Source organism: Corvus kubaryi, unplaced genomic scaffold (assembly GCF_017639235.1).
Source record: "Corvus kubaryi isolate FWS band 111438036 unplaced genomic scaffold, C.kubaryi_AGA036_p1.0 133, whole genome shotgun sequence".
NCBI lineage: Eukaryota > Metazoa > Chordata > Aves > Passeriformes > Corvidae > Corvus > Corvus kubaryi.
The window spans coordinates 14,081,626-14,225,804 of NW_024580667.1; the positions used below are offsets into that span (position 1 = coordinate 14,081,626).

General features: G+C 41.3%; 4 protein-coding genes and 1 long non-coding RNA gene across 5 annotated transcripts; 4 read left to right on the forward strand and 1 right to left on the reverse strand.

The window, feature by feature from the left end:
* Positions 1–17,332: 17,332 nt before the first annotated feature.
* Positions 17,333–23,197, reverse strand: LOC121666809. Its single transcript, XR_006016805.1, has 2 exons — positions 22,938–23,197; positions 17,333–19,214 (listed from the first exon to the last, which is right to left on the reverse strand). It is a non-coding gene; the product is annotated as an uncharacterized LOC121666809 (long non-coding RNA).
* A 1,174-nt stretch (positions 23,198–24,371) lies between these two features.
* VEGFD (vascular endothelial growth factor D) lies at positions 24,372–54,001 on the forward strand. The gene is made up of 7 exons (XM_042037473.1): positions 24,372–25,094; positions 40,418–40,628; positions 44,610–44,800; positions 47,219–47,367; positions 49,146–49,243; positions 51,627–51,822; positions 53,335–54,001. The coding sequence occupies exons 1-7, from the start codon at positions 25,005–25,007 to the stop codon at positions 53,459–53,461; spliced, it is 1,062 nt and encodes a 353-aa protein (XP_041893407.1). The 5' UTR covers positions 24,372–25,004; the 3' UTR covers positions 53,462–54,001.
* An 11,422-nt stretch (positions 54,002–65,423) lies between these two features.
* Positions 65,424–73,584, forward strand: PIGA (phosphatidylinositol glycan anchor biosynthesis class A). The gene is made up of 6 exons (XM_042037486.1): positions 65,424–65,569; positions 65,793–66,451; positions 67,009–67,141; positions 68,194–68,326; positions 69,533–69,739; positions 71,362–73,584. The coding sequence occupies exons 1-6, from the start codon at positions 65,529–65,531 to the stop codon at positions 71,623–71,625; spliced, it is 1,437 nt and encodes a 478-aa protein (XP_041893420.1). The 5' UTR covers positions 65,424–65,528; the 3' UTR covers positions 71,626–73,584.
* A 4,697-nt stretch (positions 73,585–78,281) lies between these two features.
* ASB11 (ankyrin repeat and SOCS box containing 11) lies at positions 78,282–95,307 on the forward strand. Its single transcript, XM_042037498.1, has 7 exons — positions 78,282–78,486; positions 81,494–81,573; positions 84,512–84,619; positions 86,111–86,261; positions 86,457–86,591; positions 87,520–87,711; positions 90,563–95,307. The coding sequence occupies exons 1-7, from the start codon at positions 78,309–78,311 to the stop codon at positions 90,685–90,687; spliced, it is 969 nt and encodes a 322-aa protein (XP_041893432.1). The 5' UTR covers positions 78,282–78,308; the 3' UTR covers positions 90,688–95,307.
* An 11,786-nt stretch (positions 95,308–107,093) lies between these two features.
* Positions 107,094–122,819, forward strand: ASB9 (ankyrin repeat and SOCS box containing 9). The gene is made up of 8 exons (XM_042037511.1): positions 107,094–107,473; positions 112,084–112,163; positions 113,313–113,420; positions 114,337–114,487; positions 115,067–115,201; positions 116,572–116,763; positions 119,896–120,060; positions 121,241–122,819. Exons 1-7 carry the CDS (start codon positions 107,380–107,382, stop codon positions 120,018–120,020), a joined length of 885 nt encoding a protein of 294 aa, XP_041893445.1. The 5' UTR covers positions 107,094–107,379; the 3' UTR covers positions 120,021–120,060; positions 121,241–122,819.
* Positions 122,820–144,179: the final 21,360 nt, after the last annotated feature.

A 144,179-nucleotide genomic window follows, 5' to 3' on the forward strand; every position in this document is an offset into this window, starting at 1 on the left:
TACTGTCCTCAGTGGCAGTTCATTTCTTGATTGCAGAAGTTTTTTAAGCTGTCCAAAGTGTTTTCTGTGCTTCATAGAATCTCACAAATATGTTCCATGCCTGAAACAGTCTAAAAGATGAGGAATTTGCATTTGTATCTACATAGGAAAAATCTTGAACTGGTGTGAAATTATGTTTAGCTGAAAGGAGTTCTAGGTGCAAAAAGAGGTTTTGATCTTTCAGATGCAACTGACCTGATAGACACCAAGATAGATCTGGGCAGAAAGGATATCTGTTGCAAGAGCAGAAACCAGAAAGCAACAGGAGAATGATAGCAACAAAATGGTTACAAAGATCTGTCTTATGAAAAGTAAAAATTAACATGGCTAAAATTAAGAGTTGCCTTGTCCATCTTTGCCTTCACCCCACACTACTTTTTATATTTGCTATATATTTAGATACAACCTACTGCCCCGTTTAAAAATTAATGTTTGTTGAGTATGGTAGTCATTTAGTGAAATCTGCCTTTCTAAATCTCTCCATAAGAGCTAGCTTTGCCAGGCTGTCTACAGCAAGCTTGATAATAACTTGAGATTGTGCTGAGCCCACTGCCAATCACCACCAGATTGCCTTACTTGTTCTCTTACTTCCACATTTATCTGTGCTGATTTTTTTCTTACAAGTCATCCTGGAAATCTCTAGGACTTGAAGTCTTTTGGTTTGTATTTATACAGGTCATGGCAGCATGGCATGTGGGATGCCTGAGGGACCAAATGGTAAACTACTGCAAAGCTGCTCAAATAAAGTCAGACCTGAGACTTAAAGGATTTAGGGAGATAGCAGAGAGGAATTAAAATGAGAGGGTGGTTGTGGAATGGCACCTTTGGGTCATGATTCACTGATGGTGAAGGAAGGAGAAGAGAAGAAGGGGAAAGGCTAAATGGATGAGATGTACAACAGAAAAACAAAGGTAGGTGAAGCAAGGTGCTGGGTAAAAAAAAGTTAATGCTGCAATATAGGAATAAAAACAAAACACAGATAGTTATCAACCTCTAGTTTACTAACAAACAACAATTATTCTAGAAGGTGCATTGACTAGATCTGAGTGAGTCCCACAGAACAGCTGTTCACAGAGTGGGTATGTCCAATACATGGCATTTTAAGAAGGAAAAGCTGGACAAAATCTTGGCTGATCCTCATACAAAGCATAGCTTATAGTGTTCCTGGAATTATGAATAACTGATTCTTCCAACCCAAACCATTATATGAATCTACGATTGTAATACAGATTCTGTATGCAAACTATTTGGTTTCTTTGTTCTCTTAGGAAAGTATTACTAGAATTAAAAAAAAAATACAGGGAGGAAGACTAATTCATTTTTTATGGTGTCTTGAGACATGGTGTTTCATACCTTTGTTGCAAATTATACTTGGGCCAGGAAATTAAATACAATACTCTGAAGAAATTTAAAAAATGGAGCAAGCTTGAAGAAAAATATTAAATAAAAATACCTTTAAAATACAACTGTAAAATACTTACGGATACATTTGAAACCACATGTTGAAAAATTTATGACTGCTCTGGTATGCAGACCCCACTTTGTTTCAGCCTCTCCTTGATTTCATGTTTTATATTTTGCTTCACTTTGGCAATAAAATAGACATATTAAAAAAGGGTCATAAATCATTTCTAATTTGCAGGAGGGGAATTTGGTGTGGACATACATACTCCTGCCTCTCCTACTTGCACTAGAAAATCCAGTGCCTCCCTGCTGGAGCAGCTGTGATTTCAATAGGCTGCATAGCTTATGTGTGGCAATGTTTTTTTCTTATAATTAAGAACACATTTACAAATAAAACCCAGGAAAGGAAGGAAAGAATGTTAGGGGTGATAAAATTAAAGACTTCTGAATGGAAACTCTTTGAAGGGTGCACAATATAGGAAATTCTTCATTTCAGAAAGGGAATTTATAAATTTAGTTTAGTTCTGATTTTGCGTGTTTTCTGTTCTAAGACAGTATATTTGGTTACAGTGTGAGACTACTTGCTAAAGGCCAGTTCCTCAACTGGTTCAGTCCTTAATTAGGGAACTATCCAGTGGTGGTGACAGAGATTGTATTGGGAAAATTGCAGGAAGGAAAGGAACATCAAAGAGCTTCAATTTTTAATATAATTTAAGACTTTATTAGGAGGTAGGGAGCTCACCATCTGCCTGGACCCAGGGTAATCTGCGGCCTCTTCTGTTCCTCAGCAGACTCTCCAGTTTTGAATGGTGACCCAAGACCAAGACAGACTGGGGAATTTGTCAGAAATGGAAAGTCCATTATCATTTTCATCCCCCAAAACAAATGTTCTGGGAAGTCTATGAATCACAGGAGAAGGAAACAAACCCCTTTCCTTACAGAAAGGAGATCTGTAAGACTATAGCCTAGTTTTCTGGTGTTTTCACTTTTAAAATATGTAAGTCTGTCTTTCCTTGGTCTGCACATAAAATTAAGTCTTAGGGTGTGTAATAAAATGTGGGAAATGCAGACAAGTCAATCTCGCCTTGGTGCCTGGCAAGATCATAGGCAGATTTTCCTGGAAGCTGTGCTAAGATGCATGGAAAATGAGGTGATTGGTGACAGCCAACATGGCTTCACTAACAGCAAATCGTGCCTGACAAATTTGGTGGCCTTCTCTGGAAAGGTGGTTTGAGGGAAGAATGAATGATATGATCTACCTGAGACATCCTTGTCTCAAATCTGGAGACATGAATTTGATAGGTGGACCACTCAGTGGATAAGGAATCTGCTGGATTGTCACACCTCAATGGGCGTTGTGCTCAATGTCTTGATGACAAAGTGGAAAGCAGTGATGATTTGTGTGGGGTCAGTACTGGGACTGGCACTATTCAACATCTTTGCTGGCGACATGGACAGTGGGATTGACCATTATATTGATGCCATGATGATTTTTTGCCTTTTCTTTTATACACCCTTTTATACCTTTTATAACTACTGTATTCGTAATGGGGTTTTTTTGCCTACATTCTTGGACTTGTTTGTTCAGCCAGGAGACTAAACATCTTAGAGGTTTCGTAGTTCGGGATCAATACGCCCCAGACCCCAAGCTCCTCTCCAGAACACATTCTGTAAACTAAGATAGAGCCATCCAGGGGAAGGTTCCTTGGGGAGGGGGGCTCATTTGAGCCTCTCATTGGGGAATTTTTGATAGATATGCTAATTAGTAAGACCTATAATGTTATACCAGATCTTTTGTAGGGTGTGCATTGCGGTGTGCATTGAGGTGCATTCGACCTGGACATAGTGCACCTAAGGATCCTTAAAATAAATACAGATCCCTTTTTTCCCTTCTAACCATGTTTGACTCTTGATTTTAAGACCAGGAAAAGGCATCAATATGAACTGCACAGGCTACCCAGAGATGTGCTGGAATCTGCATCCTTGGAGATACTCTAAATCTGACTGGATGTAGCTTAGGCACTGCTGTAGCTGCCCCTGCTTTGGCAGTCTTCAAAGGTGCCTTTCAACCTCAAAGACTCTGTGATCTATTCTGTGCTGTAAAGCAGATGTTCAATCTCATTTCTCTTCCATTTCTTTCCTGTTTTCTTTGATGATTTCCACTGTGAAACTTCCATTTAAACACATGTAGACTATGCTCAGATGTAACATATCCGGTAAAAATAGGATGGTGTTTATCTTCCCAAATTTTAGAACTCCGTAGCAGAGCATGTACTACAGAGTTGGTTGCCATAGATGCTCCTTAAAGTATGTGAAAGATTTTTTTGATTATGTTCACAGGTGTATTTTTGTTGTTTAAGGGATGATGAATAGGCCTTTGAAATCTCTGTTTCTCTCCAGCAGCCAGAAAGGCAGCCAAAGGTGACTATCTCAGACAATTCAAGCTATTGGAGCTTCTTGCGTTGTTTCATTGAAATTTTTTTTCCCATTGTCTTTTTCCAAAGTTACAACTATGATTTCTCCTTGCCACTAGTATCCAAACTTCATGTACTGAATGAGCCAGGTGAGTGTCATACACCATTTTGTTATTTCAATGATGTACTAGCACTGTATTATTTTTCAGTAATATCTCATCTTTTAAGGCTTTGACAACCAGAATCTTTCTGAAATCTCTGGGTTTTGTGGGCACTTTTTTTTTTAAAGGAAAAAGTAGGCAGACATTCAGCATTTGTTTACATATTTTGAAATATAACAAACCCTACCTAAGAGCACTGGAATGCATTGCATACATTTATTGTATGACTGCAGCACTAGATTAAGTCTAAGTTTTACAGAGCATTGCCACTGTTAATTTTAAACTCAATTTACTTCATTTTTACCCAATGCATATAAATAAAGAATGCTGTGGGCTAGGTCTAAAAGAAATTATCTATTATAAATACTATGTTATTTTGGTTTTGTGATTTTACTAAAATTATCAATTCGGTATTCTGATGGAATATTTGATGAAAAAGGCAATTAAAAGCAACTGTGATATGATCAAGCACATAACTTAGCTCAGGAATTTGCCACTGTCTGGTTAGAGTGTCCTAACTATCCTGTCTAGGCAGAACACAGATGCTGAAAGATGATTTCTTGCACATTTCCTGTAACTGCTTTGCAGCCTGGCACCCACACAGCTCCAGTTGGTTTGCTTATTGACAACTGACTTTCCTGTCAAACAGACATATCAGCAGCTGAAATCAGTCATCAGAGACCAGGAAAGGTCATGTCTGTGACCAGGCAATATGCATTTGAATAGTCTCTGTGAGCACAGAGGAAGACTGCGCTCCTGCTTTACTGTTGTCCAGGCATTTCTGGTCAGTTCAATATCTGCGTTTCATTGTGGCTGTGTATGGACAGAATACTGTCCTGTGAAGCCTCCTGCAGTCTGTGAGGAGTTATGAGGAAAACTTATGGTGGGATAGCATGGGGATGAAACAACAATGCCTTGGGGCTCCCTGAAAAGCTTCTTGAGCTTTGAGTAGCTTCTAGCCTTTTCCTAAAAAACTTAAGAAGAAATTTAATTCTCTGTTAAGATACTTCAACTTGTCTCAGGGATTTGCTCTTGGTCTTGCTTTGCACATTAGATCAACAGGCCTCCAGAAAAGGACATGATCTCAGCAGCAACATTTCCAGGAATAATCCCTAAATTGTTAGCTTCGAAAAGAAGAAAGCTCTACACGAATTAGAAGGTGATCAAATGCAGCAGCATTCCACTGAGGAAAAGGTGACAGAGAAATTTCTGTCAGCATTTAAACCTAGGCAGTCTTCTGTTGACCTCCTAACCCTGTTCATTACAGCTGAGTGGACTAATAATGCCGTGGTCCCACCCAACAACTACATGGGCTTCTTTCATTCAGCTTCAGAGGAGAGGGCAGGAGTGCCTTGGGGGTGTTATACAATACTGCAGGAAGTTCCAAAGAATTCTCATTGCTTCCTTTTGGGGAGGGCTGATGTATATTTTGGAAAACATCAATGTCTAACTTCAATGTGCTTACACTGTCCTATTATTTGGCGGAGGGAGGGAAATAAAAGGCTTTTCTTATGTACATCTGGATTTGCCTCTTAACTAGAAATATTTCCAAACAAGGGTAAGCCAAGTAAACACGCACTGGAAAAAAAAAAATTACTGCATTGCTATTCCTAATGGATATTTTAATTGATTTATTTATTCAAGTTCTAGTCATATCACTTGCATGGATGAGATTTCACAATTGCTATTGATTTCTATACAGAAATTTTTTTGTTATAAAACTATGTGATGTAACACTTTGAACATTTTTGCCAGTGAGCATCAGTCCAAGGGTGGTGATTCCTCTAGTTTGCCAGTAATCTCTAGAGACAAACATAACATTTTCAGTGAAGTGTAATATTGGTTATCATTTTAATTTTTCTAAGTTTCCCTTAATTTGCTTCACTGTCTCAATGCTGATAGCAACAAGTCATTTCCTCATACATACTATTAATTTCTCTCTTGTTTAAAATTCCCTGTTTCCTTCTGAAGAGTTCATAGTTATATAAATACTTCAAGAATACAGAGAAAAATTATGTAGTGCAGGAGCTGTCAAGCAGAAAGAAGATCCAACTATTTTGTATGACCTCATTCCTTCATAGTGGACATTATATACTTCTATTTAGTGTACCTGAGGAAGTGAACTGAATATTAACCTCAGCCAGATTTCCCCATTTTTTTTCTATGTTTGCTACTTTGGCTTTGCCTTTTACAATTTTTTTTTCTCTTTTTCCAAATTATGTTTATACAGCTGCTATTACAGCTTCTATTACTACAGCCATAGTGTTAAAAATGCAGAAATCTTCCTTAAATCCTACTCCATTTACCTAGGATATTATAGCTGACTTCCAAAGAACAAAGGAAACTAATTTTGAATAGTGGCCCTAGACATCTCACAAACTACAAACTAGCTTCTAAATATATAAATGATGTTTTCCTTCCCTGCTGGCTTTATCCTTAGCCATATGCAAGTACCTGGGCTTCAAGCTGGACAAAGAAATCAAGCACACACCACTTTCTTACAGGTTATAAGGTTATTAGTTTTGTGGGAGGAGGAAAGTGGGAGAAGAAGAATATAATGAACTGGGTGTGATTCAAAATGAGATGAAGTATTTCACCTTTATAAGGTGAAAACATGTTAATTATGAAGTGTTCTACATTCTGAGTGTTTGGCAACATACTGAAAAAAGCAGCTACCTGTTCCCAAGTTCTGGTTTCAGGACAGAGCAGCACCGTGTTTGATGGGAGCTGGGCTCCTCTGTATGGGGGTGGAATATCTCTATTGATCTCAAACAGCACTCAAGTACAGCTCAAATTCCACTGACAGAAAATACACAGGAACTGAGAGATGTAATCCCAGGCTACTAAGTGTGACTTTGAGGTGCTGGACTGGAGCACAGTAGGATACAGTTTTTTAATCTAGAGGTGGCTTGTTTGAAAAGAACTTGTTTGCTTGGGAGGGTAACTATGGATTAACACTAGAGCTGATTTTGTAAGATCTTCATTGCTTTCTGGATAACAAAAGGTCAAAGCTCACCAGTGAGACTGAATTTCTTTGTCTTAGCTGATGATGGACTGGATGAGAGAAGAAACTTTGTCTACAAAGAAAAGCATGCACTTGATGGTTCAAAACAACCTCAAGCGAGAGTGTGGGCTTTTAGTGATGCCTTTAGTGAATGAAAACTGCTTAATTCATGATGATTAATCAGTTTAACAGTTCCACCTGGTGTGAATTAAAAAAAAAAAAAAAAAAAAAAAGAAGAAAAGAAGCAGAAGTGTAGTTGTCAGCTATATACACTTGTAAGTGGGGAGGCATTCCAAGTGCCTTCATACCTACCCACTGTATTAATGTGAGAACAGATGAAGGAGTAGGCATTTGGGAGAAAGATTTAAACACAGACAGCTCAAAGAGTACCATTTTTCATGTGGTATTTCAAGAGTGTTGTTTCATTGTTCCTTCATTTTTTGGCTTCTGTAGATTTCTTAATGGTCAGACTGCAACTGGAAGATTAACTACAGATGCTAATGGTAATCAGATGTTTTCATGTGTAAATCTACTACAGACAGACTTTGAAAGGGAACCAGAGTAGGATTGCAATGTCTATTTACTTCAGTCTGAAGTACTAAGAATATATGCAATGTATGGCAGACAATATCTTTACTTTTTTTTAGGTAGCAAGGGAAGACCTTACTACGTGAATGTACCTGTGGTGTCAGTCAGTTCACAGAAGCAGATTGCTCACAAACAGTTATTCAAGTGATAATGCAAACTTGCTGCAAGTGGGAGGGATGGAGGCTCCATCAGGAGCCCTGTGCTGAGGAGGGCAGCAGTAGGAGTCCACTCTTACCAACCCCGTGAGACAGGGTGTTGCAGATGCCCTAGAACCAGCAGGAAAAAATCACTCAGAATCTGCACCTCATCAACATCGGAGGATTCACATAGGAGTGAAAGGAAAATATAAATAAAAGTTGATACACATCCATTAGAGATGATTTTTCAGGGAACCAGTTGTTTTAATTGCCTGGATGATTCCTTTAAACTAGCTCATCTAAGAGTTAAACAGCTGGTCCGTGATTTTAGTCTCATAGAAAACAGATGTTTCAGCACAGTGCAAGAGCAGCAGAAGGCAGGCTGGGGGTTTGAAAGCAGTACATTCTGCTTGGCTTGGAGAGAACCCAAGGCCACATCCTGCAGCCTGCACCCATCTGATAAGCCTTCGTCTTGGGAGCAGTTCCCCACACAACATGTGCCAGTCTCAGCAGTCAGTGGTTGCCCTTAGGATTAGCAGAATCTCAGCATTGCATAATTCTTTCACATTTGTAACACATTTCTTCCTGCTAGCTGGATAAAAGGAAATTCCTTACTATCCATGGCAGTGGATTTGGTTTGCACCAGAAATCAATTTCATTTGCAGTACAAAATATAATTTTTAGCTGCTTTCAAATAAAAAGGTCAGATGAGGAATAAAATAATGTTAATCATTACAAGCATGTAACACATCCAAAGAACTCTTGTCTTTGTGGTCGTAGGTTACAAATTACTTACATATTAGAAGAGCAATAAAGATGGGAAGCTGGGCCTAGTGAATCACCCCAAATTACACATTAAATGCATCATACAGGTGGGTATGAATAGGCCTGTAGTTGAGTGGTCAGGACTGTATTCAATTGCTGTAATCAGCATGCTGGATCTTGGCACTGGATTGCTAGAAGGATGACTGGAGATGGTCATGGCATGTGAAGTAACACGAATCTAGTGAGCAAATATTTTAAATTAGCAAAGGGTTAGGGTAACAAGGTGATCCATGAATGGCCTCAAGCCATGAATGAGTTAGGAGATGGTGGCTCTGATTTAGCAGACCACTTTAATCATAAATACACTTACCTCTTCTTGCATGATGACAGCTCCATGCACATTTGTTAATTGAGCCAGTTTCTAATCCAGCCCTCTGAATGCATGAATGCAGTAAGTGGAGGTAGCTGAATAGTATTCTAGTTGCCATAAAACAAGTCCCTTTTGACCTGTTTTTGAGGTAGGTTTAATGTCATGGGGTTTTTGAATTTAATAACACATAGATATGCCTTGTCTTTTAAAAAAGAGTCATCCTGTGTTTCTTCTGTCTCTGCATATTACCATATCCACAAGAGATAATTTCTTTAAAAATGGTAAGAATTGGTATAGTGTCCTACCTTAAAAAACAGGGTAAGGTTTGATTTAGTTGACAATGTCTTATGAGACTCTCTTGTATATTCCAGCTAAAACTATAGTTATTTTAGCTGCACTGTCTTAAAAATAAGTGGCATCCCAATGTTCTTTATATTGCAGCTTCGCAGCAAGGTTACTGGTTTTTGTTACCTTTGGCCTAATTTTTCACCAGGTGCTTTATCATTACTTTTGGCAGGTTTCTTATTTTGATGGACATGATGTATTGAAGGAAAGCATTTTGCATTCCATTTGCCACAAGCACTCTTCAGTGAACAATGTAATGTAAAATTCAGTTCCAGGATTTGAGTGTTTTTAAAAATAACTTTTTTAAACATTTAAAAGCACTGAACATGATCCCATAAATTTTAGAAATTATGGTGGAATGATTTTCCTACCTCTTTGCAGCCAAAATATAATAGTTTGCAGTTAACTTATGATAACTCAGAATTGCAGATAAGAACACAAATAGAAGCCAAACCAGATAAGGCTGATATACTGTCATTGCTCAAGGTGAGAGAAAAGCAAAATTAAGCAATACCATGCAAAACAAATGGGTCGAGTCCTTTCAGTTTTCACAATCAACAGTTCATCTGATAGAGAAGCTGGAAGATATTTCTTTATCCTGAAGTACCTTTCTAAGAATAAAGCCTTTGGGAGGATGCAGCACTCTGCTGTAGGGTTGTATCATCCTTGGAGATCTGAGCTGCTGTAACACTCTCCAGTCACTCTGGAGAATGGTATCAGCCAGCTGTACTGAGCCAAGTCTGCAGTTTGGCTTCAGGTGCGGATTGTGTGCCATCCAAAGTCAGTTTGTAAGGTAAGCATGAAAGGAGTGCATTAGGCCTAGTGTCAACAGATGTTCACAAATGAGGGATTTAGAGTCTGTGGTGCTATTTAGGAATCAGGCCTGGATTTAGGAGTTAACTGCAGATGGAGATAAGTAGTTTCTAAAGGGTCATTGAGGTTTCCCTGTGTATTTCTAGCCTTACAGTATGTGAGCCGGGAAAAAAAAAAATTACAGAGGTATAGCCTTCATTTTTATTAATGAAGAACTCTAAGCATAAAAAATGGATGGAATGGGAAATAATAGGGGTGCGAAAGGTATGAGATGACATTTTTGAGAATTTCAGGTCTTAAGGACTACACCCCTCTCCCTGCTGTCAGAGGTGATCACCAAGAAAAATTATTCCTTGCACAGGGCAAGTGAAGGGAATGTAGAAAATGTGGTCAGTGTAATATAGTGGGATTCCCATCAGCTGATTTACTGCAGATATATTCCTGATACCAAATGTATTCCAAAATAGAACTGGATTATTTGTTGGCTTGTTAAGTAGTTAGTGAATGTGAATGCATTATTTACATATGAATGTTTCTCACTGTGGTACTAATTGAAAATTTGGCACACCAAAAATCCCTTTAGCGCAAAGTTATAATTTGATTGCAATATTAACTCACCTGCATTGGAGAGCAAAACATGGAAAAATGTGCGAAGGACACTCAACTTCAGAATTTGGTTAATATTTGAAAAGAAGCTACTTTTAAAGTGTTGTGATACTAGAAAAAATACTCCAGTTGTGGGTATTGGAATGTAACCGATGTGTATGTAATATTTGGAATAGCATCTCCAGTGAGACTACTCCACGTCTCAGATAGTAAACCATGTCTTCTACTGAATGTAATAATTTCTCACAGCAGTAGTGCAGCATTGTTCAGTACAGAACAAAAGCTGTTTCCTTGCTTTTAAGGCATGTCTTACTTTTAAGGCAGCCTGCATACATTGAAAAAAAATGTGGAAATTATAACAGAGGGAAGCTTTCAAAGGTGAAAACAGTGTTATGCCAAAACAAAGAGATTGAATAAAATAGGGAGTAAATTGATCCAAAGGGAAATCTTTTGCTAGAGGTGAATGCTACAGGGTAGCAACTAAGCCATAAAGTTATTACTTATTAGTTTGAAGTTATTAAGAAATGGACAGAATGTCTGAAAGTCTAAGGGACCTGCAGAAAATTTTGGAAGACCTCATTTCACCTTGAGGAAAGGACACAAATATTTCAATTTGCATGAAGCAACAACCCCAGATGGGATACTTTGTGAATTCTGCAAGTAGTAAGTTATTGGCTTGTGGCATAATAATTTAAAATGTTTCTAGGAAATTGACATTTTCCAGGCAGTACATGAGAGGGAGAAGAAAAATGCATCTGGAAAACACTGTGATTTTATTACATGGCTGAACGAAAACTGAAGGAGTTGCTTGTGACTGGGGAGACAGAATCCACCTGCACCTGAGCCAGTCACCCTGGACTAACTGCAGGGTCAGTGAAGGCAAACAGGCTCACTAGAATACCATCCTTATTTCAAAGCACATGCATGTAATTGGTCCGATAAACCCATGTTTGAAAAAATCCAAAATTAAAGGAAATTAATCCAGTCACAGGTACCAATAAGTCTCTTGCATAGTGAGTGATATGGCTTAGTGCAAGGAGTTTCAGAGGCTGAGTTAGGCTTCAGATTTTCAATGTACAGGACTGTTGGGCTCCCACAGCCAAAGCTGGAAAGACTGTGTTGATATTTACTCTGGTGTGCTTGTTCAGAACACATTTGTGCATGCCTTTGTGCATGCATTAGCACTGCCTTTGAAGGAGCTGCAACACTCTCCTATGGAAGTCAATCATTGTCCAAAATTACCTTGCTGATTGCAAGTGAGCTGTAAGGCAGCATTAGGAACACTCCCAGCCTGTTCCACTGCCTTTTTTGTGTCCATGAGGTTGGAAACAAGGAGGAAAGACACCATTCTAAATCTGTTCTTGCTGTCTGTCCCTCAGATGGCACCTAAGGCTTACAGACTTTAACCACAGACCCATCTCTGCATGAACAGCTCACTGACCAAGTCTGTGAAACCCCTCAGATCAGTTCAGTCTTGTCCTTTCTGTTTCCTAAAACTCTGTACATTAAACTCGATGTTTGTGTCTCATTGTACTCCAGTGTTGATACCCTTTATTCACACCATGCCTGGCAGTGTGTGTGGTTGGTAAATTTGTATTCAACTCTCCTTGAAGCTTCTGTTCAACTCTCCAAAAGCAGCACTCTGGCGCACACAAAGATGACAAGATTTGTGGGAAACGGCAAGATGACAAGATTTGCAAGTATGTGAGATGCTGCACTTAATAAAAACAACAAAAGTCTGTGGCTGAGCAGAACAACGTGTTGGTGTTTTGACAGCTTACTGCTTTCATTTCCTCTTCAGTGTCTGAGTACTGTTGACACCAACATGCTTTAAAAAAAATGCCCACAGTTTTGTGTTATGAGATTATTATTTACATGCTCAATGTCATCCATCAGATCTGTTTTCCCACCTGCTGGAACTGATTTAGGACCAGTGCTCTCCCCCCTTTTATCTCCATGGGGCTGCATGCCTGCACATTGTTGGGGAATGCAGGGGCCACCCATGGAGAGCAACCTGGAGGGAAAAGCTGTGCCCCTGACAGTACCCATCCAGCAGAGTGACCTAGATGTTGTATTGCAGCATCTGACTGCTTAGGTCTCCTGTGCTCTCTTTGTAGCAAATAGATGAATAGGCTGATCAGAGCACAGGGACACAGTTTTTCCATGTTCATGTCCGCAGTTCTAATTTCCTTGCTGAGAGATTTAGGGCAATCTGTAAGTCTGCTCAATACTTCCATCCAAAATAAGAAGCAATAATCAGAATTTCAATATGTGTGCTACAGTTTAATTGGTCTGGTCTGTGTGTCTCAAGATCGTGGGAATTATTGCTTAATCCTCAGTACTAGAAGAAGGGAAGCAGAGTCAATGGGGATTAAATGTGGTAGCCAATAAAAGTCATACCCTATGAAAATATTGCAATTAGAAATGAAAGATAGCCTTTCCAGATAGCTTTCCTTGAGCTTTTACAAATTTTTAGACAGCCTAATCTAACCACATACTTAGAACAGCTATTTTCAGTGAGACCCTGGTGAACTGTGATGTTAGTTAGCATTCTTGGCCCAGGTTAGCAATGGAAAATATTTCTTATCTGATTTGGCTGTATTTATAAGTGAAAGACATGTAAAATATATTATGTCTTTTGAAACTTTTTTGATTTACAAAAAATAACAGTGTTCATAATGTATCAAAAAAATTGCCTGCGAACATTTATGTAATTGTCTTTGATGCTACTCTGCAAATCTTTTGTAAGCAATTTATGTATAAATAGCAACATATTTTACATATGTAAACTAGCTTTATATAGCTAGCTTTCCCTGATTTTATAAACTGACTTCAATGTCTGGGACTATAGACAAAGCTCTGCCATTTAGCCATGAAGCCAGAAATTGACAGTCCAGTAACAGGCCATAGAAACTACATTTATGTGTAATCTGAAATGATCTTTCATATGACAACATTGCTGTTTCCAGCCATCCCTTTGAAAGGTGAGGAAAGGAAAAATTATCTCATATAAAGTCGGAAGTTCAATATTTTGGCAAACTGGTAGTTTTGCATGTGCAACTTAGAATTCTCAGAAAGGACAGGAGAAAATAAATTCTCCAAGGAGTATATATGCCTTTTATGAAGAGGGCACCGTTGATATATTCAAGTTGCAGATTACTACATTAAAAATCATATATGTGGCCTTGAAAAATGGTATTTAAAGCTTAAATGGAGACAGAGTGACAGTCTGCAACAACATGCAACAGCAAAAGATTTTGGGCAATCCTTTATATCCAGTGTTTGAGAAAAGGCTGGTTGCACATATCTATCTTAAAAGCAGAGAGAAAATAGCCTTCTTTCAGACAACACCTAGAAAGAGTGAATCTGAATGTATTCAAGAAAACAAATCTCTCTTGTAGGGATTTGAAACAGATTATAAGAGTAACATAAACATTTCTGAGCAAAAAAAAAAAAAAAATCAGAAGTGTTTAGAAAGAACATACAGCTTGGTTCCTGTAATTTAAATGTCTGTTTTATTCAAAGATCCTGATGATGCTAAACAAAAACTCGAACTTCACCATAATGTATTGATTGACAATGACTACTCATTTTGAGGACAATGTATTTCTGCCCTCATAGCTGCCATCTGAAGGACATTTCTGCATAAGGTTTAAGAAAAGAGTTGCTGACATTGTTGCCATAAGCCAGAACTGTGGGTTCATCACCTTCCTGACACCTCCTTTCAGCCTTTGAAGTATAATTTTACAAACCTACTCTCAGTATCTTAGATCAGAAAGCTCATAAATATTTCATAATGGTTGTGCTTTTCATTAATTGGTCAAATTTTTCTTAATTTTTATGATACATATCAATCCTTCAGCCTCTGCATTAATTGTGAAGTTTGAATTGTAAGGGGACCTTTTCCTTGACATCATCAGGATTAGTTTCACCTGGACTGATCATTCCTTTAAAATGTCTTTTGCAATTCTGAAAATATAACTAGCCCAGAACAAAGTCCCTTTCCCCAAAAACAGGACAAAAAGACAACAGTAGTAGGTCTGTAGTTACACTTAGCATGGTAACTATTCTCCAGATGAGTTTCTCTTGTGTATGGCCTACTTTTCCAGCCCTGGGCATCATCTGTGAGACTGTAACAGGGAAATAATGTCTCTCTGGGGAAGCAAGGGAGACAGCCCCAGTCAGTCGTTATGATTTTTCATGAATCTACATCAAGACGGGATCCTCTCACCCTCTGTCTCATCTGATCTTTTGCTGTGCTCTGCTCCCTTTTATGCTGAGTTTTCTTCACTGTAGGCAGAACAATGGTGGGTGGGGTGTTATGCATGTCAGAGAAATATTCTGACTGTGAGGTCCAGCTTGGCAGAAAGATTCCTAAACAATTAACTATTGAAATGTGTTTACTGTATTTGCTTTTGTCCCTCAATAGCAGAAGATAATTAAAATCAGGGAAGTATCATCAGTAACACTGCTTGTATCAAAGGCCAGTGTAGATTCAGATCTGCCCAGAACATTCCTAATAGCGCACATTTTATAAGCCTCAGGTAGTCCTCCCTTGGACTAGTTGTATGATGTTGGACAAAATAAGGACAGGCCCTCTCCCCGAGGACAAGACACTTGTGTCCAGAGTGCTTCAGGCCAGCCCATCAGGCTTCAGAGCAGCTTGTCTGAACCTGGGCTGTGGAGCATTTGGACAGGTATCTCCTCTAAGCTCCATGTGATATTCATGTGGCTTTCAGTAATAATTATCCCTTTTTTATGACTTTTTAAACATTATTATCCTTAATGACTTAATTATTAGATCATAATTATGCATGTACCATGCCTTGGGGCATGGCACGAAGACACTTGTGCATATTTGCAGAAGCAAAGCCTGCTTGTAAAGCTCTTTGTGAGGGGAATCAGGGAATCCCCTTGCTTCAGCCTTGGAAAGAGATCTCTGGAATGATCTATTGCCAGAACCATGCTTGGGTGTTGCCTTGGAGTGAGCTAACTAGAGTGGTCCAAAACCATGGAGCATGGAGCAAGGTAACCGTGAATTACAGCAGAGCAGCAGAGATCCCATGCTCAAAACTCTGTCACTGCCTCTTTCATATTTAATAATCTAGAGGTATTCTTAGTTCCCAGTCAATCCTGAAAATATAAATTGGTTAAAACCTGCTTATTGGATTAAAATCTCCTTTTAAGTGTGTTTTATGGAGCTGGAAAAGATTTTGCAACATCTTCAGCTCTTTAAAATCTTGTCTGCTTGAAGACTATTACTGAAGAGTTTCTGTCAAGGTGAAGGTATCAGAACAGCTAGAGTTGAAGATTTAGGTACAGAGTACATTTTGGGGCTTTTATTCAGTCTTTCAAAACTTGTTGAAAATTTGATATTAAGTTAACTATTGTTGTTTTCCAACCTGTTATAGCAGTGATCTATTCCCAGGGAGCTTTTAGGTAATTAAGGTTTAATTTCCTTTGGACTCATGTCTGCCTGTTTTCTTTGTTTTTTGTTTATTTATTTATTTATTTTCAATTTCTTTCTTTAAATAAGTAACTCTTCTTTCAGTACCTAAATAGTATTAACTTTTTTTATTGGAAATTTTTCTACGAAATTTCTCCACTGTCTTTAAAGAATAATGCAGCAGTTGATACGGACTTAAGAATATTTCATTATTTCACTTGATTCTTGTCTTTCCCCTTTTATTTTAAGCACCACAGGTTTGCTTTCTGTTCCCTGACTGTCCTCCTGAACTTAAAAGACGTTGTTATGAATACCCTGGCCGAAAGGCAGTGCTGGAGGCTTAAGTTCACGGTATATTTATCAAATACCAACAAGAGGGTAATTCCCAGATGGATAAGAAGGTCTCTCAGAGCTGTTGGGTCATTATAAAATACTCTGGCTAAGACCTTACAGTTTATGTGGCCAAGTGAACTCTTCTACTCTACACCACCATGACTGGTGGGTGATCCATCAAGCTTTCTGTGTTACCTGAACGGAAGTGCAGAATCCTACGCTTGCAAGCAGATGTGGGGGCAGCAGTCTGACCCACAGCAAACTAAGCTTGCATTGGGTGTGAGACCAGCAGGCTCCAAGATGAATGAGTCAGGGCACTCTATGAGCTGCTTCAGGACACCTCCTGTCCTTTGAGAAGCCCTGATGGCACCTGCTCTTCTGAACCCTGATGTCTGCAGTGGATGGGCATTAGAGATAAGTAGTTTGTTCCACACAGGTGACTGACCAGATGATGATGGAACTGAAACGTTCATTTGATCTTTTATGGAGACAGAGCTGGAGCAGCACTAACAATGTGGGGATGAAAACTCTGTAGAAGAGTCAGTTAGCCAGACCATCTTTTATTTTGTCTTCAGTGGGAAATACATAGGGTGAGTTTGACAAACTGTGTTTATGCTTACGCATTATTGATAGCAATAGGATGTGATAAAAATAGGAAATGGTGGGTTTCTTGTAAAAACACAGAACAGCTTTTAAGTGTCAAAAAATCATCTTATTAGAGCTAGAGATGAACTTTGAGATATACACACTTTGAAGCATACATTTACTTATCTAAACATTCATCAGAGATCTCATTTATTCTCCCCTGCTGATGTCAGGGAGCTGATTTGTCCTTTTATTGGCCTAGTGTCTGTGAGTGTCAAAGCAGCAAAACCGTATGTAAATAATACACATTTCATCCTCAAACTTTACCTTGCACCAGAAGGGTTTTATTTTCATATTACTGAGCTGTTGTTACTCCAGTGTCCTCAGATAAGGTATAAGTCCTGAAATTAACTTTCAGTGCTTTGCTGTAATTGTGTGCACACTCTTAGGGTGTTCCCTGCAAGGAGAATTATGCTAAACCCTGCACTGGTTCTCTGACCATCTGCTCTGTATGTATATATTGCTCCAAGGATGTCGCTTCAGGGTGCTACAGAAGTAAGTAGGAAAATCACCTGTAGAAAATAAAGGTATAAATCCCTCTATTATCAGCTTCTTGCTGTCCTACTTCCCACAACATGATTTTAGTTATCCTTGGACTTGTAACAAAATTTTCTGCCTCTGAACCTTTTAACTTCTACTTCTCTGCCTGATTTCTCTGATCACCTAGTAGCCTTTATTTGTGAAAATATCTGTACAAGGAGCAGAAGTCTCTGTTTAGGAGAAATTATGCTTGAAGGTAGTTGTTTCTAAGTCTTTTTACTGCTGAAAGTTCCTGCAAAAAGCTGCTTTGTGTTCAATGAAGACAGGAAGAGGCAGGGTGGGTGACTACAGGTATCTTTAAGCCGTCTTGTGTGGGGCTTGGCCTTGGAGTTCCTTGCTGGCCTTGAGGGGCAGGATGTTTTCACTACATACTCTGGCTGTACCCACTGGGTCAGGAGTCTGGGACAGTCTGGCACAGAAACTGTTCCCAGGGGGTTGTTTCTTCTTATTTCAAGGCCACAGCTCCCTGACAGGACATCAGAACGAGGAAGCAAGAAAAATCGGAGCCCTGGAACTTGTCCAGGCACTTGAACTTGAGGTATTCTGTATTGCATTTAACCAAGAACGTTTTTAAGCAGACTGGATATGATTAAAAAGTCCAGAAAAAGGCCAAAAGATAATTGTAAATACACTTGGCTATGAGATTATTTATATTGTTCTGTTCTGATAGACAAAGTTATGCCCACAGTTCCACCAGATGCTTATGGGAGCTTGTGGCAAATTCTAGCCTGGTGTCTGAAGTGCAAAGATGAAATTAATCTTACATTTTCCACTCCTGCCACAAAGGCTGCCTTACCTCAAAGAAGTGTTGTGATGAGATGGATGAAGGTCTTTGGGAGCACTTGAAGGTGATCATGTTATAAGGACTGCTTCAGAAAATGTTCTTCCACAAATTCAGCTTTAACTGACCAGGCCTGTAACATATATTTGCTTTTTGACCTCTGAGAACACAGCAGTCACTAGAATAAATGAGTATTTTCTCATGTAAAATATGTTTCTCCTTGGTGTCTTATAGCTGCTCTTCTGCCACCATCCACTCTACAGTCACTTGAATTATATTGTGGTGAGACTCTACTGGATGAGAAGAAAGTAAATGTTTGAAGTACAAGCTGTAATGTTGCTCTGCCACATGGAACTTGCTCAAGACATTACCAGAGACTGCAAGGTTAAGGATGTTGATATCACCTGCAGTCACATCTTTCTCTTGAGAAATTCTGGGCTTGATGTGCATAGTGCAACAAATGCCTATTCAGTTACACAAGTTGGTGCAAGCTGTGCATGCCTTAAGTCCCAGGGTAATTTAGCCACAGTGCCACGTGTGCTGGAGAAAATGAGAACCTATTATTATTTTCTTCCTTACAAGAACCCATGAGTTCATCTGCTTTGCTTGCAACACCTTTGGGATTCAGTAGTCTGGACACTCACTGTGCTTTGCAGTTATACTTCCGTTTCTTACTGTACAGTAGCTGAGGATGGAGTCTCAGACTGGATGTAGCCATTGAATTCTGGATGTTGAATCCATCCTCTTGGTAACTGCTTCCTTCCTTGGCTTTGTGAACTGTTTCAGACATCTGGCTTGAACAGGTAGTGATCCTCAGACGTACCTAAACACCAGCAGTGATACACAGTCAGTCTGGAGGCAAGGGCCTGGCTACAGTCAGTGGTAGATGTGAAGGATATAATCTGATCAGAGTTCCTCCTCTCCCTCCTCTCTCTTCTGTTTCTCCTATCCCCCACCTCTCCACCTTTTCCTTTCCCTTTCCCTTTCTTCTCCTTAACTGTAAGACCTGTTTTATCTTTATGTTCAGCTGCTACCACTCCTCTGTAGAAAGAAATGAGAATTTATAAAAGTAACAAGCAAAATAAAAACTTGTGAATGCTATTACACACCTCTGTAATTAAAGTTTCATTATTGTTTCAGTTGTGCCCTCATTAACAGGTATGTAAACACAGATGGATGTGAAGACAAGCAGATACAGAGCTCCCATTACTGTAGATAAATATGAATAACAGGAACCCAGAGAGAGCTCTTGCTCTCTGGATCAGGCTGTGTAGGTTAGACTTCTTAGAAGTTGGAATTACACAAACAGACACAAAGAAAGCACTGAAACAAAAGAAGCACAAATTTCTTCATACTTGAGCTAAAGCTGTCGCTCAGCATAGCGGCCATCTCCCAGAAGGTTTTTCCATTTTTTCATGAATTAGACATTATAAATGTGAACAAGGCAGCTGTGCTCTTCATGAGGTTGAGGCAGAGCCTATTCAAAAACAGAGCAGCTACAAGGTGTTTACATCTCTCAAAAGTTCAACAAACAGTGTTTGTTTGTGATTTGTATCTGCCTTTTTGCTGACAGCACTCCTCCATTAACAAGGGCGTCCCTCCCTGGAGCAGGGGAGAACTGAGCCAGTGGATGCTGTGGAGAGCAAGGAGTATGCCTGCCCTTCAGCCAAGGGTGTGTCTGTAGCTTGTGTAGACATTCCCACGTGAACTTTCAGCCAGCTAGATGAAGGTATGGATAGCAGCTTAGCCACTGCAGCCTGGAGCGCAGTAGAGGCACCCAGTGGGATTTCCCCGCTTCCCTGGCGGGTTTTGCATCCTGCTCTGAGCTCCAGGTTTGCTGCAGCAAGTAGACAATTAATGTTCTAATTTAAGGGCAACTAAAGCATAACCTGAGGAGATGAAGCAGTGTTGTAGCTGGTGAGAGGGATGGCTCTGGATCTGGCTCTGTGGTGCTGCCCACATGACTCCACTAGCCCAGCTTCGGCAGAGTCTTCTCGTGCTCTGAATTGGAGATTCTGTGGGTGGGATTTTACATATTTTTTTTCTAAATTCTATCAATCCAGTTTAGAATTAGTGTGATGTTTCAAGCATTCTGCTCTTTGACAGAAATTTCTGATGCCAGAAATAATAAGTAGCCATTTTAATAAACATTGCTTTATTTCAAAAAATGTTCTTAATTTAATAATTAATTGATAATTACTTTAATAATGTGTGCTGAGTGACCAGATTGCCATATAACTGCTATGTCATGAGTGCTTTATTAAATCTAGGTTAGATCCTTTTTAGCAATATTTTATAAACTGTCCCAATTTTTCTTTTTGTATGTAGTTTTCAAGTAAACAGAAATTCCTCTGTGTATGGATTACTTAGAGGGAACGTACAGATCTGCTTATAGAATCATCTTCAAAATACTTAATGACCTTCATTGGGAATTATGTTATCATCCTGAACATTGTGCCATACTGAAACTTCTAATGGTGTGGAGTTTTCCAGTCTGAAGTAGCTGGTGACACAATACTTTATTTGAAGTAAAGGCTAGGAACTGCCTTTATTTATCTCCAGTTTTAACTTTGCAAATGGAGACTGATCAATTTATTTGGAATTTATTTAGGGCATATCATCACAAACCTTCCTCGATCTGAGTAGTCCTATTGATTTATGGCTTACTCTTTTGTTAAAAGCCTGAAATATCTTTGGTGTTTTGTTACATTTTTCCAAATCAGAGATGTTTTTTGTTTGAGGTGTTCCCTTTTAGTTTTTTTTCTGGCAAATAGTGACACTAGTAAAGGCCTATCTGCAAGTCTCAGTTATTTTCAGATTACTGAAGGAATTTACTGTCTCACCTGAAAGGATTTCAGCTTGAAGAATGTGAGTTGTTCAGCATTGTCAGGAAATTCTTCTGTTCCTTGGGTGTGTATGCATGCAAGAAATGCATGAGTTAAATACAGTGCTGTTTTTTGAGTTCTAGTCATCTGCACTGGCCTTTTTTCCCTTTGTGTGCTGTGAAGTCCCAGTATAGAACTCTCAGTGCACCATGGCGAGGAGTTCTAGTAAATAAACTGCACTTGGTCTGCATATCCTGTCATAAACTTACCAGAAAGTATCAAGAAATTATGATGAATCCATTCCTTTACCAAGTTCTGTGTCATTTATATGTTCTCTTCCATCACTAAAACAGAGCATAGGAATCAGGGTTTCTGTGCAATGTATGTGAGACTACTATTTTGGAAGAAAGACTCATACTTCAAATATTATTGAAAAAATCATAATTCTTGCAGATATATAGATTTAAAATTTTAATCTGTATTGTTCATCCATTTGAGACATCAGTGTTGATCAATATTAGAAACAGATTTAACTAAACAAAATTTTAAGCTCTTCTTGCAAAGAGCTGACTCATTGCCATAATATTACCATATTAGCTGCTTACCCAAAGGTGGCATAAATGTTTGAAATTTCAGTTCATTATGCAGTATTTAGCGTTGCTGATGTTAGTGGAGCTGATTATTCAATTACAAAAGTAATTTAAATAGTCATATAAATTTTAGTTAAGCCTCTTTTTAGTGCTAGATTTTAAGAGAAATACAAACCCCAGGCCAGGACAGAACTGAGCAGGTGGTTCTACAATGGCTAACTGAGGTAAAAGAAGAAACTAGAGTGTGTGTATTGTTAACTTGTGTTCATAAATTAAATGAAAACAGAGATGTCTGGCCAGACAGCAAGTCTGTTCACTGCTGTTGCAGGGAGTCTACAATATAATCTCAACATACTTCTGAGATTCGAGCTCCAACACAAAAGGATCTAAATTGTTCTCAAGCAGTAGGCAGGAAAAATGATAAGAAAGCTGTGTAAGGAGCAGGGCTGAGCTGGTGCTGAAGGGAGAACTGATTCTTACCTGGGACTGAGGAGAGAGAGAAGAACTACAAGGAATGGGGTGGGCATAGTGATACATATGGTGAAAAACAGTTTCCCAGAAATTCATTATCTGAGTTGCTCTGCTGTCCTACCAGCTGGTTTCTCTTGCTTTGCCTTTGCTTTCACTAACAGCTTTGAGCCAGATTTAGAGTCCTCTGCAGTTAACAAAAGTATTTTTTCCCTTCTTTGCTGTTCTTTGTATCTGAGTCCTAAGGGAGGGACTAGGTACTTTTTGCTGCAGCATCTAACTCACTCTTTTATAAATGAGTTTGATCCAGTGCCTGAAGGTCAGTTCAGTCTTCCTGCCAAAAAGCCCCCTGAAGCCAGAGGTGGATGACCTTTTCTGATGAATGGTTTGCTTTGAGAAAGATACAGGCTTGGTCTTTCCAAATGTATTTGTAATTTAGAGCTGAATTTGGTAAGTAACAGTGATGAACTAAAACATAAAGAAAATACTACTGAGGTGTTTCCCTCCAACATTTCCAAAGCAAACAGCCTTACTTTTCTAATGCTAGATTGTTTAAAGTCCCTTAAGGGTGGTTTGTGGGCATTTGGCACCAGCCTTACCGGGGAACAGAGCAGCTCATCCCTGAACTGTGCTGGAGACAGGCTGTGTAAGGATCCCACTCACCAGGCTTTAAGGCATGAGGGCACATATTGCTTCTTGATTCTCCTGTGATTCCGGGTCTGTGCTCCAAATTATCCCATAAATGAGAGATGAGTATGGCCAGACACTCCCTCCAGTTAACTGCAGGTCAATAGAAAGTTATTTTCATGGAGTTCTGAGCCTACAGAGGTTATTTTTGGTTTGATCCCTTATGTGGAAGCTGTGCATCCAAGGTGAGGCATATCCATTTCTTTTAGCAGGCTTTCTGCTCCTGTGAGGAGATGGATATTCGTATCAGAAGCGAAACAGAGACATTAAATGAGGTCCAAGATGACCATACATAAGCATTAGATAACACAGTAATTTAAAATGATGAACGAAATAGTTAAAGAATTTTAATTGTAACCTACAGTACAGATACAGGTTGACCCTTGTAGCGTGGGGTCTGCAAAACTGTGAATATCTCTGGCAGCTGGGTGCAGAGGAGATATGAGGGGGAGCAGCAGGTACAGTGACAAAGCAGCATTTTCACTCCCATTTCAAAGAGGTGAAATTCCTGCTGTCCTTGTACTAACCAGTGGGGGGAGGAGGGGGGGAGGGGGGGGGGCGGTGGGGAGGAAGCACAAAAATGAGAAATAGATTGCTTTCACAACATAAGTGGGAAAAGACAAAGCTAAAAAATTACAGAGTTACATATATTTTTTTAAAACCTAATGACTGTTAACAGACAACAACTGGAAAGACTGGATTGAAATAATTTTTTTTCTAATGTCCATTTGTGGTGAATACTTAAGAGGAAATTATTCAACCTAATGGTAGGTAGAGAAGTGTGACTTGTATTTAAGAGAGCACTTGTTTGGACATCAGAGGTAGGAAACCAGGACTCTGAAGTATTATGTACATGACTGTTTTTTGTTAACAACTGTAGAGTCTGATTCTGCAAACACTAAGGTATGTGAAAGTGAAACTATTATCCTGAACACAGTATATATGAGTACAGCAATACAGATCTAACATGCAAAATTATTGGAGCCTTTGTCCCTGTTATAATTTTAAATGATTGATCTCTGTTTTTAAATCTCTGTTTTAAACCGCAGAAAAATACAGAGAAAATACATACTTATCTTGGAGCAGAAATTCTGGTTGTTTTTTGTTGCAATAAAAATAGATTTTGTCCTTTTATATCTGTAGCTTCATGAGCTTTCTTTTAAAAAATCAAAGTCTTGTTTGTTGTCAGAAATAGTTCTTAACTTTGCTTTTTAAAATTTATTCAGAAAACCCTATGACACATAAGATAGAACACATGAAAGAAAGTAATTCTTTCTCTTTTCCTTTCCCTCCCTCTTTTTTTTTTTTTTTCAGAGAAGTAACTTAAAATATGTGTGTGGTGTAAGAACGTGTGCTGAAGTCTCATGTTTCAGGTAATCTTCTTTAAAATAATGGGAGTCTAGATTGCATCAGTTAGTTTTAAAACTGCTATGCTATTGGTAGGAAGAAAATGGGATTTGAGCCAAAATTTGCCTGTGTTACTGCCAAAGTCTGTATCAGATTTAAGACACATGCTTCTGCAAGCTTCCATGAAGGTTGTGAAAAAAGTTTTAATACAGAGTTGGATTACAGCTCTCGGCTCAAAACACTGGCCATTACACTACCATCTTAAAAGCCTGCTGTAACACGGAGCACAGAATCGAGCAGATTTCTCACATTTTCTGGACCACAGACGGATATTGAATGTATCTTTGTGTCTTGATGGAAGATATTTTAACTTCATTAACTGGAATCCATACCTGATCACTTGTGAGTGTGTATGTGTATACATACAGATATAGATCTATTTAAAACCTTATCATGATTTTATTTCAAGTGTATCTAAGATCTGCTCTAAGAAATTACATTCTCTAGAGGAACTTACAGTTGTTTTGAGCAGCAAAGGGACAGATATTTACTCTTGGATGTTGGAATCCTTTGTGAGTTTATAAGAGAAATTCTGGAAGCTTTTCTGTGCTGGTGGAAGAGAAATGCCTTTTGAAACAGACACCTCCAGCTGTACGACAACGACTCCGTAGTAACCTGTGGATTTTAAACATCAGAATGTACAAACCGTGGGCAACTGTGAATATTTTCATAGTTTCTTTTCTACATCTGCTGCAAGGATCCGACTATGAGAATGGATCTGTGAAGGCAAGTGAACTTTATTTACTGTGATTCTTAATAATACAAGCCGCCAGACTTACCTATATTTAATGTGCAAGGTAGTGGGTTTCTTGCTGTTTTGGTAATGTGTTGTTATTTTTTACTTTGGTGATGGTTTAGTTGCAGAGATGTTTAGCAGCATAAAGGAAAATGAATCTACAAGGAATTTAAATTAATATTCTCTGTTTAATATTTTTTTAGTTTTTTTACTAGTTATTAAGTACTTGTTGTATACTTTGTTCTTGAGTTAAAATTTTAGTTTCAGTCATGCAAAATAAAAGAAAAACCTGAAAAAGAAGTGTGAATCAGAGTATTTAGAATATTTGTTAAATACATTTTTTTATTTCAGGTATTTATAATTGCAGGAATTAGTATGCTAGTATTGAAATTTTCCCTGTAAGAACATGTGTTCATCAGTTGTTCACTTGTTTGCCAGATATGAGAGAAACGTTTTTCTTTTGCTTCATTAGAAAAAGTTATATAGGAATTTAAAATAAACAGCAGCTAGTAATAATAAAGCACATTGCCTGGACATTAACTTTTCTTCTGAATATAATACATGAAACAAAATTTAAGCTGAAGCCTCACCGTGAGAGTAGGATCTTTCAGATCTGACTTTAAGTCAATGCGAGAATATCCAGGACAATCACTGCGAAAAATCAGAACAAAAACTGGAACAAGCTTCTACATGTGAAGTCTGTTCAAAAATGATTGATTCAGTGTGTGGTCCATGACAAATTATTTGTTTTTCACTAGCAGAGCAAAACAAGATAATATTTTTGTTTTCACTTCAGAAAACCTCCTGCTTGCAAGCAATGATCACACACTAGTCTGTGAGCCTGCTGCATGCTGACCTGTGCTTTAGAAAAGAATGCTAAGTTGTGTGCCTGATTGCAGATTGCTGCTGCCAGCCCAATAAGTCAGCAGTGGTGAGCAATGTGTGCCTCAGGATGGTTGATGCCTGCTGACTGTTCACAAGCTTTTAATTTACAACCTCAGCAATCAATTTTCTGAAGGCATTAGGACCAGAGTAATCAGCCGTGTTTAATGCATTAACTTTGTGCACTCCATGACAAATCACCAGTTTCGTACTTGTAGGAATCACTGCATTTAAACCAGAACGTGCTTTCTAATACAGAATAGTAACCATTTTAGAATTGGCAGGGATGATAATTCTGTCCTTGTGTGGGACACAAGTTTATTCAGCACAATAGTAAAACCACTGGAAGGTCCTTTAATTAAAAACTTTGAATCCATATCCACTTTGCCAAGAGTAAATGCAAGAGCTCTTCTTGCTAGCTTACACTGGCTTACAGTTTATTCACTGTGATAGGACTGTCCATCCAACATAGGTACAATTGTGATTCTTTTCACTGAAATTTGGCTACCACTGTCAAGCAGCCAGCTTAGCCACAGGCTACTGTTGTTGAAACAATTCACTGACAGTTTCCAATCCTATCCTAAAGGAATCTAATAGATCACACTCAAAAAGGTATCGCACTCAAATGCTGTATTTCACTTGCATTGGCTGCTGATTGCCAAAAGGAAAAGACTGGCTTTCTGCTTGTTCTGGCTCTTTTGGTATAGACAGAGGTTTTTGGCTAAACTGTTTGTTTTTCTTTTAATGTTTTACATAGGATGTTAGCTTTCTGGGTTGTTTTCTCCTGTATGAGAGAACTGTGTGTGTACATATGTGGAAATACACCACAAAAAGTCCTTCATGTTACAGTGTTGGATGGTACACAGGGTTATGACTATTTTTACCATTTGCACCTCACACTGAGTTTGCAGTATGCAGAAATGATGTAGTGCATTCACCTACGCTACCTTATTTTTGTAAAGTTCTTTAAGATCAACAGCAGTATTGCCTGGATAAAACCCATAAGGTCAGGATTCACGTAATACACAGCTAATGAGACCTAGGAAGGGTTAGGCACCAGCAACCTGCTCTATCCCCCATGGTATGAATCCAAGTTAGGTGAGCTCTGCCCAAGACACCTGAAATTTTAAACCTGTTTATGGTTTAAACCATCAGGTGGTATCAGTGTGGTATTATGTGATAGAGTTTCAGGGCACTAAGGATTTAAACATTCTCTTATTCCCCTTCAAATACCCTGATTAAAGGTATGAATGTTAAAAAGCTTATGTACAAGCTGCCATGATCCAGCAAGTATCTCCATGGCAGCTGGCTTTTCCTAACCCTTCAAAAACTTCATCCTCTTCTAGGAACAGGAATCCCATGTACATGTATTCCTTGCCTGTCAGAGCTCCTCCTTCCTTTCTTCATTCCTGACCTGTTCTATTCCTAGCATTTGACCTGTATTTCCTCACTTCCAGGACTCAGGGACTCAGTTTTCTCACTGGTCTCTTTGTGCTATCCAAGTGCCACCCTCTTTCCCACTTGCTTCCTTCTGGATAGGGATCTCCTTCTTCTCTCTCAGACCCTCAGGAGTTCTGTCCAAGCACCTCAGAGACAGCCCTAATGGACACTTTTGTTTTCCAGTCATATCTGACCATGGTTCCCCCTTCCCTTCTCCATCCATAGCTTCTTGCTTTGTCCCTGTGGTTTTAACTTACCCAGCTTTCCTTTTCCTGACCCATTTCTAGTTCTGATCTCCAAAGATGATGTCAGCCTCTTTGGCCAGGTCTTGCCCTCTTCCATCAGTATTCATCTCCTTCCTCTCCTACAGGCAAATCCAGCAGGTTCTTATCCCTGGATGCCACAGCCCTGTGGCCTGAGGAGGAAGAAAGACAGATCCTATGCTCTTGGCCCCATAGGCTGGACCTGGACCCATGGGTGGCCTGCACCCATGTCCTGCTCTACTCCTGAATGGACTGGAATCAGCACAGAACCTGACTGCTGCAAAGCCCTGGGAGATCTCTGCTGCTGCTCTTGGAGGCTTTTACATCTGGGTGGTTTTTTTTCAAAGATAGCAGTAGACACATCTGGACCAAAAAGGTTCCTCAGGTGTCAAAAATTCACATCTGTGATTCACTGTAGGGAAACAGAAAAATTGTTTGCATGGATAAAAGAGGAGCTTCATCCTCCACTGCAGTCAAACCATTGTGACAGAGAAAGCAAAAAAAATTATTAAAATAATTTTGAGGCAGACATCTAGTATGGAAAACTTCAGCCTGAACATCGAGTGTCTGGTGGTCTGAGGCACAAGGAGCACAGGCTTATGGTGGGAAGCAGTGGGCAGCTGCAGACAGGGGCAGCACAGCCACACAGGTGTGCCACAGGGCTCGGCTCCAGACCTGAACTGATGTCAAGGCTGGCCCTTGTGCACCAGTGGCTTGGTTCAGGATGCCAACCTGAAGTCCTCATGGAAGAGTTAGATTTCCACACACATTTTCTGAAGACTGAGAATTATTTTTTAAAGTTTTTTTCATCAGGAAATGCTTTAAACATTCCTTATTGAAGTTTTTGTCCCGACAGTCTCTTATGTTTTGGAACCTCTCAGCTAGAGAACCGCAAATTTCTTTCTGTCTCTCCCCCTCAAATTTTTCCTCTCCTAGAGCAGCAACAGACATAAACTACTTTTTCCAGAATTTTAAAATTAGATGTGAAGAGCTATGTCCTATATTCATCAGAGCCGAGGCAAATTTTTTGCCAAGAAAAGCCAACGATCCATCAGAGCTGCTTCTGCCTTCCAACACTAAAACCGCCTCTCTAATGAGGCTGCAAGTCTTGATCTCTGAGAATTTAAGTCTCATTGCTCCCTGCTCTATTCTGCAGCTTCACATTATTAATAAAGTGTTGGGGACAGGCAAGAGAAAGGGACAACTGCTCGGTCCCAAGTTAAACAGAGTCACAACCTTTTCCTTTTGCAGAGGTGTTCTCCACGTGTTGAACCCTCCTTTGGTTTTGTTAAAGAGAAACCTGCAGTAGATAGGCCTGAGGAGTGTCCCTGAACTATAAAGCTGCCTTCTGATCAAAAGAATGAGGGGTTAGATGGGCTTAGCTGGGAGGTAAACATGGCTGCTTTCTGTTACATGCACTCATTTCCACAGCTAAATCTTTTTTACTTCTGCACTAAACACAGTTAAAGCCTCAAGTGGTCGCTCTTGCTCAAAAAGATCTTCTTAATCTCCTGTCACTGTGAACTCAACAGAGGGGGAAGCCATTTTCCAAACACAGCTGGTACATAGCCCTTGTCCACTGGTGAGAGTGAAGCAGCACTTCCCCATCATCTTGAGGCCCTGGACCACCTAAGTGGAGAATGCCTTGCCCTTGGGAAGGCATGGAAATATTGGAGAGCCATCAGACCACGGGCAGAAGAAATCAGGGAGTTCTTTACATCTCCTTTCTGAGAGCCAGCTGCAGTCTGTCTGTCTGTACAACTGAAACAGAGCTCTGATAGGAAACCTGAGCAGCAGAGCTGGGTGTAAGCTTTTGTCTCTGTAGAGGTTTTCTGACACTGGTTTTCAGATAGATCTACACAGCTCCCTAAAACCTGCTTGCAAATGTTGCTCAGTTTCTAGAAAAGTTAGATTCTAACAAATCATCCATGTCATGGGATTTCTTCCTCAAAGGCAACCCCTGAAATTCCAGCAAAATGCTCAACTGCTAGAAAAAGCAACTTGAATTGTCATTGGAAATAATTTCTCTGTTTAAATGAGGTTTTTGATCCTCAAATCCAGCTTCCTTTCAAAGTTAGGAAACTCTTCTAAACAAATATTATGAAATCGCAGTTTTCAGAAATATTTCATTCTCCCACTTTTGTCTGCTGCTTTTGATTCTTTGTGATTACCATCTCTGATAGGCATGATGAGCCAAAAATGTGCGAAAATATACTTACAGCACTCCTGCAGAAATGACTGTTTGTGTTTTTCCTTCAGAAGTGAGAAGCTATCAAGGAAGTTGTGAGGAAAGCCAATTTGTTTTGACTTATCTGCTACTGTCTTGACAAGGTACACTGAAGGAAAACAGAACAATCTTGTATTGTTGTCATGCTGCACAGCACCCGTCCTTGGCTCTTATCAATTTGGAAAGGCAACTACTAACACACTGCCACTTTATCAAGAACAGTTCTCACTCACGAGAAATAGCAAAAAAATCCCTCCCAGCTGCTGATCCAATCCAGTCCATCTCAGCTAGGATTGTAATGTCTGAGGATAGAGCAGAGCTTGGAAAAGTACACCAGGCTGCGTAGATTAATCAGATGCAGCATTCAAGAAATCCAATAATCAGCAGTTTGAAATTAAGACAGCACTAATTAAACTTTACCATCAGTTGTAGCTCACATCTGAAGGTCTGTGAAAGCAAGGGGAGGCAAGAAGGCAGGTTCAGAGGGCAGTGGGCCATCTGTTTGTTAATTAGTGGTCTTAAGGCAACCAAAACAAGCCATCAGCTCAGGCTTAGCAAATGTTGCTTGTGTCTGTTTTCTGCAGCCTACTAGTGCTTTCTCCCCACAGGCATTTGTGGTTTTTCTAACCACTGGTGTGGTGGTATCAGTGCAGACTCCCACAGGAGGCAAACAAAGCAAAAGTCTGCCTGAAAACAGGAAAACAAACTGGCTGGTGAGACCCCTGCCATGGTGCCTGCAGATTTTGTTCTGATCAACACTGTCCCTATTCCATACAAGGTTTACTTGTGTCTTATCTCCTGTGGATGCCATATTGGCATTTGGGAAAATAAATAAGGTACAGTTGTTGTAGGTGATAACTCATTTATGCTTATTCCCATGAAAAAACTTGTACAATACTTTTTATAGTTATCAAACAGTGGGATCTGTGTTTCTTTTAGGCCTTCTTCTCAGGGCAAGTAAGTCCAGTTAAAAAACTGGCCTTTGCCCTTGGGCTTGGCTTTGCGATGTAGTCCCAAAAATGACTGTATTGCTGAGGGGATGCAGTGAAGTAAATACGACACAGTAACTTTCCTACAGAAACCCTTACTCCTGAGAAATTTCTTCTTCCTCTCACTATGTGCCATTCCCTAATCTATATCTCCACCTGCTTCCTACCTCCCCAGCATGCTTTTTCAAATCTTCATACATCTTGCTGGGATTTGAGGAGTGGAAACAAAATGCTGAGTGCCCCCACTACAGCTGCACAGACCCCCTTTGCCCATGGGAAGACCAAGCAGAATTTTTTTTAACATCCCCGCGAAGGAGATGGGCTTCTGCATCAATGAACAGCAGAACAATTGCACAGGCTATTTTAGTCTCCTTGCATTAAGAAAAGTCCAGCTTCCTTCCTTTGTGAAGGACAGCTGTGTATCTTTTGTATTTTCCCCCTGGTGATTTAACGTGTGCCGCCACTCAGCTGGTGGTAGGACGCCATCTAGGGTCGTCCTGCTTCCACAGAGCCGTCCTGAGCACAAACAACGTGCAGTTGGACTCGTGGGATTTGGCAATCCAATGTGGGCACCACATGAATGGGTCTGGAAAGGGGTGACTGCCTTCCTCACTCCCGGGATGTCAGAATGGGTTTGTCTGAGCCATGCTTTCATGCTGTGTTGGGTTGGAGAATTCACGGTCACTGGCCGCAGTGTGGTCACTGTTCGAGTGCAGCTGGGGAGGGAATTCTATTTGAGTCATGTTGAATTGCGAAAAAGTTGCATCATGTTACTGTATCATATGTCACTTTGCACATAGAGAATGTGCCATAAAGACAGGCAAAACCTTTCACTTTAATTAGCAGTGTGAGTCAGAAACCATGTTAGGATACTTTTCTGAATTGCTAGGGAAATATTACTCAAGAAAAACTACAATTCCAGGAAAATGTGTGCATGTGACTGGGGTAACATAAGTTCATTCATTGTTGGCAATGGCTTTGCTTTGTGAAGTGACATTTTGAAACCCAGCTGTCCAATTGGCTAGTCACACATCCAAAACATTTATTAAAGTGTCTTGGGGCAAACCCAAAACCTGGTGAAAGCGCTAACTGAAGGACCCTTCATCACATTGAAAAAATATTTTCAAATATTAAAAGAATACATAGTCATCTGATTTCATCCAGGTCTCTGTTACTGAGCCATTCCAAACTCACTCTCCAAACCCTGGTGACTTCCAAGGAATGGACAAATATCAAGAGACAGTGACCACAGCCTGGACATGCTCTTTGTAAACACATTTAATATGCTATTTTTGATGTGTGCACCCTGTCATAGTGTCAGGCCAGCACCCAACCTTGTGTACAGTGAAGTGATACTGTTCTAGCTGTGCTCTGTATTGAGCAGCACATCTGCCTCAACACATCGCAGCAATGCAAGACCATATGAACAAGCATACAAGCAGAGGTTCAGAAAATGTACTGCAAGACTCCCAAGGCTGTCAGTAGAATTTAGGACATATCAGTGAGTCACCACACTGGACATTTATGACAAATCACCTGTGTTTTTTTACTTACCAAGTGAATATACTTTGCGTGGTCACCGTGGGAGGGACCTAAAGGTAAACTTTCAATGTAGATGACTCGGCTTGAACAGGAAAAAAATCTGTATCTTAGCAGACCAACTTTTTTCTTTCATCTACCACTCGAGCTTTTCCATTACTGCCAGCAAACTGATGCACAGTGGATGCCGTTACCTTCAAGATCACAACTGGGGGATGTTTCCCATGAGAGCCAAAAGACCTGGCTGTGGGAAGAAGCATCTGTTTGGTGAGAGTTGTAGCTGATACTCAAAATATTTGCTGGCTGGAAAAAAAGTGCTCCATTTTGGTATAAAGACCTAATTGGCTAAAAGTATATTATTATGAGAGGTATTTTGATAAAATTTTATCAGTCTCTGCTTTGGACATGAAAAATTATATGAAACATTCTGAGATTCATGCTTCTACAAAACCATGTCCAATTCTGATGTTTTCAGTTATTTGCTTTGAATATTTTGGTTTATTGAAGAGAGAATACAGCAATCAAAATGTCTCATCTCCAAGGATTTTTATAATGTAAGCATGCTACCAAAGTGCAAGAAGTCTGATTTGTTTGCTGTAGCATCACAAAAGATCTATTCTAGTTCAAAAGGCCACTCAAAATATAAAACAGCTGTTCTCTTGAAGCCACAGAGTAGTTAATACGATTTACTCGTGGAAACATACCATCTTCAGCTAAAGTTTTATCACCACCTTGACCACCAAGTTTAGAAAATGGGTAATTACGTCTCCTTCTTCAGTGGAAGTTAAACTGGAGCCCAAGAGACAGACTCTCAAGAGGGCGTGTCTGGAGGAAGCTTTTTACCACACTGAACATGTGGAGGAGCTCTCTAGAACTTCCTCCTCCTCTGGCTTTGTGTCTCAGTCAGAAAATGTACTGACAAGGTTTTAGCAAAAGAGGCCCTCAAACATCACAAGTGTATCAGTGAGAAATGTGACAGCCTCAGATCAATGTCCCCCTGTCAGCCCCCTGCCACCTCATACAGCACCTGGCCAGACTATGAGTTTGACCAATTTATGTTCCTCCCAAACCCACAAGTAACATATCTGCCAGTCCTTCTTTCTGTGCTCTGGCAACTCTTCACTGCTCTTCTTGCAGGGCAGGGCTCTGTACAGTTTCTCTTCCAGCAGCCATGGCTCACAGGACTTCAGGATGAAGTGCTGTGATCCCACAGTCACCCTTTCCTGAGAGGATGCACGGCCAAGGCCAACACTCTCTAACTCTCAAGGCAGACTGCAGAGAGGTTTTGCATGGATTGTGGGTGAGGGAAGCAAAATTTTCCTGTGCCTGTTCTTCAGTCCTTGAGCTTTTTCAGGGGAGAAATTTCGTCCCCTTGCATATTTTTTGCTATATACTTGGACAATAGAGCTGTATGCTTTCAATACAGCTCTCAGTGGAGAAATCACCCTTTTTAAAAAGCAACAGCTGGAAATCTTCCTCACAGAGCCTAAACTTGTCCCCACTATAAACAGAATGCTCCTTCAGGTTATTAATGCTGTACCTGTGATGATCAAATGAATGTTCAGTCTGGACAAGGCACTGCACTGAGAGAGATGAAACATTTTTAGAAGACATTTGAGTATTAGTTTACAACATTTGAAGGCAGAGTGAAGTACTGGATGTTCCTGAAATTTCATCCATGCTTCTGAGATGACAAAGACTGTAACAGCCACTTAAAAATCCCATGACAAGCCCATCATGTTTCAGAGAACAATTTTAGTAGGAGGTCAAAATATCTAATTGTTTTGTCTCTCTGTGGTCATATTCACTATAATTAAAAATAGCTTATTTGTGCACTAATAATGTACAATCATGCTTCCAGAGGGAATACAGTCAGGGATGCAACTTCATACATCAGAATTTCATAGCTGACAGAGAATCAAAATCATTATTTTACTGGAGCTGTTGAAAAGTAAATGCTCTTTCTCTCCTCAGAAATGAAATACAATGTGATGATAAAATTACTGCATGCTAATATGTGTCAGAGTTAGATGCCTCATGGTAGATATTTATGGAGTGATGCAGTTGTTTGTTAATACTGCTGTAAGTCACTCCTCCAAGCCTCATGTTTTCGAGCTGCAGAAGATTCACTCTTTTATTACCCGTTATGCAACACCCCAAGGATACAAGATGCTGTATTATAGACAATATTTGTTATGATGAAATTTGGCAATGGTTGAGCCCCTGCTACCTCAAAGTCATGGCCTGTCACTCTGAGCGATATCTTCTGTGCTTCCTTGGTACTTCCTTTGGATGAATGGCTTCCCCTCTTTTCTCTTGCCTTTTGCTTTGGTTACAGACACCACGTTAGGTATCATCTCTTTATTTTGTGTTTGCACCTGACTCCAAACTCATAGGAGACACAATAATGCTAAAAATACTACTACTAATGATGAAAACCCCCAAAATAGTTCTTCTCACTGCAAAAACTCCACACAAGCTTGTTATTCTTACCAGGAAAATGTAGTTCTTTGTGTTGCCTTCACAATTTTTCATGCCTTCATTTGCCTGCCAAGAGAGAACAAAACTTTTCCACGGGAACTCCCTTGCAGTTCCCTGGCCACATCAGCTCACAGTCTGTGTGCTGTGAGCCCACAGCATGGCTGGGCAGCTACACCGTGGCTTTGAGGCAGGGAATGGAGTGCTTTCCCTTGCCAGTGCTGGCCTTCAGCCAGTCCCAGCTCCTTCTAACCCTGGTAGAGTTGCACTTCCTGGATGGTTATATTTGTGTACCTAGTAAATTGCTTGTACTTTGGATTAGGAGAGGTTATTTAATCTCATTTGACTACTCTCAGGTGAGTGGGATTCAGGTCTCCTCCCTACAGCTAAGATGGTGATCTACCAATTCATCCTTCAGCATCAGAGGAGAGGAACAGGCAGTTTGGGTGCACAGTTAATTCAACAGGCTTTAGAATGAGATGAATGTTCACCCAGTGCAGCTATTTTTCTTCATTATCTATAAGAGGAGTCTCAGATAAATAGTTCATATCCATTTGGGTGAATAGAATCATAAAATTAGATTATTTTTTATTTTTGATAATTGTGGGGTGGCAGGGAACTGTAGGCACTCTACCTCCACAAGATGAGCCTGCAACTATAATCAGCTTATAGACTGTGGTAAAAACACCTTGGGGAATGCATCATGGAAGAAAAGGAGGTTGTTTTCAGGTGTAGCATACATAGAAGCAAAATTCCTTGGTATTTTCATGTGGTGATGACTCATCTACCTAGTATTTAAACTGGCTTGAATATAGTTCTGAGATTAGCCTTCAGGCAGCACTGGAATAGGGGGAATTCACCTTCTGGTTGCATCAAGTCTTTGTCTTCTACATGGCTTCTCTTGAACTGAATGCAGCTGCTACAGCTGCGTAAAGCACACAATGCTGGCATAAAGGTTCAAAATGTCCTCACATGCTGCCAGTACTCTTTGTGCTCAGGTGCCCTCACTTTGAGACAAAACTTCCACCCCACAGATTGGTTAATTTTCAAAGTTTTAGTCTGACCTTATCTTAAGCCTGTTTGGCCAAGTTTGTGACACAATGGCATTAAGAGAATCATCGTTGTGCTATGCAGCTACAATCTGCTTTTGCTGGCAAGATAAATCTGTTACCTTCTTTCTATTGCTTAGCTGCTGAGAGGATGGATCATAAAACAGTGCAAGGTTATCGAGAGGTTCCTTAATCATTTGTCCTGGCCCCAGACACAGTGGTAATGTTGAAAATTTCCATTGGTATTTATGCAGCACTTGCCACGATAGTATCTGTGACCCTAACTCAGAAAAACATTCCTTATCAGAAGAGTTCTTACACATTTAGCTTTAAGCAGAGGTTTACGTTCTACTGTGGAGAAAGACTGTGAGGCTGGGGCTTAAGGAAAGTAGTCATATATGTAAAGCTTTCAGGGTGTATTTCCTGGATTGTGAGCGTGCTTGAGTACAGGGTGAAATGCAGGCAGATTGAGCAAAATATGGATTTCAATCAGTTTTTATTTTTACCTTTTCATGCACACAAAATATTATTCATCAGCATCAATGCAGATCAGTTATGCATCTGTTTTCTTAAATACGACCTCACATGTATTTATGCTATAGGTCCTCAAATAAATTTAGGACCTTAGCAGGCCTTTTTTTCTACTGTTGTACTCCACATCTTTCCTCTGTTGTTCAAAATGTGTCCAGGAGGTCTAGAAACACAGCATTAATGCAAAGACCACCTGTGTCAGGCTGAAAAGAGCAGCACATGCAGAAAAAAAAGGAGTTCTGCAAAGGTGGATTCATCTGTCTTTCTTAGACATCATTTTGATGTATTTTTCCTAAGCAGGAAATCTAGGAGCTACTCAAGGACGGAGAAAAGGTGCAAACCGCAGAGCTGCAGCCCTGATAGGATATGGTCAATACTAATAGTCAAGAAAGAGCCCAGTTTGAACAGTGCAAGCTGTCTGTGGGATTGTGCATCTGTATGACATGATGCATAAGCTAAACATTGGACTAGCATAAATCAGTGGGGAAATGAACTCAGTGTCTGATCTTAGTCTGTGTCCAAGGCGGGAAAGGCCACTGAATGTATCACTGCTTTTTCTCTTGTTCCTTTCCAACGCTGACTACTTTTAGGGTTTTCCTGGAATCTAAGATTGCTAGGAAGAAGATAGATAGTCCATTATGGTTTCTTTTGGAAGGACAAGAGTTGTAATTATCCAAAAATCACAATGCTAACTTGCCTTATCATTTCCTGATGATTGTTCATAGCCAAAATAGAGGAAAACAGATATTCCTCTTTGAATTGAAGAATAATTTTGGAACATATGAGAGATCAGTGTTTTGAAAAACATGCAATTTCATTTAATTATGAGTCTGGTTTTTATCTTGGGGAATGGGATCCATTTTTAGATAAGATACTTACAAAAATGACATTAAGAGCAGCAGCAAGCTGAGGAGGTAAGAGTAAACTACTTAAACCTACTACTTTGATATTTGTTACCATCACCATCTTGCCTAGTGTTAGCAATGCTCAGTGGCAAAGACCGTACTTCATCTCAGTGCTCTTGTTATGGGAAAGGGCATCAGGAAATTCCGTACTGGACAGGGAACCTTGTGAAGAAGTTAAAAATTCAGCTTCAAAATCTGTTCCCTCCAGGAAGAACTCAAATATAAGAAGAAGGAATACAATTATACTTTTGTTATCATGGTAGGCAACAAGCAATCCGATCAAACTGCAGAACTTGGGCAGGTGTTAGGAAACATTATGAGAGAAGGGGAAACAGGTTCACTTCAGGGTTGAATAGCTCAGGCAAAGTTGAGCAGACCTGGATCTGACAGAGAAGTGGTAACTCTGTGTGAGTTTTGGATGATCATGGTTAGGTTAATTAGGATACATTTCTCATGCAATACTGCAATGAGCACTGCTCCTTGCATTGCCTTTGACCATACCCTCCAATTTCCAAAATATGAAAAGCAGTAAGAGAAGAAACCACCTGAATACACAGGCTGGCTTTGCCAGTACCACTATTATGCATCAATATCAGAGGTGGTTGTTTTTAATTGCCAGAATTAAAATCCTATTGCAGATGCATTTTTTTGGTGAAGACCTCTACTCATGACCCTTCTACACAATAGTACTTGTGAAGGCATAAAGTTTGTTAATTTCATTGTATTCTTTCCACATTATGGAATTTGTATAGCTTTAAAAATTAAAAAGTCCTTAAAATAGTACAAATTCTTGCTTTAGATAAAATCAATGATCTTTGCTTAACATGAGGAGGCATTGCTACTTTTTCTGTACTCTTTTATCTTAGGTTTAAATCTTATTTTGCTCATATAATAATCAGGGCTTGGTTTAGTGGTGAACACAGTGGTGGTGCTGGGTTGGTGGTTGGACTTGATGATCTTAGAGGTCTTTTCCAACCTTAACAATTCTATGATTCTATGACTAATAAAATCTCTTGATATATAAGTAAAAGAAATTGACAAGCTGAGTCGTCCCAGACTGCTGACTCTTACAAGAAGTTCTGGGATATATTTCTAAGTTCCAGAGTGCTGTCATCTCATTTTACAGGTTGTCTGTAAATTCAGTCCAGTTCAGAAGTCTTGGATGCTGATTCAGCTAGAACGTTTTTTTTACCGCAGAGAAAAGGGAAAAAAGTTAATGCTTAATAGAGTTCAGTTTTGCTATCTTTGGTCCCATTACCATGCCAGTGCTGGTCCTACACTTGCATGTTTTGCAAGAACAAGGAGAGAGTTAGTGAATTAGTTAGCAGCATAGGCTGCGGTTCTTGGAACAAATAAGTCTTGACGCATTGACCTCAAGCTGAATTTCAGCTTTCCTGGATCAGCAAAATTCTGGGTATCTTGTTTGCAAATCTGTCTTGAAATTCAGTTACTGGTGCTAAGTATTCACATTCCTTCTGAGCTATTTGTCTGTAAGTATTGAGATGGGGTTTCCAGTTTTTACCACATATGAAATGCGTGAGAAATCGTTCACCTATGAAGCAGCCATCTCTGTAATGAAACATGGCAACTTGCTAGAGCACAATATAATGTTCTGTATGGGCATAAAAGGAGAGCAAACAACTTTTTCTGAGTTAGCTACTTAGGGAATTTTAGGTCTGTGCAAGGTATATACCCAAAAACTAACTTGGCCCATGTGTACAGGCTAACATCTGTATTGTTGCAAAATAAATGCCACAGATGTTTTTATAACAAGTAACAGATGCACTCAGTGCTTGGATTTCAGATCTCATCTAAAAATCTTCCTGTTATAGGTGGGCCTTTCCTTCACTCCCTCCCCAGTCCTATACAGAGCACTCTCTCTAATGGTTCAGACTGCTGTCTGCTACACACCTCATCGACAGCCTCTTTTACTTTGCTTTAAAGAGCTGGAATTTTATTTATGGCAGCTGGCACTGCAGCCCTTTATTTGCAAGTCAAAAAATACAATTCACTGTATGACCAGAGAGTACAGCTGAGAGAGCACCAGCCCAGTGCAACACAGAAATTTACAAAGATAACTTCTTACTTGTGTTGGAGACAATGTTTTCAGCAGATCTGGTGAGTCAGTGGAAATAAATACTCAATGTCTTGATAAAGGCACAAACACAGATGTCAGAAAGCAGCAGCCAAAGAAAGCAGTATTATTATGGGATTCTGTGCAATATTAAGTGTTACACAGCTATTTTAAAAGTGAATATTAACTTCAAACTGATGGTGTAGGGAGTTTTCTCCAATGGGAGCAGAGTGGTCATGAACATCACACAGGTGGAAAATGCAGTGACTGTGCCAATGTTGCTGCACAGCTGCAGCCCTGAGGCTGGACATGAGGCCATGGCTGACTTGGGCATGACCCAAGTGTAGTCAGAATGGGAGATGGCAGATGCATCTTGTGCTTTGCAACATGTTGAATGTTGCATTTGCCTGCCATGTGGATGGGCCCTCGTTCTTAGTGCTGCTTCCAGCTGTATCACCTGACCCTGCAGTGGTGTCTCATGTCTGGAACCAGAGTTTTGGCACCCAAGGTGGCTTGTTGTAGAGGCACATGGGCTGGGCTCACTGCCTGAATTGATTCAGATTGCCTGTAGGGTGGCCTGGGATTCGCTCTGGCTTGACTGGCCAGCTCAGGCACACCAGTGCTGTGATTGGTGTCTACCAGGTTCCCTGGAGATCAGGGACACAGTAAAGTCTGCATTTGTCAAATAGTTCTGACAGCTGTGATGAAGAGGGTGAAGAAGTGGGTATCTCCTCTTCCCAATTTATCTGGGCACAAATCCTGCAGATCAGTCTGGTGCTGGGCACTGTCAAAGAACGGGACATCTCTGTGTGCTGTTTTCCCAGGTATCCTCAGATGTCCTCAGTAACATGCTGCCTTTTGGTACAAGTGCTCCACGTGCTGCACTGGGGACAAGCTGTGAAGTACTGGCTTTCTGACTTCCCTCTTTCCTTCCAGAGGACATCTCTGTCAGCACTGGAGCGGTCAGAGCAGCAGATTAGGAGAGCATCCAGCCTGGAAGAGCTGCTTCACATCACTCACTCTGAGGACTGGAAGCTGTGGAAATGCAGGCTAAAACTCAAGAGCCTGGCCAACTTAGACTCCCGCTCTGCTTCACATCGCTCTACCAGATTTGCTGCTGCTTTCTATGATATTGACACACTGAAAGGTAGGTGCAGGTTTGTGGCCAAGTCTGACCTCTTAGCTTCAAGACCTCTCCCTGATTTGTGTGCAGGAAACTCTTAAGTAAGTAGGGGGGTTCCTAGAATTCACCCATACTGGAAACAACAGGGCATTACTGGAAAGTGACTTTGTATGAAAAAATGTCAGATGACAGCCTGAGTATACCTCCCTGTTTTTTGGCCAAATCAGGCTTATTGTTCTCTGCAGACTCTCCAAAGGGAAGATGTACTATGCAGGGATTTGTCAGTCCACAAAAGGAAGATAAGTCAATGTACAAAAAACAGGTCAGAATGACTGGCTGAGGGGGTGGACAGCAGCATTGTGCTACATCTCAGAACTTGCTTGCAGGCAGAAATGAATGAACTTTACTGCAGGCATAGAAATCCCTTTTTTGTTAGGTGTGCTCTGATATAAGGCACTGCCCCAGCAGCAGTGTCTGTGTGGGAACTGAGAGAAAGAAGGTGGTGTCCTAACCTCGATCTGTTTGAGGAAGTTTCTCCAGAGAAAAGTAGATCTTGAAGCAACCAACCAGCAACTGAAAGTGGAGAATCACAACCTACTCCCTCATCTGGAGCAAGAATGAATACTTTTCCTTGTAGCTGTGATGCCAAGGCATTACATATTCATGGCTGTAAAACAAAGAATCAGTTACTATATTTTGGTCTAGCAAATGGACATCCTACAGCAAATCTAAACTGCAGCCTAATGAAGGACAGGCTGAGATAATCTTTTTGTTGTCTTTACCCTGATGTGATATTATCATATGACTTTCCTTTTGGGAAATCAGATATTGCTGATTTTGTTCCAATACTACTTTTACAACAATCCCAGCCACATTCACACACCATTACTCAGCTAAATTATGTCTGAGCAAAGGCCTTAAATTGCTTCTCTGAGCCACAACACAGAAATGTGTATACAAGTGCCTATCTGAAGAGGGTTTTCATATCACAGGCATGGCTTTACAGTTTTCACAGAAATTCTGTACAGAAAAAAAGTTAAAACAAATACACACATGAAAAACAATTAAGATGGATTTTAATAGTGATAAGTATTTTGCTTACATACCTTTATAATTCTACTCAGTGACATTAAAAATCCATAGAGTTATTAGAAGGAGTACCCAGAGTCAAGTGCTGTAATCCTCAACTCCTATTGCTTATTTAGTGAACACCAACATTTCTGCAAAATTAAAATATCCCTTTGTCCAAACAGCATGACGACAGGGGACCTTATTAAATGTTACTGAGACAGGGCATATTGAAATTCAAAGGCAGAATAATGTAGCTTAATATTTATAATGTAAATAATGTTCAGGTAATAAGGTCACTATGCCACTTAGTGTGCTGTGGCTAATTTGAGATGGTCACAGGGCTGGAGCACCTCTCCTATGAAGTCAGGCTAAGAGAGTTGGGGCTGTTCAGCCTGGAGAAGAGACAGCTCCATGGAAATCCAATTGCAGCCTTCCAGTACCTAAGAGTGAGCTACAAGAGAGCTGGAGAGGGACTTTTCCCAAGGGCACGCAGTGATGGGAATGGCTTTAAGCTGAAAGAGAGTAAATTTAGATTAGGTATTAGGAAGACACTGGAAGAGGCTGCCCAGAGAAGCTGTGGATGACCCATCCCTGGAAGTGTTCAAGGCCAGGCTGGATGGAACACTACACATCCTGGTCTAGAGGAAGGTGTTCCTGCCCTCGGCAGTGGGGTTGGAAATAGATGATCTTTAAGGTCCCTTCCAAACAAAACTGTTCTGTGGTTGTATTTTACTATGGTCATATAGATAGAGTTTTCTGTTTGGAACAGCTATTAGGTTGCTTCTTATTTTCCCTTCGAAAGTCTGACTCTAGACACAGAATTGTCAGCTTCCTCATTAAAGTCAAGTTGCTGAAATTCAAGTTAAAAGAAGCCCATTGGGCCATCTTCTCCATTCTTCCATTCAAAGTGGAATTATCCCAGGACAGAAACTACTTTTGTTTTAATATATTAATATGTTCAAGGTACTCAAACTCCTTTTAAAAAAAACAAGCCCATAAACATGTATTTCTTTCCCACACCCTTTCCAGTCATTAAGCAGTGACCTTTTTGCCAAGGGCATCTGTTTTGTTTTAATAAAATGTTTTAATGAGAAGGCTGGGTCAAGACTCATCATTGTTTTACTTGAGTATCTTCCACAGCACTCCGAACTCCATCTGGGAAAATTCAGGACTTTGTTCCTCCTTTCTAAAGCTTTAACAATGAATTCACTGAAAGTTTGTGTCACTTCATCTAACCACAGTCTCCCCTGAGCTGCTCAGTCACTAAGGACTGCAGCACTTTCAAGCTGGAGACTGTATCACAGCCAAATTTCTCAGCAACTGCCCTGTGCTTGGTCACAGAAAAGATCAGGGTGACCATGGGGCTTCTGAAAAAGATGTGACACCCACTTCCTTGGAGGCCCGTTCCTGTAACAGCCTTTCTGCTAAAGAAGTGGTCAATGAAGTGAGGATGTGTGTAGCTGGAAAGGTCATTGATGCTTATGTTCATTGAAGTGACATCTGAAGTGATTACATGCACATACCTTAATGAGTTTGGCAAATACTTTATTTTCTATTTTAATGTTAGGATTAGATTGCTATTTTGATAGACTAACATTACTCTAGAAAATTCTATTAATTTTAATGATTATTATTCTCTTAATTTATGCCTCTTCTTCACAATTCAGACATCAAACTCTTATTTCCTATACTCCTTGCATGACTGAAAAATGGAGCAAATCAACCCTGTGGAAGCACTATGCAGGAATAAACAAAATAATTTAAATATACAAAGTCAGTTAAGAAAAAGTTAAAAATAACAAAAGGAAAGTCAGGAATGAGAAAAATCAATGTTCATCTGAAGGCAAGGTATAGCATGTAGGTTAAAAGTATTCCAGAATTTTTCCTTTTTCAGAACTTCACTGTAAATGTAGGTACTGCTTTTACAATAGTAGGGAGATGGACTGCAATGGGAGAGCATTTTTTTAATAGTATAAGAGTTGCTTTTCATATTTCAGAAGCCTGACATAGGGGATAGAGAGGAAAAATTTTTTTCATTGTTTTACGAAGAACTTAGAGCATAAGCATTGATGACTCATGAGGAATTCCATAACTTGAATCAAGTAAGCAAAAGGCAAAAAAAAGAGGGCCACCTCTTGACAAAACTCAAGACAGTATTATGTAAATGTCCCTATTTTCTCTGTCTGGTTCAGGCAGTTAATATGTTATTCCTTCTCATGGTCAGAATCTGACAATCAGTCAAGCCTGGTCTACTAGTCTACAACAATTCAGTATTTGAAAGATGCCCTAGTGTTTTGAATAGACGACTCACACTTGAATTCATATTCCTGTTATTCAGCCTTGAACGCCCTGATGCTACTGAGGTGTGAGACTGTTTGTCTTGGGTTCTATTGGGCAATTTGGAAATGGTGCTCTCTGGCTGACATCCACCAGGAGTACTAATACCCTCTGACCAGAATCTGTTAATCATTAACGTGCTTTTGCTCTCAGGCCCAGGCTGTACTGAGTCCACGGTGGGGCACACTCAGAGAGAGGATAAAATGACAACAAGGAAGGCTACCCTGGAGCAAAGGGGAACAGGGCGTGGGGCAGCTTTGTCAAATAGACACTGTGTAGCTGGGGACTCTCAGCTAAGGGAAATCAATGCAGCTCTATGAAATCTGCTGGAATTAACAGATTTTGGTCATTTGCATTGAAAGCTAAAGGCAGAAAAATGCAACCACCTCTCTGCCAGTGCAGCTGGTGTAAGTTACTGGGATAACTTTGCACTCAGACTCTCTCTGGTCCTTAGATTGATCCAAATAAGCACAAATTGATCCAAGTAAGTGCAAATGGCCTGCCAGAACTTCATTTTTATTTATATAATGCTTCTGCTTCCCCAATCAAGAGGTTTAACTTTGCCATGATTGTTCATAAAAGTGGTGTTTTCTCCAGTCATAGATGAAGAATGGCAAAAGACACAGTGTGTGCCAAGGGAAACCTGTGTGGAAGTTGCCAAAGAGCTGGGTACAACAACCAACAAATTTTTCAAGCCTCCTTGTGTGAACGTGTTCAGATGTGGAGGCTGCTGCAACGAGGAGAGTCTCAGCTGCATGAATACAAGTACAACTTACGTGTCGAAAACGGTAAATGAGGCTATTCATCTGTTTTCTTTTTACCCTGGCTCACCAAAAAGGGAGGGGAAGGAGGATGTTTGGTTTCTGAGATCCTGTTATGAAAGATCTGTCTGCACTATCATAACAAACAGAAGAATTAATTTTTTATCCATGCGGAGTGAATGCAGGAGTGTGCAATAGCATTTTACATCCATGTTGCATTACTAAAATATTGTTTATATATGTGTAGAGATGGAAAATCAGGTCCTGAAAAAGGGACTGCAGGCTCATGTGATGATCAGAAGTTTAATCTTTCTGTAATATATTGTTACTTGGACCGGGGACCCCTTGAGAGCATTATCCCCTAGGAATCCTCTGTATCCAAGGTTTAACCCCACGAAATTTTGTTGTGTTGGGCCACTGCCTTTCAACATTATTGTCCTTGGCAAGAAGGCTGGCTAATAATTTTGGATCTGCAATTTTTCAAGCCAGAAAAGGAGATATATTCATCAGGAGAGACCAGATGCTCCTAATTAGCATGCCTCAGGATCTGAATGTCCCAAACCACACGTCTCTCAGGGAAAGAAAGGCTTAAACCAGTAGTCAATTACTAAATAAGTGCAACAGGGCATACCCAAGTTTTAATGACCAGTGCCAAAAACTGAGCATAGAGTAGCCAGACAGCCTCTTTCTTGTAGAGTCCCACTAGAGGCTATGTACAGAGATATCCTGCTCCAGTGGGTGACTGAGCAGAGCTCCAAGTTTAGCACTTTCAATCCGCTCTGTGGAAGAAACCATCCATTGTTCATCAGTAGTCTGGTCTAGTGGGTGGCACCCCTGCCCATGGGAGGGGGTAAGGAGTTGGAACTGATCTTTAAGGTCCCTTCCAACCAAGCCTTTCTATGATTCTATGATTCATACCCACAGATGAAGCACAGGAGACTGGTCCTCTTTGATGAACCTTCACCTTGTGCATTCCTAGGTCACTTGGCATAATAAATGAAATTCTACTCATGAGAAAGGCTTTTCTTTAAATCAGAACAAAGATCAAGTGCAGTTGTTTCAAAAAGAAAATTGAAGCCCTCATGGGGAGCAGGTCCAATTCACTTCTGTATTTATTTTGTGTTTGTTGGAATGTAATTCCACTGTGTCTGATTGTACTGGAATATAGCTGGAGTAAAATAAAGCAGGGCCTGTCCTTCTTGCGTCAATGCTCCTTAATTGCTTTCATTCCACACCAGAAGGAGAAAGCTGTTATGAGCTGTTGGCCACACACAAAAGATATCTAATCAGCTCAGGGAGCTAGGTCAGGCTAAAAAGTATTTATTTATTTATGTGTTTTCCGAGCAGCCGTTCACAAGTTTGTGGAAAAACTGCAATTTTGCAGAGTGTAACATTCCTTTAGCATCCTTCAAAATAAGCATTCCCTCAAAAGTCCCCAGCTAAGTTCCACTTATAGATACACCACCATCAGTCCAGATTTATTCATCTAATGGAGTTATTCCCTTATTCCCATATTAGTGAGAGGATTTTTTTTCCCCTTGATATAAAATATCCACTGCAGGATATTAATGCCACCTAAAGTCAGACACTGCAACACCTAGGTTTTCATGTCTAAGCAGTCTGCTTAGGAATACTCAGTCCCTGCAGGTGGATGCAGCTTTAAGCCAAGACATGCTGGCACACCAAGACATGCCCAGTGCTTTGGTTTCCATGGGAAGGAAGATGGTTTGAGGGGCAGAGGGAGTGTGGATCACTTCTACATCTCCTACACATAGCTGCCCAAGGAATCAGAGCCTCCACAGGCCTTCTCAAAGATCACTCTTAACAATTTGGATGCACTGAAGGCAAGGTGCTTTGTTCCTTAAGCTCCTGCTATATACATCAGAGAGAGGTTTCCAGGATGATTCCCTGCCTAAGCCCAGCTAAAGCAGAATGAACTTTCCTCTGTTTACTTCTGTTTCTTCCCTCTCTGAGGAGGCTGTGGGGGTTAAGTTAGATCCCTAAAGATGCATACTGTGATTATACCCAGGGACAGTTAAGTAGCTGTCTCTGTAAGTGGTAGAGATTCAACTGATGATATAACCAAGAACAAAGTTCTCAACACCTACCTCTTTCCCAATTGTCCCTAGCATCCAAGAGTTTTTTTTGTTTGCTTGCAATAATTCTATAAATAAATTGTCTCACCCAAGACATAATAGTCTTGGGTGTTAAATAGCTGTAATACAGTGCTAGGATACCCATTTTGTCAAGTTCCTACTTTGGTGAGCATTGTTTACTCTTCAAAACCCTCAGTACACTTCTGCTCATTTATATTTATGGTAACTATCTCTAGAAAAGAGCAAGGGTGGGAAAAATGGTGGGAAAGAATACAAGATTTTTATTTAAACCTCCAAATATTAACTGTATAATAGAAACTGAAAAATGAATGTTATTTGTGCCACCTAGCTGTTTGAGATCTCAGTTCCCTTGACAAGTGTTCCCGAGCCTGTGCCCATCAAAATTGCCAATCACACAGCCTGTAAGTGTACATCAAATACCCAGCGCCACCAGTACACCATCATACGAAGATCTGTCCAGTACCCCGAAGAAGATGGGTAAGTTCCCTCATTTGCAAACTTCTGCACATGTTGAAATTATTTTGCTCTGATTTGCACGTTATAATGGTCCATTCCATTTCTGTTATCCCAACAGTTTTTCTGAATAACCTGATTATCACTCAGGGTTAGAAAGTTCACCTAAACCATGTGAATTTTAAATGAATGGACATCAGAATCCAATAAACTGCAGGCCAGTTCATCAGCATCAGGAGTCACTAAGACATTTAGGTTCTTGAGCAGGGACCCCGAGTGCTCATATTGGCACTGTGTTACACTGGAGCTTTTTGGGTCTGTGTGCATAGACGTTTTCAGCCTGACACAGCAACTCTGCTAGTGCATTATTCAGCCAGGGCACACTGAGTTCTGTGCTCAAGCTAAAGCCCTCTGCCATACCTTATGGCACGTCAGGTCAGAATCAATATGAATCGTGGCTTTTCACTTTTGACCCAGTCTTGGTTTGCATCTGTTGGGCTCATGAACTGGAGAAAAGCGACCTCACATCTCACTCCAAAATATGGCATAAAATACTATTACTCTATGAAAGGAGGCTTTGGTGAATCGATGCCATGTTTCTCCCACAGGGTCCCTCATGCACCGCTTAGGCGGCGCTCTGCCAGCACCCACGCGTGCACACAATCCCACCTTCCCAGGTGGTTGTGAACAGCCGCTCACACACCCACAGTCTGTGCACAAACCGGAGACAGAGAGGCGAGAGGGGCTCTCTGCATGCAATTCCGAGGTGTTTAATGAAACCAACACACCCAAAGGAAGCAGGGACAAAGAACCAAGAACGAAAGGCACGCGCGGTTTCATCCCAAAGAGTCCCAGGGGCGGGCAGAGCATCAGAAGCCAATAGTCTGAGGGCTAGGGGGCAGAGGCAAGGGTGAGTGACATAACAGGGGGCAATGGGAGAAGGGATGGAGAGAGTCACTGACCAGTGGAATCTTGGTAAAGGGAGAACTTTCCAGCACAGAGGTTTACTGAAAGACCACTTTCAAAGCAACGTGGGGGTGTAAAGTGGACTTTGCCACTGCAACAGTACTCCCAGTGAGAAAAGGCTACATAAACAAACACTCTAGAAACTCAAACAGCTTGGGTGACTCACTGGAAGGCAGCTCAAAAGTCTCTGTCAAGCCCTGCATTCAGCTTGTCCCCATCACTGCCCTTCAGCAGACATCTGGGTGGGGAGAGGTATCATTTCAGCAAAGCCACTCCAGCCCTCCCTCAGCCTGCTGGCCACTCCAAATCCTCTTTCTTGACAAATACAGAAGAACCTCAGTCTTTTTTCAGTTTGTGAGTTCCCCTCCCAGAGCAAAGGGCCTGGAAGTCAGTCTGTCCTTCTGACACTGAAATAGCCCCCTGTGCATCCATGAGCATGGGCAAATTTAAACTGTAGCTGGACCTTTTGGAAGCAAGGCAAAATTGAATAAAGTTACATGGGATGAATACTGCAGGACAAAGACCACCCTGCTTGGGGTAAAACTATTTTACGGAAAAGTGAAGCTGCAAAACTGTATCTGCTTCCTACGGCTGTTATCTGATATAGGTGCTGAACTCGCTTCTTGTAGTTGCTGGGATCTAGAGAGCTCCTCCCTATCAGCAGAACCGCCTGGACCCAATTCTTTCTGTTTGCAGCAGTAATGCACACAGGTGCCAGGCCTTCACGTGGTACAGGTGGCAGACCCAGCACACCAGCAGGCTCATTTTGCCAAATGACTACTCTGATGCCCCTAATTATTTTTTTAAATTCCTATCTCAACTTCTTTTTCTTCTAGATGCCCCTTTACCAACAAGTTTTGCCATAATGGATGGATCTGGGATAGTGACAAATGTGAATGTGTTATAGACACACAGCACTCCAACAGACGAGAAGGTAAAGATGAAATGACAAAGAGACACTTTTGCATACTATCTCCAAGCTCTTTGTGTCTCATTCTGGTCTTCTCATTTTTTTTTTTTTTTCATTGAGGGAGTTACAGTTTCTATTCCATATCCCTAGATAGACTTGGATTGTGGTGTGGAAACTCACCTGAAAATAAACACATATATGTGCTTCTCCCCATCTCATTTTTTTTTGCTTGGAAGTTTTATTGTCTCTATATTAGCAACCTGAGTAGGACATAGGAAAGTATTTATAAGATTTTGTGAAGTAGGCAGCCTGTACAAATTCTTATTTCACGTGTGCATTTCACATTTTATGATGAGCATTAGGGAAACTTCTTAACTGTAGAAAAAAAAAAAGCCCTAGAATACATTGCATGGGGAAAGTACTCATTTTATTTTTTTTTTAGTTCTTAAGGAAAGAATTAATAAGGAATAAGATAGGCAAGACCAGTCCTGCATGTTAGCTGTAGTCAGTGAAAAAAATTATATAACCTTTCAAAGTATTTGAGTACTTTTAATGATAATCTTAAATTATTTAGGAATCTTTCAAACTGATACACCCTACATACTCAGGAGTATGTATGTATACTTCTTCAGGCCTGTGGAAGGAAATGGAAGAGGGTAAAATTTGTAGAAAAGTAGTTACTGGCCTTCTTCCTCTGCTTCTCCTGTAAAATTTTAATTTGTCAAAGAAATTTGCAGGAAATATTCTGAGTGGCAACTGTGTAAGTCTAAAAAAACTTACTAGCAATAAATATTAAGAGAAATTAAATTTTCTCCAAGTCATGTGTAAGGTTTTTAAGAATTGTTTTTCTCAGGAAATTGTATTGGTCAAAAATAACATGATCATAGCACTAGAGGACACAGACAGAGAAGGAAACCTTGCCTTTGTGCTTTAAGCTACATTCAGCAAGAAAAAGAATAATCCATCCAAGGCAACAATAAATCAATCATGCAAGCAAATCCTAGACTAGCAAACTAAAATAAAGCTAAATAACCTCATAAACTGGTCTACTGATTACAATCTCCTAATGTTAATAAGCAAGAAATAATTTGCATAGTGGTTTCTGTTGGATCTTTTCTCACTCTGGATAAGATCCTCTGACCATCAGGTTAGACTTTTCACTCAAGAAAGGATTAGTAATTTGTATTTCAGGGTGAGTCTGAAGGACTGAGAATAGCCCGAGACCTCATAACTCAGAGTCTTCTGTAAAGTCAGTTTAGAGCATTGAAATCTGTGGCTTGTTGAATTATGGCCTTTGTTGACATAGACTCAATACTTCCTCAGAAAAAATATCATTCTCTGAAGTACATTGTGTTTGGCAAGTGGCTGGGACAAAATAACTTAAAATCTGTCTTTGAGGTTGAAACAAAGTGAGATTGAAACACTCTACACCACTTCACACATGCCAGGCTTCATCACCCCAAGGAAAGGGTTTGTCTTCCAAGAATTTTGGGCAGACTCCCTCTTCCCTTTCAATAGGCCTTAGGTTTTATTCTGTTGAAATACTGGTTTTTCAGCAGTATTTTCAGTAAATAATAATTAAAATTTCTTTCAAGTAATGTGCAAGCCTTTTCTGGCCACTGAGATCAGGGATCAGATAGCAGAGGTGCAGGTTACATTTCACATTCCATAGGTTATATCCAAAAGCTAATTGTAAAGCTACAGGAAATTACCTTCCCAATGACACCTTATATGCCATGACCTTTCACTGGGGATGTGCTGCTTGCATTTTAATAAAGTTTTCACAAAATGTATTCCCTTTTGAGAGGATTAGCTTCATGTTGTACTCCAGATGTGCATTTTCAGGGAAGATATTAGATAGTGAGTTCCCTTGGCTGTTCTGACTTTTCTTCTGAAACAAAGTACTTTCTTTCATCTTTGACAAATATGAATGTGCTCCTTGTTGAAGTGCTAGGCCAGCTTGCCCCCTAGTAGACATAGCATTACTCCTTAAAAGTTTCTGCAGTGACTGTGTAGTGAAGTACACATGTGGTGGGTGTGGTAGTTTGCATGGATGTCCCTTTTTGTCATGGGTGTAGACTAAATCCTTTTTGAGATTATCTTTTTAAAACTTGCTGTCCAGTAAAGATTTGTGCATTTCAAAATGTAACACTAGCCTCTTGCAGTATACATCCCCCAAAATTTTTTGTGCTGGGTCAACCCACAAGAAACAGCAGTATTAGAATAGAGTGAAATAATTGGCTCAATCCTCTCGGTCCTTTTCTGCACGGGAAGTTACAACAGAAATTGTGAAGTCTAGAAACTATCAGAAAGTACATGTGTGAGTCCTAATGAACAGAGAACAGAAAGAGTCTCTTCAATTTAGTTATGTAAACTTTACAGCTAAAATATGTATGTGCTATTGCAGAACTCCCTCCTCTTGCTGAGCTGGCTATGTGTGGACAACATATGGAATTTGATGAAGAAAATTGTGAATGCATCTGTAGACATAAGTGTCCCACAGATTTCTTTCAAAGTAAAGAGAACTGCAGCTGCTATTTGTGTAGGGAGAGCCAGGAGAGCTGTGCTCTAAAACACAAGATATTTCATGCTGAAACCTGCAGGTAAGTGATCCTTGCCATTCACTGTCTACACTGCAAGACCTGAATTAGCTTGCCTAGATGTCAGAGGCGCAACTGCTGAATTGGCTAGGAGGTCCACTTGAGATGAATACCTTGCTGAAGTTAGGGAGATAATAATAATAATGGATATTATATTTATAATACTTACCTTATAAAAGGAATTTAAGGTTTATTTGTATTTTAAAGAAATCTGGACAAGGCCGCTATTCAGCTGTCAATACTTGCTACTTTTTTTTTTTTTTTTTGTAATCTTTAGGGAATGATGATTAAAACTGTACTACAACTGACATTAGTTTTTGCAGTGAGATATCGAGTCTTGTACTTGTAGGTAAGCAGAACCCATCCCATGACAGCTGTTCTCTGTGACAGCTGAAGGCAATCTCATGGATGATTAGGGACAAAGGCTCCCTAAATTTGCACACAGAGCACAAAGCACATTCCTTATCCAGTTTGTCCTCAGAGCTAGTAATTTTCTAAACCTAATGCAATTTTGTACACATATAAATCCACTCAACTAGCTCTGACTCTACTGAGAAGCAGAAAAATTGTTCTGGGGCTACTATACTCCATGAATTTCCCTAATCTTTTTGTATTATTAGTGTTGAGGTTTCTGTGTCAAATCAAAGATAGAAAATGCCCTCTAAAGCACCTGTTTTCATGCATTAGTTAATTTTTTTAATTTTTCAGAAAGCCTTGGTCCCATGTAGAGACCCAGGAGCATGCAGTAGCTTAGTCTCAAAGTTTATATAAGGATAGTCAGCATCCAGTTTCCCTGGGTACCTTGGCAGAGCTGCAGTTCACTGAGTGGTCACCCACAGGATCCACTCTCAGTGGCTTCATAGGTTCATTCACAGGGAAGATGCTGTGGAAGAAGTAACCTTCACATCTTCAGGTTCAGCTTTGAAAACAAGGACAAACACAAAATAGTTGGCAAGTATAAAAATAGCTAAAACAACCAGTAGAGCTAAAAATGAGCATGAAAGAATTGGTTATTTATGTGTTTCAGACAGGTGGGAGGGGAGGAATGTAATCATTTGTTTACATGAATTTGGCTTCTAAAAATTACTGTAATCTGGACACAGGACCTTAGTGGCAGACTTCCATCTGTAGTATTTCTGGAGGAGAAAAGTTGAATCATGAAGTGAGATAAGCTACTTTGCAGAGTTTGAGGGCAGCACTATCCAGTGCTGACCCTTGGGACTCCACTGCTCTCAAGAAATGAAAGCATCACTTAAGTCATGACTCTGGACAAATGGACCACTGCAAGACATGTTGCTGTAGACAAAAATAGTCAGGCATTTTCAGGGAGTCAGGCAATAGTCAGGGAGACAGCAAATTCTTGTCTCCCTGTGTTGTAGGATGTCAACACTTTCCCAAACTGTGTGTAGGGAGTATTGCAGTGTTCAATGATGAAAAAGTTGAAGAATACGACAGTGAAGAATTATCATATTAAAATGCTTTTCTCTTTTGCCTTCTTTATCCTTTATCAAACAGTTGTGAAGACAGATGTCCATCCCAACCCAGAACATGCCCAACTGCCAAACCAGTGTGTTCCAGGCATTGTCGTTGTCCAAAGGAGAAGAGAGGTTCTCATGGGTCCCAAAGCAGAGAAACTCCTTGACTGAGCTTCCCCTATTCTTTGACAATCCACTGCTTCGCAAAGTAGCTGTCACTGACTTTCAAACAATAGTAAACATGAACATCTTCCACATTAATAGCAGAAGAATTAATCCAGTCTGCATTTATTTATTAGAGTAATCACTAACTGCAAGTGAATCCTCTGGGACATTGGTATTTGTTCTCTAAGAGGTAACAACAGCTGATGAATTTCTGACTGCATGGAAGAAAGATTGGAAAGTACCAGTTCCATGTTACATTATGGAAGATGAAGCTCTGTATCGGAAATAAAGTCCCAGTCTCCAGCCAATCGCTCAGAAATTGAGACTTGATAATCTTAGCCTCTGAATCCTTAGCTAATGCAGCTCCTGGGTAAAACTTTCTTCAGAAATTCAGTGTACAGGATTCGGCTTCTAATAGGTTCAGCACTGAGTTATTTGATCTACTGTCCGGCTTTGATCATCATTTTGTGTTTATTGTACAACTACTGTCAGATGTGCCATATTTAAGTGTATATAGGAAAATAAATACATCAGTTATTCGAGTGGATTTGATTTTTTTCTGTTATTTTAAAACTCTGCCCCACAAAAAGAAAATAAGCAAAACCCTAAAGCCATTTCAAGTACAGTTTTCTTACATTTGTTCCACAGGGACTGGCTTCTGCCCAAACCCAGGTCAAAACAAGGTCACTTGACCCAATAGTTTCAGTAAAAAAGAAGCATTTTTTCCCACATCTGCCTGACAGCATGTGTGATTTATTTATTTGTTCCTGGTGTAGTGCATTAATCTTCCTAGGGGGATAACAGCACACTAGTGCTAACTCTTCAGCACATTTTGGAAAAGCACTGTTCACTAAGAAGGTGGTTTTCCTTTTAGCCTACCACGCAATGAAAATATCTCCTTTGCACTGAAATTCCTCTCCCCAGTGTGAGGCCTGAGTAACAGTGCTTTAACCAGATCAGGAATAAGGGCAGTATTATTTTCTGAGCCACTGAAGTCTGGTGTGAGCTAGTCCAGAGAAAATATTATGAACAATAATCCTGAACTGGAAGTGATATTCTTGACATCTGTATGATTTTTTCCCAGTTGCTGAATTCTCCAATTCTACACTGCACTGTGAACAAAGGGAATAGAGTATATGAAATAAATGGTATAGAGATGGAACGTTTGACACAACACAGGGAACAGGAAATGGATTTCTGATGTGCAACTAAGATTTTTTTTTTTATTATTCATACAGAAAAAATAGATTGATTTAAAATAAAATTGGAGCCAAATCCGGTAAGATTGATTGAATGGCTGAACGAAGCACCAAACAATTTAACATGCCTTTAGTCTCAGTAAGGCATTTAGGATTTGATCCTGAGTGCTGTGAGTGCCTCCTAAGCTACCTGGGACCTAGGTCTGGGCAAACAAACCTGCAGGCTGTTTGTGCTACCTGTTCTGTGAACCGGCCTGGGATCCTCTGACTGAGCAGCATAGTCTGACATGTGAGCACACTGGGTGGAGCCCCTGCAGCAGGGTTTCCTCCTGGGCTGCACAGGGCTTGCCTGATGTGGGTGTTCCTCCAGAGTCAAGGACACGTGCCACCAGCATAAACTCTGCATGGACAGCAAGGGGAAGGTGATCCAAGTGTAACACCAGGTGAAGCAGCCTGGCAGCACAAGCACACCCTTATATGTCTCCTGCTCCTCCAAGAGGCTCTAAATTCAAACATATGTGTGTGGTGGGGTGGTCACTGAGCTGCACAGGGGTCCATAAAAGGAATGAACTGCCCCATCACTTCTGTCTCATCTGGGGGCACCCTGACCCAATGGCTGTATTGCCAATAAGCTACACCAGCAGCACACTCCTCAGAAAGCCAGGGAGCTACACAGGAAAACCTGACATTTAACTGGTAGCACCAGAGGTATATGGAATAAAAATACACCTTTATGCAAAACCACACAAAAGTATCTGTAAAGCTAAATTCTGTGGGAAAAAATCAAGTGTTTACATTTCCTAGCATAACCTGGAGTTTAGCAACTGGAATGCTGTATTAATTACATTTGTGTTGATCTGTCAGTGTTGATCTGTAGAGGCTTCCTTGGTTTTCTGTCCTGACCAGTGAATATATTAACTTCATTTTTCAAAAGTGAACTGCTATTACCTGAGAGACAATTAAGTCTGCTTCAACCCCAGAAGGTTCATAGATAAAGCAGTCACTGAGGGGCTGAAAACCATGTTCCAAATCTTCTCTCAGAGAGACAGAGAGGGATTTGAACATGAACCACCTAACCTCCAGGAGATTACAATGGCCATTAGGATACCTAGGGTGGAAAGGCACCATCACTGACCACCACTGTGAACCCTGCTCTGAGGTTTTCCACACTTCCCCATTCCACTGAAAAACGGACCTGTGCCTGGACGTGCAATGCAGGACTGAAGATCCCAGTGGGATGGAGTGAGATGAGATCGTGCTATAATCCATAGGCTTCTTTCAGTCTAAGCCTCTGGGTGAATTTAACCTTTAACCTCAAAATTTTGCTCTTAAATCTTGTGGATCACTTTGTTAGCCACTTAGGCAAATATTTTTTTGGTATCGTTGTGGTTTAACCCCACCTGGTAACTAAGTACCACACAACTCATGCACCCTACCACCACCCTAGTGGGGAGATTTGGAAAGAAAAGGTAAACCTCATGGGTTGAGGTAAGAACAGTTTGATAATTGAAACAAAATACAATATAACAGCTACCACAACAACTGTAATAATAATGCTACTACTAGTAGTAGTTGTAATGGAAAAGAAAGAGAGACAGAGGAATAAAACCCAAGAATCATAAATGATGTACAGCACAATTGCTCACCACTCACTGACCGACGCCCAGTCCATCCCAGTGGTGATCAGCACTCCCCTTCCCTAACTCCCCCAGTTTATATACTGGGCATGACATTCTATGGAATGGGATATCCCTTTGACCCATTGACTCAGCCATCCTGGCTATGCTTCTTCACAGCTTCTTGTGCCTCTGCTCTCTGTCAAAGCATGGGAAATCGAAAAGTCCTTGATTTAGAGTAAGCACTACTACTTAGCAATAGTCAAAACAGCAGTATTATTCTCATACTAATAACAAAGCACTGTACCAGCTACTAAGAAGAAAGTTAACTCTATCCCAGCTGAAACCAGGACAGAGACAAACATGCTCAAGCAACAGAGAATGTGTGATCATCAAAAACAAACCTGGAGGTCAATGTAAAATTCAGTGTTATTTTCACTGAATTTAACCCCCTACAGGTTCTTCTACCTGTGAGGGATTTCTACTTTGCAGGAGCAATGTGCCCAAAATCTTGTGGACTAAGAGCAGTTCTTAGGCTTACTGTGAAGATGGAAAAAGAAACTGCTTGTGGTGGCATTCACGAACAAGAGCGGCCTAAGAAGCCAACACACATGTTTTTATCTAGTTTATAACTTCAATTCTCCTTAGAGGTTCTCAGCCCTAATTTCCAGAAGACTTATGAACGTACTTCTTCATGCTTCAAGGATTGTCAGCTCTGGTGCAACCTACAGGCATCTTACAGTGTATTTCCTCTACAATAAATTCCTACCCCAGCAGAGCATCTGCTCCTAGGGGCTTGTGCCAATCTCTGTATCACAGGATGCTGCTCTTTTCCACCCTACTCTCCTAGTCATTAGAAAATTACCAAAGCAAGAGCATATATGCGTATTTGTAACAGTCACTGAACTACTACGTGGAAAAGCTCAAGAATTTAAGCACAGAGCTGTGAATGACAGTGCTGTGTGATGGTCTTCACTGCCACAGCCCCAAGAAGATTTGGTTGTCACTAACTCTGTGACATAGCCATATATCCTTTATATGGAAGACCAGACCTAAAAGGAGGGTCTAGCTGAAGATGCAAACACATGCAGATAATTAGATTTTGGTGGGGATTTATAAAAGATCAATGTTATTTTGTTGGCAAAATTCTGGATTTTTCATTTAAAAATATTCAACAAACTTTAAAATAGAAATGCTTTATGTTGTCTTTCATATTGATACATCAGATTTACTTTAAACTAGGATATTTAATATAAAAATTCAGAAGAATTAAATGAGATATATAAAATTCATAGCAGATCTGCTTTTTGACTGATGTCATTAGCTCTTAACCTATGACTAAAGGACCTTCTTAGAGAGAAGGTTATTGAGAGTGGAATGTTCTCTTTGAAGTTTGAAAGGCCTTTTATTACTGTGTTCAGCATGACTTGCTTTTTAGGCATATGGACATGATTTACCGATTTCATAGCCAGAATAATAATGCTAAAAATTCCTGTTGCGCTGTGTCTTAATTTTTATATAGTGAGGGTTGTCTTTAATGTGATATTTGTATTACATGCATAATAGGAATGAGAGTACTTTAATAATAATTGTTAATTCTAAATAAGCACACATGAAGTTTTTCAAACCATCAGTTTTTATGAGTACCTAGCTTCCACTTATATGTGCTTTTTTGGAGGAAGGGACAAGGAAGATTATGAATCACAATAATAGCTAATATGCACACTGCATTGAAAGAGTCAGGAAATATTTATCTACTTGCAAAAACCATGCTCGACTTCCAGAAGGACAGAGGTAAGTGTGATCTTACCAAATGCTGGTGACATGGAAGAAATTCAAGCACATCTTGAAAGTACTGCTCTCATTTACTTCAAAAGCCATCACAGGCCATATGCTGTGGCATTGCTTATAGCAAGAATTATTCATGGGAGGGTTGACAGAGCACATATAAATCCTGTCATACACATATACACTGCAAACATATAAATCTATATGTATCCTTTGGGCATCAACTCCAGCTGAGTCGTAAGGTCCCTTCCTGTATTCCAGTGAAAACAAATGTGAATCTGGTTGGGTTTATTTTTTGTTTTCTTGTACCACTGTAAGTCAGGATTTATGCTACTAAAATTATTTTGCTTTACAGTAGTGTAAAAAAAAGGAAAGGAAAATCTTGAGAACCCAAAACTGAATCTGAGGAAACTCCTTCAGCTGCCTGTTTCCTTTGTATTTTCTAAATAACTGGTAAATGCATTTCAACTTTAAAATATCAAAGAGGTTGTCATCTTCTAATTCTGGAGTTGTGGAGTGAATTGTTCTTTTTGGAACTACAAGGTGGATACCAGGCCAAGTAAATCTATGTTCTCATTTATTAAAGTCTACATTTAAAAAAACCAAACAAGCAGGGGTTACAAGTGATGTACTGCCATTCATTTCGTTTATCAAACTCCTACAACAGCAGTTACTTAAAAACCTCACTCACTAAAAACTTTTAACTCAGGGGTAAAAAATCTGTTTTAAATTAAGATAAAAGGAAAGTGCTCTGTTGGCCAATAAAACAAAATGAATACACAAAATGATGTGTCAGGGCTTGGTCTGCATTTTGACTTATATGCCATTAACACCCTTCTTTGTTTCCACTTTTATCATATTTTACAATACTATTTAATGTGAAACGTCCTTCCAGGCTGAGAGCACTGAGGTGAGGATCCATAATTTAGCGTGAACTGTTTCCTTTCTTAAACATCTAAAGGTACTTTTAATCAATGGAATTGATTAAATGGAATAATCAATGATTTAATTCGTCTGCATTAGTATGCTAATAATGCTATTTATTAGCATAAATATCTGCTATATATTTAAAACTACAACAGTAGTTATACAAAAAATGCCTAGTTATGGAGTGTGATTACAAGTTAAGTGACAAAAAAGATAATGTAACAAAGTAGGAAGCATTTCACTTCGTATTTTGCCCCACTTTTTTATGCTAAGTGGTATTTTTAATTGATGAAGACTATCCCTGATATATGGCTTAGGATCACAGGTCCAGCTCAAATGGTAATGCAAGATACCCAGACTAACCCATCAGTTTCTGCTAGGTGACCCACTGGCAAGGCATTTATCCAAAACTTTCCCTTGACCCCAGATCCCACTGTCTGTGCACACCCGTGTGCCTCCCTTGCTCTTTTTTCTTGAGAAAGTGTATCTTGATCCCTATTTATGGACTAGCTGTTCAGAATTGTGTTTAAACATTCAAATACAGTTGCATAGCAGTTATTTTGATTCAGTCCTCAGAATAAAATCACCAATACAAGTGATCAAACACAAGGAAAAACTTAACACATCCAAAAGAACTATGCAATGCTTCTTATCAATATTGTCTTTGCAATAAACATCAATATTTTTCTGTAGCTCAGTTATGAAGGTATATCATGAAAATCCCTTGAAAGTCATCTGGTCTCCCTGTTTCTCCATTTCCCTGTGCATCCCATTTTAGATCTACCCACAGATCATTCCTAGAAGTTTTCAGAACTAAGAATGCCTACACTTCTCCACCTGTCCTCTGGAGTACGATCACCTTTTACCTTGCCCTGTTCCACATCAATTAAGTTAACCTCAGAGCAGTATTTTCCAGCCTGCACAAAGCTTGAAATCTGTGGCTTCCATTTCACATCTCAAGAACAGTTTGCATGCCTCTCTGAGTCTTCTCAATTCTAACAATCAAATAAAAATTACTTCTTCCTCCATAGACCTTGTTTTTACCTCTAGATATTCAAGGCTACAGTGACAGTATCAATTTAAAGAAACCCTTGTCTCATTTAATGGGTTTTAAAGTATAACTAAAATTAATTATTCTTTCTTTACAGTTCAAATTTTGATGCAAACAATCAATGTATAGGAAACTTTACTGAAAAAAGCTTACTTTTTATTGGAAACTCAGTTTTCTTTAAATTCAAACTGTAGAATGCAGGCAGGTACTACTCTATATGGTATAATGACTACAAAGAACAGTACTAACAATGTCCTGGAGCATTTGTGTGGTAGGAGCATTAGTAGTAGGAAATAAAACATACCAGGTGCAGGTTCTTCAGCTTTGCACCGAGACATTTTGCATTGCCACCAGGACGAACACATTTTAAGTTTCCAATAGCACCATCTACTGTTGTCACTGCACCTTTTCTTCTCCTCCACCAATAAGTCCTCACACTTATTCAGCTTTCAGTTAAACCCATTTTGTTAGCATTTTAAAGCTGAAACCCACCTGACAGTTCTGCCACTCCAGCTTGTGCCGACTCATAGAATCATACAAGGTCAAACTCCACAACATAAATTTCCAGGAGTTTTTAAAAGAGTTTGTCAAGTACAGTCTTAAAGATACAAACAGAAGACCTCTAGGACAGGCCTTCTCTTCTAGCACAGCTGATACATGAGTGGTAAAGTACTTTGATGTGGTCTCAAAGCTGCAAAACAGAAACGTATCTGCAACTAAATAGACAGTAAGAGAAAACAGAACCAAGTTTAGTGTGGTCAGCATGCTGTGGCTTCATAACTGACACCAGATCTCTGTGTTACTGTAAATTATTTGATTTGTAAATCAGACACAGGCAAAATTCTATTTCTGTCAAATTAGTCAGATGGCTTGTTAGAGAGTTGATAGTGATTGTATGCTGGCTGCAGGACAGATGTCCCCCAGGTCTGCCAGTACAAAAGCAACCAGTTCTTCTGACAGACTTAAAATGTCAGGATAACCACAGACACCACTATGCACTGTGTGCCCAGGAATTTTTTCTGCCCCATTTGAGGAGTACTTAAGCTGGACCACTGCCTTGGCTGAGAAGGTAGAAGACAGGCACCATCCAGGCTTTGTTTGCCATGACTGCTCCTGCTAGGGACCAGAAAAGACCAGAGATCAAGTATTCAGGTACTGGAATGGATCCTGCATGGGAGTGGTGAATGATTCACTCACAGGTGGTGTAAAAGAGGATTATTCTCAGTAATGGCCAATTCACTGTGAGCAACTGCCCTGTCCTGTGTCCTGCTAAGAGATGTAACCTGTTCGTAAGCCCAGTGGACTGGAAGCTATTTCTGATATATACCCTTTGACTGCTCCCAAGCCCCCACGCTCTTCTTCACCTTCACTGACCTGATTTGGCAGGGAAGGGAATGCTCTGGGCTGTGGGATGGAAGAGCATTGTAGTATGCAGAGGATGACCAAGTGATTGAAACCTTGGGGCATGCATGAGAGGCACAGGTTACAAACACGTGAGAGCTAACACGCACAGCCTTCAGCCTTGCCAATCAACTTCTCCCTTCTGCTAGCAAATTCCTCTCCCACAGATGAATTCCAAACTGCTTGGAAGGGAGAAGTGTCTGTAAAATGGAAAACCAACTTGTTTTCTGGCATCTAAGAGAGAAATTTGGCTTCAAGAAAAGAAGCCCTTTCTCCAGTTTGTGTTTAATGGTAATTTCCTTCACAGACTGCACTGCGGTTTGTTAAGCCTTCAGCTTGAAACCTGTAGTTTAGAAGTACATTAACATGTAATTTCAGCCAGCTTCTGTGGGATTCCATGAATAGGAAAACCCAGGTGCTTGAATGAGAAAACCATGATTTTTCCTGGCTGCTTTATGGGAGGTATTGCAGCCAGGTAATGAGATTGCCTGTATGCAGTAGAAACCAGGCAAAACCAACCTTTCTAAGGTATTACAGAAATCTATTAGATCCTGTTGCTATTTCCTAGCATCAAAAACCAGCTGCTGAGGTAGACACTTGGACACTCACTCCCTCTATGCAAGAATCTTAGAAATGACAGGCTCTCCAGCCTTACCCTGTGAAAGTAAACTAAATGGAAGGACAATTTGTCCTCTTTCTTCAGAGGAATGATTCCAAATACTACTTTCCTCCTTGTTTTGGAGCCTATTTAATTCCAGCAGGATCAAAAAATGCAAACACTGCCATTTTTCAAACAGGGTGTGTGGCTGTCTCTGGCTCTCTCCTGCTTGGTTTCACTAATCAGTCTCAGTTTATGCAGCATCTATAGGCAATATTGTCCATTCAGCAGTACTATTTTTCACTGACGTTCTTCATTGGTGGCTTCCAACAGTTTCTGCTTTCCTGAATCATGAAAAGAAAATGTCCTTTACTGCAAGCCAGTTGTGCAGTCTCACACCACTGTTCCATGTCCCAAGATTTCTCTTCCAGGAGCACTAGGGCTCCCTTGTCACGGCATCAGGCTCTAGAACAGCACTGCTTCACAGCTCTGTTGTGAAGCACTCTGTGAACAACTGATGCTTGTTGCTGTCCATTACTATTGTTTTGTAATAATAAATGTGCATGCTTTAGGCTTATTAAATGTAAATAAATGAATTAATTTAATACACCAGCTTATAACACACAGCAAAGTCACTTCACCAAAGAGTGACAATCTTTGCTCCATACAGGCATGGAATAAAAGCACTGTCATCCACCAGGCTGGGGAATAGAGTGGCAAATTCAGCCTGAGAGGAGGCTGAGTGGGAGACGAAAGCGCAGAGTACTTAGCAGAAAGTTTTCCTATATTTTCAAGAGGTCTCCTTGAGGCACGATGGCATCTGCTACCTGAACAAAGACACAGGAGTCTCTTCAAGTGTCCTCCCTCTTCTCTCTCCATTAACTCAATTTATGAGATGCTTTAGAGAGCAGTCAAGGACCAGGCTTGGAAGTGGCAATTACTCTGCTGTCACAGGTTTTACATCTTTACTCTCTACTCTATTTATCCTACAGTCTCACTCTGACCTTGTATGTGCTTTAAGTGAGGGAGTGAATATATTGAGTGCAGGCAATTAGAAAGTAAGAAGATCTGATTCTTTCTTCAGCTGTTGGTTACTTCAATATCAGCTTCACCTCAGATCAGGGCAGGATAGACTCTGGATGCAACCAGGATCTGTGACAATTTTATGAACAAACAACAAAACACCACAGCCAGTGAAAAATGTGTGTTATCCCATCCATGTGAACCAGCTGTGGAGAGAAAATTTAGCAGCACCTTTTTCAACTTGGCAGTGGCAAAGATTCCTTTCCTTTCCATTGAGGTTTTTCCTAGGCTCCTCTGTAGACAAATTATTCAAGGTCCCTTGGACATGGCAACAGGAGAAGGCTGCTGATACAGGGGGATTGACTGGACCACTGACAGGTGTGACATTAAGCTCAACTAGACACATTTAATGAAGAACACAGATGTCACACCACCAAAGCCAACATGCTGGGCCAAAGGCATGAAGGCTTGGCTACCATCCCTGACCTCCTTCAGAAAGACATCCAGAGCCTATGACCAACTGCCGGGAAAGTAAAGAAATGGGCTGCTATGTCATACACCAGTTAGGATTTCTCTTTGAATTTTTTAAGCTTGCATACCAAGAATTACAACTTTAGACTCTAGAGAACACACATGAAGAACTAATCTAAAAAAATAATTTTCCAAATAGTTAAAATCATAGGCATTGTTTTCTTGACAGCTAAAATTGGAGTGACTTGACAGCTTGATTCTTCAGGACAGTGTGACAGCAAGGGAGGTCACCATCATCATTTACCAGAGCCCACATCATGGGGTGCTGCAGTGGGGAACCTCCAAGTGTGTTGCTCCTTCTCTTGGCACTACTTTGGTGGCTTTTTCCTAGATGCAATTAAAAGCCACAGCTTTACACTCAGATTACAGTTTCTTCTGAGAACTAGGATCCTTACAAACTCCTGCTTCTCAAACTCTTGTTTCACACCCTGCTGTTGCTGGTGAGACGTTTCCCCTCTTCTGGCCTCACACGCAGCTTCCCATCCTGAAATTCAGGTTCTTGCCATGCCAGAGAAGCACCTGATGATGAAATCAGATTTCCCAGTCCTGGTCCTGCCTTTCTGAACACATAAGAAAAAGTCAATCAATAAGCAATGCTTTTCTTACTCAACACAGTAGGGTCTTGCACATCTTTCAGTCCCCAGAATGAAGTGCCTGATTTTCTCCTTAGTCCTTCTTGGGATCAGTGCCTCCAAACCACATCTGTCCAAGCTTCAGTCTGACAGGAATCCAGCCAGCCCTCTAGCCTAGGTCAGCTTGTACTGTCACTCACAATAAAACACATTTGCATAGGCGTGATGACAGAATCAAATCTGACAAAATTCGTATCAGAAATCTTGGCAAGAAGAAGGACCTGCCAAACATAATTTTGGGAACATATAGGAAAGGCATGAACACCCTTTCTTGGCAGCCAGCAGCAGTCAGGATAGTGTTGGAGCTACAAAAAAGGCTGATGGTAATGCTCCTTGAGAAGACCAGGAATACATAGCCCAGTGATGCCAACCCAGCTCCTTTCCCAGTGTTCAAGCTCCTGGACCGTCTGTAAAAATCATGTTTTATTTATTTTCATTTAGAGACAGCAAGCTTTCAGCACTTGTAGCAGAAGAGTCTAGTGTTTCGGGAGCTCCAGCTGTCACTGAGCCAAACACACCAGAAGAGCTTCTCCACTGAGGGCAGAGCAAAGCCTTTGGAATTGTGAGGCAATCCCCTCCCCATACGGCATTCAGGGCACTTTTTTTGAATAGCTCCGGACTACGCTTTATTGACAACAACCGTCCGGGACGGGCTTCCCATCACAGCAAGGACATCGCTGCTGCATTAGCGCCGTCCCCTCGGTGCCTGGTGCCGGGATCGAGGCGGGATCCCGGGATGCGGAACTGGGGCTGGGCCGGGAGCGGGGCGGCATCCCGCTATGAGGGATGGGACTGGACCGGGAACGGCGCAGGATCATGGGATGAAGGATGGGGCGGGGCGAGATCCAGGGATGAGGGACGGGGCGGGGCCGGGATCCCGGGATGAGGGATGGGACGGAGCAGGATCACGGGATGAGGGATGGGGCGGGGCCGGGATCCCGGGATGAGGGATGGGACGGAGCAGGATCCCGGGATGAGGGATGGGGCGGGGCTGGGAGCAGGAGGGATCCCGGGATGAGGGATAGGGCGGGGCCGGGAGTGGGGCGGGATCCCGGGCTGAGGGATGGGGCGGGGCCGCGATCCCGGGATGAGGGATGGGGCCGGGATCCCGGGCCGACGCATCCCTCATCCCGGGATGGGGCGGGGCCGGGAGCGGGGCGGGGCTGGGGCGGGGCTCTCTCGCACCGCCCGTCCCGCGCGGCGATTGGCGCTCCTTTTCCCGCGTGACGCAGCGCCGGGCGGTGATTGGCTGCGTTGCCGCCCCGGGCGGGCGTGGCCGCGGCGGTGACCGGGAAATGGGGACATGGCGCCGGGCAGCGCGCAGGGAGCGCCGGCCGCCGGCAGGTACGTGCACGGTCCCCCCGCCCTCACCGCCACCCCCGGCCTCCCGGGGCCGCCGCCGCGGTGACCGGACTCTTCAAGGGGCCGCGGCGCCGCCCCTCCCTGCGTGCGGCCTGCGCGGGATGCCTGGCCGGGCCCTGCGGCGCCGCCGACACTGAGGGGGCCGGGGGTCGTCGTGGGCGGCCGCCGGCGAGTGATGGCGCCTTGTGGTTCCTTCCCCCGGCAGGAGCGGGCCCGGGATGGCGGGCGGAGGCCCGGCGGCGCACAGCGTGTGCATGGTGTCGGACTTCTTCTACCCCAACATGGGGGGCGTGGAGAGCCACGTGTACCAGCTGTCACAGTGCCTCATCGAGCGCGGCCACAAGGTCCTGGTGGTCACCCACGCCTACGGTCACCGCAAGGGCGTCCGCTACCTCACCAGCGGGCTGAAAGTCTACTACCTGCCCCTGAAGGTGATGTACAACCAGTCCACGGCCACGACGCTCTTCCACAGCCTGCCTTTGCTCAGGTACATCTTCGTGCGGGAGCGGGTGACCATCGTGCACGCCCATAGCTCCTTCTCCGCCATGGCCCACGACGCCCTGTTCCACGCCAAGACCATGGGGCTGCGGACGGTGTTCACTGACCACTCCCTCTTTGGGTTCGCGGATGTCAGCTCGGTGCTGACCAACAAGCTGCTGACCGTGTCCCTGTGCGACACCAACCACATCATCTGCGTCTCCTACACGAGTAAGGAGAACACGGTGTTGCGAGCAGCCTTGGACCCTCGGATAGTCTCTGTCATCCCCAACGCTGTCGATCCCACCGACTTCACTCCAGACCCGTCGAGGAGGGATGACAGTACAATAACAATTGTTGTTGTCAGCAGACTTGTTTACAGAAAAGGTAATGGGGGATCAAATGTAAGCTTGTTTTGGTTGTTTTGTTTCTTTAGAAAGGTCTTGGTCAGGTATCACTTAGGCTGTATCTGTGGTATGGATGGAATTTTCACTAGGAGTGGTGAGGTGGCTGTTCTGAGCTGTTGTGTATGTGCGCTCAAGAAGAAGAAATGTACATTTCTTTTCTCACATGTTGGGTTCAGAGGTGTGTTTCCTTTGTAATGCTGAAGATACTGAAAACTGCAGTTTGTAACATGGAAGGTTTGGCTTATGTTGGACATAAGATTTAGGGCCTAATCTATATATTCTGTTAGAAATGTTTTAATTGTTTTTTATTTAATCAAGTGATAGCAACTTAAGTGATTTTTTTTTTTTTTTTTACATATTTGTCTCCTGAGAGGTCACAAGTTGTCTTTTTTCATAATATTGTGTACAGGAGTTTAACTGTCTTCAGGAGACTTTTTTTCATTTCTTCTGCTCTTAAATAGAGTTGTAGCAGTGGGCTACATCATAAGTTCTGAAATGAAATACAATAATGCCTTACCCTAAATTTTCTACTCTTAGGTATTGATTTGCTTAGTGGTATAATTCCTGAGCTCTGTCAGAAATACCCAGAGTTACATTTCTTAGTTGGAGGAGAAGGACCAAAACGAATCATACTGGAAGAAGTCCGGGAAAGATACCAGCTACATGACAGGTTTGTTCTGTGGATGGCTATGACCCTTCAAGGTACTTCAGGGGTGGAAAACTGTCTGCCTCCCTCCTCCATAAACCCCAAAACCTGAGGCTGGAGGCCTAAAGGCAAAGCAGATAAACCGGACACTGAAGACTTTGAGTCTGTGATCCTGCAAGTTAATTCATACTTCTATGAATAGGCCCTGAATGAGCCTTCACTCAAATCAGACAAAATCTGACTTAGATATAAATCATACTCCTCTCTGCAACCTTGATGCTTGGGTCATGTATAGCATCAGGTGTTAGCAGCTTGTTGGTGCCATTGCATGTGACGATGACTGCTAGTAATTTATTATTTCATCATGAAACTCTTGAGAGTAGTGCTTATCTCATATGTGTCCTTGTGGTACTACAAACATGTTCCTGGTGCTACCATGTTATCAGGATGTTGCCATCATACATATGCATTTATATATTTCTCTGGGGTTTTCTTGATCAAGAACAGTTTCATGTTCTTAATTTTTCGTTTTCTTTTCTAGGTTTTTTGTTGCCTGTTTTGTACTTTAGTCAGTGATTGCCCCAATTTTATCATTTAAGTATCATTCTCATTTTACCCTTTATTGTTTTTCAGTATCTCTTCAAAAGGATAGGTCCTGATCACTGTATCTTAAAATCTTTTTCTCTTGTCAGACTCAGATTGATCAGACCTCACATTGAAAATTCGGCTAATGCATTTGATAAATCTTAATTATTAACTGAATGAAGCCATTTTTTCTTGCAGAACTAGAAGGCTCAGTAGCAATGTTCTGGAGACAATTGTCATTAAAACAGCAACTTCTCCCACCAACTTTATTTTCAGAAGTTTCTTTCAGTGTGACAATTAAAAAGCAGAATCTTCTATTTCTCCATTGTTAGAAAAATTCAGAGAAAACTAAACCAAGGGGCCTGTGTTTTTTCTCTCACTATATAAGTGTGAACCATTGGTACCTTTTTCAGAATGTTTGTAACACTATACAGCATTATTATGGTCCAAATATAATGTTTATCTCTGGTTTTTTTTCCTCTTGTATGCAGGGTGCGTCTTCTTGGAGGCTTGGAGCACCAGGATGTTAGAAATGTCCTGGTCCAGGGGCACATTTTTCTCAACACTTCCCTCACTGAGGCCTTTTGTATGGCTATTGTGGAAGCAGCAAGCTGTGGTTTACAGGTGAAAAAAAAAATCTCAGTATCTAGAGAGCATGTATCCATTTTAAGCAAATTTCACAAAGAAATTATATGTGCTTGAAACATTTGGTTTCCTCTGAGGCTCTGTCTTTACAGAGGTAAGCAAATATTATCCCCATTTACAGATCACCTGAAAGCTGAGACAGAAGGGTTAGCTGAAACTGCTTAAGCTCCAAGAAGAATTTTGTGCAGAATTGGGAATAACATGTAGATCTGCTCTCAGTTCTCTGAACTAGCCAGACTGTCTCTCCAAAATACTATTTTGTATGTACTCCTTTACAGAGTTTTGGGGTAGTTGATGTTCGTGAAGGTTTACTTTGACCGTACTTTGAAAGGAGCTGCAGAAAAATTGTCTTACTGTGTAGGGATTCAAGATAAGAGTTGGAGAGAGAGAAAACAGTAAAAGCCCTTTCTGACTAATTTACAGCCCAGACTGACAGCTCAAAAAGAAGTTGAATCAATAGCCATAAAGAACTTAAGAGTTTCACATTCAAATATAAAGAAAACTGATTAAAAAGACAGACTGATAAGTACCTCATATACAGTAAGTATAGAAAATGTGAGTGACTTCAGTACCCTTTGACAGCAGTTGCTACCTAGTTGTAGTTATTCCCTTATCACCTCTTTTCTTCTCTAGAGGTGAGGAAGTTCTGCAGTTTCTTATTCCCCAGTGTTTAGAGATGACTGCACAATGTGACTCTAAGTAATTTCTGATTTCCCTTTAAAAATTATAGTTCAGATTAAAATTACTGAACTGATAAATACATTTTTGCCAGTGTTCAGTAGCCTAGAAAACTGAAATTTTAAGTATGTGGTAAAATTATCCTCTCCAAATAGAGGTAACAGTTTTTTTATGATAACTGTGGAGGAAAAGTCCAAAATCTGGTTACACAGGTTTAGTTACTGTGGCAAACACCTTCAGGAAAGGTGTCTCATAACCAATCATTAGAGCAAGTCTTCTGTTTTGTCGTGGGACCAAAGAATCATTCTGGACAGTGTTGAAGGTAATCTGCTGTGCTCTGTCTTCTCTGGGGCTTACATCTTTAGTTCCACATACAGGTCAAGTTCCCAAACCATGATGTTTTCCTATTCTTTTAAAGTACTGAATCTAAACAATGTAATAGCATTCTCATCACACAATTTCATTTGTTATGTTGCATATGTGCTGTTTCTTTTGTTTGTTTCAAAGGTGGTGAGTACAAGAGTAGGTGGGATTCCGGAGGTACTTCCAGAAAATCTCATCATTTTGTGTGAGCCCTCTGTGAAATCTTTGTGTGATGGACTAGAAAAAGCTATTGCCCAGCTCAGATCAGGAACTCTTCCACCTCCAGAAACTGTTCATAATGAAGTAAAGACATTTTATACATGGAGGAATGTAGCAGAGAGAACTGAGAAAGTATGTATAATCACTTCTTTAAAATTCTCTGAAAGTACATTTCTGAGACAATTCTTGCTTTGAAGTACTACTGTGCACATTCACTGTATAACATTCCAGTGTTATTTTTCAGCATGTTTTCTGTCAAGCATACATGGTTTTAAAAGGTTCAGAAAATGCTTTTTGTTTTCCCCAAATAAATCTCTAGATACGTGCATTTTTTCTATTTTTATTTTCCAGTGTGCCATGACTGCAGGTAAATATGGTCTAGAACAGCCTAGATGTTTGATTAGATTTCTACTCATGTATTTATTCAAGTCTTCACACAAAGTAACTTTTCTGGTGTAACTGGGAAATGTGCTGCATAAGGTGTACGAAGAGGTAAAGACAGTTCATGACAAAGCTACGCCACCTGCTAACAAGTGGTTTAAAATTGTGAGAGGTAGTTTAATGCTGGAAGGCTGAGCACAGCTGAGTTTACATAAGCTGTGGTTGTAGTGAAAATTAATTTTCATAGTTTTTAAATAGTTTTTCAGAATTAGAACTGCACTTCAGTGTAAAAACTGCCTGTAGTGAAGAATGCTGGCTGCAGTGATGTTACAAACACCTGTAGAGATGTGTCACTTCTGCCTTCACCTCCGGGGTTTTAGGAAGGAGAGAATAGCCGAACCCCATGCCTCTTACTTAGATTGTAGTGCACTCAGCTATACATCTCTTGTAAGCCTCCTTGAGGTGCCATGTACAACCAGTTTATTTTATTATTTTCAAGTGCCATCAGTACCGTTCATTTTATGATTTTGTAACTGCAAGCAACATTTGAATTGCAAAGTTTTTGCAGATGTTAGCATAGATTTGAGTTTGCTTTTTATAGCCCTTTCTTAAAAAAAACAGCAGTACTCCATGAAGGAAAATGTTCATAGAATTGGTAGAAGTATGCATACATCTTATATTGTAGGACAGAAGGCAGTTGTTTGTTAGCATATTGTTAAGTTACGTTTAGGATGAAGTTTGTAACATTCTTAAGGAAAAAACTGTGTCCTTCAAGCCTTTTTGGAGTGGTTTGTAGTGGGTTTGTAGTTGGCTGTGGTTGACATATATAAGTCACTAGTAGCATGCATTTACTTTGTGCAGTAGTTGAGCTAGTGTTTCTTTAAACAAAAATCAGGAGCCTATTATGATTTGTTTCATTGTTCAAATACAGAGATTTGCAGTATTGCCAAACTCACCTATGAGTTCATCCAGCTTTGTGTTGAAAATTTAGTAATTGCATGTTCAGGCTCTTCCTATGACTGATGTGAATATGAGATTAGAACCCATTCAATTACTTAAAACCCCCAACTCTTTCTATATAATATTACATGAGAGACAAATTATGCAGCCTTCCTAGTTAATGAAATACTTCTGAAGTGTGTAAAAAAAGAGAATGTTTCATATTTCTCCTTAAATAAATGAATGAAATATCTAGAACAGGACTCATAAATCAGCACTTATAATCTGCAAAGATTTTTGGGGGTAATATTTGTCCCATCTGGTAGCTAAGAATAGTTAATTTATTTTGTGCAGTGACAGCAAAGTACTGCCTGATTTTCGAGGTAGAAGCAACGTGTTTTTATGATCTTACTTTTTGTCTTCTCTTTGTTTAGGTGTATGACAGAGTTGCAGATGAAGTGGTTTTACCAATGAATGAGCGACTTGACAGACTGATGACTCACTGTGGCCCAGTGACTGGGTGTATTTTTGCTTTTTTAGCTGTTCTGAACTTCATTCTCTTGGCATTTTTGAGGTGGATGACTCCAGATTCCATTATTGATGTTGCAATAGATGCTACAGGACCTAAGGGTGCATGGACTAAACAGTATTTTTTTGGGAAAAAAAGAAGAGTTAAAGAAGAACTCCCAAACTCCTAAATTACTCAAGTGGAGAGGGAAGAATGCATCAGTCACTAAAGGTTTTAATGCTTGCTGACAGAGACAATTACTCTTAAAATTCCTTAATTTCTTTCTGAAGTTCTTGGAAAGAAACTTAGTTCAATGTGCTACCTCAATTTAGGATGATGTTTTAAGTTCAGTTTTGGATTCATGCAAATTTATAGGCATCTCTTTTGCACTTAAATCTGGGAGGAGAACATGGGTTTTTGTATGTGTCAGAAGCCTTGGAAACAGGAATACAAGATTTTTCTTGAAAACTTGAACATTGCAGAAAGGGACTTATGGTGTTTGGGAAAGCAAAACACAAAAATGATTAGCTTACTGTAGTTCCTGCTAATCCCCGATATTTACTGTGATTTTTATTTTAAGACTTCTTTCAAAAGAATTAAAAACCCAACAGAATATACTTTTTTTCTCCTAAGATGAAAATGGCACTTGAAATAAGTCATTTAGTCCATTACCATGTCAATTTCAGAGACTTAGTTCTAGCAATTGTGTCCCAGCGACAGTGTTTTGCTTCCATAGCATTATTATTTTGAAGTTCTTCCCTAGTTAGAGTGGCTCATCCTGTTGCTAAATCAAAATTCCATAATAGTTTTCTGATGTTTTCAGAGGTGCTAAATTTGTCCTGTTCACTTAGGTGTGTGAAAGTGATGTAAAGCTTGTAGTGGTTTTTGTTTTTCATTACATAGGTGAAGAAGTAGTAGTATTTAGAGATAATTCAGCCTTCAGAAACATCTCAGGCCTGAAAACTTCCAGCAGACTGTGCCAAAGTGTGAAATAACACGTGTGTGTGAGAGAGCAAAATCTGTGAAGGGCTTAACAAGCACACTTGTGCTTACTTGCTCTCTCCCACCTCCCACCCACCCATGCCTTTTTCCCCGCTTCTCTTTCTCCTTCCCCTTACTTATGACCAAAGTGGCATTTCAGTCCATCTCTGGGAGGGACAGTGTTCAGGGTGAACGATTTCACCTCATCCACATCAGAGACACTGTCTGGCAGGTTCTGCAAGTGAGATCTTGGGAAGGTTTCCCTTAAGTGGAAATAACCAATGGCTGTGCTTTTCATGGAGAGACAGAGAGAAGGGGCATCTGTGAGGAGTCCTGAGCGATGTGTACATGGGGCAAGGGGCAGCAGAGCATTGTGCCAGTGTGTGTGAGAGGAGGCATTTCTTCCATTTGTGTCAACCACCTCTAATATTGCCCCTTGTCTGATGCACTGGGTTAATTTTTCAAGCATCACTAATGATGATAAGCTTACTATTTTATGACTGAAGTATTGTGTGCTGTCGGACGCTGTATTAGTATTAAAACTGTGCAATATGAAAATACGGTTTCCAAACCTTTGAAAGGTAGTATTTAACACACTACTTCTGCCAAATTCACCTTGTTTGGGTAGAGATGTAATTACACAAGCATTTTATAATTTCATTGAACATATTTTCATGAAAGACAGAAAGATAATGTAAATAATTGCCACATATAAAGTCTATTTTCTTTTACTAGAATTTTTAGCCTTTGATATGTAACATAGAGCATGTAATATTACAATGTGAGTTTTTCAAACTCTGCATTAAAAGTGGAGGTCATCTAAAACAGTGCCACAAGTGTTAAGGATAAGTGGGTGGAATTAAGCTAATACTTTACTTTTCTAAGTTATTATTTTTTTTTAATTCAAGCATTCAAATTTCTAACAACTTTTTGAAGATAATGATTGACACTCCAGGGAAATGTTATATATATACATGTATATATATGTGTATTTTTAATAGTATGTTGTTTGTTGTCTTTTATTTCTGTTAGGTTTCCTGCAACATCTGCAAACACAAATGAAAAGGATTTGTGTTTATCTATTCAAAATACTTTTTTCTTTTTTGGAACATTGTGTACTTATGAATAACTTAATAAAACCTTGTTATAGTCTTGTTTACAAGATCAATGTAAAGTTTATATAGAGGTTTATTTACCTTTCCACAAAGAATGGATACATTTCATTAATATGTGGGAACATACAATTAGAAAATACAGAAATACACAGCATAGTGCTGCTCTCCGTCACTGCTTATTGGAGTTCTTGTGAGAAAGGTGATTACTAAAAAACATTCTGTACAAGCTGCCATGCAAACTTAACCCATAGCTGGTTTCTCAAATAACACCACTTGTATTATGCAGAACTCTGTGGGAGTGATTTCCTCACTGGCCTTGTGCAGTGGAGTAAAGGGTGATGTCACAGAAACATTTACAGTTTTACAAAACATCAGTGGGTAACATGAAAAAGGTTAAATAAAATGATCAGAATACTAAAAACAAATTGCTGAGATAATGAGTGTGGTTAGAAGTTAATAAAAATAACTAGTTAAAAAATTAAAATGTTTCAGTTGTGCTTGTAGGTAACATTTGATCATTGTGAAATAGCAGGGAAATGTTAGCAAAGAGAGTGATGCTAATTAAGCACTGTCTTGCACAGAGCAGAGCCTCTGGTGTGAAGGAGGAGGAGGAAGACACGTATAGAAGGTCCCCCACAAAACTGCAATGAAATTCCATCCCCAGGCACAAGGAGAAATGTTGTTTCCAATGCATTATGTGCAGACACTGTGAATTAAGGTGTTGATAATTGAAAATTGTACGTTAAACCATACACTACACCAAGCATCAATTAAAGTATGGATGTATGATTAGTCTTTCAGACTGTGTTTTAGTGGGTAGGGATGGATATGTAAGAAGGTAAATACACTGTAATTTACTTTTTTTGTGGTCAAGTTTTTCTGCATCTCTTTATATTTTTCCCTTTTTGATATTTATTTCTCTTCACTAGTCCATTTTTTTTTATCTATGCTTAGGCTTTTAAAAATTAATTGTAAAAGTCTTTCTGGTGCTTTCTGCATCAGTAGAATACAGACTTTATATAAATAGATAAAAGAATAATCTCAAAATGGTTTAATATTTTGGGTGTTTTTAATTAAAAATATTTCAATATTTTTAGTGTTTAATTGCTATCATTAAACTACTCTCATGGTATATGCTGTGCATCATGATACTCGGTCGTGTGTTGACTTCCACAGTTTTCCCTAATGACTTGAGCACTGGCATAGATAAAAGGTGGATACTTTTTAAGGGAATAAAGCTAAGGGCAGGATGTGGTTATGCATCTGAGTGCATTATTTTACCAAAATTATACCTTTTCTTGTAAACCTAGGAGGTTTACAAGGTAGATTAGGTTGCTTCCAGATCCTGACATGCTTCAACACTGTCATAACTGGAGATGCTACTTGTGCAGGATTCATCAGACTTCAACTGTCCATGCTGGTTGTTCAAGCTGGTTGTTTTAGCAGGAGAGACTGGTGCATTCCCTGGGAACACTGGCTGCAGATGGGGAAAATAAAGTGCTTGCTGCAATTTGCTGTCTTCCTGCCCAGGCAGTAGCAGGAGTGCTGATAACCAGACCCTACCCGGTGTGATGGGTGGCAGATAGGTGAGATGAATTCCACATTGGCTTGAGAGCAACCTGTGAGTCACTCTCTACATTGCTTTTTGAAAGCAGGAGTGTTGTAAGTGTGCTGACCTAAGGATGCAAATGAGACAAGGCTTGTATGGGAAGTAGTGTCATTTATTAGATCACACTGTAGAAAAGAAGTAGCTGAGCTCTGTATGGACATCTTTGTTCTTACCTCTTCTGTTTGAGTGTTTCTGACTCTTTGATTGAATACATTTGATATTCTACTCCCAACTATATGCACTGGAAATATACTGCTATCATTCAGAGTGTGTGTAGTGTAAGAGTAGACCAATACCTCTGAATTTCTTTGAGATGAGAATCCCTCTAATTTTTATTTCCTTGCCAAATTCTTCAGGTCACATCTGGCATTTCTCCCTAAAAGTTGGATAAAGTTAAGGTGAACCTTATTGAAAATGAGTTGTTTGCTAAACTGGGTTGCCTTTTTTTTTCTGCTTATTCCTTGCATGTTTGTAAACTAAGCATATATAAACATTACCTTTCCAGTTCTTTGGAGGATCCAGCTGAACTACTTCTATTAATTCACCATCTCATGACAATTTTTTTGACGGATTAATATATTTTTTGGATGTTTTGATTTAACAATTTAGTAACTATCCTAGAGGTAAGGAAGAGTGGTTCATAGAGTAGTTTGGGCACCTTGCAGAAGTTCTCTATGAGATGTTTTTTTTTCTGCGGGGGGTTGACTTGTTCGCTCAAGTCTATCAATGGAGTTGCATAATCCACCTCATTCAGCTCACAGCAATGGTGCTCAAAAGAGGGAGGGAAGAACAATGAGAATCCTGTTTCTGCTCTGTCATTGCTCTTCTGTTGTGTTCTGTCTGTTCTCACGCCTACACTATGTTGCTCATCTCTCCACTTTCAAAAATACCGGAGATTTCCAAGTGATCACACCCAATCTTGCTGTGGTTTACCCGACTATCACCTTCACCAGCGTTCATACTTTCCACCATGCTGTTCAGCTGTTTTCCCACTGATGATTTTCTTTTACATCCAGTGCAGTAATTTTCCTAGTGCTCTTGTACACTAAGAGCAGATTAAGAGATTAATCAAGTTTTTCTCAAATGACTCACTCCATAATTTAACTGAAAATCTTTATTTGTTCTGTTCTGAAGCCAGGAGGGTGATTTTGCTGCTATACAAATAGAGTTTGTCCTTCTGGAAGAGTCACGTTCCTGTGACTGCTTCCAAGCAGTCAAACTTTGTCATGGTTTTTTAGAGCACTTGGAGAGCTCTTTGGTATTATTCCATTAGGGATAAGACAATTTCAGTGGAAACCTGATCTCCAGTCTCTTGTATTGTACTGAGTTTTGTGGACATGTACAATTCTACATACCATCTAGCAGGTTGATTATGAAAGAAATCAGTGAATCTCCTTTGCAACTAAAAGCCAGCTTTCTGTTTTTTTCTCTTAAAAGGTGCTCTCCCTTCTTGCTTATGTCCTGTTGAGAGCCAGTTTTGTAAACCCTACATGAGAAAGATTTTTCCATCATTTAGTCTGATTTTACTTTGTAATGGTCTTAATAATTTTTTATGTGTTCTTTTTCTCTGCGTCCTACATTTTATTCTTTACAGCTTTTACTATTCCTCTGGCTTTGGGGGAAATGTTTTCATTATCTCAGATTTTTCTGGGCTGACTGATCATCCCTTTTTTTGGTCCACCTTTGCTTGCTAATTTCTCCTCTTTGTTTCCCAGCTGAGTAGAATTAAATGTTTTTCTGTGATTCCTTAACTGAACTTCACTTGTAACGCAATCCGTATCTTCAGCTGCCTTGTCCTGTATTAAAGTGACTAAAAAGGGGAAATTTTCCTCTTTTGGATTCATGAGTACTATAGTTTCTACAGGTATAATATCACTGTGTAAGGAAAGGTAGATGTAAGACTTTTGTAAGGAGTTAAGTTATTGGTAAGAACGTAATAACTTGGTTTAATTCAGGATTTTAGAAAAATTGGTTCACTTGAGAAAATTGCTTGGGGTGTTTTATCTCAGCCTCTGCACATATTTTATGTAGCATTTTAGTGCTCCTGGGAGGGATGAGCACTGAAGACAGCAAGGTACTAAGCCAGCTGTATTTCTATAAACCAAAAGAAATTACATCTAAAATGCCCAGAGAAATAATTTGCTGTGTAATTTCCTTGTGCATACCCACCATCTCTTTGGAATCTCTAAGAGAGGAGTTATCCTGCTCTTTTCCTTGAGAAGATGTATGAATTGAAAGCTAAGAGAAGCTGGGCAAAGAGGGGAATTAAGTAAGAAATAAATCCTCCTTCTGTGGTGCATATAGGAAAATAGGCATAAATAAAAGTTTAAGATACAAAGAGAGGGGGTGTTCTACATAGATTCAATTAAATACATGCAGAAGAAGCCTTTGTCCTCTATGGAAGCCATGTGCCTTCAGAAAGTAAAAAGGGCAGTTAAAGAAAGGGTGCATCTTGTTCAATTTCAAATATTACACCTTTGAATCAGTGGAGGATAATGTAAAAATATTTCTATTTTTTCAAAAGAGAGAATGCTGTTTGCAAGAGATATCAATGGACACCATTCTTTATCTCTGAGTAATGGAAAAAAAGGTATGTTATCTTGTGTTTCTTATTGTGAAATTTCAGTGTATTTTTCTCCTCCTAGAATAACTTTAACTTCTTAGCCCTGGCTTTGGACATGTGGGTTTATTTCAAATTCTTTCATGATAATGCTTTTCTTTGACATGTTTGCCTTTGTTCTGTATCTGAGTACCAGAAAGGCCTGTTATCAAGATGGAAAAGACAGAAAAGAGTTCTTGTTGCAGCACTTCTGAACAATGTCTGCAACTTTGTCTATGCGGTCTTTGTGCTGCCTTGAAGAAAAAATCTAATGTGGATGTATAGGCTTTCAGGTGGTGTGGAGAGCATCTGTCTGAAAATTTGTTCTCATTTATGTAGGTTTGGAAAGGATTTTCTGATTTGTTTCCTGTATGCAGAGATGTTCAAAATACCTTATCCTTGATACTGTTATGTAGTATCAAATACCTCATGCCAAATAAAACCAGGATGTATTTTTGGTAACTGAGGAACAGCAGGTTCTGAAGGGTTTAAAATAGATGACATATGATACCAAGAATAGCCCAGTGCAACTTAGCCAACCTGAGAAAGTATTCAAAGAGCACACCAAAATGGAGGGCAGTTCTATACTCCATTCTTTCACTAACATTTATTTTGCCATTTTTGCTTTGTTTTGCTTCAAGCTTTTAATTAAGATTTCCTTGGCTTTGCTGACCCATTTCTATATTGTTAAAGGCAACAGAAAAGAAGCTGCCAGGATAGCAGAAGAGATCTATGGAATAGTCCCAGGTAAAGTAAAAATATGGACTCTCTGACATTTAAATGTTTATTTGCCACATTTTTGTAACTTGAGGATTTAAATCAGTGAGTTGCCACGAAATAAGGGATTTTTTGCTAAATGCATGGGTAAATGTTTTAACCTGAAAACATTTACCTGAAAACAGCCTCCCATTTCTGGGGTCTTTGCAGTGTCAGTGTGTGTTGGCATGATTTAGGTGTGCAAAATATGAGACTCCAACAGTTACCCAGCTAGAATGAGGACAACATTTGCTCAAGGCACTATGGTAAACAAAAACGTTGTTCTCAGATGCAAGGTATTCTTTATCAGTGGTTACAGATGGTTTTACTAAACACCCAGTTTTACTGCCAGAGAATATTTAGGGAAAAGTTTTAGCACATTGATTTTCTGAAAGGAGATGCTAGGAGGATATAACTAATGACTTTATGAATCCAAGCCAAGAATCCTTGTTTTGTTAAATGAGATGATAAAAATGAATGCAGCTAAAATTTTTCTGAAAAATACACAGCACAAGAATATATTGTATTTCATAGGTTGCTTCGTGGGTCATGGTTTTGTTTTTTTTCAAGTGATTTTAGTCCTTCACATGACTGCCATAATAATGAATAGGCATGTGTTTGCATGCCTGTTAATTCCACTAATTAAAATGACACAGTGTTTTAAATTTACTGCTAACAAGGGGTTATTTTCCTAGCTGAAGATTCTTATCAGCATTGTGACATCACACATTTTTATGTGACTCATTTGTTGGGCACTGCTTCATTATGGATTGTGCCATCATGAACAGGCACATGAACAGCAGCAGAGCACAGATGGTGTGAGATGGCCACCCAAAGCAGGGAGATTAAGATCTGGCCAAGAGAAATACCGCAGCCAAGCATTTTTGACAAAGCTTTTATGAAGCCTGTATATCTAAAGACATGTCTTTGTTATTAATTTATTTTTTATTCCCAAGAGTATAATTCCAATCATTTATTACTGACATTTTTTTCCAAGCACCTTTATGCAATCATAGTGTGACATGTGGTGAAGAGCAGCTTTTCCTTCATTTAGGTTCCTATTGAGGTACCTTGAAATTCAGCAGGCCATAACATATTTTTATCTGCAAGTTGCCATTTGCAGAAAGCCATTAAGGATAATCTTACAAAATGTAAGATCATGTGATATTGTTGCTGGGGCACTATATCATATTACAGTCAGAGTTCCACAACCTTTTCTCTTTGCAGTGAAGCAGCACAGCAGCAGCAAGGCTGCTTCATTTATCGGTAGGCATTTAAAAAGAGCACCTTCAGTCATGTCACTCCCAGCTGAGACAGGGAGATGTGCCCCATATGGGAACTATATTTGCCACACGTTTCAGGGAGGTAGGTTGTGTGGCTGGTGTGGGTGTGCAGAGGTGTGTGTTATCCTGAGGTTGTGGTTGCATACACATGCATTGGAAATGCCCTGGAAATGCATGTGAGAACACGCACTGCATGTGTGACACTCTGCTTAAAAGGTTAAATAAGGCCCTGTAGCTCTGTTGTCTGAGTAACTCCTGAATCTTCCTGCTGTATAAGGGCTCTGGACTTTGTCACTTGCAATGTGTTCTGACTTTCTGAACTGAGCTTGCCTATTTCAGTCACCAGCATGATGAGAGGTGTGGGGTATTTTGGATGTTTTTAGGAAGATGTTTCTTGGTTCCTGTTTCCATCATTTTGAGTGATGTGTCATTCAGAGCCTTGCCATATATTGTGCCAGCTGGCCTTTCCATGCCAGGTACCTGCCTTAGGAGCCAAGGAAGTGCTCCTTAAAGAAATGGAAACAAAAGTAATAACTATGGTTAGAACTGTAAATCCAATAGCTGAAGTGCATCCTGGTCCTTGGGTAACAAAAGGAGACTCCTTTGGCCACGGGTGAAACTTCTGCTGTGTCCTTGGCCTCAAGTCTCCATGGATGTGTCTGTGCTTCCCATTGATTTCTCCCTGCCTTGGGTAACATTTGAAATGGAGATAAAGCACCCTTTCCATTCCCTCTGGTGTGTGGCATAGCTGAAAAAATTAAACAGGACAAGGGTTTCAAACACAGTGCCCATGGGGTTGCTGTACAACAGAGCGTGAATGCAAACACTGGTATTGCTTCTGTCCTGTGGCACTGGAAATGCAGCTGGCCTTTGGAGAAATACTTACTATACACATTGTGTCACAGTATGGGTATAAATTTTAATATAGGACAAGTAAATTTGCTCTCTACTTGAGTGGCAGGGATTTAACCTGAGCTGAATGTCTATGCTTGTAAGCAGTAGCTAGGCTAAAGAATTATTTTTCTTGGCACATAAATAGATTAAGGTAAGAAAAAGGGAAAGCAAGCCTACATGAAGGAGTCTGAAGAGTTCAACATCTCAAAATTATTAAAGAAGAAAAGTAAAACCTTCAGGCAGGATTTGTTTTTCCATGTATTTTCTAAAATCTTTCGGTGAAGAGGATGATTAAACCTGTTACATGGTAGTCTGAGAGGGAGGATGTTATTTATGAAATTGTCAGTTCAGGAAATAAAACTGCCAAGGACATGCCAGAATTCATTTGATGGACAAGTCATCTCTGCTATGAGGCTCTTAACAAAGTGTCAGAGAAGCTGGGATGCAATTTGTGACAAGAGCTCCCTAGGAAAGGTGGAGGCTGATATGGTTTTGAGTAGGGGAATTTCAGGGTTCTGAAGTCTCCGTATGAGACCCATCAGCACTAAACTCATGATCTTTGATGAAACATTTTTTTAGCTGTTCTTTTAAAAGTTCTGCTGAGAAGCTTTTGCTTAGGTCCCTTAGCGAGCAGCCAGCTTTCTCAGGATTGCTGACTCCTCAGCTGCTCTGCTGAAATCAATTCATCATACAGTTTCACTGCTGAGCCCACACTGATTTCAGCCCCGATCTGCATTTACACGTGGCTGTGCTTCCCCTGTCCTCCCAGGCTCTGCTTTTGCCGCATACCTGAATTAGCTTCCATGCATTTGCTGTTTCAGGCAGCTGGGCAGACCGATCCCCTCTTCACGATGCTGCCTTCCAGGGACGCCTTCTCTCTCTGAAAACCTTGATTGCACAGGTAAAAGCCCACAAGTAAAGAAAAGGTTGGGAAGAGGGGTGGTTTCACATGAATTGCATTTATGGGCTGGTGAGCTGGTAATAGAGTGCAAGAGGGCATAAGAAATATTGCTGTATGAATAATATATCAGCACAAACACCTCTGGGCATGTATTAGTTTGCTTAGTGAAGAAGCTGGGGACAAGCCTGGGACAAAGACTCACAGCTTGTAGCTTGCTATATAATAGACAGTGATCCTTGTGCTCTTTCTCAATGATGAATCATGCAACTAGGCTTGAGAATAGGGACAATAAATACGTATATGTAGGCTATTGAAAAAGAAAACAAAAACAAACGGTAAAAAGCTGTAAAAGTGCATCTTGCTTTTTAGAAAGTCAGCCTGAAACCCTCTGCTCCAAAAGGAACTGAGAGTTGAGGCAACAAAAAGAGAGGAGAGAATACATGAGAAAGGACAAGAAACTGCTTATGAAAAGGTTTAGGTTATGGTTCCTTGTGCTCTGCCAACCATCTTCCTCACCACCTTTGCTTAAACTCAGTGTCCTCATGTGGCATGAATAGGCAACTGTCCCACTCTCCCTCTTGTCCCCATGGCAACTGCAGGGAAATTAATTCCCTGAGTGTAAAGCTTTTTGACTTGGCTATCAGACTTTTTAGAGTCAAGGTAAATAATTTTTACTAGAGGCCACAGCTCAAATGGACAACATCCTCAAGGAGTGGAGCTGCTAGTGTGAAAGTCTCCACTCCAGACATCTCTTGAGGCACAGTTGCAGCTAAAAAAAGATGCTGTTTACAGACAGTATTCGCCCTCCCATTTTCTGATCCCTCTTTTCTTCACCTGCTGACATAAAATGATTTTTATGGAAAAGGAAGTGATGGAGGTTAGAGATAAAAAGAAAGAGGCTTTATTTATTCAGGGATTTGATGGTTTTCTGACTCCTCTAATCTTCATTTTTGCTGGCCTTATACCACCTGCTTCGTGGAGCACCCGGTGTTGTGGTTATTCACCAGATGCCCTGGTTATACGCTGTTCATGGTTGTACACCAAAGAAGCACCCGGTGGTGTGGTTATATCATTTAGTTAATTCATCTTTTCTCCTTATCCTGAAGACATTTAATTTTGGGAGTAAAGGATGAAGGTCCTTGCTGATGAAAAGAGATCAAGGCAGCAATGTCTGTAGAGCCTGAATTGGAGCTGAGTCACCACAGATTGATAAATGTAGGGATGCAGCTATTCAAGGAGCAGCATAATCGTTGCTCATTGACTGCAATATAGTTACACTACTAGCCTGAAATTAGGTATGGGACTGTACTTGAGTATCTGTGGGATGCTCAGAAGTCTCTACTGCAGCACCATAGCTTTCCAGAAAGCCAGCGAGGCTCTGGCTCCACAGGGAATGCCTGGACATAGGGAGGCGATGTAGTGCTGAGGTTTAAAGCAGCTCAAGAACTCACCAATGCCTGTTTCAATGCCTGAAAAAAGAGTTTACTTTTTCATGTACATCAAAAACAAGGTTTAACATGAGTGATGTTTGGCAAACAGCCATTGTAAGATCTACAACTTATTCTCCATTTTGTAGTGAAAGGAATTGTTCTTTTTCCCAAGATACCAATGCTTATTCTTTCACTTGGAATGACTGAGTTTTATTTGTTAAATATATATATACATGTATATATGAGTAATTATTGAGAATAGGTCTCCTTATTAGGAGTCTCTAGAAGACATTAATCTTGAATGAATATGCTGATCACTAAGTATGAAACAACCATACAATTAGAAAATGGAATAATCTATTTTTTCAAGGTTTTATCTATTCCCCTAGCACCATTGTAACGCATGACATATTTTAACAACAATTTTTACATTAATAATATTTTCACATGACTGAAAAAGATTGTTTTTCTATCATATAATGCTTAGCCTGAAGTGATTACAGTGGTTGCTTTTAATACAGCATCAGGACTGCTTTTTTGCCGTGTGAGGTTGCTCCCAGGTGCTCCTTTCTGCCCATTGCACTGGGTATTGTGTACCAAAAAGTGCATTGCTGCCATCTTGTGAGCTGCCCTGTCTATAGCACATCAGGCAGACACCAACTGAGCTTCACAATATGACATCAAGTGGAAAATGGAGCTGCTTCCAGGCCTGTTCTCACACGTGGTTGTAAAAGCTTAATTACCAGGAGATTTCGTTTCATTCAGAGGAAAACACATATGACAACTGCTTTCTCCTTTGTGAATATGTCTGGTTTGTCTTTGTGCAGGAATAGATATGGCAACTGTCAATTAGGAAAATACCTGTAATAAGGCATTTATAAATCACTGGGGTTTTTTCCAGTGTAAAACATTTCCTGGATGGTCAGATAAGAGGAACTGATTTGTGGGTGGGATTTGACTCATCTCTCTTACAGGTTTACCAGGTACTTACTACCTCTGAGTGAAACACACTTGGGTACCCCACATAGTCAATGAAAGGACTTTTAGGACACAATTCATCTGCCCTACTAGAAACAGCTGCTTTAGCACAGGATGAATCATATTCTAGGGAAGCCTGTTTCTCCCCACTGAAGGAGTGGCCAGCTCCAGCCGAGCTGCAGATACCTGTGCCAGAAGCATCCTCATCCAGGAAGGTTAATACCTCCATCTGTAGCTCCTGGTGCAGGACTTAGTAGGGAAGGGAATGCCACCCTTATAAGTTAAAGAAATGTGATGTCTTTCCTGCAATTGACTAAAGAACTAGAAACGGAAGGCATAGTTTGTAGCTGCTCCCTCTTTAACCCCATCACCAGTTATGGTTTGTGGGGGCAAGAACTGAATCACTGACAGCACCAATCCAACCTGAGTACTTTCCCTAGACATGCACCCACTGCATGGGCACCTGCACCAGCCTGGCAGAGCTGTGGTTTGGGCAGCTCTCCCCTCACACCCCTGGTCCCACGTTGTAGGGTTTCAACGTGAACCTGGTGACAACAGACCGTGTGTCAGCTCTCCACGAGGCCTGCCTGGGTGGCCACGTCGCCTGCGCCAAGGTGCTGCTGGAAAATGGTGCCCAGGTAAGTCCTGGGGATGCCAGTGGGGACATGGGCACCTGGAGAATGGATGCTCCCTGCATCAATGGGGGTGTTGGACAGGCTGTCCGTGTGGCAGGGCCAAGATGCAGGTGGACATCTCTGACAGAAATGTGGAAAAATATAAGTGTGCTGTTTCCCTGGGTGATAGATTTGTCTCGCCCTTGTATCATCCCATTATTCTCTTCTGTTTTCCCTTTGTGTGTGAAACATAGTCACAGTTGACGGAAAAAGAATGAAAGATGCTAAGTGAAATAACCTTGAAGAAAGTAGCTTACGCCTTTACCCTCCCCCTACCCCCTCAGCAATGATCACTGGAATTACATCTGGTTTTCTATGGGATGGTTTGGGAGTCTCATGTAAGTAAAAATGGATGTGCTTGAAGCAATGAATCATTTTATCTGCTAATAAAATAACAATTCCCACAGCTGAACCTAAGGCAGAATACCTGTTCACAGTGGAGATTAAGGAATGGATGAAATATATAAGAATATTTTTATGTCAGCTGGGTTTTCAAGTAAAATTTATATGGCAAGAAACCAAGCTGCACCAAAACAGTCAACAGACCTCCAGTGCCTCCAGCAGCTCCAGCCACACCTGCCTGATGAGACTGGGAGGAGGTGAGGGCAGTGGAAATTTTACAAATTGGCACTTGCTTGCATAATCCATTGCTCTTCTCCAGTGTACCACAGAGTTAGAGACATGCAGATTTGCTTCATAAAGTGCCCCTGAGGGCTTGCTATGTAGTTAAACATAGCATAAACAGGGATATGGTGTGATTCTCAGGGTGTCCTGCTCAGGGCCAGGAGCTGGACTCCATGATCTCGATGGGTCCCTTCCAACTCAGGATATTTCTGATTCTGTGGTTCTGTGATCTACAGCTCTGCTGTCCCAATGGAGAATGGCAATAGTGGTTCTTGCCAGATCTTTACATCAGAAGTTAGGGAAGAAAATTTCCTGTCTTGCACAGACACGCCTGCATATCAACTTCTTCAAGCTCCTTTTCTGTTTGGGATTATAATTCTATGAAAATTTCTTTTGCTGGAAATGCGTTTTCAGGTGAAAGTATTAAACATAAAGTAAATGTTTCCATTTAAAAAGCAAAACCATTTTCATTTGAGGGTGTTCCACCTTGAGGCTTATGCAAACTAAACAATCTTGAAGATACTCAACTTCTTCACATTAAAAAAAAAGAAAGAATAAAATATTGCATTTTTTAGCAGCTCCAGGAGGAGCATTCATAGCAGGCGGTGGGTGTCTCTGCCTTATGGCACTAACTATCTGGGAAAGAGGGCAGACATCAGAGGAGAATGTTATATATGTTATGTCACAACATATAACTCAGAAAGTTGTGAATAAAATAATTCCTGAGATTACACAAGACAGGAGTCTTGCTCTGGTGCGCTTCTGGTGGACGCATGTTGCAGGGGCGTTCCTCTTATATCGGGTTATCCTGAGTGTGTCTTGCTGTTGCAGGTCAATGCAGTCACTATTGATGGGATCACTCCTCTGTTCAATGCCTGCTGCAGTGGCAGTGCAGCCTGTGTCAACATGCTGCTGGAATTCGGAGCCAAGGGGCAGCTGGGGAACCACCTGCCTTCGCCCATCCACGAAGCGGTCAAGAGAGGTAACGTTCAGGGTGTGAGCGGAGCCAGAATAGCTACGTGACAAATGTGCCTTTTGTTGTTGACAAAGCATTAACAAAAAAATCCGTATCAGTACAGATAAATGGGCTTGGCTTTCTCACAGCTCTTGTGCCCTCACAGGTGTATCTGGGTGTGTTCTGCTCTGCAGCAATTCAGTGACAGCTCTGCCTCCACAGGTCACAGGGAGTGCATGGAAACCCTTCTGGCCCACGAGGTGGACATTGACCAAGAAGACCAGCAGCATGGGACCCCTCTCTACGTGGCCTGCACGTACCAGAGTACAGACTGCGTCAAGAAGCTTTTGGAGCTAGGTACACCTGGAAGAGGGGCCAGGGGAGAGCTATGGTGGTGTGAGTCAATGCCACTGCTCTCTCTGAGCTGCCTCTCCACTTAAAACACTGTGGGTTATTTCCATAAGAGTCGTTTGGGCAGTGAGTCTGTGAGACTCATTTGAGGCCATTAAAAATTTCCCCTGTGTTGATGAAGACATTATGATTTCCTAAGTAAAAAGCCCTCTATTACAGACAGCTCCCTGAGGCTATCTGAATGTGAAAACAGAATTATTTTTGTTTTCTAGCATAGTAACAGGAAGCACAGAAAATGCTGGCTAATATTACTGATCAAAATCAACTCTTGCTTAACATAGCAGTTTATACGAACCATTAACTCCACCTACTCCTCAGTGGATGATGAGGGCAGCAGTAAAACTGCTTGGAAAAATAATCACTGCAGGTCCAGGCACAGGTTATGAACTAGCATAAATTTTTGCTGTCAGTGTGCATTAGCTGACTTACACCTGCTCAAAGTGTGGCCCTGCTGTGCCCAGCCAGCCTGGGGCAAGCATTTTGCTTGCTGTGCTTCCAGAGTTATTATGATGAGATATCTAAAGGTTTGGGGTTTTTTTCCCCTGGCAATTAAATTAACATAATCCATGTTAGATTTTATGCTATTAACAATTTTAAAGAGCATATGGTAGGTAGGCTTTGAACATGTATTGGGGCTGAAGGTTGAGCTGCTTAGTTCTGAGCATTGCAGACAGGGTTTGGTGGCCCAGAGGACTCTTACAGAGCAGGTATTTGACCTGATGAGCTTTGCACAGCTTCTACTGAGATATGGGGGGAGTCCTGTGTGCCATCCATCCCCTTCATTTATTGTGGCTATGGTGGAAGCCTGTGTGATGCAGGTTTGGACAGTCCCAGCTGCCTTTCAGATCTAACCATGTGCTCTTGTTCACCCAAGGAGCCAATGTGAACATGGGGAAGCGATTAGACACCCCCTTGCACGTGGCAGTGAGGAAATCCAGTGTGGAGATAGTTGTCTTGCTGACAGACTATGGTGCTAACCCAAAATGCAGAAATGCTGACCTCAAATGTGCCCTGGATCTTGCCACGCCCAACAGTAAAGTGGAGCAGGCACTTCTGCTTCGGGAAGGTAATGGTTTCCTTTTTTCTTCTCATTTTTAAAGTAAAGCTGTATTTATATCCTTTACCTAAGTAGATTTTCTTAAATGCTTTTACAAGTAATGCTCTATATAAGTTCTCTTACCTTCTCTGCTGCCTTCAAACCTGCAACACGACACAGAAATCTGTTTTGTTGCTAGATTTGCCACCTGGCGCTACCGTTTTAGTGGTAAATCAGTCAGTTATTCTGTGCTATCTTTTCCTGTCTACTGAAGGAAAATCATACATATTTACCTGGTGGGACTCCTAGGGTTAAAAACTGCCAGGAAAGATTCTTAATAGATAATATTTTAATACCACCATCCAGTGTTCAGCCTTGCACCATGGCTCAACAAGTCAGTGTGTCCTTGGTTGCCAGGAGAAAGCAGAGCTCTTTGCCAGGTGACTCTTCAGCTTCACAGCTCTTCCATGTGGTTTATGGGGCTGCAATCCCAGCACAGACCAGCACTTTGCTGTTTACCTCCAGGCTTCCTGCAATTAATTATCTTTCCTGTTTACTGGAAGAAACCTCTGAGCAGAAATGAATCAGGATCCTCTTGTGCCATTTTCACCTGCACAACATTTGGCCAGAACTTGATGCATCCAATAGCAATATCCCCATGCTCTGGGCTTGCTGAATTAGTTCTCCCCTCCTCTACTCTCCGTGCTTCCCAGCTCACTCACTGGTACCCTGTTAGCCACTCTGTGCCTCCCTGAGGCTTTGAGAAGGTGGAGGATGAATGTTGCTCCACCCTTGCAATACAGCCTCCCACCTTCCTGAGCCTGCTCACAACCCACCAAGGACCAAATGTGCGGCAGGAGCCCACTACCAAACAGCTCTGGCATGGCAAATTAATAAACATCCGTGTTGCACATAGGCTTTGTGCCGACCCTCTGAACACAGGTGTGCTTTATGGAGAAAATGAAACATTGGCTTAATATCCTTCTGTCCTGTTCCCTTTCTCCATGACTTTTCATGCAGAGCTCTAATTTGTCATGTCTAAAACCTTCTGGGAGGACTTTGTTTGAATGCTTCTCACCTTGTGTGACTGCTGTCCCCATACCTAAGTTGCTCAGGGCTCAGTGGCAGACTGTGTGAGCAAAGGCAGGGCTGCCAAGTGTCCAGCTACCGTAGCCCTGTGTAAATCAGAGATTGTGTAGATAAAGAAATATACTAGTATTAATAATTTTCTCTTCCTGAACTTTTCTTTTGATTTCCACTCTCATCTTGTCACTCTCTTCTCCCTTGCAGTCAGAGAGGCTCTAGAGGCATTTCAATTCCTGCTGACTCTCTGTTTTTCAGGCATGAAGTTTCCTCAGTTTCGTCACCTTCAGTTCCACTTTTAGATATTTTGCTGTGCTTAGCTACCTTTTTCCCCTACTTCTGTGTTTTCTGAGGTCCTTCTGTTTGAAATAAGTACCCCAGGCTAAAGAGTTTTTCTGCCCCCAACTTCTCCACTGTGGTAACTTAGGTGGGTCCCTTTAATTGCTCCTCTCACTAGCTATTAAATGGTGTGAAATATACAATTTGTCTGTTTTACTAAGTGCTTTAGGAGATGCTGGTTTCTGTCTTCACTTCCAGTGACAGTTGTACAAATGCTCTTTTTTATATATCCCATATTTTTCCATTAATTTCTTCTCAGATGGGATAGTATCAGCCTGTTTAAGCTCCTAAATTTTCCTGTAGTAAAAGCACAGGTTATGAAGCTTACCCAAAAGATCTAAGGACAGGCCTTTAGGCCCACATCTCTGCCCATTACTTGTCAAACTCTGCCATGATTGCTACTGTTTGGACAGAAACTGGAGTGGAAGGGCAAGAGAGGGTTAAAAACCTGAGCAGCTCTGGGCAGGTGTAAAGGTTCCACCTGGAGCAGCTCTGGCAAGAGGAAAGCAAAGGGGAGGCAGGGACACATTCCCTAGCAAGGTGCATTTGCACGTGCAGTTGCAGAACCAATGGAGCCTCATATCCAGTGGGTTTGTGCCTGGCATGCTCCTCACCTAACCCGTGGTGTGGTGGGGACAGCTCCGGGGAAAATACTGGGGCAGCACCACTGTGGGCAGTACTGTGCCAGCCACGGCCCAGGATGAGTCCTCTGACACCTTTTCTACCACTTGACTCCCTGATGTTTAACAAGAGTTTTCACATGCAGCAAGGGAAGAGCAAAAAGACTTGGAATTTTGTCCTTGTGTCTTCCTTTTTTTTTTTTTTTACCCTCAATGTCTTTTTGAACAAAACTTTTGAAGACTTTCTATCTTTGAGACCTTTCTTCAAAAGTTTTCCCTTCAGTCAGACTTAGTTAAAATTAGGTGACACAGTAAGAAAATGTTTTCAGGAGCACTGATGGACTGCCTGACAAACACAAATATTCTGAGACTGGTCATGTAAAAAGGCTAAGTTACTACTTGTGCAGATACCTGCTGAGACACCAGTGGTTGGAAAAAGCACATTCTATATATATGAAGAATTAACTGTACTTATCCTTTATCCTCACAGAACTGCTGGGGGTTGTCTTATATCCTGAGCAAGGGCTATGCATCCTGGAGCTCTCTCTCCAGTGCAGACAATTTATGGTATTTTAAGTATTTGCTCAAGAAAAGATGCCAAACAGCCTAGCTGTGCATACAGAAAAAGGGGTTTAGTACTCACAGTTTTGAAATTGCTGAAGCAACTTTGACAACACAAATTAAATATGAACAATAATGCATCTAACTCTCCCTGACTTCAGCAAGTCATTATGTAGTGCTTGATCTGACTTGCAAATCTTGCTGGTGTTTGTTGCTTTGACTCATACCAGTGGTGGGGCTGAGGGTGCTTATTCTTGCCTTTTATCCTTCCCCCCCAGGTCCTGCCAGCCTTGCCCAGCTGTGCCGGTTGTGTATCAGAAAGCGTCTGGGCCGGTCCTGCCTATACACCGTCCACAAGCTGCACCTGCCTGAGCCACTTGAGAACTTCCTCCTTTATCGATAAGTCTGTGACTGTCCTTAGACTGGAAAAGAAAGAGGAACAAATGCTGTTTGCTCCAAGATTATTATCTCAAAGAAAAAAAATCAAAGGCATCATTTACTGTCTTCTGTGATTACCAAACATAAGCTGCCATGTGACAGTGAAATTTGAAAACACCTTTTCAGGGGCAGTGAATGGTATTGATGCCTTTTCCTGGTCTTAAAATCAAGAGTCAAACATGGTTAGAAGGGAAAAAGGGATTTTACCTTGGTATTTATTTTAAGGATCCTTAGGTGCACTATGTCCAGGTCGAATGCACCTCAATGCACACTGCAATGCACACCCCCAAAAGATCTGGTATAACATTATAGGTCTTACTAATTAGCATATCTATCAAAAATTCCCCAATGAGAGGCTCGAATTAGCCCCCCTCCCCAGGGAACCTTCCCCTGGATGGTTCTATCTTAGTTTACAGAATGTGTTCTGGAGAGGAGCTTGGTGTCTGGGGCACACTATCCTCTACCTACGAAGCTTCTAAAATGTTTAGTCTCTTAGCTTTACAAACAAGTCCAAGAATGTAGGCAAAAAGCACTAGGAATACAGAAGTTGTAAAAAAGTATAATAGGGGTATAAAAGAAAAGGCAAAAAATCATCATAGCATCAGTATTACAGATACAGTTCCCTCACAATCTATTGCCACATCGACTCACACCAGCCTGAGAAGTTCTAGTACATAAACAGCTCATTTGACGCGTTTGTAGATGCATACGCACACGTCCACCCACCCACATACACACAGAGATTTCCCCTGCATTTAGGACTGTATTTATTTGTGCAGTATCTGTGCAGCTTCTTCCCTTTGTCTATCCAATCTCAATGTCAAAATCCAGGTAGTGGATGTTATTCTTCCATTAGTACGTGAAAATGAAAGCTTTCAGTGATGAACATCAGATGTATACAATATACTGCACATCTTTTGTCAGCTTTGATTTTGCATCCTTTCAACTCCTTCCTATTGTCTACTGGAGTCCTATCAATTTCCTGCAGGCTCTGGCTGTCCAGCCACTGTACATCCCTGAGCCCTGAGCACAGCTATCCCTAATGCTGACACATCTTGTCCTTGGAAGTGCAAGTGACATTGTGAAAGCAAGTGCAGGGGTTTGGAGTAAACCCACAAAAATGTATGAACATCTTAAAAAACCCTTTCATCTCTTCTAAAACAAAATCCCTCCAAAGCAGTATCACCTGAGAACTGGCTGTGTTTATTACATGAAGAATTTTTTTTTAGCTTAGTTCCAGGACAGAACTGCAAATTTTTTCATAGGAGGCACAGTAGGTGATATTTTGATGTCCATCCTTTGCAAGGTTTAAAGAAAAGCAAAGGGAAGAGTGCTGCTTTTTTTTGGCTTTGCATGCTTTGACATTTCTCAAGGTAAGTCCTTGGACTGTGGAGCTGGAGAGAAGCAGGGCCACTAAAGATGATTGTGCATCACCTAAATGTTCTCCTCTCTGGATTTTCCTCACCAGGAGAGGTTTGCAGGCTTGTCTGCTCCCTCACCCCTTATTCTAGAGGCTTTAATTACTCTCCTAGGAGAAAGGATTTTTGGAGTGTTATAACCTTGTCCATTGTGGCATTATTTTAAATAATGCAAGGATTAGTAGCTTGGAAACAGCAGGGCTGAAAGCATGCACCTCTTTTGAGTTGAGAAATGTGGGATCCAGTGACAGTTGCAGTGCCTGTTTGACTTCATAAAGGTTTGTTTATTTTTCCTGGGGACGTTATTCCAGGGGATGCAACGTTTCTTCAGAGCCAAATTTTGGTAAACTTCTGACGTGAGACAGGCAATGGTGTTTCACTAGCTGTAGTAAAATTGGAAGCAGAATTAAAAGGAGCCTGTCTCCATTTTGCTCAACTTCTCAGGTCCAAGAGGTTGCTGACACATTTTCAGGCTGTGAAATGTAGTGGTTTTTTTATGAGTTTGGCATACTGGTACCAATTTTCACTGCCCATACATCGTAAGTCAGAGGGAATTGGCCTGCTGGAGCCTGGATATGGGACTGGCTTCCAGCAGCATTTAAGCTCCTGTCCCTGCTCCAGCAGCAGCAGTCTCTGGTTCAATGCTAGTCCCTTAATGTCACTGTGACAGTTTCTCTGAGACAAAGGTCTAATGTTTCCCATACTTCTTTATGATTAATTCAGCACAAGTAAGATAAATTGAGCTGTCAGCAGCTCATGAGACTGGACCTTTGACATTACAGTCAAAAATGGATGCAGTTTTCAGCCTGTGTTTGCACATACTGAATATTATCTGATGGCAAGAGCTATTGCCCATAAAGTTGTCAGTGACATCAATGACCTTGTATGGTATAATACATCATGAATCGCAGAGATTTGAACACTAAATTCTCAAGTGCCTTTGAAAATCAAATATTATCAAGAAAGAAGTGTCTATATTAATCTGATGTCAGCAGATCTCTCTGAATTCTATCTTTACTGCAAACTCACCTGCTCTGCTTATAAGGTGGCAATGAGAATACCATCTGCTCTCTAGACAGAGTCTCAGTTGTGTGAGTTGTCAGACTTGCACTGCAATCAAGGGACTAAGGCAATTTATGGGATCTATTTCAGAATGTGTGATGCTGAATTGATTTCCTGCTGCGATCATCAATGAAAGCAGTATTTCACTCTCACAGGATTTTAAATTGAAAAAATGTATCTCCATCAAGAAAATGCGAAGTCTATTCAGCCTCTCAGAAAGGTTTATCTCAAGAAGCAGGAGAAGGTGCCCTATATTTATCCCCAATATTAGCTTCCCATCAAAAAATCACCTTACCTTTCATTCTTCCTGGAGACATCCTTCTCCCTGAAATTCTGTATATCAGAGAGTCTGACAGGAACATAGCCTTAATAAATCAGAAGAGAAGCTCAGAAGTCCTGAGATTAAGAAATTTCATTAGAAACTTTACCTAGACTTTCTTGCTCTTATCTCAAAATATTAAGTTACCCATTTAATTCTCATTGACTGTACTTTGTGTTATGACAATGCATGGAAATACTGAGGAAACAGCTGGCGGAGGTATTTAACTTTTTTTGCAAACATGCCATCTCATATGAGGATAGGGAAAGACTGGGACAATTTTCTATGAGACTATTGAGTCTTGGTGATTTTTCAGAATGAGTTTGGAAAACATCTGTCAGTTGCTTATCTGCAAGTAGGAGAAGGGAAGCTAATCTCACAAGGTCTCTTTTCTTTAAAACAAGTGGTGTCTTCTCTGTCATTCTATGATCATTGACTAAAACCAGTTATTTGGGTAAGGTATGGTTTTCCTGGGGACGCAGACGTTTTTATGTGCTGCAATCTCCACTGCTATACAGTGCTTTCTCAGTCTCTTGCCCAAAACCTGGCTCCACAGATTTCCCTGTAGCTTGAGATTAATTTTCCCCAGAGTTTTCTCTGCAAGCATTCTGGCCAATGAGCCACATCCTCGGGGACATACAACAGTGAATATAAATAGGCCAACATACTTGGGGAGGATTTAATAAACAAAATTTCTTAAGGTAGCTAGGAAGAGAAGTTTCATTCTGATTTGGCCCCAGAAAGATCTCTGTTTTGATCTCCTGACCAGCCTCTTGGGTTCAAGATGACCTCTGTCTCCTACAGTGCAACTCTGCTGTTGACATTTAACAATCCTCCATCCTCTCTAGAACTCAACTTTTCACAGCAGATCTGCCAGTCCCTGAATTTTTGTCTATGCTAGACTGGTGAAACTTCTTGTTATACTGTAGGACCTGAAATTCCCCTCATCTGCCTTGAGGTGCCAACATCCCACCTTCCCAGGCAGATGCAGGCTGTGAGGGAGGCTGTCTGTCCATCCACCTGTGTGCTCTTTCCTCTCATGATGGGCCTCACCTGTGCTGCTTTGGATAGTGGGACAGGAGGATCATCTCCTCCAGACTGTCTTCCCCCAGGCAACTTGAGCCTGGCCAACATCCTCCTCAAGGCATTTAGATTTCTTCTCTCCGCACACTCTAGAGTTAAATGTGCTGCCCCTGTGAAAACCCCTGCAAACGGGGTCAGTGTCCCCTCAGTGCTGCTCTCTGCCCTCCACTTGCTGCCTGCTCTGCGGGACAGGAGGCACAGGGGCTGCCCAGCACCCTTCTGTCCCAAACCTGACCTTCTCCTGCAGCACAACTCTAGTGTTGGCATTTAACCCCCCCCAGTCTCTACTGCATTGAAAATACTGGTGCTGTGTCCCAGCAGGGCATTAGGGCAAGTCAGATAAGAATGAAAATTAAATACATTCACTGGCTCTTAGTTGAAAAATCTGTCTGACCTGTATCCTGGGGTGATTGTTCCTGATGCCTTTGTGTAATTTTTTATTTCAGAAATTAGCATTTCCCACATGCCAATTGCTCCTCACTGTAATTTTTTTAAAGTTCTGCATAAGATGTATATTATTGTCAAATATAGATTATTCCACATAGACCTTCTACCTAATTTGATTTTTATTTCTTGAAAATTCCTTTATTCTTAAATTTCACACTATTTGTAGAAACTCACGATGCATGTTGCAAGGAAATGGAAAACTATGTCAGGTTTAGAATTGAAAAATCTTCAATAAAGGGTATCAGGAGTTGCAGAATAAAGCCTAATCTACATATTCAGTTGAGAGCAGCATCTGGAAGGGGGGAGGCAGATGAATCAGCAGAACATGTTATTCAAGCATTTTGTTCAACAAGCCAGTCAAAGCAACAGTCAGCAAGCCTGCATTGCAACTAATATATATATACTTTCTAGCAATGGGCAAAGTTTCTCACATGAAAGATTTTGAAGTTATTTTTCAGTGAATTAAACTTACATATTCAGAACTTTCATTCACAGCAATCACAGAATAGGGTAAATAGTACAAAATAGCTGTAAATGCCAAAAGCCAGGACATAGTCAATATACTGATTTTTGTTGTACTTACTCTGTGGTATTATCTTTTACACGTTTGAGTTACCAGAATCATGACTGCTAACTTGGCTTGCTTTCATTCAAGTGCAAAACTGAGGTCTGAAAAATATTATTATGTTCCAGCTATGTGTAAAAATAATGACTTTGGTAATTACTATAATGACATATTTAATGTTTTTAACTACAAGATGGCACAAACTCTGTGTTGGCTAGGAACAGGGGAGAAGATGAGACTCCCAAACCACTCTTGGCAGGGAAGGGAGGATTTGTGTTGAAACCCATGGGCTTTCTAGTTTTGGCCTTTCTTCCAGATGTAAAGATTCAGTGGAAAAGATCTGAAGAGGATCAGAAGAAATACCTTGCCCTTAGCAGCCTTTCAGGCCTCGAGGCTATGGCTTTTTTTGTCTGATTTCCTACACAGCACAAGCCACAGGACCTCAACCAGTATCGACACTAACCAGGATCAGGCACTGGACTACAGCATCTTTTAAAAAACATGGAAGTCATGCAGGCTGCCCTGCCCAGACAGCCTACATGGGAGCTGCTCTGCAGGTGTTTTCACCCCAGCCCTTGAGCAGTGATAGGATGAGGGTTTGTTTTCTTCTTTATGTACTCCTGCTCTTGCCCAGAGCCAGGAGCCACTGCCACTGCCAGCGAGATGGTTCACTGTGCCAGTGGTGCTGCCTGGGCAAAGCCTGCTGGATTAGTGCCTGGAATTCTGGTATCCCAAACTTGTAGAAAATAAGATGAAAATTAAAGTAATTAAGGACTAAAATTGATATATTGACTATGTGCTGGGTTTTCTGGCATTTGGCAGGTGAATTGCTAGGCACTGGTTACAGAGCCAGGAGCAGCCTGAGGAGTATCAAGAAGGAAAAATGGAGCCCTGGGAGTGGCAGGGTTTGAAAGGGCCAGATGAATATAGTGAAACGACACATGGTTACAGGGCTGGTGCCACAGCCAGGGGTTTGGCTGGTTAGGATGTGGAATTTGCTTTAAGAAACCTGATCTATTGGAAGGGATTCTCTCAGGGAAAGGGGAGGAACATCTTCAGTCACAAGGTTGCCAAGCTGTGGAACAGTCTTTAAACTACAGCTGCAGGAGGAGAGGAATCTCAATCCATCCCACTCCTGGCAGTTTGATGTCAGGGCCAATAAGAGATGCACAGAGCCTGGAGAGGGATGACAGGTCAGCAGAGAGCATGAAGTGCAGCACAAAGGAATTCCCCCCTCTCCAGCCAGTAAGTCAGCTTTATCCAGCACCCAGTGCTGGGGGTGGGATTTAACACTCTTAAATGCCTCTGTGCAAACACACACATCATTGGGAATAAACAAGGTGAGTTACAGATGTGTGCAGACCTGCAGGGCTCTGATCTCACTGGCATCATGGAGATGTGGTGGAATGGCTCCTGTGGCTGCAATGTTGGAATGGAAGGATACAGGCTCTTTAGAAATGGCAGGCAGAGGAGATGTGGAGGAGGTGTCTCCCTCTCTGTCAATGACCAGCCGGAGTGCATGGATCTCTGCCTGGGTATGGATGAGGAGCTGACTGAGATCTTTGGGGTCAGGATTAAAGGTAGGGTAGGGACATTAGAGTGGGGGTCTGTTACAGGCCACTTGACCAGGAAGACTGAATGGGTGAGGCCCCTACAGACAAACAGGGGGAGCCTCACATTCACAAGCTCTGGTCCTCGTGGGGAATTTCTACTAAGCCGGTATCTGTTGGATGGACATGACAGTAGGGCATAGGCAAACCAGGCAGTTCCTGGAATGCATTGATAAGAACTTCCTTCTCCAGGTGATAAAGGTGCCAGTGAGGAGAGGTGCTGTGCTGTACTTTGTTCTCACCAACAAGGAGATGCTGGTGGGGAATGTGAAACTCAAAGTGAAGCCTTGGCTGCAGTGACCATGGAATGGTAGAGTTCCTTAGGGCACCTGGAAATGTTCAAGGCCAGGCTAGATGAAGCTCTGAGCAACCTGGTCTGGTGGAAGATGTCCCTGCCTATGGCAGGGAATTTGGACCTAGATGATTTTTAAGGTGTCTTGCAACCCAAACCATTCTGTGATTCTGTGAATTTTGCAGCATCCTGCCATTTTTTTAGCTGTTTGTTACTTGCTAGCAGTATACTTTTGTGGTGAATGGTTCATTTTTTGCCAGGTCTACCTGCTGGCTATAGAGGTTAGCATGCCCTAACGGTATAGAAATTAGACAGCATGGGAAGGGAGGGAGATGTAGAGATTTCCAGAAAAAACTTGTTCCAACTTTTATTTTTTGTCCTAGGAATGTGAGGGAAATGTGGGAGTTTTTGTTTTAGGAAGAGAACAATTAAAGACTCCACAGGCTTTATGACTTACTCACTTTTTGTTGCCCATATAATTCCCCAGCAGCTTCACAAACATGATTCCAAATTATCTTTTTTTTGGTGGGAGGAGGGGGTATTGTTCTCTGCACTTTTCTTGCACTAGATGCTGACTTAATACCTATTTTACTCTGGTCACAATGAACAAATTGTTATAGGCAGTGATAGTAACCCTGAATTTCTTTGAAGCCTGCTTTACCAATCCCCATGAGGGTGATAGGGTTTACTAACAGTGGAAACAAGGCATATTTTTTTCATGTTTTATGCATTAAAACCAAAAAATATATACTCCTCAAACTATGTAAAAACTAGTGCTCCCTTTTCATTCTATCTCCATCACAATGTAAGTAAGCTGAAATACTTTTAAGGACATTGACCCAGAGGTTCATCCTTTGCATATTATTAGTATTTCATTATCCTACAGGGAGATGTTTGCTCTTAACTGCTTCAGAGCGTGAGTACCTGCTGCCTGGAGCCTGATGTGTATAAAAATACTTTTTGTCCCAGCAGCTTTGTGCCTTTCATTACTGAGTACCTGTTGAAGACCACTTATCCCCAAACATCCCAGAGCAGCTCCTAATTAATGAATGTCATAATTTTTCTTTGCTACTTGTGCTTTCAGGGTCACGACAGATTTACAGTGAGGCATAGATATGAAACACGGTATCCTGAATAACTACGCTGACTGAGGAACACATTTTTTGGGTTGGGAATTTCCAAGACTTCAATGAGAACTTTCCTCTAAAACAATGCCAACAAGTAAAAATAATGCCAGCTTGTTTCCACAGGCAGGTTTCCACAGGCTGTTGGTGTAGAGAAGGCAAGACATTTCCCCCTGAGCTGACACAGCTCTTTTTCTCAAAGTGCTTTCCAGCTTTACCCCCAAAATGCTCCCCTCCCACTCACTGTGGACAGCCATTGTTGCAGGACACCACAGCTACTCTGCTGGGTGTCTGGCAGGATGGCACCTCATTTGATATTTATGAAAGCCTTTGAGCTGAAATTATTTACTGTGCAGAAAATGTCCCCGTCCGCTATTCATCCATTGTAAGGGGCTGAGAAATACCTGGGTTTTTCATGCTTGCAGCAGCTTGGGAAAATATATGGTTTTGCCATTGACCATTAAATTACTCATTAGGGATGTTTTTTTCTTTCTTTCCTTTTTTTTTCTTTCTTTTTTCTTTTATTTTTTTGGATATGTCTCAAGCATGTGACCAAAAAGATTCATCCTTGGTACACTTTAACAGATAATTCTCTTTGCTGGTACAAATATCTAACAAACTTTGTCATCAGAAGAAATGGTAATTTGAGTGAGGGGCATGTTTCAGATCTTCAGCTGCCTGCCCCAATGCTGTCACAAGAAGAGGTGATGAGAAAATAATAACCACCTTTTCAAGCTGGAGATGAGTTAGAAAACTCTTGTTTTGTGGTCTGCATGTGCAGACAGCTCCCAGATCTGCTCTGAAGAGGGCAGGTGTGTGGAGAACTGGCCCCTCTAAGCAGTCTGAGAGGTATGAGGGGTGTGAGGGGTGTGTGGGCTCTGAGGGTGCAGGAGCATACGTGTCTGGCCCTCACTGCCTCCCTGCAGCCCTGCCAGGGCAAGAGCTGGCTGCAGACCTTTCCCTGCCTACCACCCACTGAAGGGCTGTTGGGGTCCTAGGGAGGTTCTTGGGACATGGAGATGATCCTGGGATGTGATGTGGAGTGGCCCACACCAGGTTAGGTGCAGCCTTGGGAAAGGTCGTTTGGAGTCTGCTGTGCACCACTGATGTCCCACAGCTGGAGGGTCAGGCAGCCCTGCCACACATTTCCATCTTTATGCCTCAGGTAAGCCCTGCACTCTGTACATCAGTCCCCAGAGGTGGCTTCCCTTCTGCAGCACCATCAGATATCCAGATGAGTGGCCAAGCTGGATATTGTACTGAGAAAAAAACATGTATACTTGTCACTGTGCTCAGCTCATAATCCTTTAGGAAGGGGAACTCTTATTTTTACAATATTAGCATAGTGCATCAGCATCCGTTGGCTGTTTCAGAGGATTTCCAGCCTCATGCAAAACAAAAGCCGAGCTGTGCTCAGGGACAGCAAAGGAAACTTCTACCAAAGCACACTAGTGCTGCAGATGGCTGCTTACTGCAGTCCCAACTTTGCATTTTCAACACAAAAAATATGGATAGCTTCTGATCCAAGCAGCTTATCTGTCCAACAACAGGTGAGTGGATTTCTTAGAACTGAAGATAATGTTGGGAACAGTTCAGATCCTATGGGCTTGATTATTCTACACACCCTCTTCTCCACTGCACCGAATGCCATCTTCCAGAAGCAGGACAGGGAGATAAGTGTGTTGTTCAGGGGAGTTGAGTAAGTTCACACACCTTAGTAATATGCTAACAATCTTTACCAAAAGAAAATGGGAGCACCTGCTATGCCTGTGATGCTGGATGGAACGGACACAGATGCAGGGTCTTGGGACATTTTCTTTGGCTGCCATTATTGCTCAAGCAGTTGAGCTGTCAGTGTTGCTTTCTGAAGCCCCTTTTTGGAAGCCAACAGAAGTTCCAGTTCTGGACAAGGGTTTAGGAGACCATGGGCTAACTTTAGTGTAAGTCCACAAATTACATTTTGTAGAAGTGATAAGGTGTTGGCAGCTTTCCCTGTGGGGAGTTCCTGGGAGGTGATGGTTGTGAGAACAGCTGGAATGTGCTGGCTGTTCCCATCATACCCAGAAGTGTGAAAAGATGTGCCACATGAGGGACATTTCTAGATGTGAGTTCCAAGGTCTGGAAAGCAGACTATGAGTGTGGGTGGAAGAGCTTATTGAAATGTAATGTGTTTGATAAGCAGTGAACATCTAACCCCAGTGAAACTGGGGAAGAGAGGCACCAGGGCAGAGGAAACACCTAATTAGATACCTCAATCCCATAAGCCTTTTTCACCATTCCATCCATCTTTCCAATACTCCTTAGCTGTTAGTGCTGTTGCCTTCTGGTACTGATAAGCAGTGGGAAGAGACAGAAACTAGGGGAAGGCATGGAAAGTTGCTTTTTTTGGGAAGACCCACCACACAGTGACCTGCCACATAGGTGCTGCTTAGCAGGGCCAACACAGCTGACCTCTGTGGCTCTGAGCTTGCTTGTGCTACATTTGGGTTTTCTCCACATTGGTCTAACCAGTGGGATTAGTGGAAAATTCTTTTTTTTTTTTTTTTAATGTGAAGTTTCTGACAGAATTAATGTCTTTGAGTGAGTCATTTTGCTTTCATCAGAAATGGCTATTTTACGCTGGAAAACTTGGGAAGCAAAAAGATTTGCAAGCAAACCAAAGAATTCACACTGTTTTTCAAAATTAATAATGAAAAGTTACAGAAGAGGAAGAAAGACAAATTTAAATCTGCTCTATGCCTATGTCCTGGGTTGCAGTGTATTCTATTACCATCCCCATCAGCCGTTGAAATCAGGTGGGGCAGTGTTTCCTTGCCTCCTCCCCCCAGACTATCTTTCTCTTAATTGCCCATCATTGTCCTGCCGCCTGACTCAGAGATAACTCCCTCCGGACTATCTTCTGTTAATGAGCCTAATCAACACTTGGCCTCATGACTCATTACCCCATTGTGAGATGCTCCACCCAGAGGGAGGAACCAAGCATCCCATCGTGGATATAAGCTGGGTCTCTGAACACCAGAGACAACCCTTCCCACTGGATTTCCAGAGGACAGGAGCTACACAGCTACCACTGGACCTTCTGAGGAAGAGCAGACCCTTTTTTCTACAGGATCACTGCTTCAGAGGACTGCAGCCGCCATTCTACCAGACTGCTACCACCACCCTGCCTAACAGGGACTCAGGTTGTATCTTGACTCTGTCAGTTTGAACCAGTGTTTTCTTTTAGTTTTTTTTCTTTCCTTTTCTTTAACTTCCCCATTAAATTGTTATTCTGACTTGGTGCCTCCCACTGGTTTGTTTTCAAACTGGTACAGCCTAGATTTGGGTTTCACTGAAGGTTAGTATTGGACAAGACTACCTTACAGTTTGCCAGATACTGGCACACTGTGCTGAAAAACCACCACAGCTCTCAAATGCTGAGTTGACACTTTTGCTGTTGTTGCACCTACTGTCTGCTTGCTGGTGAGCACTTGTCACATGAGATGTTTCACTACACTATTCACCTGGCAGTGTGGGCAAACCATGATTGCAGCCCACGAGACAGGACAAAAAGCATCCCAAGAATGATAGAAATCACAATTATTTGGAAAAAAAACCCCAAAATCCAAACCAAAATTAAACCCACTATCTTCCAGGGTTTGGATTATTTTTGCCTGAGCAGGAGTGTGTATGTTTTAAATCCAGTTCAGAAAGCAATGTCAAGATGTATTTTGTAACATATGAATATGATTACACAGATGTTCACTGAGAGACAACTGGCACCAGAGGTGAAAAATGGATTGTTGTTGCTTTTCTCTCTGTGGGGAGAATGCCCCTAACCCCCTCTTTGCCACAATGAAAATACAATAACCTTGTTTGCAAGCTCTCATGCAAAGTCTTTCCTGCTCCTTGGAAATCTTAGTGCTTCTGCACATCTGCAATGAATTAAAGCACAGATCCAGGTGCTACTGATGTAACCAAGATGCAGCCAAGATGTGTTTGATGCTTTCTTCAGGGCTGGCTTGTTTGTTTTGATTTAGAGTCCCTTTTGCTAAGTAAATTTGCCATCCTGCAGAAGGGAACAGTTCTTTGCAGAGGTCTGTCTGGTCCCCAGCCAGGCTGACGGGATGTTTGCAAAGGCAAGTTCTGTGAGGATGAGAGGAAGGAAAAAGAAAACATTTCATGTCAGAAAAGCTATAAAAGAAGGAAAGTCACCGGAGGAGAGACTTGATTTGAGGAAAGGAAAATAGAGAAGCAAGAACTGGACAGTATTATTAATTTCTCCAAGGGAGAACTTCTCCACTTCGTGTCAGCTCAAGGATTTCACAGCAGCTTTCCAAAGAACCCAGGTACCTCTGGAAACAACGCCAGTGGTTTAGAACTCCTGTGGGCAAGCTCTGATAGATTTAACTGCTGTGATTTAAAACATGGCTGCCCCAGATGTTTGCTTTGCTCACTGGCTGGAAATTATTCTCTTAGATGAGGATGTGGCGTGTTCTAGTGTCTCAAGCCTCAAGTTTACAGGCTGGAGAAGAAAACTTGTTTTTACAGGTTTTTGAGCTGACACAATGGACCATGTGCTGAGACAGCTATGGCACCAGTTTGTGGCCAGTGCTGCCATCCCTTGTATTGGTAACCTCTGCTGAGAGTCGGCAGCCAGGCAGGGAGCAACAGCTTGGATCAATGCAGATAAATCTGTCTGAACTGTCTGTCAAAACCCTGCCCTCTGAGGTATAGGTACTCCAGAGTTGAGGTTCTGTGGTTCAGGCATTGGGCAATGCTGGCCTTTGGACTGAAGATGTTTCACCCTGAGCTGCAGCACCCAGAGGCTGTGCAGGACAAGGCACATGACAGAGCTCAGGGGTGGCAGAGCTGGGACACTTGGCTGTGAATTCAGCCCTATTTTAAAGTAGGTTTCAGCTGTTTGCATGTACACACCTAATTCTGTGCTCATGATTTAGGGATCCCTTTTACAGTCAGAGAAGACTGACTCTAGTTCCAATATGTGTTCCCCCAGAGCAGACATCTAAAATAGCTGAGACAAATCATGGTTTGAAAATGCCTATATTTCTTCATTAGCACTAAAGAAAATCTAGAATTTCTGTCCCTGATTCTGAAGGTAAATTGAACAAATCCTGTATTTTGTGTCCAATTTTCCAAACATTTTCTGTAATTCTGTGGTTTGCATCCTCAGAAATCAATGTTTAAATTTCATACCAAGACAGATTTATCAGCAGAGCATTTTCACTTTTGTAGCAATATTTCTACTACTACTACTAATAAAATTGTTATAAAATTTATCTGAACAATTTAAAAACCTGATTATCGAGTGGAAGGAAAAAAAGAACCAAGATAGTAGAAAATTCCATTGAATTACTTACAAAAAAAATTACATTTTTGAAGGATGAAAAAAAATGATTTCTTCCATAAAATATGCTGTCAACAGAAAAAAAGTAATATTAAGTGTTGTAGATTCCACTTTACTGTGCACTTTTGTCCACCAAGGATGGCTGCACTTGGATAATGGTAAAGTAATTTCTGTAGCTAGGCCTTCTCAGGTAGAAGTTAGAGATGTATTTGCTACTTAAATGGAAAATAGTACTGTATTGCTTAAAAGCTCTGGTGTGTCTCTGTTGTGTAAGCTGTGTAAGTTTCTAATCTGTATTTGAAGTTCTGTGTTGTTTAACTCGAGATCCAGGTCAATGTTAAAACATGTTCCCTTTTTACTGGAGAATTTTCTGCTTGCTTCTGAAAAAGAACAGCAACAAAGGAGATTAAATGAATCAAAGCCTTCTTGCATATTCCAGCTTTCAGCAAGGCTGAGAACACCCTATAGGAATCCCCTGGTTTTGGGATGAGTTATTTGGAGAGTTTAATTTAGCATGATGATGCCATTCACATCAAAATGATGCTTAAGAAGCAAGTGGCTCCAGATGGCAAAACAATATTTTGGTGAACACCAGGCCAAAGACACACACTGCCTTTGCAGGTATGTCTGAATTGCTAGCTGAAGCAAGAGCTCAAGACATAATTTATGTCCATCAAACTTTTGACCCATGTGTTTTCTAGCTATTCTCTGCTGTAATCTGGCTGCATATCAGCATAAGGGCATCTCAAATGTAACTCAGAGGAGCAGAGCTGTCATCACAGACTGGATTGGGTAGGAAGAGACCTAAAGTTCGTCTAGTTCCAAGCCCCTGCCATGGGCAGGGATGCCACTCTCTAGATCAGGTTGTTCAGGGTACCGTCTCACCTGGCCTTGAACACTTCCAGGGATGGGGAATCCACAGCCTCCCAGGGCAACATTTCCAGTGCCTCACCAGTCTCTGAGTAAAGAATTTCATCCTAACATCTAATCTAAACCTGCCCTCTTTCAATTTAAAATCATTGCCCCTTGTCCTGTCACTATCTGCCCATATAAAAAGTCCCTCTCCCCCCTTTTTATAAGCACCTTAAGGCACTAGAAAGTCACAATAAGGCCTCCCCAGAGCCTCCTCTTCTCCAGGCTGACCAACTCCAGCTCTCTCAGCCCATCTTCATAGGAGAGGTGCTCCAGCTCTCTGACCATCTTTGTGGTCCTGCTTTGGACTTGCTCTAACAAGTCCATGTTTTTCTGGGGCTGAGGATCCCAGAGCTGGATGCAGCACTCCTGGTGAGGTCTCATGAGGGCAAAGTAGAAGGGCAGAATCCCCTCCCTTGACCTGCTGGCTATGCTGCTTTTGATGCAGCCCAGGGTGCCATGGGCCTTCTGGTGTGCAAGCACACACTGTTGGCTCATGTCCAGCATCCATAAGAACCCCCAAGTCCTTCTCTTGAAGGCAGCTCTCCATGATTTCTTCCCCCAGTCTGTGCTCATGTCTGGGATTGCCGTGACTCAGGTGCAGCACCTTGCACTTGGACTTGTTGAACTTCATGAGGTTCCTGCAGGCCCTCTCCTCAAGTTTTTCCAGGTCCCCAGTAATTGCATCCTGTCCTTCAGGAGCATCAACTGCATCATTCAACTTCATGTCATCTGCACACTTCCTTTCTCTTCTTGATCATCAGAGAGGATGACAACACAGCTCTGAGCATGCACATTTGGATGCATATGCTGATTCCTTTTGGTGGTGGAATTGTTGACATGGTTGTTAATACTAGATCTGCTAGACATATGATCATACACAAGCTGTGGCAACCTAACCTCTAAACTCAAGCAACACTAAGAGAGAAAAATTGTTTTTCCATTCCTTTTACATGTTAATCCTCAAAAACAATACCTACACCACTTTTTATGTTTACACATTTTTCCCACAACAGTTTTAGTGTGGAAACAGCTGAGACACAAATGTAATTTCCAGGCAGATCAAAGTGTCAGCTTGCATCCAGCATGGGAGGCTAAACCCAGGAGCCAAGATGCATCCAGCAGGGAGAGCCATGGAAAGGGCTGGCCCTGTCCTCACCTGTGCCCAGGCTGCTGTCACAGATTCCATGCTGGGCAAGGTTTGTGGATGATGTTCAGCTGCTGTTTGCCTCTTTTAATAGAAATGATTCTTTTCAAAGATATGGACAAAGAAACCCTAAATGTGATTCCAGATCTCTTACATGTGTTACAGAGAGAAATAACATTGAAACCAAGTTTCTTAGGCTCAGCTGAATTAGGGTCAGAATCAGACTAGCATTACCAATTTTGAATCCCCAAATACACAAACACAAATTTTGCTCTAGTAGCCCTACAGAAAAAAAAAAAAAAGAAAAAGCCCCCACATGGTTTAGAATTTGCATGGAAGTTCTGCCTACTTGCACTTGTATACAAATGGGCAAATATTCAGTGACAGAAAAAGGATTTTGTGCTTGTAAATTATACTAAGTTGGGAAGAAAAATAGTGCAAATAGAGATGATCTGTGAGAATAAAACTTTTGCAAACAGACCCAGAGAAAGGAGGCAGAGGTCCTCCTGAAAAAATTGTGCTTTTTTTGCTGTTAGGTTTGTGATGGTTTGTTTAGGCTGAGAAATTGCTCAAAAATAAAAGAACACTGTTCTGGTACAAAACTTCTGGTGTGATTGTGACTCAGTGAAATCAGCTGAACAGGGTAAAGGGACACGAGTCCGCGCGGGCTGCAATTTCCACTCCAGGCAGAGAGCACGGGCCCCGGAGGGAAGCGCAGCTCCGCATGGATGCGGGGCAGCGTGTGCGGGACAGGCAGCGCTCAGAGCCGAGCAGCGGCACATCAGCTCTGCCGTTCTGTCCCCGCCGGGCTCGGCACATCAGCGCGGTGCTTTCGCACGGGGCGCAGCCAAGCTGCCTGCAAAGCCCTGGCTGGGGAGCGGAGCAGGGCTGTGCTAGCGGCTCTGCGGGTTCTCTCTGAGCATCCCCTGCAGGCAGAGTTTGCTCAACTAGTTGAACTGGCTCTTTCTGTCTTGTTTTTTTGGCAAACGAAGAATTTCCTTCCTGATAAAACGAACGGCGGGCGCCCCGATTGGGCGTCGTGATGGAGAGGATGTGACATCAGGCACATCTCTCGCTTCGCTGGATCGCTGGCTGCCTACCAGGGCAGCCCGGGAGCTGTTTTGTTAAATCCCAACCCAGGTACTCGAGTTTCTGCTCAGAGAGCCGCCGGCACCACGTCCCGGGCTGCTGCAAGGGCTGCTCGACTCATGCGTGCAGAGTCTGCTCCAGAGATCAGTCCGGCCGCTGGGGGCTCACCGGGAACGATGGAATTTGAACTCTGGAAACCAACCACAAAGTGAAAAAACAGCAGTTGGGCAGCCAGGGCTGAGATGGATGATGAGAGAACAAATCAAAATGCCAGCAAATCGCAAGGAGCTGGAGGCCAGGCATCTGCAGCGTCTCCATCGAGCCCGCTGATGAGGGGTAAGTGACACTCCTGCCCCGCCGCAAGGCTCAGCTCTGCCGGAGGCACCGAAGGCTAAGGGCAGGCTCGGTGGCTGCTGCTCCCTGTGTCCTGCTTCCAGGACAGGTCCACAGTCAGTCCCACAAAATACCCCCATGCCTTTGTACTTCTGAGAGGATTTTAAAAACCTATTTCTGTTTGATACTGAAATTTTGGTTGTTTTTCTTGTGTATCATAGAAGATTGTTTGATTTTGTACTGCAGTATGTGCAAGCAGAAACAAATGCAGCACTTGGACTGCAGCACACTGCAAAATCAGTTGCAATGTGGCATGTTTGACTTAAATTAGTGCCAGCAGGAATCTCAGCACTGGCTTAACTCCTCTTTTTTCTTTTTCTTTTTTCTTTTTCTTTTTTCTTTTTTTTCTTTTTCCCTTTTTCTTTTTCTTCTTTTTCCCTTTTTCTTTTTCTTTTTTCTTTTTTCTTTTTCTCTTTTGCTTTCTTTTCATTCCCTTCCTCCTTATTTTCCTTCTGTTTTTTCTCCTTTCTGTTGATTATTTTAATTGTTGCTTTTATTTTTTGTCTTCTCTTTCTTCTTCTTTTTCTTTTTTCCTTTTTTCCTTTATCTTTTATCATTTCCCCTTGTCTTGAGGATGAGCAGACCTAAGTAGTGTTGTTTGGGCTGAGCCACCAACCCTACTGGATTCTTCTGCAATGGCATTGTTGTGACCAATGCTGTTGTGGGCACATAACAGTGAAAAGCTACTCAGACAAATGGCCTCACTCTGGCCCTTGCTCTCTGTCTGGCCCAGAGCCACTGAAAATACGACATAGCAAAAAAAAAAAAGTAATTTAACTTCACATCCTTAGCTGGATGTGCTCCATGTAGCTCTGTTTCTATGAAGTTACTCCTTCATCTAATGGTGAGTGCAGAGGGAACGAGGTAAATTCAGAAAATGTGACTTTACGCTGTCCTCACTCCTTTTCTGGGCTGTTCAGAATGTTTCCATCAATACCAAATAGAAAATTAAGACCACAAAACCACCATGCAAGGCTGATCAGTCTATATGCAGTGTAGCCTGCCTGTCCTCATGTGTGTCACATATGTACAGCCTGAGGCTGGGGTGAGAGGGAAGGCACAGAGATATTACTAACAGTAGGAATAGAACCAGTGCACACTGGAGATGAGGTCCAGCAAAATGGAGGGTGGAAGGAGAGAATCCCACATGGCACACTACTGGACACAGATCATTTGGTCCTTTTAAAATTAGAGTTCAGTCCATTCCTTTTGTGTCTGCCTGTTCCTTAGTGGAGTCAATAAACTCTGCTGGTAATTTCCAGCAGGAATGTATTTGGCTCAGGCTATGTATATCACAAACTTTAAGGGAGGCCTTTGCCTATGAAAAACACCATTTATAATACTGTTCTGTATAGAGCCTTAGGCATTTGTGTCTGCAAATATGAATGCAAGAGCATACCTTCACTGGAGGGACTTCAGAGCCCCTTTCAAGCTGCACTGTGCGTGAGAGGCATGGAAGGAAACCAGCCTAGGGACAGGCATGGAGGGTGCAATGCCCTCACGTGGTCAGAGGTTGGAAAAAGTTGCTTCAGCCATCACCACGAAAACCAGTGCTCTAGAAAGGTCCTGTGAAAGCTCTGTTGTGCACAGGGAGCAGCCAGAATTTGCGTGCATGGTTATTACTATAAGGCTCCCTCTGCATACACCACCCTGCCAGTCATGTTCCCAAGTGATGGCAAAGCGATCAAATATAACCAGAGGTTTAATGTAACCCCTGGGCTGGCTGGAGTTTTCTGCAGTGGAAGGGGAGCTAGGTGACCCAATGCCACTGAAAGCCAGTGGGATTTGGATGTCTAGATGCTGAACAGCTGGGGTCTGACTCAGCCTCCTTGTGGACTAAGGTGTGGGTAAATTTCAAATTTGGACAAATGATCTTGTTTCTCTGTGAAAGAGCAGTTGTAGATATTTTTGACAATCAGGAATCCTTGTTGCAGCGGTGGTACATACAATGAACACAGCTGTGTCCCCCACATACACCCGCCATGCTACTTCACACGCAGCTCTGGTGGGCAGTATTTTGAGCACGTTCGTGAAAGTCACTAGTTCAGGATTTTGAAAGCCCATGGTCAGCTGGAACTGGCATTTGCTTAGGCCCTAATAAAATATAAATACAGATCTTTTATATTCTGACGGTGTGCCTCCTGTGAAGTGTAAAAGAGGGCAGTGAGACATGGAAATCCACTGCACCTCCCTCTTCTTCCAGGCAAGAAACATGAGTTCCAGCCTGCAGCGGGCAGAAAATAGAAATATTGTCATTTGCCAGGAGGTGATGCCCTGGGTCAAGAAACTGGGGAAATCTGCCTTCCCTTCCAGGGGGCTTGCCTCCCTGGCATTGCTTCAGGGTAGAGGTGTTTGCTGCAGATGGAGGTAGGGCAGGAGAGACATCAGCCTGGGGCTGTGCAGTTCATGGCAGCAGATCTGGAATTATGCCATTGCAGTTAGTCATCAGTCAGGCTTTTAATACCCCTCTTCCCAAGTCATCCAAGACTGGTGTGATGGACTCCACAGGACTCCACTTCCACCTAGGATGAAACACTCAGTTTCTCTCTGTTACAGAACTCCCAGCTAGATTACATGTTAGCACATACCTCTTTTATTTTTCACTGACATCTTTGATGCTTATATGGCCAATCTTTTAATTCATTGTTAAGACTTGAAAAATAGCAAGCTAATGGCTAGTCCACAGAGGGCTGGTCTGTCTCTTTTTAGAGTTTCAGTAGAAACCTGTCTTTTCTCAAGCAAGGACTGAATGGATCAAATCCACACATGGATATGTCCCTCTTAGTAATCAGAATTCTGACATGATGATATCACAGGTTGGTAGATTGCACAAATGCCTGCCTGTATTTGTGTAGTCAAAAAAAGTTCAAGTTGCAGCTCAAAAAACTTGTTCTTCAATCTAGATTTTTAGAATTTCTATAAATATACTTCCCTTATAACTCATGCAATTTAGGCAGTGGCATTAGTTTCTAAATGAGGAAAAGCTTTTTACATACCCTGGAAACACAACCACCAGTAACAGGCAGGATCAGCAAGAACAACAGCACAGTCAGAAAAGCATCAATTTGACACACATCACTTAGAGCAAAGCTATTTTAATCAGTTAATAGTACTGTGCTTTAATAATTGTAGCCCTAGTTTGACTGTCCTTATGAACCAGAATCACAGCTTCCAGAACTGGCTGTCCATTTGCTAAAGCCAAAGGATGTTTGTGAACTTAATGATTAACTGTGTAACTGTTGTGGGATGCAGCCATGGAACATAGAAGGAGGCATGCAGAGCTCAAATAATGCTAATAACAAAGAATACAAATTTCTTTAAAAGCTAATTCATAGACTCATAGCCTAGTTTGGATTGGAAGGGACCTCTAAAGGCTGTCTAGTCCAACACCCCTGCAATGAATAGGAAGACCTTCCACTAGACTAGCTTGCTCAGAGCCCCATCCAACTTGACCTTGAATCTTTCCAGGAATGGGACATCTACCACCTCTCTAGGCAACCTGTTCCATTATTTCACCATCTCATTTTTATATCTAGTTTAAATACACATTCTTCATATTTAAAACCTCTATGATCATCAGCTTATATGTAAACATTATTTTAAAGAATTATAGTGGCTTATTAAGGTTTTTGCTGAAGGCAGACTTCTCACTGTTAAGGATTCCATTCCAGGCACGTGCTCTGTTATAGTCCCTGAGAACCTCAGCAACTCAGCCAGCAACTTGGTCACTGGAGTTTTCTCAGTAGTTAGTGGAAGGAGAGTGGGACATCTCCAGAGAGCAGCAAAATGTCTTTCCACAGGAAGCTGTGTGAAGTGCCCCCTGTAAAGGCTTCCCTTCCATCCCAGGGGGAACCTGGGACATTGACATAGAGCAGACACTATGTTTTGAATGCTGGGATGTAAATATCTCCCAGAGGGATTATTGCTGTCAGCTGGCTCTGAACCATAAAATCTGTAATACTGGAGATCTCCCTCTATTAATATTGCATGGTATATATGTGCTGTACCTCACTTTGTGGTTTCAGCAATGCAGAGGACACACCCATTACTTAAAACGCACCACTCATGCCAGACACTGAAAACTGAAAGACAAAATCAACAGGTAGCACAATTTGTCTCCTTGTACTTTGGTCCCTTCTCTTGCCAAGTGTTGTTGACTCTAGTCCAGCTCTGAGCAGGGGTAAATGACTGATTAGCCAAACGCTCTTCAAAACATATTCCTTTTGAGATAATTGCTAAAATGTAATAAGCTTTGTGAAAACAAAGGCACTGGAAATAATTCGAGGAGAGGGACAAGCTCAGCCAGAGCCAGGTGATGTTCTGCAAATCCCTTTCCTGTCTTCTGAAGGGGAGTGTAGCTGCACAGTGCAAACATGGGATGAGTTAAAAACACACCCACAGAGAAACCATCTTCTTGTCTGTCTCCCTCACAGCATCTGCTCCAAAGAAATCTTGGCAGCTCAAATAAAGTAGAAGAGAGGTCACACAGTTGAAGTAAAGTATGCTAGTGAAATAGAGTTTTTAGCCTTTTTCCTGTCTTTGTTTTCATACAGACTTTGTTTCAGACTGGTCTCCTTTACATGAGGCCTCTATCCATGGGCGTCTGCTTTCTCTGAAGAAACTCATTGAACAGGTACCTCTCCGCTGGGTTCATGTGGTCTCTTCAGGGTTTGTTCAGTGGATGAATGTGGCCCTTGCTTTACTATGAAACTTCCAGGATGAGAAAATCACGTTAACCAGGCCACAGTGAAATCTGCATGCAACAGGCTTTTTGTTTCTACAATCAGTTCCTTGCCCAGCACAAGCTTTGTACACTAATTTGATGATGTACTGAACTATCCTGGGTGATACTTCAACTCTGGTACAGGCAATGGGACCCTGATCACTGGGATCTCTGCATGGCTGCGGGCAGCTCCTCTGCAGCTCCTGTGCATGCCTGTGAGCAGTTTTTGGTGACCAAGCTGAGGGCCAGCTCTGGACGCAGGCATGGGTCTGGCTGAGGCTTCAATTCAGTCACCCAGACATTTGTTTCTGAAGTGCCTGAGCATATCCAAAGGCTGTGGTCCCACTCCAGAAGGTCAGGGATAGGTAGAAGTGATTTCTGAACCTCACTGCTCTGTTTCTTCAAAATCTTTGTGTTAGTTGTGAAGCTGGTGGAAAGGGAAGGGGCATTGGAGACTCTTCCAGCTTAGTCTTCTGGAGCACCAAGATTGCTAGAAACAAAAGATCTTGTAGAATCAAACCAATGTTTCCAATGCATTTCTTTCCATCAGTGGGTGCCTTGAGGCAAAGAGCAGAAAACACTTCAAGAGCATTTCAGGATTCAGCCCAGTCAAACAACCACAGACTCAGTGGGCGGGAAGTCAGAAGACTTGAGCGGTGATAGAAAAAGGCAGCAGTCACTACCCTGACAAGAACTCCAGTAGCAACTTTTCATCATTTTCTTTTATTACAGACTTTGCTATCCACCGTGTAGTAAAATCCTGCTGAGGTCCTAACAGGATGTATTGTCCCACTGGACAATCCACTAAGTTTTCTGTGCTGGTTATCAGTGTGTAGAAGGCATGACCTCGGGTATGCTGTGCCAGTATCCACTCTGGCCAAAACATCACAGCCCCTTCATCCCCTTCATCTGCTTACTTTTTGAGCTGAATAGCTCTAGGCAGTTGAGGAAGGTCTGATTACATAAAGCTTTAAAGACAGAAGGGATTTTTTTTATTGTTGGTTTTTGTATGGTGGTTTTAGTAGTTGGTTGTAATGATATTTTCCATTATCTTATCAGGGGAGTGATGTCAATCTTGTTACAGCAGACCAGGTGTCTCCTCTCCATGAAGCCTGCCTAGGGGGTCATGCTGCCTGTGCCAGTGTCCTGTTAAAACATGGTGCTCAGGTGAGTATGTGATGGACAGACCACTGTCTCTAGTGTTAGTATGGTGTATTACCACACTTTAATGCTAAGTGATGTCATGGCAGAATGCCTCTGTGATTTACACTCTGTACTTAGCTCTGCTTAAGGTACTTATGAAATGCACTTCCTAATAAAGCAATCCAAAAAGCACAGATAGGAGCAGCAGTTATTACTGTTCTTTAGATGAGGATGAGGTTTTACAAGAACATGGGGAAGTTCATCTTGCAAAGGATTTATAATCCTGCAGCAGTTAAGGGTGTGTTTTATTTTATGCATGCATGAATCTTACCAGTATTAATATGCAGAGTCTTAAGTAGAGACATAGGAATGTTAGGATCAACCGACAATAAAATGGGAAGAAAATGGAAACAAGCTGCAAGTAAGATGGTGAAATGGTATCTCATGGCCACTGCTTTTCAAGCTAACATCAAAATTATAACAAATAAGAAAATTAATTCATACATATGTTACCTTACCATACATTACCTTTCAGTTTAAAATTAAAAAAAAAAAAATTAAAATAAGGAAGGGCTGCACACTTTCAGCCAAAAATGGACTGTTTCACGAGCGGGCTAGGGGCAGGTGTGTTTCAGCTAAGATAACTGAAAAATGGGCATACATTTAGCTTGGTAACTCCTGAGAGACCCTGGAGTGGCACTGATCAATTTTATTTATTTTTTTTTTTCAATAAGAGAGACTTGCAGGCAATTTACAAAAAATGCTTTTTTAATGATCATTTTAATGAAAATTTGTAGTCTTCAGAAGCAGTGGGGAGTTCTGGCATGGAATTAAATTAAAAATTATTGAGAACCCTATTTTCTGCTGAGAAACTGGTTAATTGTCATTAATTCTGAAATAATGCGAAGACTAAAACAATTGCCTGATTATTTTCCACCAGGTGAATGGAGTGACTGTTGACTGGCACACACCATTGTTCAACACTTGTGTCAGTGGCAGTGTGGCTTGCTTGAATTTACTGCTGGAGCATGGAGGCAGCCTACAACCACCCTGTGACCTGGCATCCCCCATCCATGAAGCTGCTAAGAGAGGTAACCCCACAGGCATCAGCCCTCCTCCTTTCCATGTTGCTAGCAGCATGTTGAAGTGGAAGAGAGAGATAAAGAAGATAATTTTCTTGTCTTGGGTAGTGTAAGATGCCTTGCTAATTGGTCTCATCATGAGGGGCGAAGTTCTTCCCACCTCTATTGCTCATCAAGGGCAGGTCAGCTCAGCTATCAGATCCTCTGAGTTCACACGGTGACACCTGGAAGGGGAAGCATTGTCCAAGTCAGCTGCCTACAATGTGGACATTTGAGGGAGAAATCTGGCTGATCTTCAAAAGGAGTGGAGAGAAACACTGAGTGATTCATCTCACCTTCAATAGACATCTGAAATGAGTCAGATAAAATGTGAGGGCTTTAGCCCGTGAGGCTTTAGCCTGTTTTGCTGAACGCGGCTTTGCAGCTCCTCTTTTGCTGGCTGGATCCACTGGAGTGGATGAAAGTTATTACACTACCATCTCTTGACAAAACATTGAATCTTTGCCAGACTACACTGCTGCAACAGAGAATTTGCTGGAAAAAAAAGCCTGATTTCTGTGAGTTGACTCTTCCTTTATCCCTTTTAAGGTCATGTGCAATGTGTCGAACTCCTCGCATCCCATGGGGTAAATATAGATCACAACATCAAGCACCTGGGTACTCCTCTTTATGTAGCATGTGAGAACCAGCAACTGAACTGTGCCAAGAAGCTGCTTGAGTCAGGTAAAAACAAAAATAAAGAATGGGGTACTTTCATTTCCTGCAACATCTATCTTTGGATTATCTTTGCATCAAAGATTTAGAGGAGCTCCTGCTTTGGAACCTGGAGATGTTTCACTCATAATAGCAGCCCTGGGTTAAATGTGGTAGCAGGGTGATCATGGTCTTCCTGACCCAGGAATTCAGCTTTATAGCTCCCAACAAAATGATGCGTGATCCTGGATTTCACATGGCTGATTGTGCCTGGAACAGACTATTCTTTCCAGTGTACATGCATATGATGCTGCAGTTATTTGAAGTGGACAGGAAGAAATTGAATTTTTTTATTTTACTCCCTCTTTACCCAAAACAATTGGCTCAGCCACTTATACATAGTATTTCTGCAAACACGTTTTACATTCCAATGAGTTCATAAAAAGTTCAAGACACTTCCAACACAGAAGAAGGTTCAGTACTATATGCTTTGCATCACACAAACCTAGCTGTAAGTCTAAACACTTGGATAATTACACAAAACTGTTTCTTCTTATCTACAACAGTACAGTTCTTCTAGCCAAATGGGCCATGTAGCCTAAAGTAGCCACATAACTGGTACAAAAATGATGGATCAACAAAGCTACTTTAGAAAAAACAAGCAAAACCCATATATATCACCTTTTAGGTAGGTCACTGTTTAGTACAATGACCTTTTTTGAGAAGTCAAATACAAATTAATCTAAACATTAAATGTTTGGCAACTATTTTCTTTTTTCTCCTAATATTTTTTTGCTGCCTCCTATATATGGGAATGTGTACTATAAAAACATTATAAATAGTTTTGAATTAGTTCTGAAGCTCACCTTTCTTAGGGTGCTTTAGGAGCCATTATTCCGGGGTAATGAATGGGGGAACTCTGATCAGGGGTGTTTATGCCCTCTTCTACCAAGCGCCTCTAGAATTTTCCATCCTTGCATTTTTTCTCTAACAGATACTTTGTCATTTGGAAATCCCACCAGCTTAAGCCTCCAGTACAGAGCATGTTGAAATCCTGCATGTATTTTATGGGATGGGAGGCAAAGGTGGGCTATAGGTGGAACTATATCTTTGTCCTGCTTCAAAATATCCATGGACTGGGCTGTGGGTGAAGGACTTCCTCATGCACTGCTCCTCTGGGATCATTTTCTTAGTCACAACCCCACTGCTTCTCAACCAGTGAGAGCTGTACTTGTGCAAATTGTAGCACCAAGCCCCCGTGTAAAGGAGTCCACCTCTGGGTGCAGACTACAGCATTTGTGTGTTATTCAGAGAAATAGCAGCTAGTGCAATGAATGAAAATAAGCTACTGTATAGTGATTGTTCTTTGTCATTATTCTTTGTCTTCTCTTATTGTTCAGGAGCAAATGTGAACAGCGGCAAGGGCCTGGACTCCCCTCTGCACATGGCTGCCAGGAATTGCAGTGTGGAGCTGGTGAAGCTGCTGATTGACTTTGGAGCGGACATTTGGGTGAAGAATGCTGAAAACAAGAGGCCAGTGGAGCTGGTCCTACCTGGCAGCCCAGCTGGCCAGCTGTTCCTGCAGAGAGAAGGTGCCCCTTAGAGCTTGTGTTAGGGAAACCCCACACAGACTGTTGCACAAGGCTATGCTATTTCAGGTCGCTAGCACTAGAAAACTGGGAATAGCTCAGCTTGCCTCCACTTGCTGACATAGGGACATTGTTCAAGTGCTAGAATACAGTGGTGCACTAACTTTCTAATGGTAATAAAAATAACCCACCTTGAACCTCCAGATTTTGAATCTACTGCATTAGGAAGCAATCGTATGGATCTTGCCATATGATGCAAAATAGAGTTTAGGGTGAATAAACAAGTGAAAGATTCCTTAGAAATTAATGGTAGGTTTTTTCATTACCTAAAACATTGAATTTAGTGAGAATCTGTCAGTTCCCTTGTGTCAGACAGCAGTAGGCCCAGGAGGGTTCTACAGAATGTGCTGACAAATGCAGGCAGCAAATCACCTCTGATGGGAATTGAGGCTAGGTGGTGAGGGTGAGGTTTGGGATCTCTGGTTATACAGTATGCCAATGGCCAGGTTTGTCTCAGCACAAATGCATAAATGCAGATTTGCAACCCTAAAAATTTGAATGCATGTAATACTAAAAAAAAGTATATTGAAGAACTTGTTTTTTTAATTCTTTGCCCTTTACTCTTATTCTTGGGCCAAGCTTTTACATAGATGCAAAAGTATCTTTAAAATGAAACACTAGATGATTTTTTTTTTTTGACATTAAGGAAAATTGTGCTGGAATAATATAAGGAATTATATATTTATATTCATTTATGCACTAGACTTTCTTTAAAGACCAACCTTACGTGCTGAATATTACAGCAGTGTCAAACCATAAGCTTAAACTCTAGGAAGTGCCTATTTTGTACTTGTAAATTAAATAGTTCAAGGTAATTTTATTTTATTTTATTTTATTTTATTGATTATGAAATCTTTAATGAAGTATGGAGAGAAATGCTGCTTACTATTATTGAGGGAAGTTAGAATAAGATCTCTAGTGTCTACTCATCATGTCCTTTAGATTTTCTCATTCAGTCAGCAAGCTATACACATTACTAAATAATCTGGATTTTCATTGTTTTAAACAAATTGGTGATGGTGTCATCCATGCCAGTTACATGTCGATGAGATTGTTGTCATAGAAAGGTAAAATTGGAATAACAAAGTGATGAATCAAGCCATGCTTGAAATAATAGCATGAAAGTAGCATGGAAACAACTGTGCTGTGCATGTTATGCATGAGCAACATATATTTAGTTTCCCAGCCTAATCTATGGCACACAGAGCAGTGATCTTTTTGAGTTCCAGCCCCTGCTGCATTCGATTTGTGACTCCCATGGCACTGCATGTGTCCTGTTTATTTGAGATAGAAAAACATTTCAGACACACCCTGTGGAACTGGCCTGAGAAACACTGCTTGGGCTGAGCTGACAGCATGGGCAGTGAGGAACTCCTCTGAGTGAAATTCAGCAATCAAAATCAGAAACAATAAATGCCTGAAGGGTATTTTCCTGTGGAATAGTGTTTTTCTGATGTTTTCCAACGCGCCCTTCTCTGAGTGGGGTCATGCCTGCGGATGCTGATGTCTGGCTTCTTTGGCTGGCTGAACAATTGCAGTCCAGGAGAGTGGTGGAAGAGCTGCTCTGCCGCCCTGCTCCCATGCAAGGCTCCTCTCCCCCCACACCCCAGCTGCTGGAGCCCTGCAGCCCATGGCCAGGCAGGTTGCAGGAAGTGTGTTTGGAGAAGAGCTGGTGAGCGTGCTGACCCAGTTGCCCTTCCAGGACCAGTGCAGAGCAGGTGTAGTACATGTGGTGGTTCCCTTCCTAGCAGCTCACCATGCTGCTGGACCACGCCATACCCCGCTTACTTCTCAGGGACAGTCCTACATGTGGGTGGGAGAGTTAGTGAATGCTCCAAAAATGTACTGTGTTTTTGAACAGCGTTCTTGCATTTGCTAAATATTTTCCAGTGTAGTGTCACTGCTTGTGTTTTGATAAGCCTTCATGTTTTGGGTTTGGTTGTTTTTTCTTTTAATGGAAGCTTTTTTTAAATGAGATATTTGCAGGCAGAACATTTATCTGTGGGATCAGAGTCAAGCACAAGCGCAGTGTGATACTGCAATAGTTTAACTAGCCCCATATGCCCTGTTTTGTACCCAAGAACAGGGTAACAACTCATAAACTGGTTCCTAGCAGAAGGGTGCAGCCCTTTGCACGGCTCTTGCGATAGCAGAGCAGCTTTCAGCCTTGCAGAGCTGCTGGAGATGTGGTGTCCTTCCCCTGAGGGAAGTCTCAAAAGCTGATCAAAGCCGCCACCTCACCTCATTTTTGTTGTGGCCTCCCTTCCTTCCCTCTGCTCTGCAGGAGAGGGGGCACTTAAACTGTTCCCTACCATCTCACTCACCTCCCTGTCTCTTTCTGCAGAGTCTCTTCTTATGTCCTCCCCACTGCCTCCATCCAAACACCTCATCAGTGCCCATCCTCTTACCTGCCCTCCCACAGCCCCAGCCACCTTACACACTCATCACCTCTGTGCAATCAATGCTCTGGAGGGTTGAACACTGACAAGTGCCACAGGTAAAACTTCACATAGGATCTTCCTCTTCCTGAAAAGGATAAGTGACCCAAACCAGTGTATAATGCTATTATACTTAGATTTTTTATAAAGTGACAAAGATTCTTCAACAGGGCTCCCATCTATCAACATGGGACTGGTTAACGTGGAAGGTTTAAATAAAGAACTGTATAGTGTTTCTTTTGCTTTGTGTTCATCACTGTTATGAAACATGCCTCAAGGAAGCAATGAACTGAAAATTTTGATCTCACTGGGGGACTGAGAGGAGGGAAGGGCTTTTAAAGTAGCATCAATCATCTCTTCTCAGACAGTGCAAACATTTGTGCAGCTTAGAAGGGAAAGACTGCTGCTGCTGATGCCAGCTGAGTAATGACAGAGTGACTAGGCATGGACTGGACTGCAGGTGGGCAGGTGTCCTTTGGGGGATGCAGGTTTGACTTTTCACTGCTGAGAGTGAAAAGCTGGTGAGAGGTGGGTTGCAGGAGGTGGAGGGAGCAGTGATGCACAGCTGCTATTTCAGGTTTATAGTTTTGGCATTATAAAGCCATGTGTGTAACCTCTTCCCTGGATCTTTCTCCAGGGCCACTGTCCTTGATGCAGTTGTGCCGCCTGTGCATCAGGAAGTGCTTTGGATACAAGCAGCATCAAAAAATAACTGGACTTCTCCTCCCAGACGAGCTGAAACATTTCCTACTCCACATTTGATCCTTTTCATGTTCAAAATGGTGCCTTTAATAACAGCAAGGTTTGTTGACTCTTTTTTCATCACTAGTGTTGCCAATGTTTGCAATGATAATTTATGGTGATTTTTGGTCTCTAGTAAAGTTCGGGTCTAGGAATTACAGAACTGACCAACTTACTCAGTCCTCACTGCCATCATCCCCACCAAATCCATTTGGAAAGAAACAATCCTGCATGGTTGCATGGTGAAGCTTGGAAATGTGATGTGAGAGCCCCCTTGAAAGCAGAGAAAATTAGCATAACATTTTAAAATAGATCTCTTGATTCTCTGGCATAGTTTCAGAGGTCTTGTGGTTGACAACCCCTTCCAAAGAAAACACATATCCCAGCCCAGCACTAACAGCATTTCATGTAAACATTAGGCACACCAGGGTGAGCTACAGAGAGCTTTCTCTGTAAGCAGTGCTCACGCGCCTGTCATCTGTGAGGGGTGAGGGCTGTGCCCACACCACCACGGGTCAGGGGAGGGAACTCAACTGAACCCACTTGGCAAGTAAGGCAGAAGTTATTTATTTTCTAAGGGTATCACACTGCAGATAGATAAGCACCAACCAACAATCATCTGCATTTAGCCCAGCATCTGAAACAAGCGTTTCTGCCATGACAGCAAGTAGGTCACTGCTGATGTCAGCTCCCTACAGTGCAATAATAGTGGGGCAAAAGTTTTTAATTATCCATTAAAATCAACTACTCCTGATACTTTGAGACATAGAGGAGCTACACTTCAGAACTGCACATCTTCTCCTTGTAGCATGTTATTTTTCAAGGACACAGGCTAACAGGCTATCAGTAGCAGGCATTGAGTGCTCCCCATTTCTGCACTAAAATTAGGTGATATTTCCTAAGCATTTTTCAATGTGCATCAGAAAAACAAGTTTCTACACCCTTTCTCCACCCAAGAAAAAATTAAGAGTGAGATAATATTTTTTCTTAGGGAGTTGCTACCTCATTCATAGCATTTTCCATGGAAGTGGAAATAATAACACCTCTAATGTGTGATCATGAAACTAACAATGAAATCAAAGTCCATTCCAAATTTGAAAATTAGTGGACAATTTCTGCCCCCTGCTCCGTTGCTGAGCAGTTAGTGTATGACGTATGTGGTTCTTATTCCACTGAGCTCATAAGAACAAATATTTCCTCCAGCTAAACTTTAACACTGGGCATTTTTCTTTCCCTTTCAGAAACGGGTCCTGCTGCCCCAAGCCAAAGTGCAGTTGTGACCACTTGGGTGTTCTCCATGGAACATCAGATGCTTGATCTGTGTAGGAGCAAGGGTGCTGAGACTCCAGCTCTTCTTCCCATCACCCTGTTTCTTCTTGAGTTCTAAACCAAAGTGCATCTGCATCACCTGGGAGCAGCAGCATGCCCAGCTCACTGAGGGGCTGCCATGTCACCCCTGAGCTGAAGGGGCAGCCATGCATGTCCGTGCTTCTGAAGATCCTTTTCCACTTTGCTGTGGAGACTCCGTAAGAGTGGGCTGGGAGTGCAAATACTGATGTCATCACTGACACCCACAGTGAGAGATCCAGTCCTCATCTCAGAAGTGGAGAGACTGGCAGCCTTTGAATATATGAAAGCTTATTTTGGTGTTCACCACTGTGCCAGTGTGTGCAGTGCCAGCCTTCCTTGTGCATGTGGGAAGTTAAAGAGGAGAGATAAAATGCTACCTGTATGCTATTTGATGTAATTCACAATTAAAATCCTTGTCTGCACAATATATGGCTGCCTGTAAGTATCCAGTGTAGTGGCTGGATTCCTTTGTGCTGACCAAATACAGGACAGTTCTGTTTGGGTTGTGGGACACTAAATTATACCCTAATGGGACAAAATGACAAATGTGGTTAGGTCTGTAACTCCTCTGGTGATAGAGACACATGGGAATGTGTCACTTTTCTGACCCAATCCACCACACATATTTGAGCCATGTAAAAATTAACTGGCTGGTTTAAGGTGGCCTTCTATAATGTTTCCCTCCTGCCCAGGAAGAAAAGTAGACATCTGTTTTCACAGAGGTTGAATAAAAGCAGGTATCTGGGATGGGAAAGGTATATCCTCTAAAATCAGTGTCTTGGTTAAGCTGAATCTGCACTGAACAGGCAAGTAATGGACAATGAACCTAGTGGTTAACTTCTGGAGATTAAAGTGTGAAGAATCCCTGCTTTGGTGACACAGTGGAAAGCTGGAGATCCATCTTATTATATTCTAGATGATGAAGAAACATTTTTGTACATACTAATTTTACTTTTGCCTTTAGGCATCTTATTTTGTAACTTTAGGCAAAGGATTTAGAGGAGTAATGCTAAAACCAGGAGGAAGTTGCTCTGAGAACCAGGTGAGGGTGTTGCTTCCAGCTTGCTTTTCTTATGAAAATTTCATGGTATGACTCTGTTTACTTGAATTCCTCTGCCCAAGTGTAATTAGGATGAATTCTGTAAGCTCAGCTTGTATCATCTCACTGTGTTTACTTATTTATTTTCATAAAAATTGTGATCAACACTAGTGAATTACAGCTTTATGCATCAACACTTATTCAGTTATAAACTGTAAAAGTTGTACAAGGTGCAAACTGAATAAGATCATTATAGGTGAGGTTTGGATTTTTTTCTATATTTGAAACCATTCAAAATGTAATACAGGACTTAAATGATTGTCAGGAATATATTTTATCAGATTCTTTCCTATTTTTATGTTAACAGTTTAATGGTAGTTAAGCCATGGTTTTGTAGGATATTTTCTCAGAAATAAATAGTTTATACACTTTTGCTTGTTAGTTTTTAATTTATTTTTTTAAATGATAGCCCTAATTTTGTGGATTGAGTGATACTATGGAGTTTTGAATTCTAGTTGCTTGCAATCCCACCTGCAGGCAGGCAGTGAACAAAATAGTTTCTTCAAATATAACTATAGTAAAGATGAGACTAAAATGCCAATGCTGTGCAAATATTGCCTTTTGTTGATGTTTTAATGTAGAGCTGGACTCTTGAAATTCCTTCTTTCCTCACTTGAGGGTTAGTGAAAAGGAGATCGAGATTCCACAGAGTAGGAAAAGATGTAAATTAAGATGATCACTGTCTTCCGCTTGGTTTTGATTTTTTTTAAACTGATTTGCATAAGTTTGTTTCTCCTCCCAACTCAGCAAAAGGCACATGCAATGCTCTGGTGCAATTGTGTGTTCCTACACAGCAGGAACCCTTTACTGGAGGTGAGAGAGTGGTGGTCCCTGTGTGGTCAGAAGTCCAGCAGGTGTCTGTCAGTGCCCTTGGGTACGCTGTCGGGCTGGGGAGGTGTGGAAGGACAGTCATTCCCTCTCCGTTGGATGCAGCTCTGAGAGTCCCTGCCCACAAAGACCAGCTTAAAGGGCGAGGGCAGTGCCAGCAAATTGCTTTACAAGATGTTTCTGCTGGATACAGAACTGCTTATGGAAACTGTGGAACTAAGCCAACACCTCAACAAAACAAAACAATGGATTTAAGGGAGAAAATGATCTTTAGTGTTACTGGAATATGTCTGATGCAATAAATCTTTGCAGTTTCTAGGTGGGATCAGCCACATCCCAGGACACAGTTCTTCTTTTTGCAGTAGTGTGCAAAGGTCCATAGCTGTCCTGTCCCTTTCTTGTTGTTTTATATTTTCTCTTAACTGGAAACCACAGACATGCAAATCTAGTAAATGTAACGTACAGCTTAGGGGCGTATGCACAGAATGTCCTCTTGCCTGTCTGCTGACATGAATTCTTTTCAAGATGACTAAGAAGGAAATAAATTTTACTTTAGTAATTTAACAAAATGGGACAGACTGGCTGCAAAACAGCAGGTTAGTGGTGAAAAAGAGAGTACTTCTATGCCTAATATGGGATATGCTCAATTCCCATCAGACGCATGTTCTTGAGTATCATGGGTCTGAGACTTGATGCTCCTGAATCCACTTTTTCTTGCTTAACACATGCACTGTATTTGCCAAAATGGAGACTGCCTTGCTCAGCAGTTCCAGCCTGAATCCTGCAGGCTTTGGGTAAAAATTCCCAGGAGTTATTTCTATGCACATTGAGCAATTATTTGTCATTCCTTGACACATTGCTCTGCTCACTGCTCCAAGGGATACTCACTTTCATGCACCAGGCAACATTTGATGCAAAACTGCTCTCTAGGATGCCTAAGGGAGTCCACTTCTCTTTAAAATGACAGCAGTGAACTATTTCTGGGAAGAGAAATATTTCAAATTCTTATATCCTCATTCAACACAGTAACCCTTACTCAAGGCCTACCTCAGTGCTGCAGAATACCTGACTCATGTCACCATGCAACAAGGTCTTGTCTCTTTTCTATGCCAGGTGAAGCCTTGACTTTCTAAACTACTTCCCTTTGCACTTTTAAAGGTCTTGAAACTCATTAATCATCACTGATTCAAGTGACACAGCACTAGATTCATGGCTTTAGTGACTGTGAAGTAAAATTGAGTTTGTAATCTGTCAGCTGTCTCACTTCACAAATTAAACAGTGGAGTCTCTGCCGAGTCTACGGCTTTTGAAATCCCTGGAGCTTTTCTTTCTGTGGTTTGAAAAATGCAGCAGTAGCAGCTAAAGCAGCTCTTTGTCTCATGAAAGCACTGACTCTGAATCACAGAAGTTCATACAGACCTTGGAAAGATGTTATGAATAGGACAAGTATAGGCTTGTCTCTTTGTCATCGAGACCGCATTTTTATTACCTTATTTTGAGGAAAGGGAATTGCAGGATTTTTCTCTGATTATATAATTGTGCCAAAACAGAAACAGTTGGTTTTGGGAATTTCTGCATGGGGCAAAGCTCCCAGCAGCTGCTTTGCTCTCCCCAGGCCTCTCTTGAAAGAGCATCACCCCTGTGCTTGATTCAGCTTTTTCACCCTCCAGCCAAGCATAGTGACTGAGACTGACAGACTCTCTGTCCCTTACAACTGTATATACATTATTTTTCCTACAAGTTGGTAGGCAGAACCTCTGCTTTTCCAAGGCTCTTCAATGAGGACTATGGACATCCCTTTCTGAAATAACTCCGTCCACACCCATCGGTTCAGAATAGTTGACCAGTGTATTTCTGCTCCTCAGATAATCAGAGTGGTGAGCACAAGGTGCGAGCATTTCCTGACTTCCCTGGGATTATTTCTATTCACTTGTCTCATAGAAAAGATGGAGCACTGCTCAGGTTCTGAAAGTACCAGCTCAGTCCCTTTGTTTGCTGACCACTAGAAGGGGGCAATTTTGTCTGCAGCTCCCAGTCATTTTTTCAGTCAGCGAAACAACTGTAAACAAAACCTTTCCCTCATAGAGCAAAAGTTGAGAAGTAGCTTTTTCTCTCTTTCAAGCTATAATTGCTTTTATTATTTCTCAGACTAGAAAACAAACAAACACAACCCCAAACAGTTCAATCCATGGCAAGGAAATTGCTTATTTTTCGTGCAGGAACAGAAGGAAACACATGAAAAATATTGTCTACCAGTTGGGCTACTGGGATATATTTGTTAGAGGTGATGGAAGCAAGTACAGATTCCCTCCTAGAATGAAATAAATTCATTCTCTACCTTTGCTATCCCTGGTGCTTTGGGATAGATCCTTCTTGTTTTTGGTGAATCTAAGCCTTCCTCTTACCCAATTTATCTAGCAAGACTGTATGACTTCAGTTCACTAATATTTTCTCACTGATTGTGCCTCAGTACCTAAGGACATAAGACCAGATGTTTGGATTCGGGCATCCCTGGGGCAGGGACTGGAGCCATTGGTGACTGAAATGGGTCATGGGACAGGGGCAGGGGGAGCCCCAGGGGGCTGCCTTGGGGCAGTAAGTGCTGGTGGTGCCAAGCAAATTCTCAGCATCCATACCATCCATGAGCATGGCAAGAAATCCATTAATCCATTTTAATCCACCACATAATTTTTTGTATGCCTGATCCCCTCCCTCTTTGTCCTACAAGAGTTTCCAATTTTACCTAAGAAAACAAACAACTGTTTCTTAATCTCTCCACATTACTCCCTAGATAGTCCTCTCACCTCTGCCTCTGAGCCTCTCTTTCTCCCAGACCAGGCTCCCAGCCTCTTTAGCAACTCCATGGACAGAGATGTGGGTGACCAAAATACTGTGATTCTGTCTGTCTGTAAAACATGCATCCCCCATCAAAAAAAAAAAAAAAAAAAAAAAATCCAGACCCCAGAGCTACCTAATGTTTCCTGGCTTCTTTCCCTGAATGCCCTTCACCGTTTTTGAGATACTTGTCTGTTCTTGGCTCATGTATACAGACATCTGAGTCCAAAAGAAATACCTGATGCAAACACCCTCAGCTCAGTTCCTGGAGGGTTTTTGCATATGCTCTCCACTTTCAGTTACCTCATTCCATAACAATTACTGTAGTTGTTTTGAATGCTTATCCTGGATAAAAGGGGGACTGCTACGTGCAAAGCTCCAACAAAGGACACAGCACAGAGAGCTCCTCTTTTCCTGAGATATGAAAAGGGGGTTGTGCCTGATCCCTGTGCACAGTCTGGAATTTTTGTCTGTTATTCCGTGTGCCTGGACAGCTGAGCAGAGCAGTGGACAGGCATGGCATTTCTTTCCCGTTAAGCATGACAACGAAAAAGCCCCCAAACCCTATGAACCAGGACTGAAGGACAGAACATTGAGAGACGTGGGACAGGAGTAACTGGACACATTTCTGGCTCGAAGACTGAGATCGGGATCTGCTGCCTCACCCCTGCCACAGCAGCTCCCTCCCCAGCGCCGGCTGCTGCTGCCCCAGGCACAGGAGCCCTCCCGGGGGAGAAGGCAAGGGGCAGAAAATGGTCTGCCATGGGGACTGCCGGCCCCGCCGCCTCTGCTCAGTCCTGCGGACAGTGCAGGTTTAGCCAGCAGATGGCATCGCTGGCACACGGCTCTGCAGGAAAGTTGTGCGAGAGGAATAATCAGCGGAAACCTCGAGCTAGAAAAGACATGGTGCTGGGAGTGAATGCAGCCTCATGCTCACAAGGACCAGGGAATCTCCCATCATCGCCATTTCCATCTGAGAGTGATGGAAACTTTTATTTTTTGCTGTCCTACTTACTGCCCAACCTTTCTACATCGGTTGTCTGAAAGTGGCAGGATGCATACAATGCTCAGGGTTTGTCTTAACTGATAGATTAACTGTACTTAATGCTTGTCTTCCTCTTTTTTTGTGAAATCTAAAGTTTTTAGCATTCATACATACTGTGAAGAAACCACTGGAGAAGTCTGAAAAGAATGAACATAAGCGCTCTCAGTCCCTGGTTGTCAGTGATCTGTAATTAGAGGTATCCTGCAGCACTCCCGGTCTTTGAAGGGTCTGCTTAGGTTTTTACACAGCAGCTTGCTTAATATATTTTTCTTCTAACCTCCATTAGCACTCCACAGAAAAAAGATCAGTTCCAGAAAATGGAACATCCGTACCTACTGAAATTACATATAATTAACCAATTAGACACAGAAACCTGTCTCGGTTTTCAGAAGGAGTGCTTACTGGCATATAATGCCTTTCAAAACCCCTTCTCTCTTCTAGGAAAATAATTACTGTTGCTGGCTTCCTAATTTCACAGGCTGGCTGTTATAACTTTCTAGACAGCAGTTCTAAGCAAGAGTCCTTCCCGTAATTTATTTTGGGTGAGAATGATCCTTGGAGTCTTCTCCTAAAAATCATGCAGCACAGAACTTTACAAAGCCATTTGGTGTCACAGCCAGGGCTTGTCACGTCTGTGCCCCATGCTGTGCAGTGACTCTGATTTCAGGGAAGTGTCTTATTTCCATGTCCTCTCTAAAATATTTTGTTTATTCTGCTTCCCACAGTCTACAGCCCAGGAGATGTATGCATTGCATATGATGATCTAATTCAGCTCCATGTCGTAGAAATGAATGCCTTCACACACTGACTGCATATAGGCTAGGCCTCTTAAGTGTAATATATGCTGTGAGTTATCAATGCAGACTTTCACACATCCTTCCAGATAAGGTAATTTAGTAAGATATCCAAATGACTGCGTGGAGATGTGCATTTGCCTTTGCACAAATGGAGGCAGCTACTTTGACAGTCCTCTCATTTCTTTGAATCTTCTACAGGAGCTGCCTAGAAAATTGCAAGTATCAGCGAGTAAAACATTAGGGGGTAAGGATAGCATCACAAACTTGATGTGTTTGTGCTACCTCTGTTCAGCAAATTGCAACTAGTGGGTGTAAATATAGAGGGTGCACAGCTCCTTCACCCATCTCTTCTGTCTCCACAAAAGCCATGAAGAAAGGAGACTGGCGCTCTGCTTTGCTCTCTACCACCTGTATACCTCTGGAGTGTCTCTGTGAGAGGGGAATGATGCAAGCACTGGAGAGCTACTGGTTCATTTAATGCAGGTCCCATCTCAAACTGATGCATATTTTAATGCAAAACTCCAGCTATGGTCATCTTGAGACTGATGTTTCTTCAGGAGAGCTGTATTTTGTGTGCTGGTTGGTAACACAGTGCATGAGGTGTGGAAAGCTCACTTCATTTCACACATCAGCCTTTGAAGATACTTTGGCTGACAGTAAAAACATAGTGACTTAACTACCATTTTTGTCTTTACAGACTTCTGTTAAAGTGCAGATATTCAAATATAACCAGAGGGAAAAAAAGAAGATTTCTTGGTGGAGTTTAGTACAAATTGCTTCTGTTCTCATCTCTGATAATTTTAAGCAATTTTGTCTCCAAGATCCCACTGTTCCTTCCGCTAATGCACTTATAGACTCCTATCTGTGGAAGCACCTTGCCTCCTGGCTTCTTTTGCTGGCTCATTACTTGTATTTATTGCTGCATTTCTCTGAAGCAATTTCATTAAATTCTGCTTTATGGTTATCACAAAAATCTGCTGTTAGTATACAGTGCCCTTTCATGTTCACAGGAAGTGCAAGTTCATTCTGTCTCCTGAATTTTATTAATCTCTTTCAATCATTTAAAAATAAAAATAAAATAAACAACAACCAAAATCCAAACCAGTTAAGTTACTGCAGGATTTTGCCTCTTTCCATTAACAGCAAAATAAAGCTGATTTCCTGCAGCCTTGTGCTTTGAGCTATAAAGCTTTGGTGTGGATTACTTTTTTGAGAGCTATTATGATTGTCCACAGGCAGAACAAGTTCAGTAAAAATACCAGCTTCTGAATCTCCAAAGAAACATTCATTGGGGAAAAACTTGGAGCTCTTTGTTTGCAGCATTTTGTAGTTACCTAAGAGGCATTTATGTAACCTTCATCTCATGAAGGGTGACAGTTATCATTAATATTTTTAAAGTGCCACAATTATGAGGCATGAATGTGAAAATTGTTGAGGGAATTTGAAAACTATTTTGAAAGCAAAAGGCAGAGTAAAAAAAACCAGCAACCTAAAAAAACCCAAAAATGTCCTACACAAAGCTGAGAATTATGCATTGGCTCAAAGGTACTTTTACATCCACATCCAGGGCAAAAAAAACCCCAAAATAGACACCTGTAATTTTTGATAGCTATTCTTGATGCTTCAAAGGACACTGTCACAAAACTTCCCTTTACAACCAGATCCTCAAAGCTTCAGATGCCAGAGTACAGAAATTTTGTTTGGGCCAGAGTGTGAGGGAGAGGCCCTATGGTCTCATGGGTGGCCATCCCTTAGTCTAGTGGCATGTACACTACCTTATCTTGTTGCATTTTCAAACATATCTCTTTAATTAGTTTCAGAGAAGTCCCCACATTCCTCCTACTCCATGGTTCAAGGTGTACAAGGGTACCCTCCGTGTCTGTGGTAGTTCCTGGGTGTCACACAGCCAGCTTCCATGGCTACAGGGCACCTCCTTCCTCCAATGTGTGGGTGAGCTGGGGGTTTAGAGTCACATACCTGCACTTGCATGGTAGCATCTCATCCATATGCAAACACAGTGCACGATGAAACTGGAATTATGGATTCCCTGCAGGTGTTTCATAACTGCTAAGAAGAAACCCACAGTTGATTTGGCATCACTAAGGCTGAACAACATCTGGGTGTCACAGCACAGCCTGGTTTCTGCTCCACACATTGCCAACATCAGGTACCAGACTAGAGAATATTTTTTCTTCCTTCACACCACTGGGACTGGATTGTTCTTTTTCATAACAAGGAAGGGGGTTACAAAGTACCTGAAAGTCACCCGCCGAAGAGGCAAAATGGTGATTTGTGTACACCTGGAACAGCAGGATGGTCAGATGGTCAGACTGTAGATGTTATTCCAGCAACACTGAGAATCATAGGATGCTGTTCACAGCCCTTACCTATCTAAAGAGTCCGAAGTTTTTGTAGGCTTATTTATCCACTTGGTGGATGTGCAAGGAAAGGGTGTCAGAGTGCTGTTAAAGGGATCAGAACAATTTGGCAGTTTTGTTTCATCAATATTGGATAACATGCTTCTCCCAGAGAAGAGAAGTGAAAACATGTAGGCTGTCCTGGAAAAGGGGGTCTTGCACTGCCTTTACCAACTGCTCTGTGCATACTGCCAGGAGAGATACATAAACATGGCATTTAAAAAGAAGCACCCATACTGGATGTATTTTCTCTACATCCAGCCTGATTATCAACAACTTTCTTACAGTTACAGCTGAAATGAAAGCCAGCTGCGTATTAAGTATCTACAGTGTTATGCAACTTTAAACAGTTGCGGAAGAAAATTATAACATAAACCTCAAATGGGTATCCAAAATTAGGAATCTTGCTGTGACTCTGCTCCCTGATTGTACAGCAGAGACTCCTTGATGAGGAGCTACAGCAGTGCATTGACTAATGTTTGTGTCACAGCAGTGATCAGCCCTAAAGAAAAGCGCTGGATGAAATGAATAACCTTATCACCAGGGCATGGCTTGAGTAGCCCATGATGAATGAGGCAGAGTGCCAACACACTGAGCAATGAGAGGCAGCCACATTACTCCACACATATCTGCAGTGACAATGCAGGATCTAGGGGAAGAACAGCTATCCTATAGTTAAAGACCACAGCCGGATTCATAGGTCTAAGGAGACTGAACTGAAGCTAAAGTGACAGCCTTACTCCTAGCACTGCTCAGCTTTATAGGGATTCATCATGAAGTTTTAGTTGTTGTGTTTATAATTAGTTGATATGGGTTAGTAAGAAATGCACTAAAATGGAGAAAAAAAGAAGAAATTATTTCAAATTATTCCACTTGCTTCATGTGTGTTTAAAAAAAAATAGACTTTAAGGAAAGAATAGGAGTCATGAAATATTGGTGCTGCCTTTCACAGTAGTATTCAGGTTAAGTCCAGTAAACTTCCCACCCCTAACATCCAAAGCTCTCATCCAGTTATGTCTCCTAGAACTTGGTTCTTTCCTGAGGAAGACCAGCCCTGAGGGTGACTGGCTCCCAGTGTCTGCCTGGCTGGGTGGGTTGATCTGAGTTCTTGCCACAGCTCCTTACAGAGAAGGGCAGGAGAACCTCAACACATCTGTTTAATGGCCCACAGTCCCTCCTTTTCTTTATCCTTGGCTCATCTATCATCTTTGTTGTTTTGGCACCTGAGAAATCTCAAGGATGTGCACGTTCCATGCAGTCCATGACATCTGAAATAGATGAAAACATACGGCATCTTTCAGATGCTATTTAATTTAACAGTTAACAATTAAGTAATTCACAATTACATGATGACTGTTGCAAAGATTAACTCATTTTCTAAATCTTTAAAAGCTTTACTTTGGTTTCTGCATTCTGTCACATTGCTGAGCTGTCAGGAAGGAGTGACAGATGGTCTGTAAACCCAGTAAGTCTGTTGTACATTACAACTTCCCATGCAGGTAAGCTTTGAAAGAGTTTAGTGCAAAAGCCTGCAAACCTTTTCATAGCTTTCCTTTTATTGTTCGCCTTGGATGACATGAAAAAATTGGGCTAAGGTGATTTCAGTACTCAGAGATATTAATGTCCTCATGTTAGGGGTCAGATCACCTCTACCTTAACAGACTGGCATACTCACCATAAGAAGCTTTAAGACTTCTATCAAGGATAGATAGAATTCATTTAACTGGAGAATTGCTGACACTGCATCTATCTTCAAAAAGCAGGAAAGTGTGATCTGGGCAACAAAAGAATTGACATGTCCTTCTGCCTCCAAACAACAATCCTTGCTATTACCTGAAATTGCAGAGGGGGATGCTTTAGTGGTTGAGGAGGTAGAACGTAAAAACATATTGATTTCTCAGTAGCTCTCTATCCATGTTTTTCTTCTACCATGGCTTCTTGTCCCTGGCAACAAGGTGACATCATCACTGTTGGGAAGTTTGGGCTCCCTAAGCAGTTTGAGATCTGAGTCATCCTGTGGGATGAAAAGCTCTCTGAGTAACACCTTCTCTGAAGGGCATCCTTTGTAGGAAAAGGACTGTGATTGTGTAAGGTGTCCAGTCATGCAAGCGACTCTTGAAGGCAGCATCCCCAAAGACAAATTGTGAGTCACACTGGTTCCTCTGCTGATACCACTATCATAACCATATCACTTTGGAAATATGATCTGTTGTTTAGGTAAGTGTGATGCATAGGGTTGTTCAAAAAGGTGGGATGACTTTTTTCTTTCTCTTCCTGTGGGACACACATTAGATAATGCCGACTAAGGCAAAGGCAGAAGGGAATTTCCAAAATTTGTGCTTGTTAGTAGCAGTCCTCAAAGGTTTCCCTTGCAATTTATCAGGAAACATAAAATACTTGTGGTATAGAACACCCTGCAGTGCCTGCACACACTACTCTTTTTGAATTCTCAGCTTTTGGGAAAACAGACAATTATATGCTGGTCCATAATTGACTGTGCAACCATGGCAATAAGGAAGCATAATACTAAAATAACCCCAAGAATTGTACATTGAGACTTCAAGATCAAGTTTCTCATTGCAAGCTAGGAAATAGAAGGTTACATGTTAAATACATACAGTCAGAATTGTTTCTTAAGGGTGTATTTCTCTTGGTGCTCATTTTCTCTCATACACTCAGGATGCTTCCTGGCCAAAAGAGTTTTAGTACCAATGACAAGAACTTCTCTTGTGAATGATGCCCTCAGTTCTCATTATAGGGTTTCCTGCAGGACAGGCACCTCAGCATTTTTTTCTCCATTTTATTATTCAGATTTGGAATGTAAATGTATTTGGTTGTTCTGCTTAGAGGCTTGGATTTTGGGTTCTTCACTCAAAGATTTTAGGTTCATCCCCAAAAGAGCACTGTGTATATGGACCACGAAAATAATGTGAAGGCTCTTTCTGAAGCTGACGGCGGGATGTGATCCTGATGAACTCACACCAAATGTTGTACAGGCTGCTGGTTATAAATGTCTTCAAGTAATCTTACAGTTTCTGTAATGTTATTAGATTTCTACACAGAATGCAACCAGGCATTAATGACAGATTATTAATTACTCTGACTGAGCCCCTCTATAGTAGGACAAGAATACTCTGCTTTCAACAACTGTTCGATGGGATCCTATGTCTTGCCAGCATATTTGCTTTAGTATTAAGCCTCCATAATCCAGTTTCTCATCTGAGAATAAGACAAAGGACCCAAAATCCAGAGTATCTGAGGCTAAAGAATTATGGGAGAAAAGGGAATATGTTGCAGAGTTGCTCATTCAAGCAATGCTTGCTCTTTTTGATCCCTTGGTCTGTCTATTCATTCCCAGGCTCTTCATATGCATGGCCAGGTTGATATTCTTGAAAGAAGCGCCTGTATCCCACTACTGTGGAGATAATTGTCCTTGAAGTTCTGAAAACATGAGGACTAAATTACTTTTCTGTACCTTCCAAGTACTTTTCTCAACATGAAGCTAGATGGATACTATCTTTACAAGAAACCTTTCTACTGGAACATAAGAAAAACAGTGGCAAGCTGGAAAAGCAATGTCAGAAATACAAATTTTATTCCTTTTCCTGTGTGGATGTCCCAGCCCTGATACAGGCTTCTCAGAGAGGTTTTGGAGTTTTCAGCCTTAGAGATATTTGAAAGCTGTCTGTACACAGTGGTGGGAGCCAGGTCTAGATGGTTCTGCTTGAGCAGACAGGTTGGGCCAGATGACCTCCAGACCTCCTTCATTCTGCCATTCTGTTCAAGGCTTGGCTATGCTTGAAACAGACCAAGACTTCCTGTCAGACACTCACACTGATCTCCTGAGCCTCAGGTCCAAGTTTTCCAGTGTGTCCTCTCGTCCTGGCCTTGTTTAACTCTGTACCAATATCTAGTATTTGTGGAAAGTGGTTGCAGATGAGCAATCCCAAAACTGTTGCCCATGAGGAGATCAATAGTACAACTTCTCCAGCAGTGTCTGAGCGGAAACTCCAAACTACCAAACGCAGCTGATGCACTTTTGTGAGGAATCCTGCCTTCAGAGGGCTCACATTTTGCCTTTCATAAGAAAAACTCTCAGTAAACTCTACTCCTAAATAGTTTAAAGGTGTCATTTATCATGGCTTTTATCCTTGTCTTTGAAGACTATTCTGTGAGTCAATGGACCTCAGTATTCAGAAAACTTCCTCGTATCAGGACTGTTTTCCTTTCCTGCATTTCAGCTCATTAGCCCAGGATCTATTTTTCTACCTTCTCACCCTGCACATGAATATTCAGCTATGAAAGTAGGGGAAAATATAACCTGCATCAAAGGCAACTCCAGCAAAGCTCTGAGACCATGTCCGTTCCCAAAAAGAAAAGAGGGAAAAAGAAAAAGGGGTCTATTGTGTGGCAAAACCAATTCCTAGAAAACAAAAAATGTCTGAAGCATGCCAGTGTTTTGAATGGGAAGTCTACTAGTGACTTCAGCTGTTGGATGACAAATAAAGCAGTATTTGCCTGGAAGGGAATACTCTGAGAAGCCAAAAGAGGAGTCGAATATCAGCACTGAATATTGATGGTACAGAAGGCTGTAATTCTTAAAAACAACTGTATGCTCAAGAATTTGAGTGTCTCACTGGCAGTAAAGCTGACAAGGTAGGATGAATTTTACAAGGAAAAACAGAGCTGTATAAGCATGACTTATTAACCAATATCCTCAAAAGAGACTGGAACAACCACAAAAAGAACTTTCAAATATCCATGAAGGTTTGGGGTTTTTTTCCAGTATAAACACAATAAGCTACACAGCTGAGCTGTACATTAGTGGTTATGGACTGACAAAATACTAAAGCATTGTTATGGCAAAGGTGTTGGCAAATGTGGTGTCAGGGAACTATGCTAGAACTATCAACATGGCTTCTTTTCTGAAACATTAAGGCTAGCTTTTAGGGTGAGTTTTAAGCTATATTGAAGAGAAACATGACTGATAAGGGATAGTTAACAAGCCATTAAGCAAACAGTTTTACAGTCTGCCTCACCTGTCTATTACAGCAAGTAGCATGTGCTGTGAGAGGTGGTGTCAGGTAACCACATTTTTTAGGAATGTACACAGTTGTTCCTACCTTGAAATACAAGTAATTGGCAAGGATAGCTGGTCTTCACTGCTGAAAATAGGTAGCACTCTGCATCTGTTGAGATTCAGTCCATCCTCACTGAATTTTTTTTTAACCTCTACATTACATGCAGAATTCAAAGAGAAATGGTCACTAAGAAGGAGCATAAAAGTTATTGCTCTGCAGGGGACAACTACTGGGCATACTCTCCTCTAATTGATCCTTTTGCTGTTAGGAAGGTTTTTACATATAGGATATGATGAAGCAGGGATAAAGATACTTATTTCTCAAAATATCATCCAAGGGTTGTCATTCAGCTCTATCTGGACCAGAGAGCAACACACATTTGAAAAAACAGAGGATCCCAGAGACTCCAGCTAGGTTTTGAAGTTGGTCACCATTATTTTGGTCACTGTTCAGAAGGGAGAACATGATTTGCAGCAGGCAAATACAAGGGATCTGGCTTCGTAAGATACACAAAAGTATTTTGAATTATGGACCATATGCAATATCCTGCTAAGCATTTTCATGAAAGGACAATAAATTTCTACTTAGAGAAGTGCTCCAATACAGCTCACAAGGGAAAGAACAATTCATGGAGAAACTAAAGAGCTGGCCTCCCAGCCACACCAAAGAGGTCAAAGTCTTCTGAAGTGGCAGCAAAATACTGCATTTGCAGGCAGTCCCACTGTGTTGAAAGGTTTTATTCAAAGAGCTGCAAGTTAATTAGAGGAAAGTTGAAGGGCTGTCAGATAATGCTAAGCTTCATTAAATATTGGCTTCCTGGCAAAAAAAAAAAAAAAAAAAAGTCTAAGAGAGAGACAGGATACATTTGTTCTAATTGCTTTATGCATTTACAACATCTTGGCCATCTTAAATATCAACTTCCTACACAGATATAACCGACCAGGCAAAAGGGAGAGGACAGCAAGGGTGCATCACTGTCTTGGCAGGCATTACACTCAGCCAAAAAAAGAAGTAATTAGTGGATGTATTTTTGTTTATATCAGTCTGGCAGACAACGTAACAACAAAGTACCCTCAGTACACACTGGAGCTTTTATAGAGCTAGGAAATGAGACATATAAATGTGACAAGCAGAGTTAAGCAGAATGAATTTTTCCTCCAATTTGAATAAAATCACCTAATTTTGCTTTCTGCAGGCTTATTGGGATATTTTTGCTCTCTTTACAAGATGTTCTCTGTTATATGAATAAAACTTTAGGACTTCAGAGAATCCAACAGGATTTGGATGAATTCTGTTGTATATGGGCAAATATAGATGCCTTCTGAAGACTAAAGAGAGCAGCAGAACAGAAACAGGGCATGAAAAATCATGGGATGAGAAAAAAGTCAGTGGTTTTGAGGACTCTCAGATCCATAAACCCATTCACGTGGCTATTTCTACAGCATACAGATACAGTAATTTGAAGAGCACACCATTTCTAAGCAAGCTGCAGTGCACAGCAGAGAGGCTTAAAGAAAAGTATGTAGGCGTCTGCAGGTGAAAAAAGGTTGCAAACCACATGTCTAGTCCAGGCTAGCAAACAAAGCAAGAGTTCATGAGTGCCTGGGGTCCTTTACACATTTGTGGCTGTCATTCTGAGCTGCCTGACCATACACATGCATTGTTCTCAGCCCTGATGCTCCTCTGATTTGCAGAGTAAATCTTTGTGGGAGTTCATGCATTGATTTTAGAAAAATAATAATTTCTAAATCTACAAAATCTATGGTCATTTAACAGTATGAACCATATCTAGTGTTTACTCATCAACTCCTGCATGAAAAGTCTTGACTTGAATTCATTAAGTTGTCTCTTCCAGAGAGATTTAAAATACAGTGAGAAAAATTTCAAATTACAGACATCTCTCTCTGAGTTGTTGCAATGCTTCACTGATGATTAATTACACTTCAATTTCAAGTTGAATTTGCCTAGCTTCTGCTTTCAGAAGAATGTGTTTTTCCAAGGCCTCCTTCCCCCACACTTTCCAGACACCATTACTTATTTTAGGAAACAATGCAAAAGACTCATTCAAAATGATGGGATTTGGAGGGGATGAGGAGCAATCAATACTGTGTGCTTTGGGAGGAAAATGATCTCCAGGAAAGGTGCAGTAAATTGCAGCCTCTACTGTGAAATCTTCCCAGGAAAACTATCCAGTAGCAAAGTTGCAATTGTAGCTTTGACTTCTTTTTCCTGTTTACAGGTCTGCACAGCCTTGCCCTTATCAATGATCATTAAGGACTGTGTTCAAATCCTGTAATTCAGTCAGATTGAGAGAACCTTCGTTGACAGATATTTAGATATGGGAGAACAAGGAAAACACCTCCTCCCTCCCCCTTCTGATGTTTTCTGTGGAGTTTGTCTTTAGCGTATAACATTTGCTAACAAGACTTTGGTCCTTGCCAACTGATTTTCCTGCCAGGCATTGCTCTGTTACTCTTTCTGATGTTACATGCAGGAAACAAAGCCTAATGCATTGAATCAGGTGTCTCAGAGGGACTTCATCCCTCATAAGCAGCACCTGAAGCAGCCTCCTGCATCCCTGTCCCTGCAGGGACATGGAGAGGGGCCACAAAGCCCGGAGTAGCCTAAGTGGGGCTCGCTGTGCCCACCAGTGTGACCCAGCATTGCAGGGCCAGCCCGAGGCACTTCTGGTCTCCCCAGGCTGTGTGAGAGTTCTGCAGCTGGGTCCCCTCCAGAGCACTGCTGAAAATGCAGACAAAGCTCCTGAGTTTTATACATAAAATGGTGTCTGCTGGCAAAAACCACTGCCTGCATGACCTTAGGGTTACAGGGACACTCAGACTTCTCTTCCTCTCCCAGGGAAACAGCAAGAGGAAAGGGAGGACATGGTCTTTTGAACATCTGACTCATTCTTCCTTCAGGCTAAACAGCAGGAAAGTAGGGAAGCTTTCAGGGAGAGATTATCCCAAGGAAGATGGAATCATATTGCATACGTACAATGTGAGGTTGACAATAGGACACCAGTACTTTTTATGTGAATGAAACATTTTTTAATTCACTGCTAATTCAATGGCTAGTGTCCATCCACAAGTCAGTGTTTTATTAGTATTACATTACCCTGAGGAACTGGCAGTCAGGTAAAAATGAGAATTTATTTTCCAAAGAAAACCAAAGATGTCTTCACCTCCCTGGTGAAAGCACAAAAGGATCCTTGCATGCAGAGTAGCAGGGCTATGGCAGCACACACATTTCTGTGGATGCAGGGACATGCACTCTTGCCTCTCCCTGTTTGTGCTGATAGTGGTGTGGGAACACTGTGTATAGGGAAAGCTTGAGATTGGTCTCAGAGCAGGAAGCTCTTCGTGTGAGCCTTAAAACACAAAAGTGTATTCTGGAGGACAGGTCTAACCGGCTCTGCCATGCAGCTCCCAGCACTGTCTTTTGAGTTACACCAAGAACTTACCTGCAGTCCGACTAGAAAAGTTACCCCTACTTGTTGATTTGGGGATGGCATTTTTCACTCTGACTGAACACCTCACTTGCCTTGCTACCTTGGCATCATTATCAATGACAACCTGACCTTCTATAATCCCCAATGAAAGTGCACTTTTCCTTTAGCTGATTTTCTTTTTAAGAGGATGAATCCATGTGTGAATTAATTCAGCTGCATATTTCTTTGGGATTTTTTTGGCCTGCTTTGTGATATCCTTCCCTTCTTCTGTCCTTAATCCTTTTTTTTCCTGGGTGTTATGTTATTTATTCAGTCTATGGTTTCCCTCTGGCTTATTATCTGGTGAAGATCTCGAAGATAATTTTCTTGTAGACCTCTGTGAGTGCACAGGGAAGAGGTTTGTTTAAGGGTATTATATTGCAAAAAAGGACAATGTAGATTATTTGTTATCAAGATGAGTCTAACAAGCCAAGAATATTCTAGTTATATAGTGAGAAAGAGGAAAAATAGACAATATCTTGTAAAGGACCTTGTCACTATCTCTTGCATGTCCCTTTGCACACTTAACCTGAGTTTTCTGGTTCTGCCAGGTTGAGGATAGCCACTGAAATCTCCACTGAGGGTTGCTCCGCAGGCACATAGACATCCTTTTTCTTTTGTTGATGTCCTGTTTCAGCACATGCTGGTGTCCGACTTGGATGGAAATTAAGCTCAGAAAGAGGTTGCCAAGGGTTTTCTCCAGGATAAGAGCCACCTTGTGTTCAGTATGCAACTCGTGGGATTTTTTGTTTAAAAGGATAACTTCGTTTGTTAGAAAATTCATTTTCTGTCTTTTCCTCATCTATTTAATCAATCATAGTGGGCTAATGCTTTGTGAGCCTGTGCTCATTAGAGATGATGTTTTATTAGATAACCTTCAATAAAGTTGCATCCAAGGTCATGGGTGAATGCAGCTCATCTCTACACTTCAGTTTCCATATTGTGAAAATGCCACCTGTGAAAAAATGAGAAAGTGTGGGTGTCTCAGGGCTGTGTGCTCTTCTACCTGACTTTTTGCAAGCCCGACCACCAGAATGGGGTGTACTTCTCCATAAAGCAGAAGAGAGAAAAAAATGAGAGGTCTCAGAGTCAGATAATCAGGATTAGTATGTTGAACATTGAGACATTTAATATCACCACTCAGAAATACAGGGAAGAGAATGAATCCCAACCTACTTTGGGATATGGGCACCTACCTCTTAGCCACAAATCCCCACCTGGCAGTTTTGCATGCATCCCACCCCTCCACTCTTCCCTTCTCCCCAGGTAAATGCTTAGCCAAGATTTGCCATAAGAACTCAGCTGGATCATTAAGGTTTAATCTTTTTCTCCAAGGCAATAAGACCAAGGCTATTCAGGTTGTTAGTTAAAGGGTATTCAAAGTAATTCAAGGTATTTGGGTTGGTTTTTTGTTTTGGTCTCTTGGGCCCTCCAACCAGAGTGTTCTAATCATAAAGCTAAAGGCTAAATGCAATCTGAGATGTGCTTTGGACATGAGAGGACATATGCCTGTTGAAACTCCTCTGTGCTGGGGAAGCCTTAGCAGAGGTTGGATCTAGTAGCTGGACAGCTGGTTTTGGAGAGGGAGGCCATAGGATGACTGAAGAGAACACAGCTTCTGCATGCTGGCCCTGCCACTTGACTGTCACTATGCTGGGACAATCTTGGGCTGATGTGGTGTAAAAAGACATGGCAGATTGGGCTCCTCTACCAGCACACAGAGAGGCATCTAACTTGTGGGTGCCAGCAGGATGCAAGGATGGGCCAAGAAAGGGGCACACTGGCTTGCAAGGCTTGGAAACATAATTTCTACTTGGAATATTTAAATCTAGCTAGAGTTCAAATGAATGCTGCACTAGATATCCATACACATGCCCAGGCTCTCAGCACTAGATAAGACAGGTTTTAAAGGATCACAACTTCAGCCTTAGGAAAGACTTAAGTACTAAAAGCCTTTTGTGGGTCTATTCCCAAATCATTTGGAGTAATTAGCTGCCTATTTTCCTGGCAAAAAGAAGAGCATAAGAGGATATGTGTAGAAGGTCAGCAGTTTCCCATTAATCACTCTCGGTAAGGATTGTAGATGTAAGAAAAGCTAAGCATCCTCTTGTCTTCATTTCTCTGAATGCTAATCTCATCCGCAGACTGACTTGGTCTGCATGCCCCAGGTTTTGCTGGGAACACATCCCAGAGGAAGTCTTCTGCATTAAACATAGATCTCTTCTTGCCATGTGCTTCCAGCACACTGATTGTCCACACAGACATTTGGGACATCATCTAACATAGACCTGTGGAGCTTCATACATGAGCCATCTGGGGAAGAACACCAGCACTAGGAAAAAAATGCCTGCAGCCACAGGAAAAGTATGGTCCCCTCTAAAAGGGCCTGTACACAGACCAGAATGCCTTTGGTGCAGCTGGATTGGCCTCAGCTGTGTTGCTCAATTCACACTTATGCAAAAGGAAAACAAGGAGAGGTGAAGCCAAACATTTATTCAAATTAATCTTTTGCTCTTTTCTATTGGAAATATACATTTAGTCTGAGAAAAAAAACCCCAACGCAGAATCCTTATGAGAATTTTTAATTGTTTATTTCTAATGCGTATATCTCTTGGCCTTTCTCGTCCAGTATATCCCAAGGCCTCAACTTTAATCCAAATATGCTGTACTGTTGCAGAAGTGAATCAACCAAGGCACTTCCAGTTTGAGTTTTAACCAGTGGGTAAGCCAAATTGTCCTTTCAAAATTATTATCATCAAGGTACCTTGGACTGAACATTAATATAAATACACTTGTGCAAGTATGACCATTATTTTAGAAGAGTCTCAAGTAAATCTAATGAAGTGCCTTTTCAGCTCCCTCAGGCCTTAAATAAGTAAACTTTTCTACATTGGGAATGCTTCTGAGTGAGGAATGGGGAGAGCAAAAAACAGAAATAAACTTCCTAAATAAAACATAAGTAGGAAGTATGCAATATTTCAGGTTATTTTAGAGGACTGCTCTGTATTAAAGCACTGAAAAGCATAAAAAGTAGATCAATTATCCAGCCTGAGTTGATTAGAAAGTGTTTTGATGCAGTAAAAATTCATTACACACTAAAGAACATGCAGCTTTTATAGGTTTCTAGATTAAGATGGAAGAAAATACCAGTTATTGAACCTGTTATTTAAATGACTTTAATATAATACTAGTCTCATCCTAATTTTTAGTGTGATATTCATTCGGATGTGATAATAACTTCCAGATGTTTTAACACCATCAGTTTCAGATGACTGCATCAAACTGCCATTAATTACAAGATGCTACTTTTGTTACAAGGACTGTTTGGAAAGTCTTGATAAGTTTAATGAAAGCTAAAATAAGTCAAGAATTACTAAGAGCTCTCTTGGCAACAGCTGAATTCACAGCTGGAAAAAAAGGCTTTAAATGAGTCTATTTTTACCTCTATGACCAACATCAGTGCTGGAGTAGAGCACATTTGCTCTGTCACTGCTGAGGTCCAGGCATCGATGAGCACTAAGGAATGGCAACTGAAGTTGTTCTACATGAGAAATCACAAGATCTACCTGTGAGATCCACTGAAGCCTTGAACTCAGCTCTCACACAAATAAACCAAACTGTCTGCCCTTTTCCATCTGGAAACTTGAATGTGGCAGAACTCTGCTGCTGTCATTCCTTGATACTGTCAGAGAAGGCTCTGTTCCATCCAAAACTGGAATAATAACTTTAAAAAAAAATCAGCCTAATCAGCAAAATTGGATTTACATTAGATAAACAAATACTTTGTGGTAGTGTCAAATTAGTTTAAGTTTAAAGATAAATTTTTTTCTATAATTAATCTGCAGCAACTTTGAAAGGAAAAAATGTTTAAAACCCTTCAGGATGCTTATTTTGGTAGCTTCAATTCTCCTTTTCATTGTTTTGCTATGAAACTAAACTTTGGCAGAAAGTGACACCTTCTGAAGAAACTTTCATTTCCACAAGTCACAGTGGATGAGTCAAGCAAGTGCAACCCGAATTATAGACTGTCTCCTCAAAATCCACTTCCAGTGAAGAGCAGAGGGAAATTTGTCTCCCCTGATCTGACACCTGATATCCCTTGTACTTGAATTTCTCACTGCAGTTTGATGTGGGAAAGGACATAAGGAGAACTCCCGCTGAATAATTTTTAAACCCAATTCTTTATCTCAATAAGACTTTTATTACTGAGCCTACTTACTCCAGCAAAGTAGGTAGGTAAGCACTTGTTTACAATCACACGCTGATTGCTCCTTTGCAAGTTCTACCTTCTTGGTACTTATGTCCCGTATATGGTGTGCTGAAAATCAGGCCAACAAATTGATGTCATGGGCAGATAAGACTGTCAGGACAGGACCTACTTTCTCCAGAGCTCTTCACTCTTAATTAAAAGATGCTGTTATTAATATTAATATTAATAACATTAATTTGCTATTGATACCTGCAAAAGTGTTCAGTGTGTACCTGTGTGCATGAGTACCTGTGCATGTGTGCATCAGTCATATTTGCTTCTCATCTTACCTAAAGCTTGTTTTGTCTCTGTCATGGATGTTGATTTAAAACCACGTGAGAAGAAAATGGGAAAGATGTGAGCTATTTTCCAGTGAAGGGGTGTGATAATTTATTGATCTGGGATTCATGTGAAACATTATATTCTTAATAAGAAAACTCACTGAAAAAATAAACATGTTTATATTTTATAATTGCTGCACACTCTTGTTGGAGAATAAATGAGTTTCCTACCCCTCAAGCTGCCTCTCTGGCTTCTGCTGTATAATGTCTCACTCTCAACATACTCAATTTCTCTTATCACTGTCAAATAACATGAGGCCCCTCTGGCTTTTTCTGGGCTGTTTTCCTAATGGAGTTTAAAAAATTAGTTTATAGGTTTCTGTTCTAATTTTTCTTCTCTCCTCTGGTTGTACTTGTTTTAAATCAGCTCTGAGCATTTCTGGAGTTTGTGAGTTAAAATAGAAAGCATAACCTTAGATAGGAATTTTTAAAACTACTTGTTTGTATTCCCACGTAAGATACAAAATAAAATAAAAAATAGAGTAATAACACATAGTAATTGTTCCAAATAGAGGTTAAGGATCATTGGAAGATATAAAAAGAGATCAATAAATATATTCAATACCAGATAAACTCTGGTAAACTCTGACAACCCCACTTGAAGAAGGCACATTGCAGAACTACAAAATTGTTTTTCAGGTTAATGGT

Excerpts from the sequence above, each read along its gene's own strand:
- PIGA (XM_042037486.1), top strand. The coding sequence starts at position 65,529 with ATGGCGCCGGGCAGCGCGCAGGGAGCGCCGGCCGCCGGCAG. Across the intron at positions 65,570-65,792 it reads GGAGCGCCGGCCGCCGGCAG|GAGCGGGCCCGGGATGGCGG; the intron begins GTACGTGCACGG and ends TTCCCCCGGCAG. Across the intron at positions 66,452-67,008 it reads CAGACTTGTTTACAGAAAAG|GTATTGATTTGCTTAGTGGT; the intron begins GTAATGGGGGAT and ends TTCTACTCTTAG.
- VEGFD (XM_042037473.1), top strand. The coding sequence starts at position 25,005 with ATGTACAAACCGTGGGCAACTGTGAATATTTTCATAGTTTCTTTTCTA. Across the intron at positions 49,244-51,626 it reads GCACTCCAACAGACGAGAAG|AACTCCCTCCTCTTGCTGAG; the intron begins GTAAAGATGAAA and ends GTGCTATTGCAG. Across the intron at positions 51,823-53,334 it reads TTTCATGCTGAAACCTGCAG|TTGTGAAGACAGATGTCCAT; the intron begins GTAAGTGATCCT and ends TTTATCAAACAG.
- ASB11 (XM_042037498.1), top strand. The coding sequence starts at position 78,309 with ATGGAGGGCAGTTCTATACTCCATTCTTTCACTAACATTTATTTTGCC. Across the intron at positions 81,574-84,511 it reads TGAAAACCTTGATTGCACAG|GGTTTCAACGTGAACCTGGT; the intron begins GTAAAAGCCCAC and ends CCCACGTTGTAG. Across the intron at positions 87,712-90,562 it reads GGCACTTCTGCTTCGGGAAG|GTCCTGCCAGCCTTGCCCAG; the intron begins GTAATGGTTTCC and ends CTTCCCCCCCAG.
- ASB9 (XM_042037511.1), top strand. The coding sequence starts at position 107,380 with ATGGATGATGAGAGAACAAATCAAAATGCCAGCAAATCGCAAGGAGCT. Across the intron at positions 114,488-115,066 it reads CCATGAAGCTGCTAAGAGAG|GTCATGTGCAATGTGTCGAA; the intron begins GTAACCCCACAG and ends ATCCCTTTTAAG. Across the intron at positions 115,202-116,571 it reads CAAGAAGCTGCTTGAGTCAG|GAGCAAATGTGAACAGCGGC; the intron begins GTAAAAACAAAA and ends CTTATTGTTCAG.